Source organism: Chlorocebus sabaeus, chromosome 22 (genome assembly GCF_047675955.1).
Source record: "Chlorocebus sabaeus isolate Y175 chromosome 22, mChlSab1.0.hap1, whole genome shotgun sequence".
In the NCBI taxonomy this organism is placed as follows: Eukaryota; Metazoa; Chordata; class Mammalia; order Primates; family Cercopithecidae; genus Chlorocebus; species Chlorocebus sabaeus.
The window spans coordinates 45,070,127-45,214,305 of NC_132925.1; the positions used below are offsets into that span (position 1 = coordinate 45,070,127).

The 144,179-nt window shown below is 40.4% G+C and overlaps 2 protein-coding genes, 1 long non-coding RNA gene and 1 other non-coding gene across 4 annotated transcripts in view; 1 reads left to right on the top strand and 3 right to left on the bottom strand.

Moving 5' to 3' along the window:
- Positions 1 to 8,749: 8,749 nt before the first annotated feature.
- LOC119626085 (small nucleolar RNA U13) lies at positions 8,750 to 8,851 on the top strand. The gene has a single exon (XR_005242275.1). It is a non-coding gene; the product is annotated as a small nucleolar RNA U13 (small nucleolar RNA).
- Positions 8,852 to 9,334: 483 nt separating this feature from the next.
- Positions 9,335 to 86,322, bottom strand: SNX4 (sorting nexin 4). Its single transcript, XM_007985535.3, has 14 exons — positions 86,143 to 86,322; positions 71,036 to 71,157; positions 64,073 to 64,208; positions 63,848 to 63,997; positions 63,041 to 63,088; positions 55,723 to 55,778; positions 45,065 to 45,137; positions 41,550 to 41,611; positions 32,524 to 32,589; positions 23,694 to 23,783; positions 20,649 to 20,748; positions 16,899 to 17,044; positions 14,360 to 14,474; positions 9,335 to 10,509 (listed from the first exon to the last, which is right to left on the bottom strand). The coding sequence occupies exons 1-14, from the start codon at positions 86,281 to 86,283 to the stop codon at positions 10,462 to 10,464; spliced, it is 1,353 nt and encodes a 450-aa protein (XP_007983726.1). The 5' UTR covers positions 86,284 to 86,322; the 3' UTR covers positions 9,335 to 10,461.
- LOC140709823 (uncharacterized) lies at positions 79,746 to 81,551 on the bottom strand. Its single transcript, XR_012090542.1, has 2 exons — positions 81,456 to 81,551; positions 79,746 to 79,877 (listed from the first exon to the last, which is right to left on the bottom strand). It is a non-coding gene; the product is annotated as an uncharacterized lncRNA (long non-coding RNA).
- A 9,606-nt stretch (positions 86,323 to 95,928) lies between the features above and the next one.
- OSBPL11 (oxysterol binding protein like 11) overlaps positions 95,929 to 144,179 on the bottom strand; it is a 71,707-nt gene continuing 23,456 nt past the window's right edge. Inside the window, exons 6-13 of the mRNA XM_007985536.3 lie at positions 133,567 to 133,768; positions 129,879 to 130,024; positions 126,271 to 126,411; positions 117,713 to 118,211; positions 112,912 to 113,098; positions 105,257 to 105,439; positions 98,599 to 98,752; positions 95,929 to 97,644 (exon numbers count right to left, since the gene is read on the bottom strand). Coding sequence (XP_007983727.2) covers positions 97,579 to 97,644; positions 98,599 to 98,752; positions 105,257 to 105,439; positions 112,912 to 113,098; positions 117,713 to 118,211; positions 126,271 to 126,411; positions 129,879 to 130,024; positions 133,567 to 133,768 — 1,578 coding nt within the window. The 3' untranslated portion in view covers positions 95,929 to 97,578. The remainder of the gene's footprint in view (positions 97,645 to 98,598; positions 98,753 to 105,256; positions 105,440 to 112,911; positions 113,099 to 117,712; positions 118,212 to 126,270; positions 126,412 to 129,878; positions 130,025 to 133,566; positions 133,769 to 144,179) is intronic.

A 144,179-nucleotide genomic window follows, 5' to 3' on the forward strand; every position in this document is an offset into this window, starting at 1 on the left:
TGAAGGTCCTCCTATAGCTTTGATTACTGCTAGGAGTGTGCTAGTGCAGAGGGCAGAGGCAGCAAAAAATGGGCGGAAAATCAGGGAGAATTTCCCAAGTGTGAGTGACTTAGAAAAAGAGATTTTCCCCTGAGGAATTACATTGATGAAATCTAGGCTTGAAAGGTCCAAGTTCAAAGGTCTGCTTACTTTATTATCGTTTTACCCAGAGGAATGTGCCTGTTAGGTTAATATTTATTTTATTGAATAATCTAGTTTTAGTTACTGTCAATAAAAGTCAGTGCTACTTTTTGTAGGAAAAAAAAGGCAGTTTATTGGCTAATTTCAGATCTCAGGTTGTTCCTGGGCCCGTTGGCTCTACTGCCACCTGGTGGTAGATTCCTGTAGAGCAGGGTTGGCCATTTGGGTTCCGAGCCAGAACCCAAGTCTGAGAGGTTGGAATCCTGATCTGCTCACCCAGGAGCAGGGTGACCAGTTGGACAGACTTCCTCTCTCCCTGAATTTCAATTCCCATATCTTAAGATAGAGACCATAATGTCTAGTTTTGGGGTTTATCGTAACAATCAAATGAGTTAACATATATATAGTGCCTAATGCACGGTAAATGTTTAATAAACTATTAACTATTAACCTCATTGAAAAAGAACTTGATATCCCCATAGGCTTGTTTCCAGTGCTTTGCCATGGAGTTCTGTTCTCACCATTTCCATAACTGACTGGAGCAAAGCTACAGAAGACACGGCCCCTGCATCATGGCTGACACTCTTGCTGATCAGAGGCTGGGAGAGACTGACAGTTTGGAGGGACGGGCCCAATCTAATGGATGAAATTTTAAGAGGAATAATGCAAGTTCCAAATGACACATAATGTCTGCCAAGTGCACACATATTGGGTGAGGGACCGAAAAAAAAAAAAAAAAAAAACGACCACGTCAAAAACACTGAGGGATTTTGGGAACAGATAGCTCAACAGGAGCCAATTGGGTGACACAGGCACCAAAAATTCTAATTTCATCAACAGCCATGAAGGAACAACATATATGAAAAGTCTTGCCGGGTGCGGTGGCTCAAGCCTGTAATCCCAGCACTTTGGGAGGCCGAGACGGGCGGATCACGAGGTCAGGAGATCGAGACCATCCTGGCTAACACGGTGAAATCCCGTCTCTATTAAAAAATACAAAAAACTAGCCGGGCGAGGTGGCGGCGCCTGTAGTCCCAGCTACTCAGGAGGCTGAGGCAGGAGAATGGCGTAAACCGGGCAGGCGGAGCTTGCAGTGAGCTGAGATCCGGCCACTGCACTCCAGCCTGGGAGACAGAGCGAGAGTCTGTCTCAAAAAAAAAAAAAAAAGAAAAGTCTTTAAAATGTTCATACACCCTAACCTTGTAATTCCACTACAAGGAATCTACCCAGAGGAGGAAATCATCAGAAACAATTGCATACAAAGATGCTCACTTCAGTGTGGTTTATAAAAATAAAAAATTAGAAAAAATAAATGTCCAATAATAGACAAAAAGTTAAATTGTGGTTTATCCAAGCAGTCCTTTAATTTTTTCAAAGGAAAATGTACATGAAATAAGTTCAGGGGGGTGGTGAGAATTGGGCTCTCATTAGAAATAGAGGAAACATTGATAAAAGGCACAATTAGAGAAGATATAACAAAAGCCTGTGTGCATCTAATAAGATAGCTTCAAAATTTATAATGCAAAAATTGACAACACTAAAAGGAGAAATGGACAGGTCCAACTTTAGGAGACTTTAATACACCTCTCCCAGTAATTTATAGATCAAGTCAACAATAACAACAACAAAAAAAGTCAGGAGACTGATTTGAGTAATAACTCCGTTTACTGCACTACCTCAGTCTCAGTGAATTGATTTTGTCTGTGCACTTATCAGGCAATTGCAATAATTTGTTAGAATGATTCACAAACCCAGGGAATACTTACTTATTATTCCTGATTTATTACAAAGGAAAATTTAAAGGATACCAATAAACAGCCAGATGGAAGAGATGTGAGAAATAAAAATAAAATCCTAAGTACCTCCAACAACAACGATGACAAAAAATCAGTAAGAAAAAAAGAGGGTGGGCATGGTGGCTCATGCCTGTAATCCCAGCACTTTGGGAGGCTGAGATGGGTGGATCACCTGAGGTCAAGAGTTCGAGACCAGCCTGGCCAACATGGAGAAACCCCGTCTCTACTAAAAATACAAAAATTAGCTGGAGGTGATAGCGGGCACCTGTAATCCCAGCTACTCAGGAGGATGAGGCAAGAGAATCGCTTGAACCCTGGAGGCGGAGGTTGCAGTTAGCTGAGATTGCGCTACTGTACTCCAGCCTGGGCGACAGAGTGAGACTCAGTCTCAAAAAATAAAATTTAAAAAAGATTTGAACAATAGAATTTAGAAGTTTAATATGAGGGCCCTGAATAGTACACTGCACCCTACAGCTGGAGAATACATGTTCTTTTCAAACACATCTGGGATGTCTGGGCACGGTGGCTCCGACCTGTAATCCCAGCACTTTGTGAGGCTGAGGCGGGCAGATTGAGCCCAGGAATTCCATACCAGCCTGAGTAACATAGGGAGACCTCCATCTCTACAAAAAATTAAAATATGAACCAGGTGTGGTGGTGTGAGCCTGTAGTCCTAGCTACGAAGGAGGCTGGGCTAAGGTGGGAGGATCACTTGAGCCTGGGAGGTCGAGGCTACAGAGAGCCAAGATCACACCACTGCACTCCAGACTGGGCGACTGAGCAAGACCCTGTCTCTAAAACAACAAAAACACATATAGGAGATTTATAAAACTTAACTACACACACACACACACACACACACAAACGCAAACCAACTATTTCAGTATATGGGGCTAAATTCTAACGGGAAGTACAGGGAGTTCTGGGAGTCCGAGGCTCTTTGATCAGAGGCTCAGAGAAGATCTCCCAGAGAGGGTTATGACTGGGCTGAGTTTGTGAAGAAAAGTTATCCGGCTAAAGGAGGTGGGGCTGGAGGCTGAGCGATCTCAGGCAGGGCGGACAGCAGCCTGAGGACCCCTTAGGCAAACAGAAGTGAGTTTAGGGAACTGGAGATCCCTTCCCAGAATTCACCTCTTGCTTCCAGGCAGGGGCCCTGACATGCATCTGCAGGGGCCCCACTAAAAGCTATCTCGGTCAGTTTCCATCTCTAACGGGAGATGGAGGTCTTCAGTGACCACCCCGCTGGGACACGTCCCCCAGGAAGGAACATGAGCTGGGCCCGAAAAGGAGCTGCTCAGAGCTCCAGTGTCAGGCAGGCTTGGGGAGCTCCCTGCAGGTGGGCAGGACGCAGGACTCCTGAGGCCCCACCACCTCCTAAGGAAGCCCCCTCCCCATCCTCCGCTACTCCTAAAAAGCCTGGAGGGCCTCCCTGCGGACTGGCTTAAGCAACAGGGATTCCCAGCCCTGGCTCCGCCCACGCTCACATAGTTTCTCTGGGGCTCAGGCCATCTGTTAACACAGCTATCACTGGCTTCCTGCTCACCATGCCAAGGTGTCACACACGTGAGCTCAGGTCTAGGAAAGAACTCTAGAGGGGTTTGCAACACTACCTGTCCAAAGTCCCTGAGTAAGTGAAATGCAGTGTTTAGCCCAAACCATCATTTTAGCTAAGTGCCTTCCTGTGTCCTCCCCAGGAACCACTCTCAGTGTATCCTCTCACCTGGTATGGGGTCTCATTTTATCCTCTTTTCAGTCCCTCCTTCCTGACTACTGAGCAGACAGGGAGATGTGAGAGCCAGAGAGACTTGGGCAAGCCACACAGGCCCATTAGCTCAGCAGCTGTGGAGAGAGAAGCCGTAAAGAAGGAGTCCTGTCTGGAAATCAGAAACCTGAACGGACTGGCTGTGTGGCCAGGAGCAAGTCACTTCCCCTCTCTGGTCCTCAGTTTCTTCCTTTTAAAATAACGGGAAATCATCTCTAAGCTTATTTCTAGCTGAAGATTCTGGGATCTTATTTAAAGAATTGGGTCTATTTCAAAAGTCAACTTAGTTTTTTTTTGAGGTGGGGGACAGGGTCTCCCTATGTTGCCCTGGTTGGTCTCAAACTCCTGGGCTCGAGGGGTCCTCTGCCTCAGCCAGCTTCGGGGAGTTCTTAATTGGAGGATATTGTCCCTTTTGTTACTTTTCTGGGGCTGTTGCAAGGTGGAAAGAAACAGAGGTGGGCATCCCTGAGCCGCTGCTGAGCCATGACTAGGAATTCGACTTTGCAAAGGAGCTGTGTGCAGTGGCTCACACCTGTAGTCCCAGCACTTTGGGAGGCTGAGGCAGGAGGATAGCTTGAGCCCAGGAGTTCAAGACCAGCCTGGGCAATGTGGCAAGACCCTGTATCTACTAAAAATAAAAAAATTATCTGGGTTTGGTGGCACGTGCCTGTAGTCCCAGCTCCTAGGGAGGCTGAGGTGGGAGGATTGCCTGAGCCCGGGAGGCAGAGGCTGCGGTGAGCCAAAATTGCACTGCTGTACTCCAGCCTGGTGACAGAGGGAGACCCTGTCTCAAAAAACAACCAACCAACCAACCCGAAACACCCAAATGATGATGCAGTGAGTATCTCAGTGCTCAAATGACAGCATATCTGTAGGTTATAGTTGATGGGAATTCTTTAAAATAAAGTTTCATATCTTATTTTAGGGTAAGTAATCTCCTAAATAGCTGAGACTACAGGCGTGTACCACCCAGCCTGGCTAATTGTTTAACATTTTTTAGAGAGATAGTGTCTTACTATGTTGCCCAGACTGGTCACAAACTCCTGGGCTCAAGCAATCCTCCTGCCTTAGCCTCCCAAAGTGCTGGAATTATAGGCACAAGCCACCATACCTGGCCATCATCTGCGATAGCCCCAAACTGGAAATCACTGTCATTTCCATTACTACAAGGCAAATGAAATGAATTATGGTCTGCCAAAAAGAGACTGGGGCATCTGTACTGACATGGGCTGATCTTCAAGATATGTGAAGTGTGTACTGTATTCCCCCATTTGTGTGTGCTGTTGGGGAAGGTGTACATGTATGTATACGATAGGTAATTTCTGGAAGGATGCACAGGAAACTGATAACAGTGGTTTCCTCTGGGGAGAAAACAGGAGGCTGAGGGGCAGGGAATGAGCAGAAAGACACAACTTTTCACTTCCAGGCCTTCAGCACCATTTGAATTTTTGTTTTTCCATCTCCATATATTAACTTGAAAATTTTTCTTCGAGTAATAAAGCGATTATAGCAATTGACTTTAAATCTAAAAACCACTTTGCATTCTGAGATAAACTGTATTTGGTCATAATGCATATTGCTGGATTAAGTAGCTAATAGTTCAGTGATTTTGCATCTATGTTCATGATGTATTTAGGTAGTCACTTTCTTTTCTTGAAATGTCTTTGGCTAGTTTTGGTATTGTAGCAATACTGTCCTCATAAAAAGAGGTGGGAGGCAAGTGTTCCCTTTTTCTTTTATTTTCTGAAAGTTTGCATAGAATTGGAGCTTCTTCTTTCTTAAATGTTTGATAGAACTCACGAATAAAGCAATCTGGACCCAAAGTTTTCTTTGGAGATTTTTTTTTTTTCTTTTTTTGAGATGGGGTCTCATGTTGTTACCCAGGCTGAACTCAAACTCCTGGGCTCAAGTGATCCTCCTGTCTTAGCCTCTCAAGTAGCTGGGCCTGTAGAAAGATTTTTTTTTTTTTTTTTTTTAATAACACATTTCTTTGATATAGGGCTACTCAGGTTTTCTATTTCATCTTGTGTACATTTTAGTAAGTTCTATTTCTCAAGGAATGTGTTGATTTCATCTATTGGTTTAAAGTTGTTCATAATATTTCCTTATTATCCTTTTTTGTTTTGTTTTTGTTTTTTTGAGACCGAGTTTTGCTCTTGTTGCCCAGGCTGGAGTGCAATGGCACGATCTCAGCTCACCACAACCTCCGCCTCCCAGGTGCAAGCGATTCTCCTGCCTCAGCCTCCCGAGTAGCTAGGATTATAGGCATGCACCACCACATACAGCTAATCTTTGTATTTTCAGTAGAGACGGGGTTTCTCCATGTTGGTCAGGCTGGTCTTGAACTCCCAATCTCAGGTGATCCGCCTGCCTAAGCCTCCCAAAGTGCTGGGATTACAGGCATGAACCACAGCACCTGGCCCTTATTATCCTTTTAATGTCTGTAAGACCTATGATAATATCTCCTATTTTGTTACTGATAGGGATGATTTGTGTTTTATCTTTTTTTCTTACAGTTTTGCTAGGGGTTTATTAATTTCCTCAAAGAATCAACTGTGGCTTTGTTAAATGTTTTTGTTCACCTGTTTTCAATGTCTAATTTTGCTTCTATCTTTGGTATTTCCTTTCTTCTTACTTGTTTTTCCTCTAGCTACTTTCTTTCAAATATATAGATATTTAAAGCTATTAATATATCATTTAGGAAGCAATTACAACCTACTAATTTAGCCTTTTATTATTTTATTTCTCTGGGTTACTCAATCTTGAAATATATTTCTAATTCTCTTTTTAGAGAAACCCTTATTTATTTATTTTTTTAAGGCTACATTAGCAAGAATTTAGAGAAAACTTTCTAGGAGAATCAGAAAATACTACCCATGGTGGGTGGAAGGGACTATACATAAAAATCTAGAGAATGATTGTAAGGATAGAAAAATCCTAATATTCCTGTTCTTTTTCATTCTATTCTAAGCTGTATTTATTCTAAAGATACTTGAATTTTAGGAACCCTCAGTTCCTTTTTGAATGCTATGTTGTGATTACCAGTGACTCATTCATCTATACTCAAGTTTTTGGATATAAGTGAAGGTTAACTATTACTCCAGTTAATTTAATGCTTTATACCATACCAACCACATCACTAATACACTGTCAAGATGCAATCTTCCTTTGTTACTAATTACATGAACTTGATAAGTCACTTTTCTTTAGGTATTGCTTATATTACCTTTTAATATTTCTCTTTGATGAACAAATTTTCCCATCTTTTTAATAATTCATTTTAATTTCTGATTTTTAAATACTGAAAAGGGTTATAACAAAGGTTATTTTCTTTATACTTAGTCTGGATAGTACAAAAAAAATTCCATCATAAATTTTTTTTTTTTTTTTAAAGGAATGATTGTGCTATAAAATGGAGCAATTTTCTTTTTCCTTTTTCTCACTCTGTTGCCCAGGCTGGAATGTAGTGGCACAATCTTGGCTCACTGCAACCTCTGCCTCCCGGGTTCAAGCGATTCCCCTGCCTCAGCCTCCCGAGTAACTGGGATTACAGGTGCCCGCCACCACGCCCAGCTGATTTTTATATTTTTAGGAGAGTATTTGTATTTGTAATTCATGTATTTTCATGTTGGCCAGGCTGCTCTCGAACTTCTGACCTCAGTTGATCCACCCGCCTTAGCCTCCCAAAGTGCTGGGATTACAGGTGTGAGCCACCATGCCCAGCGAAACAATTTTCAAAAGGAACCTCGTCAAGATATTCCTAAATATACACATAACCAAATGTATGTTTGTATATTTTAGAGAAAATAACATAATTTTTGTTCCTATTTTAATTGTAGCAACAGAGGCTAGCTATGTTGCCCAGGCTGTTCTTGAACTCCTTAAGTTGGCCTTAAGTTGCCTCAGCCTCCCAAAGTGCTGGGGCTACAGGCATGAGCCACTGCACCCAGTCTAGCGTTTTCTTAAATCTTTTTATTTTTTTTTTTTGAGACAGGATCTCACTATGTCGCCTGGGCTAGTTTGAGATAGGATCTCGCTATGTAGCCTGGGCTGGAGTGCAGTGGTGTGATTATGACTCACTGTACCCTCAAGCTCCCAGGTTCAAGTGATCCCCCCACCTAAGCCTTCTGAGTAGCTGGATAGGGATTATTACACAGGTGTGTACCATCACAATCGGCTAATTTTTGTATTTTTTGTAGAGATGGGTTTTTGCCATGTTGCCCAGGCTGGTCTTGAACTGGTCTCAAGCAGTCGAACCACCTCAGCCTTTCAAAGTGCTGGGATTACAAGCATGAGCTACAGAACTTAAATCACTTTTGAAACATAGTTAATAATGGCCTTCTCAAATTAACTCTGCTAGTGGAAAAAAGTTTAACATTTTACATTGAGTCCAAAGCTAGTTTGGGAAAAGGCTTTTTATCTTTAAATGCCAAGGGGAAAGGTATTTTATCTGTCAAGAGATGATACAATTCAGTGGAATAAAATGTGTATCCACACAGATGACTTGCTTCTACCAATTTTATCTTTTAGAAAACCCTGCCATGGCCGGGTACAGTGGCTCCTGCCTGTAATCTCAGCACTTTGGGAGCCAAGGGGGTAGGATCGCTTGAGCCCAGGAGTTTGAGACCAGCCTGAGCAACACGGTGAGACTTCATCTTTACAAGACTAAAATAAAAAAATTAGCCAGGCATGGTGGTGTACATATGTAGTCCCAACTACTTGGGAGGCTATGGTGGGAGGATCACTTGAGCCCCCAGAGGTTGAGGCTGGAGTGAGCCATAATTGTGCCACCATACTCCAGCCTGGGAGACAGAGTGAGACCCTGTCTCAAAACAAAAACAGGCCAGGTAAGGGTGGCTGACGCCTGTAATCTCAGCATTTTTGAGAGGCTGAAGCGGAAGGATTCCTTGAGCTCAGGAGTTCGGACCAGCCTGGACAACATAGTGAGACCCTGTCTCTATTTCTTTTTTTAAGTAAAACAGACAAATAAAAACAAAAAAACAAACTCATGATCCTTTTGTGTTCATAGGCATGATGATTGGGTGTTCACACCCACATGTGAGATGTGCCTCCCTCAAACCTTGTTACAACTTCAACCATTACCCATTTGACATTTAAAAAAAAAAAAAAAAAAAGTAGAATTTTAAAAATCATGTCTCATTTCAGCATCTTATATTTTTAAAAACCAGTATTTTGGTAGATGACAAATTTATACCATTAATGACTTTATTTTTTTTCTTTCCTCAACTTTTGTTTTAGGTTCAGGGGATACCTGTGTAGGTTTGCTACACGGGTAAATTATGTGTTGCTGGGGATTCGTGTACAAATGATTTTATCACTCAGGGAGCGAGCATAGTACCCCACAGCTAGTTTTTCGACCCTCGCCTTCCTCCCACCCTGCCCCCTAAAGTGAGCCCTGGTGTCTACTGCTCCCATCTTTGCATCCATGTGGACTCAGTGTTCAGCTCGCCGATAAGTGAGAACATGTGGCATTAATCACTTTAAAACGTAATGTGACAGATGCCATTTTCTTACAGAGCATCAGATATTAATATGTATGGATCCCCTTGTTAAATTAACAAAAATCATCTGAAAATCAGCACAATATTTCATTTATTTATTGTATAAGTTTGGCAAACAGCACAAAAATCCAGCAACGTTTAAAACATATAAAAAAGTCAAATGCTAAACAGGACTGGGGATTTTTTTTTTATGTCATTAGAAATAACGAGTACACATTTTAAGATTTTGCAAAGCTAGCAAAATGAAGATGCTTGTCTTCTGAACATATACCACAAACACACATATAAAAAAACAATGTAATTTGTCTTTACAAAAATTACAGCCAAGCAATAGAAAAGAAGGATGTTAATGATGAAGATAGCAACACATATGTTTAGTACATATATCTTACACATTGAAATGCTACATCTTGTACCCTGAAATGCCATGTGTAGAGAGCCAAGCAGAGTAAATTTAGGCTCATTACTGAGGTTAAGAATTATTTGAGAAGAATTTAATTCTTATATGTAACATATTCAGTTAAAACTTTCTATATAGCAATAGCTAAAGGGTGACAATGTATTCCACTATAATCTGAGAAATTGAGTCTTCTTTGTTGGCAGTATAAAATTTCTGATCAGTATCAAAATTCTGGTAAAACACAAATTGAAGGCATTTTCTAGTGTATGCAAATGTTACGAGGGGCATCAATGAATGTAGGAGAAAATCTTAGATTTTTCACATCAAGTTTCTGCTGAGCTTTGTCAAACCAAATAGCTCAACTATAAGGCAAGAGAAAATACTTCCCTATAACAGATTAGTGGACCTTACCAAGTAAATATAGGAATTCAGTCTTAGGGAAAAATCCCCTACATTAACAGATCTGAAACAGTTGGCCTTGAAACAAACATCTAGAAATTAACAAACATCTTGACATTCAGTCATTGGTTCCGAAGCCTGACAATCTGTTGGTATATATTATTAAATTAACTTTTTGGAATCAGCACCAGTCCCCAAAACCTCAAATTATAATATTTTATCTTCATTAAAATACATCTTTTTTGTGCTACATTAACATGACTACAATTAAGTTAAAGAAAGCTGAATTCATTCAACTTATCATATATGTTTATGTATACTAGGTAGCGACTTAAATTTCTTTTATTTACTTGTGCTTCTGTTTTGGGGCACTTTGATTGAAGAGAAATTCAATTCACAGGATTACATCTTGCTAAAGCATTCCTTAGCATTGGTCCAAACTTGAATTCCCTAAAAATAAAAATAAAAACTTTAAAAGGTGAGTTTGGAAGGAATTTGAAAACCCAAGTACTTGGCTTAGTGGTACACTAAGTTTTGCTTTTTGGAGTAATTAAGAAGTCGAGCAAATATGACACTATTTTGGGAAGTGGCTAATGTAAGCACATGTCTAATGCTTCTGAAAAGAGAAAGAGAATCTCTAATATGAGCTTATCTTCAAAATGGAGAAAGAACTCCTACAACTTGTTGGAAAACTGAGTTAATTCATTTCGTATCACATACTCAAGTAATTTCTATTTGTAAATCACACAAGTTTTCAGTCGTTTCTTTTGTTTTTTTTTTTTCCTTTTTCTTTTTTTTTTTTGGAGATAGGGTCTCACTCTGTTACCCAGGCTGGTGTATAACCATGGCTCATTGCAGCCTCGACCTCCAGGGCTCAAGGCATCCTCCCACCTCAGCCTGCCAAGTAGTTGGGACCACAGGTGCACGCCACCACACCTGGCTTATTTTTTGTCTTTTTTTGTTGTTGTTGTTGTAGAAATGGAATCTCACTATGTTACCCAGGCTGGTCTGGAAGTCCTGGGCTCAAGCAATCTGCCTGCCTCTGCCTCCCAAAGTGCTGGTATCACAGGTGTAAGCCACAGTGCTTGGCCTGGTTTTTTCAATGTAGTATTTGAAACAAAAAACTTTATTAGTCTAACAAATATAAATTGAGTTATTAAATTATTACTCTAATAACTAAAGTTTTGATTAAAACTATGTACTAAATTACTGAATCCTTCTTAGTACCTGAAGTTACTTAGCACAGTTATAGATGGCCTAATATGCATAAGCAAAACTACATGTTTATAGAGATGTAACAGTAAAACTTAAGGGTTTTTTCCTTTCTTTTTTCGAGACAGAGTCTCGCTCTGTCACCCAGGCTGGAGTGCAGTGGCGTCATCTTGGCTTACTGCAAGTTCCACCTCCCAGGTTCATGCCATTCTCCTGCCTCAGCCTCCCGAGAAGCTGGGACTACAGGCGCCCGCCACCACACCCGGCTAATTTTTTGTATTTTTAGTAGAGACGGGGTTTCACCATGTGTTAGGCAGGATGGTCTCAATCTCCTGACCTCGTGATCCTCCCGCCTTGGCCTATCAAAGTGCTGGGATTACAGGCATGTGCCACTGTGCCCGGTAAGGGTTTTTTTTTTTTTTTGAATAAATAAGATACACATTCTCCAATAATTGCTAATTTATGAAAAAGGAACTTTTTAATACGTAATCATTAAAGTGTATCATTTATTAAGGGTATTTATTTATTTATTTATTTATTTTTTGAGACAGAGTCTTGGTCTATCGCCCAGGCTGGAGTGCAGTGGCACGATCTCAGCTCACTGCAAACTCCGCCTCCCGGGTTCACGCCATCTCCTGCCTCAGCCTCTTGAGTAGCTGGGACTACAGGCACCCACCACCACACCCAGCTAATTTTTTTTGTATTTTTAGTAGAGATGGGGTTTCACCATGTTAGCCAGGATGGTCTTGATCTCCTGACCTCGTGATCTGCCCACCTCAGCCTCCCAAAGTGCTGGGATTACAGGCGTAAGCCACCGCGCTGGGCTATTTATTAAGGTTTTAAACAATTTTTTCTTCTCTTTTCTTTTTGAAAGAAGGTCTCAGGCCAGGTGCAGTGGCTCACCCCTGTAATCCCAGCACTTTGGGAGGCGGAGGCGGGCGGATCACGAGGTCAGGAGTTCGAGACCAGCCTGGCCAATGTGGTGAAATCTTGTCTACTAAAGATACAAAAAAATTAGCCTGGCATAGTGGGACGCACCTGTAATCCCAGCTACTCGGGAGGCTGAGGCAGGAGAATCGCTTGAACCCGGGAGGCGGAGGTTGTAGTGAGCCGAGATCACGCCATTGCACTCCAGCCTGTGTGACAGGGTGAGACTCTGTCTCCAAAAAAAAAAAAAAAAAAAAAAAAGAAAGAATGAAGGTCTCACTATGTTGCCCAGCCTAGTCTTGAACTCTTGGGATCAAGTGGTCCTCCTGCTTCAACCTCCCAAATAGCTAGGATCACATATAAAAATCTTTATCACTTAGGCAAGAAAATAAAACGACAAAATTGCATAGTACCACTCTTGGGAAACAAGGTGAACATACACTTTTATTAAACTTTTTGTTTTACTAGTTATATAAGGATTTGTGAATAAACCTACAAAATATCCAACAGTATGTCCAAATACAGCTATAGTAGTATCTTTTATATTCAGAGATTAAATTTCTAGTACCCTCAACCACTGCAGCCTAGACAAAGTGGAGGGGGAAAGTCCTTTGACACATTATATAAAGGTCTTGCATTTTACTTTGGAAAGAAGTGAATGAGAGATCACAAGGAGCTTATTAATTAGTCTTTTACAAGAAAAACAGAAAAACTAAAAACCTTTGTTATCTGGTCTTTCAGAATTCTTGAGGTTAAAAAGTTAGATTGGAAAAAGGACTGTATGGCTGGGGGTGGTGGCTAATGCCTAAAATCTCAGCAATTTGGGAGGCCAGGGCGGGAGGACTGCTTGAGCCCAGGAGTTCAAGATCAGCCTGGTAACACAGTTAGACCCCATTTCAAAAAAAAAGAAGAAAAGAAAAAAAAGAAAAAGACAAAGGACCGTAAATATCTAGCACCTAGCTGCAGGCAAGAAGAGACGACAGAACGAAGGCAAAAAAAGATAGAGATGCTACAAAGTACAACATACTCAACGCTTTAGCACCTGCAAACTCACCAGTCACGATCTTAACTTGTTTTAAGTGACTCCAAAGATCCACAGTACACAGTAACTTATAATTCACTGAGGCATAAATATGAATTTGTCCAAACCAAATGGAGCCCACTTAACCAGTGAGTGGGTATGGTGTTTGTGCCTCAAAATATCTCTGTTCTCTCAGTGATGGCCCTTAGCCAAAAAATAAAATTTGGGGATAAATTATAGCTTAAGAATTGTATATATATTTATATGAGTGTGATTCTGCCCTTTAAGAAGGTCTTCATAAATGTGAGAATTCATCTTCCCATGTAATTTGCTGAGATAATGCATGTAAAAGTTGTTGATAAATTATAACAGGTGATAGAAATCAAAGCACTGGTACTGGTAGTCACATTGGCAGATCTTAGGTTATAAAAAAGAGGTTAAGGGATGTTTCCTATTTTGTTCTTTCTAAAACCAACGTTTTAGAAAGACTTCCATCACTGTCAAACATTTATTTTAACTAGAATAAGCTACAATGTTTATATCTTTCACTATGGATATCAGCAACACGAACAATTTACTTTATGAGGAAGCATACCATAACCACATCTTCACAAAATAATGTTCAAGCTATTTTCCAATCAAGGCATGTATCTGGAATGGTATTTTACTGTCTGGTCCAAGAGTACCATATGATCTAAATAATCTTGGTATATATTCTCAAATACAAGTTATAAATGGGGGATACAAATCTGGATTTTAGATGAGTGGAGACTCAGTAATGGGCATACTGGTTGTAACACTTCTTTCAAAATTAAGTAGAGGCTGGACGTGGCAGCTCACACCTGTAATCGCAGCACTTTGGGAGGCCAAGGTAGGAGGACTGTATGAGACCAGGAATTCGAGATCAGACTGGGCAACACAGTGAGACCCCCCCATCTCTATTTTTTAAATATTTAAAATTTTAAAATCAAAAAACCAAAATGAAATAAAACAGAAATCCTACACAATTAAAATAGAGAAATTGGTAAACATTCTACAGGAGAATAAAAATGAAAACTTTTTTGGTCCCAGTAAGGTAATTTAAAGAAATGTGTAAGTACTTCTGAATATACATACATCTTCATTGAAACTAAAACCTACCTTTTTGCACATACTGATCTGCATGACTGCATAGCTTATGAGGGCCTCCTTTAAGTCTCGGTTCTTTTGTTCTTTGAAGCGTTCAATATCAGCCCATGCGTTTTTCACAAATTCTCTGAAATAAAAGGTGTAGCCATTATTATTCTTATTTAAGTTAAATAAACTGTGTATTATACATTTATAAATATTATAAATTTAACCAGTTCTCATTGGAGTTGGTTTTTAATTGCTTATGTAGAAGGAAAAGCTATTGCTTAAGACAGGTTTTTCTTTTCCTAAAAATTATAATTAGGGAAAAAGCAAACAAATAGCCATATATGCTTGTATCTTTTCATCTACTTTTTCTTTTTTTTGAGACAGAGTCTCAGTCTGTTGCCCAGGCTGGAGTGTAGTGGCGTGATCTTGGCTCACTGCAGCCTCTGCATTCCATGTTTGAGCAATTCTCCTGCCTCAGCTTCCTGAGTAGCTGGGATTACAGGCACGTGCCACTAAGCCCAACTAGTTTTTGTATTTTTAGTAGAGACGGGGTTTCACCATGTTGGCCAGGCTGGTCTCAAACACCTGACTTCAGGTGATCTGCTCACCTCAGCCTCCCACAGTGTTGGGATTACAGGCGTGAGCCACTGCACCTGGCCTGATAATCTACGTTTTTGCCACAAGGATTCTACCTTCAAATTATTCCTATAAAATACACATAGATGACACTTGAGCCAGCTCACAAGCCTAACAGGTGTCAGTCACAATGAAGTAAGTGCCTTCCAGGGGTCACTGGAAAATATACACTCTTTTGACAAGATGGATTATGAATCACATTTAGCATGGTTTTTTTTTTTTTTGAGACCACGTCTCGCTCTGTAGCCCAGGCTGGAGTACAGAGGCGTGATCTCGGCTTACCACAACCTCTGCATCCAGGGTTCAAGTGATTCTCCTGCCTCAGTCTGCAGAGTAGCTGGGAATACAGGCACACGCCACTGCACAGTAGCTGGGATTACAGGTGCATGCCACTGCACCTGGTTAATTTTTTGTATTTTTAGTAGAGACAAGGTTTCACCATGTTGGCCAGGCTAGTCTTGAACTCCCGACCTCAGGTAATCCGCCCGCCTAGGCCTCCCAAAGTGCTAGGTTTACAGGTGTGAGCCACCGTGGCCAGCCGCATGTACCTGTTTTAAATGACAACCAAAGTTTAAAAAAGTTTTTAGCCAGGCATGGTAGCCAGCAGTCCCAGCTATTTGGGAGGCTGAGGTGGGAGGATCACTTGAGCCCTGGACTTTGAGGTGGCAGCGAGCAACAAAGGCACCACTGTACTTGGCCTGGGCGGCAGGGTGAGACTCTGTCTCAAAAAATAAAAAAAATAAAAATCCCAAGAGGCATTTGTCTTTTTTTTTTAAATTTTTATTTTTTGAGATAGTCTTGCTCTGTCGCCCAGGCTGGAGTGCAGTGGCGCAATCTCGGCTCACTGCAAGCTCCGCCTCCCGGGTTCACGCCATTCTCCTGCCTCAGCCTCCCGAGTAGCTGGGACTACAGGCGTCTGCCACCGTGCCCGGCTAATTTTTTGTATTTTTAGTAGAGATGGGGTTTCACCGTGTTAGCCAGGATGGTCTCGATCTCCTGACCTCGTGATCCACCCACCTTGGCCTCCCAAAGTGCTGGGATTACAGGTGTGAGCCACCGCGCCCAGCCTGTCTTTTTAAATTCTATTACTTTGCCATATTTGGTGCCAGTAGTTCCAAAAATGAAGAAAACCACCTCAAAACCCATAATACACTCTTAGTCTGCCTTGGTCTATTCACTGACTGTCAGATGAAAACAAAAATAAGGAAAATGCGTCAAACAGTGATAATGGGTCTCTGAGAACTGAATTTCTAGAAATACTTACGTAACAATTACATGCTAAGTCCTATGCAAGGCACTGGGACATGAATGTGAAAAAGATACAATCACTGACTTTGAGGGGCTTAAATTTAGCCAGGCATAGTCACACAGAACAATCAATCATCTAATACAAAACTGCCATACCATACTGGCATGAATTAAATGCCGTGATGGCCTGAGAAGGCTTCACGATAAAGTAACCCTTCAGCTGGGTACTGAAGGAGGGGCAGGGGGAGAAGAAACGGCAGAGGGAAAGTACAAAGGGTAGAAATCAGGAAAAGTGCAGGAAACTAATATTATGAAGCTGGAACTCTTTTATTTCTCTTTCCCCCACATTGAAACAACTGTTTCTATAACATGATTTTTTATAATTCAGCTTTCTTTTAATTAATTTATTTATTTTTGTAGAGACAGGGTCTTCCTATGTTGCCCAGGCTGATCTCAAACTCCTACGCTCAAGCAATCCTCCCACTGCAGCCTCCTGAACTGTCGGGATTATGGGCGTGAGCCACCACACCCAGCCTGATAACTCAAATTTCTTACGAATGCATTTTAAAGGAATAGGCTGTATTCAGGGATGCCAATGAAGCTGGGAATTGTTACAAATAAAAATAATTTGCCATATAGTCTACAAGCCTAGCTTACTTAAACATCGCAGTATCTTTACCTGCCTTCCAGATTTTTAGACTTCAGCTGTTGTTCTCCTTCATTTATTTGTTCTTCTAGCACCTTTATTCTGGCTTCTCTCTGCTCTGGAGTTTCTTGACCAAAGAGCTTGGTAGTCATTCCCTTCAAAGAGAATGTTCTCACAGTCTACAAGAAAATAGAAACAGATGAATGGATAAACAATATGCGGCATCACATACAATGGAACATTATTCAGCCTTTAAAAGGAATCAAATTCTGATATATGCTACAGCATGGATAAACCTGTAGGACATTATGCTAAGTGAAATAAGACACATACGAAAAGACAAATACTGTATGATTCCACTTACATGAGACACCAGTGTTTACACTGTATTAGGCATTAACAATCTAGAGATAATTTAAAGCAGGGGGTCCCCAACCCCAGAGCCACGGAGTGATACCAGTCCACGGCCTGTTTGGAACCAGGCTGCACAGCAGGAGGCTAGCGACCACCTGAACTCTGCCTCCAGTCAGATTAGCAGCAGAGGCATTAGACTCTCAATAGGTTTGAGAACTGCGCATGTGAGGGATCCGGGTTGTATGTTCCTTGTGAAAATCTAATGCCTGATGATCCTGAAACCATCCCCAGCATCCCCCACCCCGGTCCATGGAAAAACTATCTTCCACAAAACAGGTCCCTAGTGCCAAAAAGGTTGGTGACTGCTGATTTAAAGTATACAAAAGGATATGCACAGGTTATATGCAAATACTACACCATTTTATATAAGGGACTTAAGCATCTGAGGATTTTCGTATCCAAGGGATCCTTAAACCAATCTCACTGAAGATACTGAGGGATGACTGCAATACTGAACTATACAATTAAAAATAGACAAGATGGTACATTTTATGTTATCTATATTTCACTACACACACACAAAAGAAAGAGAAAACATTTGCCATATTTCCCCTAGCTCAGACAAAACCACCATAAGCTTCACAACCAGGGGACTCTTATATGATTTTTTATTTATTTTTACAGTCATAGTCAAGAATCCTAATAGAATTTTGAACACTGAAATAATATGGAGTAGTTAAAAAGGGCAAACCTCTAACTGAATTTTTTTTTTTTTTGAAATGGGGTCTTGCTCTGTTGCCCAGGCTGGAATGTAGTGGCACAATCATGGCTCACTGCAGCCTCAACCTCCTGGGCTCAAGTGATGCTCCCACCTCTGCCTCTCAAGTGGCTGGGACCACAGGTGCATGCCACCACACCTGGCAAATTTTTACATTTTTGGTAGAGACAGGGTCTAGCTATATTAATCCACACTGGTTTCAAATTCCTGGGCTCAAGCAATTGTGGGTTTATGCCTATGCCGCTAAAAGTGTTGGCATTACCGTCGTAAGCTACCATACCCAGCTTGAATTTCATAATCAAATGGAAAACTTCCACGTGAAATATTAGACAAGTTATTTCTTACTCTGTATGAATGATCATATTTTAAAAATTACTTTGTTATAAAAAAGTAGATAAATTCACTAGGCAACTATGGAAATAAACCAAACTAAAGAAGCGTATTTAAAATCTGCACAACTCACGCTCAAACTTGGGCATCTATTAATAAAACAGGATACCTAAATCCAAGCATTGGCAGGCAGCCTCAAGCTTCACTGCTTTAACATTTCCTCACTCTCTGGAGTTTACTGAAGAAAACACTTTTCCCTTGACATGCAGGAATAGGGAACCAAGCTCCCTGAAAATGGCCTGGGAACTTCTCCCACTGAATTTTAAAAATAAACCAAGGGCCTAGTTTATACATGTGTCCTGGTCACAAGACTTTCCCCACATATATTATGACTTTTCATAGATGTAACCAGTAGGTAATATATGTGAAAAGCACTTTTAAAACTACAGTGCTTGGCCAGGTGCGGTGGCTCACACCTGTAATCGCAGCACTTTGGGAGGCCGAGGCGGGTGGATCACGAGGTCAGGAGACTGAGACTATCCTGGTTAACATGGTGAAACCCCGTCTCTACTAAAAATACAAAAAAAAATTAGTCAGGTGTGGTGGCGGGCACCTGTAGTCCCAGCTACTCCGGAGGCTGAGGCAGGAGAATGGTGTGAACCCAGGAGGTGGAGCTTGCAGTGAGCTGCACCCTAGCCTGGATGGCAGAATGAGACTTCATCTAAGGAAAAAAAAAAAAAAAACTACAGTGCTTATTAACTAAGTAGAGACATTGCTGCTGGTTTACTACTTTCAGAATGTGTTGCTCACCATGATGGCTAATTTACTGCAATGAAATAACTGGAGAGTAGAAAGCTTATTATAAAAATGATCCAAGACTAATGCAATCAGATATAGAATTTTTCTCACAAGTACTCACTGTAAGCATTAAAGAATAAAATACATCAAAAACTCCCTGTTAGGCAAGATGCACTGGTTCTAAGTGGATAAGGCTTTTCAAAGTCAACTAAAATTTCTACAAAGTACCTTGCAAAGTTAAACCTGATAAAGGTCATTGCATGTTTTTTCACTTGGACTTAGAAACCAGATGACTGACTAGGCATGGTGGCTTACCCTTGTAATCCTAGCATTTTGGGAGGCTGAGGTGGGAGGATCACTTGAGTCCAGGAGTTAGAGACCACCCTGGTCAACATGATGAGACTATAAACAAAATCAGCCAGGCCGGGGGGGCGGTGGGGGGGGCGGCACATACCTGTGGTCCCAGCTACTCAAGAGGCTGAGGCAGGAGGATCGCTTGACCCCAGGAGTTTGAGGCTTCCATAAGCCCTGATCACACCACTGCACTCCAGCCTGGGCGACAGAGCCAGACCTTGTCTCAAAAATTAAAAATAAATAAAAACAATTTTTTTTGAGATGGAGTCTCACTCTGTTACCCAGGCTGGAGTGCAATAGTCTAACCTTGGCTAGCTGCAGCCTCCGCCTCCCCGGTTCAAGCAATTCTTCTGCCTCAGCTTTCCGAGTAGCTGGGACTACAGGTGTAAGCAACCACACCTGGCTAATTTTTGTATTTTTAGTAGAGATCGGGTTTCACCATGTTGGCCAGGCTAGTCTCGAACTCCTGACCCCAGGTGATCCACCAGCTTTGGCTTCCCAAAGTGCTGGGATTACAGGTGTGAGCCACAGTGCTCAGTCCAATAAACTCTTTTTTTTTTTAATTTTATTTATTTATTTATTTTTTGAGACAGAGTTTTGCTCTGTTGCCTAGGCTGGAGTGCAGTGGCACGATCTCAGCTCACTGCAAGCTCTGCCTCCCAGGTTCACGCCATTCTCCTGCCTCAGCCTCCCGAGTAGCTGGGACAACAGGCGCCCGCCACCACGCCTGGCTAATTTTTTGTATTTTTAGTAGAGATGGGGTTTCACTGTGTTAGCCAGGATGGTCTTGATCTCCTAACCTCATGATCCACCCGCCTCGGCCTCCCAAAGTGCTGAGATTACAGGTGTGAGCCACCATGCCCGGCCAACTTTTTTTTTTTTTTTAAAGAAACCAGATGATACTGATTACAGCAGAGAAATGTTGGCAAAATTTCTTATAATTCTATACAGTACATGGTTTTAAATGGCTTACATCTTTTTGTATCAAGATAATAATAAAAGAATTATAAAGTTACTCATAAATTATTCCCCTGTAAAAGGTGCAGCCATCCTGAGTATTGTAACTGAAGCTGATTCCACAGGAGTGAGTTACTCACTTAGAGTGAGTGCTTGTGAGGAACATTCCATGTTGCTACAATATCATCAGAGGCCAAAAGAAAAATACTCACCCCAGTTGCCAGTTCCTCACACTGCTGCTTCTTGGACGCTAAGTCCTGAGCAGCCATCTCCAAGTCATACTGCATAAGTTCATGTTTCCTGCACACAGCCCTACAGATGAAAAAATGTGCTGCCATTTAACTTTTTCTTTAACATGTCAAACATTTTTTTCAGGGGTAGAGGAGAACCATTCACAATGTCTCACTAGGGCAGAACGTGTGTGCCCAGAATTTTCAAGTTTAAAATGTAGTAGCCCAACATTAAAAGTGGAATCTAGCAAAATCTAACCATAAAAACTTCATATAATTTTTTTTTTGAGAGAGTTTTGCTCTTGTTGCCCAGGCTGGAGTGCAATGGCATGATCTTGGCTCACTGCAACCTCCGCCTCCCCGGTTCAAATGATTTTCCTGCCTCAGCTTCTCGAGTAGCTGGGATTACAGGCATGCACCATCATGCCCAGCTAATTTTGTATTTTAGTAGAGACGGGGTTTCTCCATGTCGGTCAGGCTGGTCTCAAACTCCCGACCTCACGTGACCTGCCCACTTCGGCCTCCCAAAGTGCTGGGATTACAGGCATGAGCCACTGCACCCCGCCAAAAACATCATATATTCTTAACACAAAAAAAGTTGTTTTTTAGATACTTGGAACATTTCTTTCAATAAACATGCCATTATCACATACATAAAACATTTTTTAATATAATGTAAGAACTAACGCTGTAATCTCACATAGCAACTGAATATTCTTAGAAAAAATAATACCTCAAAGTTTTCTTCTTTGTGATTTAGAAAATGTCTATTAGCTTTTTTTTTTTTTTTTTTTTTTTTTTTTTGGAGACAAGGTCTCACTCTGTCACCCAGGCTGGAGTGCAGTGGTGCAATCTCGGCTCACAGCAACCTCTGCCTCCTGGGTTTAGGCAATCCTCCCACCTCAGCCTCCTAAGTAGCTGGGACTAAGGCATGTGCCACCACGCCCAGCTAATTTGTGCTTTGTAGAGTTGAGGTCTCGCCCATGTTGCCCAGGCTGGTCTCAAGCAATCCATCCACCTCAGTTTCCCAAAGTGCTAGGATTATACGCATGAGCCATGTCGCCTGGCCTAGAAATGTTTATAGTTTTTATGATCACAAAAGTAATCCATGTTCACTGTAAAAAGATTCTAATACAGCAATGCACAAATTAAAAAAAGAGGCTGGGCATGGTGGCTCATGCCAGTAATCCCAGCACTTTGGGAGGCTGAGGTGGGCAGATCACCTGAGGTCAGGCGTTCGAGACCAGCCTGACCAATGTGATAAAACCCCATCTCTACTAAAAATACAAAAATTAGCCAGGGGTGGCGGCGCATGCCTGTAATTCCAGCTACTTGGGAGGCTGAAGCAGGAGAATCACTTGTACCCAGGAGGCAGAGGTTGCAGTTAGCAGAGATTGTGCCACTGCACTCCAGTCTGAGCAACAGAGTGAGACGCCGTCTCAAAAAAATAAAAAAAATACAAAATACAAAAAGAAAGTTCAAGAACACTCTTTCCTCCAATCCCACTATCCAGACATAATCTGTGTTACCAGATAGTATATAACCTTCCAGAATTTAGTTAGGCATTGACCAATACCATATCCACACACCCCAAATGGTTCCTACCTCTTTTCTCACATGGCTATATATCCTGGCCATCTTTCCATGCAAATATACCTTAATCCTTTTTATAATTTTTAAGAGCTGCAGAGAATTCCACTGTACTCAGAAATTTTCTCTTTTTTTTTTCTTTTTGAGATGGAGTCTCGCTCTGTCGTCCAGGCTGGAGTGTAATGATGTGATCTCAGCTCACTGCAACCTCCACCTCCCCCGTTCAAGCCTCAGCCTCTCCAGTAGCTCGGATTACAGGCACCCACCACTATGCCTGGCTAACTTTTTTGTAATTTTAGTAGAGATGGGGTTTCACCATGTTGGCTAGGCTGGTCTCGAACTCCTGGTCTCAGGTAATCTATCTGCCTCGGCCTCCCAAAGTGCCGGGATTCAGGCAGGAGCCACCTCACCCGGCCAACTTTCTTTTGCTTGGTGACTTGAAAATACATTGGTGAGACTTCCTACTACTCAAAGCCCTAGAAAGAAAACAAGCTAACAATGTGCAGATGATTTCACACCAGTCACCATACAGGTAAGGGAATAGTGCTCTTTTGTTTTTCTAACAGAATTCCTATACTGCTTTTAAAAGTGACAGGACAGCAGTGGCTCATGCCTGTAATCCCAGCACTTTGAGAGGCCGAGGTGGGCAGATTACCTGAGGTCAGGAGTTTCAGACCAGCCTGGCCAACATGGTGAAACCCTGTCTCTACTAAAAATACAAAAATTAGCCGAGTGTGTTGGCGGGCGCCTGTAATCCCAGCTACATGGGAGGCTGAGGTAGGAGAATCACTTGAACCCGGGAGGCAGAGGCTGCAGTGAGCCGAGATCACGCCACTGCCCTCCAGCCTAGGCGACACAGCCAAACTCTACTCTGTCTCAAATAAAAAAAAAAAGTGACAGGATAACTGTCCAAAAGCCACCTATTCTGGGAAAATAATTCCTTTTTCTAAATTGATCAGAAAAAATTACATTAACTTTTTCCTAGTCACGTAGGACTACCTAAAAGAGAATTCCCTTTGGCTCTGTAAAAGACACCACAAGAACAGATAAGAAAGTCCTTGTAACGTAAGGACGTTATATAAGCTACTGATAAGACACACGGCATAAAAATAGCAATATACAACCTAGTAACAGATACTGTTACACTCTGTATTTTGCTTCCAATCTTCAAACTGGAAAAAGTGGAAACAACAACATACAGATACACTTGATGCCTGAGGCTGGTAGGTTTTATCAAAATGATGCTTCGAGGGCAGGCCTCATCTTACATGTTTATGCCTAGCACTCTGCAACACAGAGAAATACAATGAGACCTCACTCATTATGTCACGGAATGCATTCATTTAAAAAACACTTTACTATCTGTACTTTACAGTGGCATATGAGGAGAGTGGTGAACAACCCTGTGGCTGCACCTGGAACTTTTATTAAACTTACCGCAATGCTTCTGCATAAAAAAGATACTCTTTTAACTGATCTGCATAATGTTCTTCATCTTCCAAAATATCATCAATAGAAGATGCATACCTGTTTAAAAAAAAAAAATTGCATAAATAGAGTTATTTTCATTGGAACGCAAAGTATTAGGGTTCTAAAGAAGTGCAATTAGGCTGGGCGCAATGGCTCACAACTGTAATCCCAGCACTTTGGGAGGCCAAGATGGGCACATCACTTGAGGTCAGGAGTTCAAGACCAGCCTGGCCAACGTGGTGAAACCCTGTCTCTACGAAAAATACAAAAATCAGCCAGAAATGGGGGCAGGCGCTGTAATCCCAGCTACTTGGGAGGCTGAGGCAGGAGAATCTCTTGAACCCGGGAGGAGGAGGCTGCAGATCACACCACTACACTCCAACCTGGGTGGCACAGCAAGACTCCATCTCAAAAACAAACAAACAGATCAACAAACAAACAAAAAAACAGCAATTCTAAGTCTGGCCCACAGACAATTTGCTACCCATCAGTGATGTTGTAAGTATAGACAGTGAAAATTAGCATTTAGAATCACTGGTAGCAATGTGTAATTACCATGATGATTTTATTGAATTTTATCAAAATGTTTTGGTCAGCAATGACTTAGAAATAAAAACCAAACGAAAAACGGTCCTTTTCATAGGCAGCTTAAGAAGCTTGTAAAACTGTAATATCTTTTGTTCAAAGACATAAATAAAAGGGCTACAAAATCTGTAGAAAGAATAAGAGTTGGTATAATTGGTATACTGGTATACCTATGTTCTTGGTTGCAACTATTTATTTATAATGATGCCAAAAAGCTACAAAGAAAAAGTAGAGTAAATAAAGATAACAGAAAATTTTAGAAGCTCATTTTATACTAATTCTTAATAGCAACCTCTGCTTTGATTGGGAGACTCCCTCAATGTCATACCAGTTTCATTCCCGCACGAGTCTTCATTTGTACAGAATATGATGGCTCCCACATTGCTTCTCCAAACCACACAAGCACATGTCTCAACAACTCTAGGAAATTTTCCCAGATTGCTTTACTCTTTAGTCATCATTCTACTTCCGTTCCCTTATCAACAATGTGGAACTTAAATTTTATCAAAGTCATATCTCATGTGTTGGTTTTTTAAAAAGTTATTCTTTTATTTGAATTATCTATTTGTTGAACATCTACAATGTGCCAATTGATAGGCTGAGTGTGACAAATCTAGTGACAAAAGAAAACTCGGTACTAAAGCCAGGGTAGATGGAAAAGCTGTAGTCGGAGATTGTACACTAAAGCCCAGGAATTCAAGACCAGCCTGGGCAACACTGCAAGACCCTGCCTCTACAAAAAATACAAAAATTAGCCGAACGTGGTAGTGCATGCCTGTAGTCCCAGGTACTTGGGAGGCTAATATGGGAGGTCTGCCTGAGCCCAGGAGGTCCGAGGCTGCAGTGAGCTGTGAATGTGCCATTGTACTCAAGCTGGGGTGACAGAGTGAGAGCCTGTCTCAAAACAAAACAAACAAAAAAGAAAAAAGAAAAAAAAAGAGAATAAATCATAGCTGATACAAGGTATTGTAATTTAATATAAAATTGTATGAAATATATGGCAAGTTGCAGTTTATCAGATACATTTAATTACAAACACCATTCCACTGTTCCTTTTAGATTGACATTAGATAAGGAATTACCAGATCTAGATAATGCAGGACAAGTGAGCCCCAAAATTGGAGGTTAGCCCAGGAGGGTTATTGGCTTTGCCCAGGAAAGAATTCAAGGGTGAGCCAGTGGTGTCAGGTGGAAACTTTTATTGAAGAGCACTGCTCCTTGAGGAGCAGGACTAACTCACAGGCAGTGCACCTCGAGTCCGCCTCATGTGTTGGTTTTATTTCTCCGATAGCACTGTAAATTCCCTAAGGACAGGGGCTATGTGTATGTACTACTTCTGTGTGATACAACAGGTATCCTTCTTTCAAATTAATTCTGGTTCCTTCACACGGACATACTTTATATCTCTAGGCCTGCCTCATCAAGTTTATGGAAGTTGTAAGACAAAATAAACAAAACTATGCTAAGGTTCATTTGAAAAGCAATGTGCTTATAGGATTTATAAAAACAGTGAACATATACATTCTGTAATTACAAACTTACAGCTATGAGAGTGAAGAATTTCTTATATGTGACTGAAAAAAAGTCTTGAGAATCACTGTTAAGAGTAGGAAAACCTGCCTTTTAGTTCCTAAGTCTATGATTCTGGAAAAGTTAATGTGAAGAAAACAAAGAGGAGCCCAGGGCTGGTGGCCTGAAGATAGGAAACATAGCGTAGGCAGAAGCTGGAACATCCTAGGGTGGGGAAGTATAAATGATAAAGATTTTTAGATCTCAGTACTGAGAATTTTATTTAACACTTTAATAAATCAACTGAAGGCATAATCCTAAATTCCGGCAAACAATGAAATGCCAAATCAAGAGACTGCAGGAAGACTTAAGGTTAAACAAAATAGTTGGAAAAAATAGCTAGTTGGTCCGGAACATGGCCTAAAGGAAAGTAATATTTACATAAACACATTTTTTCTTTTTTCTCTCCCAGCTTTAAGGTATAATTTAAAACTTGCATGTATTTACAGTGTACAACGTGATGTTCTGACATATGTATACATTATGAAATGATTAAATCAAGCTAATTAACATATCCATCACCTTAGCATTATTTTTTTGGTGAGAATATTTACGATCTATTTTTTGTCTTTTTGAGTCACAGGAGTTCTTTCTATACTATGGTTAGAAATGTTTGCTTCTGTACTTGCTTCTTCCTGTCTTAATAGTGTCGCTTTTTAAAAAAGAGTAAAGGCCAGGCGGGGTGGCTCATGCTTGTAATCCCAGCACTTTGAGACGCTAAGGCAGGTGGATTACTTGAGCCCAGGAGTTTGAGACCAGCCTAGGTAACATAGTGAAACCCTGTATCAATTTATATTAAAATTAAAAAAAAATAGTAAAACATACATAAAATTTACCTTGTTAATAATTTTTATGTGTACAACTCAGTGGTAGCGTTGCATAATCATTACCACCACCCACCTCCATAATTTTCTCATCTTCTGCAACTGAAACTCTGTACCCCATTTAACTCCCCATGTCTTGCTCCCTCAATGGTATCAAGTGGTAAATTGGTCTTCATCAAAATTTAAACAAAAATTTTAAATTTGATGAAGACCAATTTGCCATTTAATTTTTTCTTTTCATATCCTTTTTAGCAATGTTTTCCACTAAAAGCTGTAATTTTACCTTTTACACTTATGTGTATGATCCAAATTGAATTAGTTTTGTGTCAAGTGTAAGATAAGGCTCAAAGTTCTTTTTTTTTTTACGTAGGTAGATATCCAGTTATTCCAACACCATTTGTTGAAATGAACTATAGAAGTGTGAGTCTATTTCTGTACAGAATTCTGTTCCATTGACCCTCCCTCCCTCCCTCCCTAAATGAACTATAGAGGTGTGAGTCTATTTCTTTACAGAATTCTGTTCCATTGACCCTCCCTCCCTAAATGAACACAGAAGTGTGAATCTATTTCTGTACAGAATTCTGTTCCATTGACCCTCTCTCTCTCTCTCTCTCTCTCTCTCTCTCTCTCTCTCTCTCTCTCTCTTTCTTTCTTGACAGAGTCTCATTCTGTTGCCCAGGCTGGAGTACAGCGGTGCAATCTTGGTTCACTGCAAGCTCCGCCTCCCGGGTTCACGCCGTTCTCCTACATCCGTCTCGCAAGTAGCTAGCACGACAGGTGGCCGCCACCACGCCTGGCTAATTTTTTGTATTTTTAGTAGAGACAGGGTTTTACCATGTTAGCCAGGATGGTCTCGATCTCCTGACCTTGTGATCCACCAGCCTCGGCCTCCCAAAGTGCTGGGATTACAGGTGTGAGCCACCGCGCCTGGCCATTCTTTCTTTCTTTCTTTTTTTATTTTTTGAGACACAGTCTCTCTCACCCAGGTTAAAGTGCAGTGGCAGGATCATGACTCAACTGCAGCCTTGACTTCCTGGGCTCAAGTGATCATCCCTCTTCAGCCTCCCAAATAGCTGGGACTCCAGGTGCATGCCACCCCTCCCAGCTAATTTTTGTAGTTTTGGTTTATTTGAGATGGAGTCTTGCTCTGTCACCGAGGCTAGAGTGCAGTGGTGCAATCTTCAGCTCACTGCAACCTGTCTCCTTGGGTTGAAGTAATTCTCCTGCCTCAGCTTCCTGAGTAGCTGGGACTACAGGTGCATGCCACCATGCCTGGCTAATATTTATATTTTTAGTAGAGTCAGTCAGGGATTCGCCATGTTGGCCAGGCTGGTCTTGAAGTCCTGACCTCACATAATCCACCCACCATGGCCTCCCAAAGTGCTAGAATTACAGGCTTGAGCCACCACACCCGGCCTAATTTTTGTAGCTTTTTGTAGAGACAGGGTTTTGCCATGTTGCCCAGGCTGATCTCAAACTCTTGGACTCAAGAGATCTATTCGCGTTTGCCTGCAAAGAGCTGGGATCACAGCATGAGCCACTGTACCTGGTCAATCTGTTCAACTTTATGCCAACACCTCACTATCTTTACAACTTAGCTTTATAGTAAACCTTTTTTTTTTTTTTTTTTTTTTTTTTTTTTGCGGGGGGGGACAGAGTTTCACTCTTGTCACCCAGGCTGGAGTGCAATGGTGGGATCTCAACTCACTGTAGCCTCCACCTCCTGAGTTCAAGTGGTTCTCCTGGCTCAGTCTCCAGAGTAGCTGGGATTACAAGCGCCCACCACCACGCCTGTCTAATTTATTTTGTATTTTTTGTAGAGATGGGTTTCACCATGTTGGCCAGGCTGGTCTCAAACTCCTGGCCTCAGGTGATTCACCTGCTTCGGCCTCCCAAAGTGGCATGAGCCACCATGCCTGGCCTAGTAAATCTTGAAAGTAATATATTCCAGCTTTGTTCTTTGTCGAGATTGTTGTAGCTATTCTAGGTTCTTTAAATGTCCATATAAACTTTTATTTTTTATTTTATTTTTTTGAGACGAAGTCTCACTCTGTCACCTAGGCTGGAGTGCAGTGGTGTGGTCTCGGCTCACTGCAACCTCTGCCTCCCAGGTTCAAGCGATTCTCCTGCCTCAGCCTCTCAAGTGGCTGGGACTATAGGAATGCACCACCATGCCTGGCTAATTTTTGTGTTTTTAGTAGAGACATGGTTTCGCTGTGTTGGCCAGCCTGGTCTCAAACTTCTGACCTCAAGTGATCCACCTGTCTTGGCCTCCCAAAGAGCCGAGATTATAAGCATGAGCCATTGTGCCCGGCCCATGTAAACTTTAGAATTAGCAATTTGGGAGAACTGACATCTTACCAATGTCTTCTAATCCATGAACATAGTTTATCTTTCCATTTATTTAGGTTTTAATTTCTCTCAGCAATGTTTTATATAGTTTTCATTGTAGAGGTCTTTTGTATCTTTCATTAAATTAATACCTAAATTTTGTGTTTTGATGTTATTTATCATAAATAGCATTGTTTTAATTTTTTATTTTCAAATTGTTGCTATTATATAAAAATAGATTTTAAAATATTAAACTTGTATCCTGCATCCTGATTAAATTCAGTTGTTGGTTTGCCATATGTAGATTAAACTGGACCCCTTCCTGTTATCATATACAAAAATCAACTCAAGATAGACTAAGGACTTAAATGTAAAATCTGAAACTATTAAAAAAAAAAAAGAAAGAAAAGGAAAACCTAGTAAATACCATTTGGGACATAGGCTATGGCAAAGATTTAATGATGAAGACTCCAAAAGCAATTGTAACAAAAACAAAAATTGATAGTTGGGACCTAATTAAACTAAAGAGCTTCTGCACAGCAAAAGAAACTATCAACAGAGTATACAGATAACTTACGGAATGGGAGTAGATATTCCCAAACTATGTTATCTGACAAAGGTTTAATATCCAGAATCTATAAAGAACTTAAACAAATTAATAGGCAAAAAACAACTCAATTTAAAAATGGGCAAAGAGGCCAGGCATGGTGGCTCATGCCTGTAATCCCACACTTGTGGAGGCTGAGGCAGGAGAATTGCTAGAACCTGGGAGGAGGAGACTGCAGTAAGCCGATAGCACCACTGTACTCCAGCCTGGGTGAAAGAGCAAGACTGTTAAAAAAAAGAAAAAAAGCCAGACGCGGTGGCTCATGCCTATAATCCCAGCACTTTGGGGGGCTGAGGCGGGCGGATTATGAGGTCAGGAGTTCGAGACCAGCCTGGCCAATATGGTGAATCCTCGTCTCTACTAAAAATACAAAAATTAGCTGGGCGTGTTGGTGCGTGCCTGTAGTCCCAGCAACTCAGGAGGCTGAGGCAGAAAAACTGCTTGAACCTGGGAGGTGGAGGTTGCAGGGAGCCAAGATGGTGCCATTGCACTCCAGCCTGGGCGACAGAGTGAGACTGTCTCCAAAAAAAAAAAGGAGGAGGGTGGGTACGGTGGTTCACCCCTATAATCTGAGCACTTTGGGAGGCCAAGTTGGGCAGATCACTCGAACTCAGGAGTTTGAGACCACTCTGGCCAACATGGCAAAACCTTGTCTCTACTAAAAATACAAAAATTAGCCGGGCGTGGTGGTGGGCGCCTGTAATCCCAGCTACTCACGACTGAGTCAGGAGAACTGCTTGAACCTGGGAGGCAGACATTGCAGTGAGCCGAGATTGCGCCACTGCACTCCAGCCTGGGTGACAGAGTGAGACTCCATCTCAGAAAAAATAAAAACAAAAATAAAAATAAAGGAGTGGGGGAAGGACATGAACAGATACTTCTCAACAGAAGACATACATGTGCGCCAACAAACATATAAAAAAATACTCTACATCATTAATCATTAAAGAAATGAAAATCAAAACCACAATGAGATACCATCTCACACTAGAATGGTTATTATTATTTATTTTTTTAACTTGAATAATAGAGACATGTTCTTGCTATGTTTCCCAGGCTGGTCTTGAACTCCTAGGCTCAAGAGATCTGCCCACCTCAGCCTTCTAAAGTGCTGGGATTACAGGCGTGAGCCACTGCACCTGGCCAGAATGGTTATTACTAAAAGGTCAAAAAATAATATGCTGGCAAGGTTGCAGAGAAAAAGGAACACTTATACACTGCTGGTGGGAAAGTAAATTAGTTCAGCCACTGTGAAAAGCAGTCTAGAGATTTCTCAAAGAATTTAAAGTAGAAGTACCATTCAACCCAGCAATCTCCCAGTACTGGGTCTATATCCCCCAAAATATAAATTATTCTACCATAAGGATACACGCATGCCTATGTTCACTGCCACAGTATTCACAATAGTAAAGACATGGAATCAACCTAAATGCCATGAACGGTGGACTGGATAAAGAAACTGTGGTACATGTATACCATGGAATACTACATAGCCAAATAAAAGAATAGACGCAGCAATATGGATGCAGCAACATGCATGCAGCTGGAGGCCATTATCCTAAGTGAATTAACACAGGAACAAAAAACCAAGTATCACATAGTCTCACTTATAAGTGGGAGCTAAACATTCAGTACACGTGGATACAAAGAAGAGAACAACAGATACCAACGCCTACTTAAGGCTGGAGGTTAGGAGGAGGGTGAGATTTGAAAAACTACCTCTCGGGTGCTAAGCTTACTGGGTAATAAAATGATCTGTACACCAAACCCCCACGTCAGGCAATTTACAAACCTGCATGTGTAACCCCTGAACCCATAATAGAAGCTGGAAAAAATAAAATTAATTCAGTTGTTGGCCAGGTGTGGTGGCTCCCGCTGCTAATCCCAGCACTTTGGGAGGTTGAGATGGGAGAATCCCTTGAGGCCAGAAGTCTGAGACCAGCCTGGGAAACACAGCAAGACCTCATCTCTAAAAAAAGAAAAAAAATTTTTTTAAAATTCAATCTGGGAACAGCAGCTCATGCCTGTAATCCCAGCACTTTGGGAGGCCAAGGCAGGAGGACTGCTTAAGGCCAGGAGTCCAAGATCAACCTGGGCAACATAGCAACACTCTGTCTCTACAAAAAAACAAAAATAATTCGCCAGGCGTGGTGGCATGCACCTGCAGTCCTAGCTACTTGGGAGGCTGAGGTGGGAGGCATGCTTGAGCCCAGAAGGCTGAAGCTGCAGTGAGCCGTGACTGTACCAATGCACTCTAGCCTGGGCAGCAGAATGAGACCCAGTCTCTTAAAAAAAAAAATCAGTTGTTAGTTCTACAATGTTTTTGGTTGATGGTTTATGGTTTTCTGAGTAAAAGACCTTGTCAACTGAAAATATAGTTTTGCTTCTTCCTAATATTTAGGCCTCTTATTTAATTTTCTTGTCTCACTATACTGAGCAGGGCCTCCAGTACAATGTTTACTAAAAGCAACGAGAGCAAACAACCTTGCCTTTTTCTTGACCTTAGGACAAAGCCTCAATATTTCACTATTAAGTACAATATTGGCTATAAATTTTAGACTGAGAAAATTCCCTTTTATTCCTAGTTGATGAGACTTTTTACTGTAAATGGGTGTTAAAATTCGTCAAACGCTTTTTCTACATTTATTGAAATGAACATACCTTCAATGTTTTCATCTTCATTCTGTTAAAATATAAATTAGACTGATTTTCAAATGTTAAACTAGCTTTGCATTCCTGAGATAAATTTAAGTCGGATATGTACACATAGAGCACAATATAAATGCCAGCAAACTTGATAAAAACAGAAGAATAGAAGAGTCACTAACGCTTCACTACAGGACTTCACCTCGGGCTTCATAAAAGTTCTGGAGGTACTTACACATCCATATGATGACCAGCACTCTGCAGTCCATCACCCATTTCTTTTTCTATGGCACTCCATTCACTAGGGAGTAAAAGACAAAACCAAAAGCAACATGCATTAGAGATATGGAATAGTATTAAATGGACTTTTTTCAAGATTCTTGTCTAGCTAGCTTTAAAATAATGTATAGTACCCATATTTGGGTTTGTTTTCTATATCTCAAATATGCTGTTTCCCCTTAAGTTTAACAACTAAATGTAAGTGAAGGCTTCAAAGGCTGATGCTTGCTGCTAAGTGTAAGGTAAGTATCATACAAAACAGCTGCTGGTTATAGGTAACATTCTCAGTTAGGGGGCTGACTTAAATCATTTGTAAAGCTTTTAAAAAATATGGATGCTAGCCCTACTCTTGATCTACTTAATCAGAAGCTGTGGGGATAGAGTGAGACATGTACATTTTTAAATACTCGATGTATAGCTCTGATGAACACACCTGACTACACGCCACTGTTCTAGTAGGTAACAGAAAAAGACAACTGTATAGAAACAGTAGATGCAGAGTAAAGTTTTAATAATAATAATAATCATATTACACAAGAAAGCTACTAGAGCCACAGATAATTTTGTTGTCATTTCTGTGAAATGCTTTACATTAAAACTCTTTTTATGGAAGTTATATATGCTTTTTATAGTAAACTGGGAAAATAAATCTATAATCCCAAATGCCAAGAGATAACATACTTTGATATACCTCCTTCCAGTCTTTTTATTTGTGTAAAGTGGCTGAGATCAAATGGTATATGTGAGTTTGTATCATGCTTTTTTAAAATAGTATTTTCCCATACTATTAAAATAATTTGTTCTAAACATCACTTTAAATGGCAACTCTCAATCTTTTTAAGCATTTTCCTGGCTATACAGGTTGTTTCCAATTTTTCTGCTATTTAAAGAATGTATAATAAACATCTTCAATTCCAACATATCATAAAAAATAAAATAGTATTATATATACTCTTAGTATAGATGAAAACTATGTATCTTTTCCCTAAAAAGTTACACACACACACACACACACACAATTTTGTATACAATTTCAGAGACTTCAGACAACCTGAAGTCCACCCTCACCTCTTGGATCTAGAACTCCAACTAAAAAACCACCAAGGTTGCTCTAGTATTTTATAGCCCCATTAAATAAAAAAAAGGAAAAGACTCCAAGAAGGCCTGAGAGTCAAGATTTTGGACAGGAATGAAAAATATTATTAATTACAACAAAAAGAAAAGTTTAGAGCTAAATTTAGTAACCCAGTCTGGTGTTCATCAAGGATAAAATCTCTAGCCCCAAACAGGTCTGTGGAAATAGGTTCTATTTGTTTATATTTCTGTATGAAACTTTGTTTAAACAAGAGTTCCATGCTAAAAAAAGGTTTGAAAATCACTGTCCTCATCTACCCCAACAATTAAGAATAGACACTCAGGCCCAGAAACCTAACACAGTTTACTCAAAGTCAGGCAGCTGATCAGAGACAGAGCTGGGCCTAGAAGCAACCTCCAACAGAGTCCTCTATCTACCAGTCCCAACTTAGGCACTTAACTTTTTTTGTCTCAGTCAAAAGAGCTTTTCAGCCGGGCACAGTGACTCACGCCTATAATCCCAGCACTCTGGGAGGCCAAAGAGTGCGGATCACCTGAGGTCGGGAGTTCGAGACCAGCCTGACCAATGTGGAGAAATCCCATCTCTACTAAAAATACAAAATTAGCCAGGCGTGGTGTTGCATGACTGTAATCCCAGCTGCTGAGGCAGGAGAATCCTTTGAACCCGGGAGGCAGAGGTTGTGGTGAGCCGAGATCGCACCATTGCACTCCAGTCTGGGCAACAAGAGCACAGCTCTGTCTCAAAAAAAAAAAAAAAAAAAGAGCTTTTCACCCACTTACCATGTATATAACTAAAAAATTAAAGTATAGAATCATTAAACACAGGTACATCTTTGTGTCTTTGAGCTTTGAGTTACATAATAAGTTGGTGTACCTTTGCACATGGCTTTTTGAAAGAAATTTGTATATTTTCCTGGAATCTCTTGAAAGGAACTGTAACACTAAATCTGGGAGAGACAGTTACTTTTGGTTGCTTCCGTATGGATTCACAACCTATGAATTAAGATGAATATTTTAAAATGTTCAATTAACAGAACACTACATTTTTAGGCTATTATTTCCTGATTGCTTTCATCAGCTTTAAATGCATAGTTACTGGTACTTAAAATTCTTTCCCCTTCTTCTCTAAGTCTTTTGCAGAGTGAACCTCACCTATGTATTTAGTCCATTTCTGCACAGGTGGATCTGAAAGTTCCTGTCTGAACATGAAACTAGTACTATAAGCCCCTATAGGGAATAGCCCTTTTTTAGGCTTATCCTAAATTGGGTCAGGGGCTATTAATAGGGGAAGGAGGCTGCAAAAGGCCTAGGGATGTAAGAGCACAAAATAAACTCCTCTACTTAAATGAACAAACAAAACAAACATAACAGCAGCAGCACCATGATCATACTACAAAATCTTCCGCGTTTCTTCTTTGAAAGGCTAATTCCTGCTCATTTCTCACTTACATAACATCTGTTGCTTCATGTCAGTTCTTTTCCACTCACAGATCAGTCTTTTTTCTCAGTCCATTCTCTCACTCCAACCTCCAACTGCCATAATTTTACAAAAATTACTTAAGGAATATCTTGAAAAAATTTCAATTAAGAAAAAAAAGCTGATAAAACCAGCTTTGTATTTCTTCCTCTCTCCAAAGAACCAAAGAACAAATTAAGTTTTTTTCCGATTATGTGGCCCCCAACTTTCGAATTTTTTCATTACTCTTATAGGTCAGTAACACTGAAAAGATAAAAACCATCTCCCACAAACTGGCGCTGCTCAGCAATCCTTTCCACATTCCTAAGTGATGCCTTCATCAGTGCTTCTCAGGCTGGGATGTTTTCATCATGGATATTAGAAGCCATATAATAGACATGGCACACTCTTTCTGAAGAATAAATTTTACAATTTTACTTAAACATTAGTGGGGAAAAATAAACTTTTAAAAGTAAATATTAAAGTATCCATACAAGGTAGATTTTGCACGAACTGATAAAACTCAAGCCTTCAGAGAGTTCCTGCACTTGGTACAGCTGCTTGTGGCCAATGCCCTGTGAATTGATGAAGGGAGGTAAAGGAGGTTTTGCAGTAGGACAAGTTTAAGTATTATCGGCACCCCTCTCTCCAACCCCCCAAAAGAGAATTCTCTGCACTGTTTGAGACAGACTGCCCAATGTCATTCCCCTCAATCCCCACAACCACACAATTACACAAACTTGTTCTCAAAAAAGACACCCACTTCATGGTGCCTTCTACAACTCACCTCTCCCCTGCCTTAAGACAGCTCTGTGCTTTCCCTACCTTCTCCCTCGTCCACGCTCCTATCCCTCCCCTGTCCACCATCCCTCCCTAGCCCCAGGCTCAGCCTCCCCTCAAGAAAGTCCTACTCCCCTTCAAAAATAACCACAGTTCAGCTTTCTCCTCAGGGACTTTTTAAAAAAATAATTTCAACTTTTATTTTAGACTCAGGGAGTACATGTGCAGGTTTGTTACATGTGTACACTGGATGGTGCGGAGATTTCAGATACAAATGAGCCCATCACCCACATAGTGAGCACAGTGCCCAGTAGTTAGTTTCTCAACCCTTGTCCCCTCCCACCCTCCCACCCCGCTCTAGCAGTTCCCGGTATCTACTGTTGCCATCTTCATATCCATGGGTAGGGACTTTCTTAAAAGACTAATCAATAACTTGCTGTCTTTCCTTCCTTAATCCTTTCCTCTTATTCCTGGGATCACTAGGACATAACATCATACCACTTAAACTGCTTTCCAAATTAACACCAAAGATGTACTTATTCTCCCCCTTCTCATCTAAACTCAATTTCTCTTTTTTTTTTTTTTTTTTTTTTTTGAGATGGAGTCTTGCTCTGTCACCCAGGCGGGAGTGCAGTGGCATAATCTTGGCTCACTGCAACCTCTGCACCCCAGTTCAGGCGATTCTCCTGCCTCAGCCTCCCAAGTAGCTGGGATTACAGGCACACTAACACGCCTGGCTAAATTTTTGTATTTTTAGTAGAGATGAGGTAACACCATGTTGGCCAGGCTAGTCTTGAACTCATGACCTCAAGTGATCTGCCCGCCTCGGCCTCTCAAAGTGCTGGGATTATAGGCGTGAGCCACCATGCCTGGACTAAATTCAATTTCTCTATAGTATAACTCCAAGCCTTACTGAAGTGTTCCCTTCACTTGCTTGACTTTGCATACTCCAGGTTCCTCATATATTTCTTGCCTGATCCCTGAACACAGATATTCCCTAAGGCTTGGCCCTTGAGTCTCCTGTAGACTTGCTCTAACCCTCTAATATTATCAACTAACCCTATGTTTAAAAAAAATCACTCTGTAAGGACACTTTGTATATATAACTCATATTCTCACTAGCTTCTTAAATTCCTGATCCAAATTTCTAACTGCTTAATAAAAATCTTTAGAATGCAATTTATCCACAAGAGAACCCTCAAACTCATCCCTCAAACCCACCATTCCACCTACATTCTCTATCACAATCCTCCTAGGCACTCAGCTGACCTAAATTAAATCTTGGTATTCTTAGCACCTACCATGGTAACAGAAGCTCAGTTACTGTGCGCTGAATGACTGAAAAAATCCATTGGTAAGTCTATCATTTAGGCCTCTTCATTCTTCACTGGCAACTGCTCTAGTTTGGGTCTTGATTAAATTACCTCAACCACCTCTGGTCTTTCTGGCTCAGTTTTCATAAAATGTTTTTATTTATTTATTTTTGTTTTTATTTTTTAGAGAGACAGGGTGTTGCTCTGTCACCTAGGCTGGAGTGCAGTGGTGTGATCACAGCTTGCTATAACCTCGAACTCCTGGGCTCAAGTGTTCCTCCCACCTTAGCCTCCCAAGTAGCTAGGACTACAGCCATGTGCCACCACGCCTAATTTTTTAGTTATTTTTGTAGAGATGGGGTCTTGCTATGTTGCCAAGGCTTGTCTTGAACTCCTGGCCTCAAGTGATCCTCCTTCCTTGGCCTCCCAAACTTCTGGGATTACAGGCCACCACACCCAGCCTCATGAAATTTTTTAAATGTAAAGTGGCTTTCTTTTATTAAGCTGGCAAAAAAACAAACCTGTACAATATTTATCATGTGGCATTAATGCAAATAATTTTCTTTAAAGTTTGATTCAACCAATTGATCTTTTGTCTACCTGCCTCTTAAATTAAAAAATTTATTAACTATAATAAATGTGCTACCTTTGAGAACGTTTAGTTTATGTTAATTCTCCCCCCCATGTCTCCTATGGGATATAATTTTTGTTTTTAAATAAGCATTGCTCCCAAGTTTAATTGGGTTCCAGTTTGAGTAATACTAAAAATTAGAGATGACTCATGCATAAATTTAAAATCAATTAATGTTAAGTCAGATAGCATGAGGTAGACTTCAAAAAGTATACTATTTGTCTTTCTTCCCTTTACACTATTCTTTTACATTTGACCATGTTTTCATATACTCCCAGTCCTAGTTATGAAGAGTTTACATTTTTATAATATCAATAAGCTTCTTTTAATTAAAAAAGTCATATAACCCTGATCTGTCTCAACTTGCATTTAATTTTAATATATTGATCAACCAAAGACATATGGATAATCTATTACTCTAATAAATGAATTAAATTTAAATCTCTATCTCACATCTTACATTCAAATAAATTACAGATGAATCAAAAATTTATGAAGCCACAAAATACAGAAGAAATGAGAATTTTTTTCCCCACCTAGAACCCACCACCTGAGAAAAAATTTTTTTATTTTTTGAGATGGAGTCTCACTCTGCCACCCAGGCTGGAGTGCACTGGCGTGATCTCAGCTCACTGCAACCTTCACCTCCTGGGTTCAAGCAATTTTCCTGCCTCAGTCTCCAGATTAGCTGGGATTGTAGGACCCCACCACCATGCCTGACTAATTTTTTTATTTTTAGTAGAGACAGGGTTTCGCCATGTTGGCCAGGCTGGTCTCGAACTCCTGACCTCATGTGATCCACCCGCCTTGGCCTCCCAAAGTCCTGGGATTATAGGCATGAGCCACCACGCCAGGCAACATAGTAAAGTCCCATTTCTGCAAAAAATACAAAAAGTAGCAGGGCATGGTGGTGTGTGCCTGTAGTCCCAGCTACTTGGGGGGCTGAGGCAGGAGTATCACTAGAGCCTGAGAGGCAGAGGTTGCAGTGAGCCAAGACCACACCACTGCACTCCAGCCTCGGTGACAAAGTGAGACCCTGTATTAACAACAACAACAACAACAAACAGGTGCGGTGGCTCACGCCTGTAAAGCCAGCATTTTAGGAGGCCGAGGCGGGTGGATCACGAGGTCAGGAGTTCAAGACCAGCCTGGTCAACAGGGTGAAATCCCATCTCCACCAAAATACAAAAAAAAAAAAAGGCCCAGGTGTGGTGGCAGGTGCCTGTAATCCCAGCTACTCAGGAGGCTGAGGCAGAGAATGCTACTCAGGAGGCTGAGGCAGAGAATTGCTTGAAACCGGGAGGCGGAGGTTGTAGTGAGCTGACATTGTGCCACTGCATTCCAGCCCGGGCAACAGAGCAAGACTCCATTAAAAAAAACAAAAACAAAACAAAAAAAAACCCAAAACAAAAACCAGGCTGGATGCAGTGGCTCACGCCTGTAATCCCAGCACTTTGGGAGGCTGAGGCAGGCAGATCACTTGAGGTCAGGAGTTCGAGACCAGCCTGGCCACCATGGTGAAATCCTGTTATCTACTAAAAATACAAAACGTACAAAACGTAGCTGGCTGTGGTAGCATGCACCTGCAATCCCAGCTACTTGGGAGGCTGAGGCAGGAGAATCGCCTGAACCAGGAGGCGGAGGTTGCAGTGATTTGAGATTGCACCACTATACTCCAGCCTAAGCGACAGAGTGAGAGTCTGTCTCCACACAAAAAACAAAATAGGAAAGGCCAGATGTGGTAGCTCATGCTTGCAATCCCAGCACTTTGGGAGGCTGAGGCAGGAGGATCTCTTGAGCCCAGGAATTCAAGACCAGCCTGGGCAACATAGCAAAACCCTGTCTCTATTTTTAAAAAAAGAAAGGCGGGGCGGGGGAGGGGAAGCAAGGTAAAGCAAATGAACAATGTAATGTATACAATATGCTCCCTTTTCTTTCTTTCTTTTTTTCTGTTTTTTTGTTTTGTTTTGGTTTGGTTTTTTTGAGGCAGGGTCTCTGTCATCCAGCCTGGGCTGTTCCAACCCCCCTAGGCTCAAGTGATCCTCCTACCTCAGCCTCCCAAGTAGCTGAGACCACAGGTACGTGCTACCATGCCCAGCTAATTTTTGTACTGTTTGTAGGAATGGGGTTTTGTCATATTGCCCAGGCTAGTCTCAAACTTCTGGACTCAAGCAATCTGCCCACCCCAGCCTCTCAAAGTGTTGGGATTACAGGCGTGAACCCCTATACTCAGCCTCCCCTTTCACTTTAAAGAAAGGAAAAATGCATTTGTTTGTATGCTAATATATTCCAATAACAGTGCTATTTTTTTACTAGAAGGATACAAGAAACTAAGAAAGTGATATTAGTTATGTCAGAGCAGGAGACCAGAATAGTTGGCAGACAGGGATGAGGAGACTTTTCTTTTTTCTTTTTGAGACAGGGTCTTGCTCTGCTGCCCAGGCTGCAGTGTGGTAGCACCATCACTATTCACTGTAGCCTCAATCTCCTGGGCTTGAGTGATCTTCCCACCTCAGCCTTCCAAGCAGCTGGGACCACAGGTGCACACCACCATGCCCAGTTAATTTTTAAAATTTTTTGTAGAGATGGGGGCTCACTATATTGCCCAGGCTGGTCTTGAACTCCTGGCCTCAAGCCATCCTCCTGCTGTGGCTTCCCAAAGTCCTGGGATTACAAGCATGAGCAACCACACCTGGCTGAGACTTTTCACTGTATAAGCTTTTATTCCTTTTGAATTTTGCCCTACTTGAATGTATGATCCAATTAAAAATGTAAAATAAGCCATATTTTAAATTAACTCCATCAAAAGGACTTATAATGGAACATTTGCAAGAATATTTTTCTTATAAAAAGATCTAGATAAAAACTTCTAAAATGTCACAACCAAAATAATGAACACATATGAAAATTCACAAAGAAAGTGGTTCTTACCCTAGAACTTAAAGTATATAAAAAAAAAGTGGTTCAAAAATAACCAAAATATGCAAGTAATATAAGCAAATATACTAATTATCACTAAAGTTAACCTAAGACTACACAACTCACTCTGCAAAAGTCTTTGTAAATTATAAAATGACAAAAAGAAAGAGAAAAATCACTAATTCTGTAACCCAGTAATTTCCAATGGAATATTCTTGGGCATTCTGTCAAGAAAGCAAAAGGCTGCAACCCCTACTTCAATCAGAGTTTTACTTTTTATCTGATCAATATATTGAAAATTCTCACTAATTTTTATTTAAAGAAAGGCTTTGAAATGAAAGCCTTGAAAACCACTATTAAAGGACATTATTTGAAAAAAATAATCTTCTCACGCTGGGCACAGTGGCTCACGCCTGTAATCTCAGCACTTTGGGAGGCTGAGGTGGGCTGATTACCTGAGGTCAGGAGTTCGAGACCAGCCTGACCAACATGGTGAAACCCCACCTCTACTAAAAATATAAAATTAGCCCGTTGTTGTGGCACATGCCTGTAATCTCAGCTACTGGGGAGGCTGAGGTAGGAGAATCGCTTGAGCCCAGGAAGCAGGGCTTCCGAGATCACATCATTGTATCAGCCTGGATGACAAGAGAGAAACTCCATCTCAAAAAAAACAAAAACAAAAACAAACAAAAAAAAGAAATAATCTTCTCTCCAGACTCATAAATTTTCAAGAATTATTGTTTTTAGGCAAAAAGCTAATTGTTTATTTTTAAAGTTTCTATGCTTACCTGAAAACTCGCCCATAATTCCCATGTACTTTATATACACCATAGAGTCGATCTGCTACTCTCTGAAATAAATATTTAATAGAAATTGATTTTAGGTCAAAGTTATATCCTCATCCAAAAAAAAAACAACCCAAAAAACAAAAAAAAAGCTTAGTACAATAAACTTGGAAACAGAAAAAAGAAAATTAGTAATCTCCGAAAATCCCATCCCCCTAAAACTAAAACCAGTGCTCTTACCATATTTATCATATCTTATACTTTCATACTTCTTTTTCTGCAAAGTTTTTAATTACTGGTTTTAAATTGCCTAGGGCAACAGTGGTAATATGCTTACCCATCAGGTTAGTATTATCTTTAATAAATACCACTATAAATAGCTGCATAAATTCCACTATGTAGTGTATAAAATATTCAAGCATTCCTTGTTGAATAATCTTGTTGGCATTCAATTATTCTTAATTTTTCAGTATTATAAAAAGTTATCTCTGAGAATAAGGCTTTTTCCTTCAGACTGTTTCCTTATAATAAAATCCTCAAAGTGGAATTAACCAAGGGAAAGGATGTATTTTCAATTCTATTGAGATACAGTTTTATATATAAATGCTGAATATATGCAACTATGCTACTTTGTCAAAAGATAACTCCTAACCAATGAACACATTATTTTAATAACAACAGAATTACAATTTACATCACTGAAATGAATGTGTACTGCCTAGTCATTCACAGAAATTTTACAAGTTAAAACAAAACCTCAATTTGGTAATTAATTTGCTTTATGTTCCCCCAAAGCATTATGAAAATGAACTGGAAGACCAAAAGTTCATCCTACAAAAAGCTCTAGAAAAAATTTCTGGTATACAGGTTCTAAGTACAAATTCTAAGGATACATTATCTCCCTGATTCCTTACTCAAACACGAGTATGAGGAATTAGGCATTAATGACAGAACAAATCAACCCTTTCAAGATCTCCCGTTACAGTGGCAAAACCGCCACTGCAAATACTTCAAGTAGGTGTGTGAGGATCATAAAATATTTTCCATCTATTGTTGGCCTGCTCTGAGGAGACACATACCCACTAGACTGGGGTCCACACACGTCTGCCGCTTGTTTTGTAAACAGTCTCACTGGAGCACAGTCAGGCTCACAGTGGAGCTGAACAGATGCAACAGAAACCATAAAGCTAACAAAGCTGAAAACACCTCCTATCTGGCCTTCAGAAAAAGATGCTGGCCCCTGTGCTGGAACCGGCGTCCCGGACAAACCTCATAGTCCTATTTCTACTTGAAACTCTTACAGGTTGGTCCCAGACCTCTAAACTAATTTCTCTAGGATGTCACTTCCTTCTTCTTCTTCTTCTTCTTATCTTGAGACAGTCTCACTCTGTCTCCCAGGCTACAGCATAGTGGCACGATCTCGGCTCACTGCAACCTCTGCCTTCTGGGTTCAACCAATTATCCCACCTCAGTCTCCCGAATAGCAGGGATTACAGGCGTGCACGACCACGCCCAGCTAGTTTTTGTATTTTTAGTAGAAACAGGGTTTCACCATGCTGGTCAGGCTGGTCTCAAACTCCTGACCTCAAGTGATCCACCCACCTTGGCCTCCCAAAGTGCTGGGATTATAGGTATGAGCCACTGTGCCTAGCCCCCAAGTACTTTTTGAGCATTCTGTGCAGTGTTGAATGTTTTTCTTTCTTTTTAAGTGCTTCCATCATCAAGTAAGGTTGGAAAACATCGAGACAATAAAATTCAACAGGTTTTTTTCTGTAGGACTTTTTAGACCTTTAACATCACATATGAATCATGACTGCTCAAGGCAGATACGGTTTGCAGTAGAACATCTTACAGGGTTAGCATTCCAGAGAATATATGATGGAAAATATCATTCTAACACTAACTTTTCTAGATCCCTGTACTTTCAGATACCAAACCTCCTTCCTAGAAGCTGAGCATTCATCCTCTACTAAGATATTAAGCATGGAAGAGACGAAGAGAAGTTGCTGAAAAACCACTTCAGAAAAAAAAACTAAAAGTAATGTGTACAATGCAGATTCTCTGAATGTTTGTCCCCATCCGCACCTCCCACAGGAACTAATGCCCAATTTGTCTGGGTAATTTCAAGGCAACCAAAGGTCCAGAAATTTTATCTCATTAATCCACAGTCTTTTCTAACACCCAGTTCTTGACTGTAGCCTAATAATTATCACTGGTAACTTTTCTTTTATGAGAAGGTATCTTATAATTTATTCAAAGAGTCCAATGATACTCTTGAACAGTTAAACTGGAGATCAAAACAATATAAGATCTTCAGAAGAATTTTTTTATTTTATTTTTTCTGTACTGTCATGGAAATCTTGAAACATACAAAAAGCATATAGAACAGAAGGATATACCTCCATTTCCCAACACCCAGCTTCAATGATAATTATATGGCCAAACTCATTTCTCCTAAAACTGCCCCCGCTCTCCACTGCTCATTGGTAGACTCATTAAAACAAATTCCAGGCAACATATTGCATTTCAAGAGGATTCTGGCCAGGCGCGCAGTGGCTCATGCCTATAATCCCAGCACTTAGGGAGGCTGAGGTGGGCAGATCACTTGAGGCCAGGAGTTGGAGACCAGCCTTGTCAATGTGGTGAAACCCATCTCTACTAAAAATACAAAAATTAGCTGGGCGTGGTGCCACATGCCTGTAATCCCAGCTACTCAGGAGGCTGAAGCAGAAGAATTGCTTGAACCCCGGAGGCGGAGGTTACAGTGAGCTGAGATTGTGCCACTGCACTCCAGCCTGGGTGACAGAACAAGACTCTGTCTCAAAAAAAAAAAAAAAAAAGTAATAATAATGAAAAAGAGGATTACAGATTCCAATCAGCATAAAATGTGACCTTACCTGGTATCCTAGTCTCTTTCAAAGCCTTTGGCACAGGCATGTTCTCAGGTTCCCTCTACGTTACCACAAGGGACCAGAGTGGATGGTACATTTTCCAGGTACATTAATTTACCGAAAAGTATTTTCCTCCTTGCCTATTACAGCCGAACTATATGGTTAAGTATAATTATTATTCCTTGATTTCTAGCCCCTTTTGTCATGGCAGACTATTATCTAAAATTAGTTTATTTGGTAGAATTTAAGAGCACAGACACAGGATGGCCTAAAATCTATAAACTATTTCACAGACCTCTAAAAAAAACATGAAAGAATACAATATGTAGATCTAAAATCCTACACATATTCACATTCCAGCACTGAAACGGCGGCCTTTTGACAACATCTGAAACAACTATTCTATTATAAACCATGGAGAAAACAGGCTAAAATTCTTTGAGTTGTTTATAACAGAAACCATTTCACAGTTTTTTAAAAAGTGCAGTTTAGATGATGAACATATTAAATTCAAATACAAAAATCAGGTATTCATGATAAATACCACCTATTACTTAAAAACATAATGATTAAATGAGAAGCACTTCCTCATAAATGTGCATCAAAAAGCTTTTGGGGATCACTTACAGCTCTGACTCGAAGAAGATGTGAGATGACAGACTGCAGTTCATCACTATAGTGCTTGAGGTCAGTAAACCTCCTGAAACAGGAAACAAATAAAAAATCGTTTTTCAAATGAAAACAAGCAGTCAAAAACTGAAAGTGAAAACAGTAGTTCCCGAGAATAACAAAGCTGATTCTATTTAAACATATGCTGGCCTTAAACATTTACACATCAATATAAATAAAAAAAACTCTAAAATAAAATGATACTTTCTTTTGATATTTTGAAAGTCAAGATATCACACTTCATAATTTACCTTGTGGAACTGAGAGAGAGAAAAAAATCTGTTGGTATGAAAAAATTACTTTGAAAACACAAAACAGGAAAAACTTTAAGGAGCCAAAAGATACATTATGGTGCAATCACAAACTCATGGTCTCTAACCTTAATCTTAATTCTGCTCAAGTAATTTGCTTCCCTCATCTATTAACTGCCATTTTCCATAAGAAGCAAACACTTCTGATGCACCACCTGTCATTCCCCCAACAACCAAGCTTCACAGATAAACAAAAGCCATCAGGTGGGAACAACTCCCACCTTCACCTCCTGCCAATCAACTTACACACTTCCCCATATCTACATCATTTTTTCCCTCCCATTAGGATTTCTTCCCATCTAACGCTCTAGATTCCATTCCAGCTACAACCCATATTTCTATTTCCTAACTTCCTATCTCTATAAGGTTCCTTTCACTAGCATATCAACTAACTCAGGTCTCTCACAGATTAAAATACACACTCCCTTGACAACACACCTAGCTATTAACACCCTGTCAATATCTACCCCTTTTATAGCCAAGCTTTCACAAGGCATCACTTCCCCAGCAATAACCACTTCTTCCATTCCCATTCACTGCACAGCCTATGAGAATCTAGCTTCTGCCTCCAGCACTATAGAGTAGGGAAATATTCCTGACAAAGTCACCAACCATTTTCATGTTGTAATATTCAATGATCCATTTTAGTTCTCCTCTTACTTGATCCTTTTGGCAATGCAACAGCTGATACCGCCCTCCTTCTCAAAGATCTGTTTCCTTGTCAGTGTTATTTTTCTCATGGCTTTCCTTTTATTTCACTCTGGTCACTCCTGAAGCTTCCTTTGTAGTACTCACTTCCTTCACCCATCTCTTACATCTCCAACTGTAGTGTGCAAAAAATTTCTGAAATCCTTTTTTTTTGAAACGGAGTTTCACTCTTGTTGGCCCGGCTGGAGTGCAATGGCGTGATCTTGGCTCACCGCAACCTCCACCTCCTGGGTTCAAGCAATTCTCCTGCCTCGGCCTCGTGAGTATTTGGGATTACAGGCATGTACCACCACACCCAGCTAATTTTGTATGTTTAGTATTTTTAGTAATTTTGTATTTTTAGTTTCTCCATGTTGGTCAGGCTGGTCTTGAACTCCCAACCTCACGTGATCATCTGCCTCGGCCTTCCAAAGTGCTGGGATTACAAGCGTGAGCCACCGCGCCCAGCCAAAATGTTTCTTAAAAACACTACTGATGGTCTCTCAGAGGGATGTAAATACCCCAAGGTCCTCTTGGGACTCAGGAATCTGAATCTGAATTTTATAGCTCATCCACAGGATTCACATGCTGGTAGTCCTCAAGTTACACTTTATTTTTCTTTCCTTTTTTTTTTTTTTTTTAAAAGGCCCAGCACTGTGTCACCCAGGTTGGAGTGCAGTGGCTTGATCCTAGCTCACTGCAGCCCTTGATCCACCTGCCTCAGCCTCCCAAACAGCTGAGACTATAGATGGTTATACTTTGAAAACACCCTTAAAGTGCTGACATTCTTCAAGGTTCAGTCCTAGGTCCTCAGCTATCTTCCAATCAATCTTTCAATCTATACATTCCTATGTGACTTGTCATTCACAAAGCTTCACAACTATGATCTACATATTGCTAGATTCCAAATTTCTATCATCAGCCCAAATCTCTCCTAACTTCGGATCTACAAAATCAACTGATTTAGTACACATCTGTACTTGCTTACATAGCCAAAGCTCAGCCTATCTTCCACTACTCCACAAAATCTCTTTCCCTTGTGCTCCCTTGCACTCTAAAGAATGAAACCTGAGTGCCATCTGTATTTCCTTCTCTCCTTCACCCCATGCATTCCACTAATTGCCCAGTCTGTTGATTCTACCTCCTAAACATTGCCCCAATCCACTCACTTTTCTCTGGCCTCTCTGCCAATGCCCTAAATTCAGATTAGCATCATCATTTCTCACCAGTCCTCCTGATTGGCCTCCTAACCCACTCCCACACTCCTCTAATCTACTGTCCATTCTGCTTGGATGATCTTCCAAAATCCAAATCTATACCACCCCCTTGCTTTTAAGCAGCTTTCTACTGCAAAGGTTATCCACTGATCCTGAGACAAAGTTCAAACTCTGTAATGTGGCTTAAAAAACTTTTCACAGACCCCAAGTATTCAGTTACTGTATAGTAGGTTCATTTAAGTAAAGAGGCAGTGGTGAGGTGGAGGACATCAAATCATTAGATAAAATACTTAACCACTCTTACTCCCTCAAGGCAGAGTTTTCAGCAAGGAAAATAATTCAGGGATAAAACAGCTGGCAAGATTGGCTCCCAATTAAGTGGAGTACAAATCTCCCTTTTTATATCCAAGATGGAAGGTGGAAAATGTACACCTGCATTTGTAGGATAAAACTTTGAAGGAATATAAACCTAAAAACTAACAAGGTATTACTCGCTGGGGAGGGGAAACAGATAGAGAGGAACAGGAATGAGACTTTTCACTGTACAATTTTTCCATACTTATCAATCTACATATATATCTGGTTAACCATAAGAATATATTATGTACTCCAAAACATTTTTATTTAAATAAAATTAAATTTATATATAAATATATATTTTATACATATTTATATAAAATCTCAGATAACTGTCAGTGGCTTTCTTTATGTAGAGCCAGTTACAACTGAGCTGATATAATTTTCCCTTAGAAGTTTTATGATTTGAATTTAAGTTTCAAGAGGCTAATATTTTGTTAAACTCTTTGAGCCAGGCACGGTGGCTCAAGCCTGTAATCCTAGCACTTTGGGAGGCCGAGACAGGCGGATCACGAGGTCAGGAGATCGAGACCATCCTGGCTAACACGGTGAAACCCCGTCTCTACTAAAAAATACAAAAACTAGCCGGGCGAGGTGGCGGGTGCCTGTAGTCCCAGCTACTCGGGAGGCTGAGGCAGGAGAATGGCGTGAACCCCGGAGGCGGAGCTTGCAGTGAGCTGAGATCTGGCCACTGCACCCCAGCCTGGGCTACAGAGTGAGACTCTGTCTCAAAAAAAAAAAAAAAAACTCTTTGATCAGATCTTCTAATGCTGGGTCCCAGGAGCTAGAAATTCTTAAAGATCAGGTCTTCTGGAGCTTCTCCAGAACTGATTAGGTGCCCTAAAAACGTTTCCTTGTCGGCTTCCATACTCGGGATCTGGCATGACTACAAAATTCTTAGCTGTCATATCTGGATATGAGAAATGTATAAGAATATAAACAGTAAGCCTCAGAACACTTAAATTAGGTGAAGCAGAGGTTTCTGGAGTTGAAAGGTCTTAACACCTTTGGTCACAGAACATATAAGGCATACTAAAGTTTATCTGTTTGATTAACACATTGGTACAATCTCTTGTTCGGGGAGAGGAGTGACAACACAAATCATCCCCAGGTGATCACATCACTAGAAAGTCAGGGCTAAAAGATTCTAAACACCTAGGGGACAGAGACAGATGTGCACCTTTGAAAAAAATCACAATTACTGGGAAATCAGAGGACCTAAAGGTGAAGAGTGAAAAATTCATCAAGTTTTAGATAATAACGTATGCTTAAGAAATAAAGGAGCCGTGCACAGTGGCTCACGCTTGTAATCCCAGCACTCTGGGAGGCCGAGGTGGGTGGATCACGAGGTCAGGAGATCGAGATCATCCTGGTTAACACGGTGAAACTCCGTCTCTACTAAAAATACAAAAAATTAGCTGGGTGTGGTGGTGGGCGCCTGTAATCCCAGCTACTCGGGAGGCTGAGGCAGGAGAATGGCGTGAACCCGGGGCATGGAGCTTGCAGTGAGCCTAGATCGTGCCACTGCACTCCAGCCTGGGCGACACAGCAAGACTCCGTCTCAAAAATTTAAAAAAATTAAAAAATAAAAAAAGAAATAAAGGAATTAAGGAATTAATTTTCTGAAAATGAGGGTATAACTTCTTAGCCCAAGTCAAATTCTAGAATGTCTGCATATTAAAATGAGGAATCTTATCATAAATGATTAGGTGTCCTTAGAGAAACATTAAAGACTAAAAATCATATATAACGTCAGAATGTTGTAGTTCCACTTGAATGTAGGGAGTTTAAAAAGAGGACAGTCTGTACTAGGAAGATGGTGACATAAAACTTCCCTCCTGAAATACTAAATATCTAAAATCCCTGTCTTCGAGGCATGCAAAACTGAACATGTAAATGCAGATTCTGATAAGACTATAGTTTGAGGCTGTCTATATTCAAATCCAGTGTGTCCTATGGACTGAATTAGCTGTATTTTCTATTCTCCTCAAAGTATACCTATTGCCATTATAGGCTTTATGTTTCCCTTTATTTTCCATATTCTGTTTTTTGAGATGGGGTCTAGCTCTGTCACCCAGCCTGGAGTGCAGTGGCACGATCTTGGCTCACTGCAACCTCTGACCCCTGAGTTCAAGTGATTCTCTCATTTCAGCCTCCCAAATAGCTGGGCCTACAAGCATGTGCCACCAGGCCTGGTTAATTTTTGTACTTAGTGAAGACAGGGTTTCACCATCTTGGCCAGGCTGGTCTCAATCTTCTGACCTCAAGTGATCTGCCTACCTTGGCCTCCCAAAGTGCTGGGATTACAGGTGTGAGCTACCATGTCTGGCCTTATTCTCCATATTCTTTAACATACTTTTAGTAAGTAAGCCTGGACAGGTGTCTCTCCTTATCAGATCTCATCCATTTCTCAAGACTCATGTTGAAAAGACCCTCCATCAAGGCTTTTTGAGAATGCTTCTCTCCAATCTCAAAGGCAAAAACATGGCTAGGTGCAGTGGCTCACATATGTAATCCCAGCATTTTGGGAGGCCAAGGTGGGAGGATCACTTGAGACCAGCCTGAGCCGGTGAGACCCTGTCTCTACAAAAACTACAAAAAAATCAGCCAGGCCGAGTGGATCACCTGAGGTCAGGAGTAGGAGACCAGCCTGGCCAACATGGTGAAACCCCGTCTCTACTAAAAATAGAAAAATTAGCCAGGTATGGTGGTGGGCGCCTATAATCCCAGCTACTTGAGAGGCTGAGGCACAGAGAATTGCTTGAACCTGGGAGGCTGAGGTTGCAGTGAGCCAAGGTCGTGCCACTGCACTCCAGCTTAGCGAGAGAGACTCCATCTCCAAAAAAAAAACAAAAAAGAAAACACAAAACAAAACAAAAAACCAGCCAGGCATGGTGGCGCTTGACTGTAGTCCCAGCTACTTGGGAGGCTGAGGTGGGAGGATCATTTGAGCCTGGGAGGTCGAGGCTACAGTAAGTTGAGATCATGCCACTGCACTGCAGCCTGGGTAACAGAGCAAGACTTTGTCTCAAAAACAACAACAAAGGCAAAAACATAGCTTGGGGTATAACTTATCTATTTTATATGGCTTTCCTTTTTTTATTAGACAGAGTCTCACTCTGTCACCCAGGCTGGAGTGCAGTGGCACAATCTCGACTCACTGCAGCCTCCACCTCCCCAGTTCAAGTTATTCTCGTGCCTCAGCCCCGCAAATAGCTGGGATTACAGGCATGTGCCACCAAGACTGGCTAAGTTTTGTAGTTTTAGAGAGACAGGGTTTCACTATGTTGGTCAGGCTGGTCTTGAACTCCTGGCTTCAAGTGATCCACCTGCCTTGGCCTCCCAAGTGCTGGGATTAGAGATGTAAGCCACTGTGCCCAATCTTATCTGGATTTCATATTTGCATATGGCTGTAGTTTTCTCTACCTAGCTATTATACTGAAAGTAAATCAAGCCATACAGATTGTCTTATGCTCCTTTACAACTTGTGCAACTATTACCGAAGATAAAGCCCTGAAAGAAAAGAAACTGTAGTCTGAGTGACTATTAGAAATCATAAATGACAGTCCACTCCCCACCCTCCTCTTCTAGTTTCTACACTTTGGTTCTTGCCTCCCTATCTGTAAGCATTCTTTTTTTTTTTTTTTTTTTTTTTGAGATGGAGTCTTGCTCTGTTGCCCAGGCTGGAGTGCAGTGGCACGATCTCGGCTCACTGCAACCTCCACCTCCCGGGTTCAAGCAATTCTCCCGCCTCAGCCTTCTGAGTAGCTGGGATTACAGGCCTGCCCCACCACACCCAGCTAATTTTTGTACTTTTAGTAGAGACGCGGTTTCACCATGTTGGCCAGGCTGATCTCGAATTCCTAACCTGGTGATCCACCCACCTTGGCCTCTCAAAGTGCTGGGATTACAGGCGTGAACCACAATGCCTGGCCTCTGTAAGCATTCTTAATATGATGTACCTTGAGTTCCTTGAAGAAAACTCACTATATAGATTTCTCTCTATCCATACTTCTTGCCCCAAACTCAGCATAAGAAAATGATACAACCTGATATTTGGAAGCTCAAGGAATAACCTGAACAAATCATAACCTCAATTATCTAACTAGTTTTCTTTTAAAATAAAAAACTATCACTTTATATATGAGTTAACTAAAGTCACATAGATTTTTTCCAACCAAGAAAAACTGGCCACATTAGATGAAACTTCTACTATGCAGTGTAGCACAGTACATGAGTGGTTAGTGTTGCTTATTTCTACAACAGACAGTAGATTGCCAGGCATGGTGGTGGGTGCCTGTAGTCCCAGCTACTCGGGAGGCTGAGGCAGGAGAACGGTGTGAACCCAGCGGGCAGAGCTTGCAGTGAGCTAAGACTGCACCACTGCACTCCAGCCTTGGCAAGAGAGCAAGACTCCGTCTCAAAAAAAAAAAAGAGAATACGTTACCTATATAATCTGGTCAGTTTACCACCTAGATTTTGACTTAGTGGGTTTAGTTTATTTGCAACAATATAAGATGCTCAATAAATGGAGACAGACCTTTCTTTAAAGAAACATATACAAGCTGGGCACAGTGGCATCCACCTGTAGTTCCAGTTATTCGAGAGGCTGAGGCGGGGGGGCATTGCTGAGCCCAGCAATTCCAGACTGGCCTGAACAACCTAGTGAGACCGCATCTCAAAAATATATATATATGTGTCATTTTGGGAGGCCGAGGCAGGTGGATCATGAGGTCAGGAGACCGAGACCATCCTGGCTAACACGGTGAAACTCTGTCTCTACTAAAAATACAAAAAATTAGCTGGGCATGGTGGCGGGCACCTGTAATCCCAGATACTCGGGAGGCTGAGGCAGGAGAATGGTGTGAACCCGGGAGGCAGAGCTTGCAGTGAGATGAGATCGTGCCACTGCACTCCAGCCTGGGGATAGAGCGAGACTCTGTCTCAAAAAACAAACAAACAAACAAAAAATACATATATGTGTGTGTATACATATGTATATATACATACGTATGTACACACACACAATCCAATATGCAAAAGAAAGCATTTACAGAGTACCTAAGGCCACATAAAAGTAGAAGACTCCAGGCCCTCCCACTCACTGCTCTTAACAGTCTAGTTTGGGGAAAGATAAACATGAATGAAGCAAGTACTAGAAGAATCATTTTGGTAATCCCTCTAAAACAATCTTTCTGGTTTTCTGAATTTTAGGAAATAACAAAACTATTTTAGTGATATATTTTAATAAGAATATAAAAATAATCTATTGGAACAGCTAGATCTATAAAAGAGATTCTACATATTAAGAATCTGATATAACAATGACCAATATACACAATTATCCAGAATTTAAGACAAACAAATCTTATTACTAATTATACAGCAATTATACACTTTAACAAGAACATAAGGGCAAAAGAACTGCCTTGGTGACATTATTGGTCATATTAAACTTAAAATTATGCACACAATATGGATCGTAAATAAAATTCAGCAGTTCAGAAAACCTGGCTGGGTCAGAAAAGGGAGGAAAAACATTCAATTGACAGAATATTTTCCATTCAACCGAAAAATACTAATTGACAAAATATTAGTATTAATCAAAAATATTATCAAAATATCAATCAAAAATGATTCTCTAATGGATGTACAGCCACCAAAGTCATACATTTACCTTACTAAGTTTTCCAGAGCTTTTTCTGAGAGTGACTTATAAATTTAGTTCTTAATCTAGAGAACATCTCTTATATACCATGCATGTTAGTATAATACTTATTAAAAACCTCAATGGAACCATAGATGCAAATTAAGTGAAAGAAGCCAATCTCAATGTTTACATACTGTATATGATGTGACATTCTAAAAAAAAAAAAAAAAAAAAAAAAAAAGAAAACTATGGCGATAATAAAAAGATCAGTGGTTGCCAGGAGTTGAGGAAGGAGATGAACAGGTGCAGAAGATTTTTTTTTTTTTTTTTTTTGGAGACAGAGTCTCGCTCTGTCACCCAGGCTGGAGGGCAGTGGCCAGATCTCAGCTCACTGCAAGCTCTGCCTCCGGGGTTCACGCCATTCTCCTGCCTCAGCCTCCCGAGTAGCTGGGACTACAGGCGCCCGCCACCGAGCCCGGCTAGTTTTTTTTGTTGTTTTTTTTTTGTTTTGGTTTTTTTTTTTTTGAGACGGAGTCTCGCTCTGTTGCCCAGGCTGGAGTGCAGTGGCCGGATCTCAGCCCACTGCAAGCTCCACCTCCCGGGTTCACACCATTCTCCTGCCTCAGCCTCCCGAGTAGCTGGGACTACAGGCGCCCGCCACCTCGCCTGGCTAGATTTTTGTATTTTTTAGTAGAGACGGGGTTTCACCGGGTTAGCCAGGATGGTCTCGATCTCCTGACCTCGTGATCCGCCCGTCTTGGCCTCCCAAAGTGCTGGGATTACAGGCTTGAGCCACCGCGCCTGGCCAGCAGAGAGGATTTTTAGGACAGTAATAGTATTCTGTATAAAATGATAATGGTGGGTACATGTTATTATCCATTTGTCCAAACTCAAAAACTGCCCGACACCAAGCGTGAACCCTGACGTAAATGATGGTCTTTGCTGATAACGCTGTTTCAATGTTGGTTCACCAAACCGCAACAAACACAGCTCTCTGGTGTGGGATGCTGATAGTTAGGGAGGCTCTGACAGGTCAGTGGGGAGGGGTGTGGAAGAGAAGGTATATGGGAATTCTCTGTATACTCTGCTCAATGTTGCTAACTCTACTAAACCTATAACTGCTCTAAAAAATAGTCTATTAAAAAAAAAAAAAAAAAGGCCAGGCATGGTGGCTCACACCTGTAATCCCAGAACTTTGGAAGGCCGAGGCGGGTCGATCGCCTGAGGTCAGGAGTTTGAGACCAGCCTGCCTAACACATGGTAAAACTCCATCTCTACTAATACAAAATACAAAATTTAATATTAGCTGAGCGTTGTGGGGGGTGCCCATAATCCTAGCTACTCGGGAGGCTGAGGCAGGATAATTGCTTGAACCTGGGAGGCTGAGGTTGCAGTGAGCAGGGATCACGCCACTACGCTCCAGCCTGGGCAACAGAGCAAGACTCTGTCTCAAAAAATAAAAAAAATTAAAACTAAAATTTAAAAAATCAAGTTACCATCACAACCTCCTAATTACCAAAATTTAAAAATATTCATTTAGATTTTATATTCAAAATTTATATGAAAAATCAGGGGCATTTTGTTAGTATGTTATGGTTTATAAAGTCAGGCATAATAGGTCATCAGAACCTGCAGACCTCGCCTTTGTCTGGTAAGAATTTACACAATGTAGACATTAGTGCTGAAGGATTCACTAGAGAAATTCTAACAGACTTCATAAATTTGGTCCTGCAAAACAAAAAAGCCTCATCTGCCTAAGCACATATCCAATTAAAAAACTCTAACTGAACCAAATTGCCAAGTAAAGGTCCGTATAATGTAGAGTTTGAATTATCCACCACATTTAAAGATCAAGCAAAACCAAAATCTTAAATACATACGTCTCACCCCATGTTAAGTAATTTCTGAAAACACTGGCTTCTTTTAATATGGAGATGCTCTCACAAACACTAGCTGATATTAATAAAATCAAGTTTTTGTCATACACCTTTGTGAAATTTTCTTGATATACAAACTAGATGGTTCATTATTAAGTATATGTAAAAAGTATATAATTTTCTTATCTTGAGCCGTGCATATTCAACAAGCAAAATCATATAAGGAAAACTATAAAATTAAAATTACTTTTCTCATTTTTCTGGTATCTGCAACAACACTTAATAAACCCTTCTAGAAAAAAGCAATGGTTTAATTTTATAAAACTTCAGTCACAATCATACCCCAATCAAGTTATCAAATTTCAAATTCAGTTTTAAACTTGAAAAGGATTTCACTAAATGTGAATATGTAAAATATTTAGCAAATAAAGTGCATACATTCAGAAATGAAAAATTAAATAGACTGATAGGCACCATTCAAAACAACATTGTAACTGTTATTAAAACAAAACCTTACTTGTCTGGGTTTTTCACTCTGAATGTTGCATTAAGCGCTTTTAACCTGGAGTCTGCCTGGAAAAAATAATTTGTTCACTTAATACAATTACATTTCAGGGTATAAAATTCAAACAATTTTACTTTCCCTTTAGAATTAAGATGCTCAAGTACAGTTTTCTTCATATCAATTGTTGTAAACACATTAAACATGCCTAAAAAAAGCTTAGTAATTATTTTTGAAAACACTACAAAAACATACTATAAAATAGACTGAATACAAGGCATTCAATGGTACCAAAGTAAAACAACTGTACACACCAACCAATACACGAACAGGCATACAGCAATGCATTATTAGAATTCGGAAGAGGTCATGTGAAAACAGTAGTTTTTCTCTAAGCCAAGAAAAGCAATGATCTGTATATATAAACTAAATGAAACTACTGCTTTAATGGCCGGGCACAGTGACTCATGCCTGTAATCCCAGCACTTTGGGAGGCCGAGACAGGAGGATCACTTGAGGTCAGGAGGTTGAGACCAGCCTGGCCAATATGGATAAACCTCGACTCTACTAAAAATACAAAAAAATTAGCTGGGTGTGGTGGCGCGTGCCTGTAATCCCAGCTACTTGGGAGGCTGAGGCAGGAGAGTCACTTCAACCTGGGAGGCAGAGGTTGCAGTGAGCTGAGACCATGCCACTGCACTCCAGCCTGGGCGACAGAGAGACTCCATTTCAAAAAAGAAACTACTGCTTTAGAGTCTGCGTCTACTGAGGGTAGTTCTCAGATGGAATCCAAAGCAAATGTACATTGGTTTTTCTCATTTTCACAATCTATATTTTAGAAGAAAGAATATAGAAATACATGTACTAAGTAACACTCTACTAAATAAAATGAGCTAGATGACAGCAATTACTTTCTAGCTAGCAGAAAATGTTGTCAGACAACACAACTTTTTAACTATTTTATTCACTTATTTCTAGATAATTACTCTCAAAGAAGAAACAGAGAGATAAATACTAAATAATAATTTCACTGCATAAAATGTTTACTTAACACATCCAAATCCTGTCCTGTCCTAAATTCTCATTAAAAAAAAAAGACAACCAAACAACTTTTCTAACCAAGGTACAAGAACTATTAGGGTTCATAAAAGGTAGCTCAATCAGGAATCAATTTCAAAATGTGGTCTGGTTTTTAAAATTCCACCTTGAAAATTTCACACTATTACAACTTCCAACCCATAATTACAAATACTGTTAATGAATAAACAAACAAAATAAAAATATTACTAAGGCTTCCCAGATTACCTGGTTAAGAAAATAAAAACAAATATAACAAATATACTACTCACAAGTTCAGTCTCCTAGAACTTCAGACCAAAAGATATTTAAAGAGCTACCTAAACAATACCTAAAGTAGTTTATTTTGATTTTTGGGAATTCTCTTATGGAATTCTCCTATTTCTAAAATCAGTATTTCACAAATTCTGGACCTTTCTTACATCTCAAGGAAAAATGAGCTAATATATGTCAAAGTCCTTATAAATAAAAACATCTATGAATTTAAGGCATATATTAAAAATAACTAAAAACCAAAGGATCTTGTGTTTACGACTTCAATCACATGCAAAATGTGATTCTTTAAATGAAGATGAAACTACATAAAATACTAAGGAAAAAGATATTCATTTGTATCTTTTCTTGAATCTCTTGCTTTTTAACACCAGCAATTTATTTTTTACTTTTAAAGTCACCAATTTACCAATTTAAAAGCCATTTATAAATGTAAAAGATCACCATTCTAACTTTTGCCTACCAAATGTTTTGTCAGATCAGGTCCATCTCCACATCCAACTCAATCTACTCATTTTACAAGATTACATGAAAAGGGGAAAGCTGCCTAAAATGTCACCAAACCAGAAACTTCTCCCAAAAGCTGGATCTCTGAAAAACTACCTGGACTGTTCCAAATCTGATAGGTTATCGCCCACCTAATCAGATTCCCCATTCAACACCTAAAGATGCCCCTTAATTCCTTATTGTTTTCTATGATCCTATTTTACTCCCTCTAGAATAGCATTATCTGAAATCATATTGTTCGCTTGATTCTTGGCTGTCCATTAAGAATATAAGAGCCATAGGCCAGGCGCAGTGGCTCATGCCTGTAATCCCAGCACTTTGGGAGGCTGAGGCAGGCGGATCACGAGGTCAGGAGTTTGAAACCAGTGTGGCCAATATGGCAAAACCCTGTCTCTACTAAAAATACAAAAAATTAGCCCGGCGTGGTGGTGCATGCCTGTAATCCCAGCGACTCGGGAGGCTGAGGCAGGAGAATCCCTTGAACCCGGGAGGCAGAGTTTGCAGTGAGCCGAGATCGCACCACGAAACTCCAGCCTGGGCGACAGAGCAAGACTTCATCTCAAAAAAAAAAAAAAAAAGAATAGAACAGCCATAAAAAGACCCAGTGTGAAGGTGGCCCCTGGACTGTACAAAGGCTGCTGTGGCAACACTTTTACCTGCTTTATCTTCCCCAACACATTACCTAGTAAGGCACACCCTGCCTGGGCCTCCCTCTCAAGGAGCATTCCTCTTCCTTGGCCTCTGGTGACTCCACTGCAGGTTTCTTACCATCACTAATGTCTCAGCTCAAATGTAAGCTTTTTAAAGGAGGTTGACCATGTGGCCTGGTTTGCCCAGGACAGTCCTGATTTATGAATGTCGTCCTAGCCCTTTTTTTTTTTTTTTTTTTTTTTGAGACAGAGTCTTGCTCTGTCACCCAGGTTGGAGTGCAACGTGTTGTCCTCATCTTAAACGTCCCCATTTCCTCTCCAAAGGGTTCCCACTTGGATAATAAACTTTACGGTCACCCATCTTAGGGTAACCCTTAAAAATAATCCCTGCTGTCATATTCCTCAACAAGGATGATGCTTTATTTCCTTTATACTACTTACCACTATTTTAAAGTATCTTATCTTTTATTTAAATGCTAACTTAATGTCTCCGACGACTAAAATATAAGCTCCACAATAACACAGAGTTTATGAACATTTCCAGCTCATTCACTACTGTATCCGTAACACTTAGAAGAGTACCTCGCGCTGTAGGGACCAGCATTTGGAATCTCCACATTGAATCTCTCAGAGTTCCTGTGCAATAACGAGATTAACAGAGATCCTAACTAAGGGCCCGGACCTTGGCTCTGGTAGTTCTTGCTCCAAGGAAGAGGCAGGGTCCTGGGTTCTTATGAACCAGCCTAAATTCATTTAAGGATTGGGTATTTAGAAGAATACTTTCATGACTAACCATGTTAACTGAGTTAAAATGTTACTTTTATATTAAATCAACTAGTTTATATGTTCATTACTCTAGGGGTAAACCCTTTGCTCTTCTTTCACTGAATTAAGTAAAATGAGTATTTATATTTTGTGTAGGTATTTATTCTTAAATAGAAACAGAGTCTCACTATGTTGCCCAGTCTGGTTTCAAACTCCTGGGCTCAAGTGATTCTCCTGCCTCAGCTTCTCAAGTAGCTAGGACTATAGGAACATGCCACCAAGCCCAGATTGAGTATTTATACAACTATTCCACCCCCCAAAAAAGAAGAAATGCCAAAAACCAGTAATGATGAAAAAATTGGTTGCTCCTGCTTACGTGAAATAGAACACAGATAAAAAGAAACTAAATTTTGGCCAGGTGTGGTGGCTCACGCCTATAATCCCAGCACTTTGGGAGGCCAAGGCAGGCAGATCACGAGGTCAGGAGATTGAGATCATCCTGGCTAACACGACGAAACCCTGTCTCTACTAAAAATACAAAAAAATTAGCCAGGCGTGGTGGTGGGTGCCTGTAGTCCCAGCTACTCTGGAGGCTGAGGCAGAAGAATGGCTTGAACCAGGGAGGTGGAGCTTGCAGTGAGCCGAGATCGCGCCACTGCATTCCAGCCTGGGCGACAGAGCGAAACTCCATCTCAAAAAAAAAAAAGAAACTAAATTTTAGATTATCTTGCTGGGTGTAATAATCACTCTCAAACATTTGAAGAAAATATTAATCTAGTAGGCCAAAACTACAGATAAAATAAGTCTGAGAAAAGGAAAATTAAAGTAAGATAACATTTCAATTTGAGGATAACAATCCAAGAGCCAAGGACAAATATTCTTATAAGATATGAATATTTGGTCTCATTCAGAATGACCTCATTTTCACAGAAATAAAGCTTTCAACACTTCCTTTACCAACAATCTCTGCAAATATTAACTACATAATTAATAAGCAAGAGAGGTAATATGGGATGGTAATTAAGGAGGGCTTTGAGTTAGTCTAGACTTGGATTCAGCCTCTATCACTTATAATTATGTGACCTGGGCTAAGTCACGTTCTAGAGTTCCTCATCTAAAAAATGAGAATACTGACTCACCTCAAAGGTACTGAGGCAATATTCAGCAAAATAAACATAGTATAATTATAGCATAGTGCCTAGCAAATAGTAAGAATATATGATGGTAATACTTAGATACGAAACTGCTTTAGATTCTTAAAAAAGTTTTCTTCTTTTTTACCATTTTTGAAAATCTTTCTAAAATTATCTTCCTAAAAATAGTTTTCTTTATCATCTTATAGCAATAGTTGTCAAATTTTAGGCTAATGGGATTAAGGACGTCTGGGATGAATTCAGTATTCTGAACAAACAATCCCATCAATTGAGTTACATGCAGTCCACTGACCACACACTGAATTAAGAGTACACAAGCAAAATTCTACTTTTTCTTGAGGCCTCCAGTTAACCATTACAAACAACAAATACTGAATCCATCTATGATACCCTTAGGGATTACAGGCGGGTAGGGATTTTGCCTCATGCCAAATGTACCCATTCTGTGACGTGTGACTCACAAACCACTGCTACCTCTTTTCCGCTATCAGGCTCAGCTGTCAATTGTCACTATTGTCACAATGTGCCTGTCTTCCCTCACTTTTTAATCTTCTGCTAAAATATGTTGTAACCTAAAAAACAGCCAAGTTTGTCTGAATACCTATAATAAAATTAATGGGTCTGCTCCGGGAAGACCAAAGTATAGTAGTAAAGTATAGCAGGAAGCCATGTTACATCCCCTTGAACATCTCCGAAGTCAGTTTTGCTTAAATCCCAGCTTTCAACTGTGATCAGGTTAGCTTTAACTGCCAAATATATGACCTCCAGATAAGTGGAATGTGACACACTCAATCTCTCTCTCTCTCTCTCTCTCTCTCTATATATATATATAGACATACACACATACATACATATGTTACGTACATGAGATTGTGGACATTTGTATGATTTACACATGTATATGAGGCTATGCAAAAAGGTCCCATTTCCCTGATGGAAGGAAGGACTTAAAACAAGACATACATTCACAACAAAATAAGGAATACAGAGAGACACATGGGTTTCTGAATTCTCTCCATCAATTTTGTTTCTGGCTCACTTCATTAGAAGTCTGATGTTTTGAATTATTAATTCTGTCTAGTAATATTACCTTTCATATACTTTTTAAAAGTACAATACATAAGGCTCCCCCACAATGAAACATTCTATCTAAATACTTAAGTAGCACCTACACATAAGATTCAAGGCACTTGGTAAATAGCAATTTTATAATGATGGGGAACTCAAGAGTTTTCTCAGAATCACTAAAGTTATGGCCAAAAACTGGATTCAAGGACAAAAACCTGTAACTATTAACTACAGTAAAGACTTAATGACTAGACTTTTTAAAATTTTTGTTATATAAAGAGAATTCACTAAAACGACTGTATTTTAATCTTTTCCTTGTTAGCTTTTAACATATCTTGAACTATTTTTCAGAAACCTCTATCTAAACATAGATCAGTTTTTAAACTTCCAAGTTATTTCAAATCCAACCCTAAACTAAAATTCTACCATCCCCTCTGAGTGTTATTAAGTGATGAATTACAGCCAAGAAAATTCTAATTGTTTCAGTACATCTGTCCACTAAATATTTATAGCTGGGCACAGTAAAACTAGCACTTTGGGAGGCTGAGGTGAGAGAATCAATTGAGCTCAGGAGTTTGAAACTAGCCTAGGCAACATAGTGAGACCTCATCTCTACAGAAGAAAAAAGTCAAAATTAGCCAGGTATGGTGGCACACACCTGTAGTCTCAGCTACTTGGGAGGCTGAGGCAGGCAGATGGCTTGAGTCCAGGAGTTCAAGGATGCAGTGAGCCATGATCACACCACTGCACTCTGGCCTGGGTGACAGAGCAAGACTCTGTCTCAAAATCATAAAAACCTCAAAATATTTATAAATTAGAATCAGTTTATGACAGAACTGGTTTATCATATTTTCTTTGCAGAAAAAAAATTTCCTCTTTCTAGTTTGTTTTGTGCCAAATTTCAAATACCTATCTGCCAATGCATGGGAAGTGTTACTGTATGGGACACTTTTTGTATGGGACATTTTCTTCTTGTCTAGACATATTATATTAAACTTTTCGAACTGTATTTTCATGTGAGTCATTTAACGATTTATATTATGTTATATATCAATTTATATTCTGTTCGTCTACTTACCTATTCAGTTTACACCAGAGATGAAAACTTTTAAAAGTTTGTAATAATCTTTGTTGTATTTATTTTAGGAAAGAAAGAAAGAGCAGAAGAGAATTCGGGTGTCCAGCTCACCACCACTATGCTCCTTGATCTTCAGATCACCATCTCATTCCCAAACACTAATTCTAATGACTAAATTTAAAAAGCTGTTACAAAAACTTAATAATCCTGTACCACTAACAGATAAAACTAACTTAGAACTATTTCAAAATGACTCCTTTGTCCCCATTTAAAACTGGCCACCATGTCTCAACAGCCAGAAGAAGCATGACCGAGGGCTTATCTTTTAGACTGCTAAGGTTGGACTCTTTCATATCTGATAGAGTGAGCAATTGTCAGGGGCAGGGATATGAGTGGAAACAGGACAGAAGAAAAAAAAAGAGGCAAGGTATAATACTAGTACACTGGGGAAAATCTACAACTTGTATTTAAATTACTGCTTCATTACTACAAACACTAACTAAAAAAAACAAAATAAATCACTGTTTCACAATGTTCTTTCCCTGTAGAATAAATTTGCCCATTATAGTCTCATTAGTAACTACAATTACACAAACTGAAAGTGAACTGTAGTGTCTCTTTGAAAACCTTACCAATGACACTTATTGTAAAGACGATTTCCAACATTCGTTTACACAGTAAATACCAAGTTCACAATTAGTGCATGGCACCATGCTGGGAACTGTAAAGGAACATGGCAAATTTCACAGAAACATTCTTACCTTCAGCTGAAACCCAGTTTCATTCACAGTCTCCTTCCAGTTACCTTCCTAAAAATTGAAGTTAATTTTAGAAATCATTACTGCAAAGCAAATATTCCAAATTAAATAAATTAAATTCCTATCATTCTGTTCTTACTTCAGCAGGGATTGGAGAGAGAGGTTTAAAAAAATTTCTTTTCACTTCAAAATTAAACATTCAATCCGGCTGGGGGCGGTGGCTCAAGCCTGTAATCCCAGCACTTAGGGAGGCCGAGACTGGCGGATCACGAGGTCAGGAGACTGAGACCATCCTGGCTAACACGGTGAAACCCCGTCTCTACTAAAAATACAAAAAAAGTAGCCGGGCGAGGTGGCGGGCGCCTGTAGTCCCAGCGACTCCGGAGGCTGAGGCAGGAGAATGGCGTGAACCTGCGAGGCGGAGCTTGCAGTGAGCCGAGTTTGCGCCACTGCACTCCAGCCTGGGCGACACAGCGAGACTCCATCTCAAAATAAAACAAAACAAAACAATTCAATCCAACTTCTAAAAGATTACCAAATGGTGCACCCAAGATTTTATAGATCTGAGCTTCAAAATACTGAAGACAAATTTTACTATTATTTAAATGATACCAAAAATACCATCAGTATCTTTAAATAGAAAAATGTTAGCCAAAAGAATAACATAATCCATTAATTGGAAATTCATAACGAAAAAATAAATTGCATATAAATTAACAAAAAGATCCTTAAAATAAGTATTCTACAATTTTTTTTTAAGAAACCCAAATTAAATGAATATTTTACTAAGACTAAATAAAAGAAAAATACCTGTGTTAAAAACAGATAGAAGATTTTGTCTCTACAAAGGATGGGATGTGAAGCAATCCTCAAGAGAAAGTTTTCTAAACCAATCCGTCGCCTCTCCACAAAATCTGGATCCATGTTGTCAGCAGAGAGTTTATGCCAAACAAATTCTGCCTAGGTAAACAAAACAATCATTAAGAATAGTCTCAATGCGGAAGACTTCTAAACTACTGCCATTTCACTTCTTACCCGTTTTTCTGGCAGAGGTGGCACAACAATATGTGGATAGTAAACTAAAAGGTAGTTTCTCAACAACTCAAATTCACTATATCGCCGCCACAGTGAGTCTGTTAGGACACTCTGACCATCGGTATGTTCAACTGACCTGAAAAGGAACAGAACGACACTGAAGTTATTTTTTAAAAACAAAAATACATACATAGAAACACAATCACCTTTAAAATTATAACTACAGAATGATTATGAATCAAGCAGTAAGTAAAGAACTTTTCATACATTTTCTTTTTCTTTTCTTTTTTTTTTTTTTTTTCAAGACAGGGTCTCACTGTGGCCCAGGCTGGAGTGCAGGGGTACAATCACGGCTCACTGCAACCCTGACCTCCTGGGCTCAGGCACTCCTTCCACCTCAGCCTCCTGAGTAGCTGGGACCACAGGCACATGTCACCACATTGGCTAATACTTAAATTTTTTGTAGAAATGGGATCCAGCTATGTTGCCCAGGCTGGTGTCAAACTCCTGGGCTTACGCCATCTTCCTGCATTGGCCTCATGTATTTTCATATTTAATCCTTATGACAACCCTGTGAGGCAGAGATTTATTATCCTCATTTTACAGATGAGGACACAACTGCACAGTATATGCTCTGTCTATGATCACAAAGGTCTGTGGATAAAGAACTCAGATCTATCTGATTTCAAAGCTCTTACTCCTAACCACTTTCTTTCTGTTACAGAAAGCCTGTTTAAACATAAGAGAAACAGTTTTATTAGGAATACTCTAAAAGCCTTAATGTATAAATAATTGATTTTTTAACATGATAAAATCTAGTTTAGCTAGTGCTTCATTAAATAAAAAGCATTTTTAACTTCATTTCTGCCACAATGAGAGAATAACATTCACAACAAAGACCAAGACACCACAAAAACTTCAATTTAGGTTATTAATGAATCAGATTAATCCAAGTACCAAGAAATAGCCACAGGAACAAAATATTAATTAGCTCTGAAAGAGTGGCAAAGAGGGGTCATAAAAATTCATCTCTAGCCTTACTTTTAATTATAAAGGGCTGGTAGGCAATGCCATGTCTTATACATATAAAAGTTCAACTTACTTTTGGGGGAAAGTTAAGGTAAAATCATATAAAGGATATTTTAAATATTTTGACTACTTAGGATTTCTTGCCAGCATAAGTAAGTCCAATTAGAAAGCATCAGTCTTCTAAACATTATCAGGACCTTGCTATTTTTCTAATTAGCTTGACAATAACCTGTTTGCCTTCCATGAAATGCACAATGTGTATTTTGTACATTAGGACACAAAGTCATAGAAGTTAAATCAGTCTCTGAATAAAGTCTAGAGAAAGTATTTACATCATGCCATGTTCAACACAATAGATGCTCATTTTTATTATTTTTTAAGTTTGCTACTAAATTTGTTTATTGCATGTTAATAAAAATGAACCAAAATATGAAATGCAAAATGCACAAATGGCTCCCATGGCAAAAATACAGTATTAAATCATAATTCATTTTAAAGAGTATACCTAGACATTAGCTATAACTGATACTATCCCAATTACAATTCCCAACTTCAGCTGAAAAAATACTTGGGTTAATCTCAAGTTTCAAATTATTCAGAATCACTACCAACAAAACCCATAACTTGTAAATAAGTGGATAAATAAAGCCTATAAGTAGTACACCTACAGGGCTGATAGAAGGTCTGTATAAGCGTTTAAAAAAAAAAAACAAAAAAAAACACAAAAAAACGTGGCTGGATGCAGTGGCTCACGGCTGTAATCCCAGCACTTTGGGAGGTCGAGGTAGGTGGATCACCTGAGGTCAGGAATTCGAGACCAGCCTGGCCAACATGGTGAAACCCCATCTCTACTAAAAACACAAAAAATTAGCTGGGCGTGGTGGCAGGCGCCCGTAATCCCAGCCACTCAGGAGGCTGAGACAGGAGAATCGCTTGAACCTGGGAGGCAGAGGTTGCACTGAGCTGAGATTGTGCCAACGCACTCCAGCCTAGGCAACAAGAGCGAAACTCCATCTCAAAAAACAAACACCAAAAAAAAAAAAAAAAAAAAAAAAACCAAAAAGGCAGGGTCCAGTAGTTTCATTAGAAACTGACTAAAAGCACAGAGAAGACTTTCATTAGACCCCAAAACCACCCCATTTATCTAATCGCTCAACAACTATTTAATAGCACCTAATTGGTTTTCCTTGTAATATTTAACCCTCACAATGAAAATATGATCATTAACCATGTTTTACAAATTAGAAGAATAACATACTGCCTTCCAAGCCATCCAGGAATTACTACCTATTCTAAAAGAGACTTATACTTATTTTAGAATAGTTCATATTCAATGAAAAGGAACACATACAAAAAAGTCTTGGGGAATTAAAAACCAGTGACTTTAGTCTTATTCAATCTTAGCCCACTAAACTATAACACTATAGAATAGGCACAAACCAAAAACATCCTTTTTAATTTTAAACTTAAGAATTTACTTTGGAAGCTAGAGTTAACACTAATTTCTGAAGTATTTTTTAGGTGGCTAACTTAAAAAAAAAAAAACAACAACAAAACAGAAACAAAACCTCTCGATAACTGGACTATAGACAATTGCTAAAAGGGCTTTCTACTTGTATTCAAAAGGTAGGTAGGTAAGCTACATGACAGAAGTTGAATTTCTAGTTAATATGAAGGGTCAATAATATCCATATTGTCCACAACTGTCTGCAAAACACTGAATTACAAAAACAGTGCTACATAATTAAATTAAGAAATTTGATGACTGTGGTTGATGATGAAGGTCAGTTAACCTTAGGGATATTATAAAACAATCTATTCAAAATCAGTATTTCTCGAATCCCATGTCTATATGATGTGGAATAGGGAAGAACGTCTTAAAACAGAAAAAACACAAATCATAAAGAGAAAAGACAGATAAACCTATCTTAAAATGGAAAGGCTTTGTAGTTTAAAAGACACCAATAAAAAAATCATGGTCCAGCTGGGCACACTGGCTCACACCTATAATTCCAGCACTTTGGGAGGAGGCCGAGGCAGGTGGATCACTTGAGGTCAGGAGTTCAAGACCAGCCTGGCCAACATAACAAAACCCCATCTCTACTAAAAATACAAAAATTAGCTGGGTGTGGTGGTACAAGTCTGTAATCTCAGCTACTCGGGAAGATGAGGTGGGAGAATCGCTTGAGCCCGGGAGGAGGAGGTTGCAGTGAGTCAAGATCACATCACTGCATTCCAGCCTGGGTGACAGAGCGAGACTCCACCTGAGGAAAAAAAAAAAAAAAAAGGTCCATGGCCTATCTGTACTGAAAGCACCTGGACCTTTAAATAAAAAATGTAAAATCCTGCACCCCACCCCAAATCATGAAGTTGTTTAACAAATTTTTCAAGTAATTCCAACATGTTTTTAAGTATAAAAGCCATGTTTTAAAATAAATTTGTATTGAAATACAGTTGTGAAAGTTGACTCCATAATCCTTTTGTGCACCACACATTAATTGATGGTCTACTTAAATATGTATTCACAGTCTAGCTATTACTGATGTATGGTCACTTCTAACTCCCAGGTTCAAATTAGAACTGGGCTACAGAAGAAGACAATGATCCTTTATTTATTTCAAAGCCAAGCATAAACATTATTCAGTTATTCCAGATTACCCAAATCAAGGTTCTCTCCCAGCAGTAAAAGTAATCAATACCTATTTCATTGCCCAAGTGGGTGAAAAAATAGGCATATACCAAATATATCCTTTTTCATTGTAAACTTAAAATTTACTTAGAAGGCTACAGCTAACACTATTTTCTAAAGTATTATTATTAAAGTGGCTAATTTAACTTAAAAAACAAAAAAAACAGAAACAAAAATCCTTTCATGGGGCCATGATCTTTAAAAAATAACCTTACAAATCTCTGCAATACATAAACATATATATATCATGAAATGACCTAATTTTGAAAAGAACCACATTACCTCTCTCTTTTCCTAAACTTACTACTGTATAAAAATTTTCTTGGCCGGGCACGGTGGCTCACGCCTGTAATCCCAGCACTTTGGGAGGCCAATGCGGGCAGATCACGAGGTCAGGAGATCAAGACCATCCTGGCTAACACAGTGAAACTCCATCTCTACTAAAAATACAAAAACAATTAGCCGGGCGTGGTGACGGGCGCCTGTAGTCCCAGCTACTCAGGAGGCTCAGGCAGGAGAATGGTGTGAACCCAGGAGGCCGAGCTTGCAGTGAGCTGAGATGTGCCACTGCACTCCAGCCTGGGCAACAGAGCGAGACTCCGTCTCAAAAAAAAAAAAAAAAAAAGAATTTTTTTTTTTAAGAAGATTCTTTTTTCTCTTTTTCTTTCTTTCTAGTGGAAGAAGGAAAACTAAATTTTCAGAATTGTCTGTAGACAACGTTCACCAAGATTTAAACTTTTATTTTGGGTAGAAACGCAGACCTGGAAGAAGCCTTGAAAAGTCACAGGGTTCAGCATTAAGGCAAGTTCACAGGTAAATCCTATGAAAATGGTAGGTTAAAAATTTTTTTCTTAAAAAAGTATTAACATTGGCCGGGTGTGGTTGCTCATGCCTGTAATCCCAGCACTTTGGGAGGCCAAGGTGGGTGGATCATGAGGTCAGAAATTGGAGACCAGTATGGCCAACATGGTGAAATCCCATCTCTACTAAAAATATATGGTAGCGGGCGCCTGTAATACCAGCTACTCAGGAGGCTAAGGCAGGTGAATCGCTTGAACCCAAGAGGCAGAGTTTGCAGTGAGCCAAGATCGTGCCGCTGCACTCTAGCCTGGTGACAGAGTGAGACTCCATCTCAAAAAAAAAAAAAAAAAAGTAGGCCGGGCACGATGGCTCAAGCCTGTAATCCCAGCACTTTGGGAGGCTGAGATGGGCAGATCACGAGGTCAGGAGATCGAGACCATCCTGGCTAACATGGTGAAACCCTGTCTCTACTAAAAATACACAAAAATGAGCCGGGTGTGGTGGCAGTCGCCTGTAGTCCCAGCTACTCAGGAGGCTGAGGCAGGAGAACAGCATGAACCCGGAAGAAAGAGCTTGAACCCGGAAGAAAGAGCTTGCAGTGAGCCGAGATCGCGCCACTACACTCCAGCCTGGGTGACAGAGCAAGACTCCATCTCAAAAAAAAAAAAAAAAAAAAAAAGTATTAACATTAAAGCATCATTATAACACTTAACTTCATTTGGTAGTCTTTTTTTTTTTTTTTTTTTGAGACAGTCTCTCGCTTTGTCAGCCAGGCTCGAGTGCAATGGCACAATCTCAGCTTACTGTAATCTCTACCTCCCAGGTTCAAGCAATTCTCCTGCCTCAGACTCCTAAGTAGCTGGGACCACCACACCTGGCTAATTTTCATATGTTTAGTAGAGACAGGGTTTCGCCATGTTGGCCAGGGTGGTCTCAAACTCCTGACCTCAGGTGATCTGCCTGGCTTGGCCTCCCAAAGTGCGGAGATTACAGGCATGAGCCACCATGCTCAGCTAGATTTAGTAGTCTCTTATTTTACTGGCTATCAACAATTCTCTCATATCTATTTGTTTTAATTGAAAGCACTTCTGCTCAATCTCTGAAGACAGAAAAGAAACAATGTATTATTCTTTATATAAACTGTTTATAACTGACAACAACAAATTGAGCCTTCCCTTGCCTTTTTTTAGATGAAACAACTCTAATTCCTTTAGCTTTTCCCTTAGGAGGTAAAAGACAATTTTTCTGGTCAGTTTTTATTTCCTACTCCATAATTTACTTTGTCTTTTCTATTTTTACTCACCAAGTTCTTTTTCCTTGCTTTTTAAAGGTGTCTACTTCCCTTTATTCTTAAATTTACTCTAAGTTCTAAAGTGCCAATCTCAGTGTTTCTGTTTGTTAATTTTTTGCAATTCCCAACTGTCCTAAGGGGACTCAGACCTTATTCTCTACTCCTAGAATTCTTTGTTAACCATTTCCACCTGCCCAAGTTCACTTCATACATGCCTGAGAACCTGGTATCCTTTTACAAAAAAGCACAGGGATTCTGAGACCAAGGAATCCTCCAAAGCATGTATCAAGTAACATTCCAGATTCCAAAAGTATTCCACTAACCTTCCCTCTCCCCACAAAACAAATTCATTAAAATATAGCTATCTACCCAGAGTATCAGAGCAAAAGATGCAGCTGTTTACCCATTAAAAGGTTAAGGACACAGGGCTGGATGCAGTGGTTCACACCAGTAATCCCAGCATTTTGGGAGGCTGAGGCAGGAGTAGCGCTTTAAGCTCAGGAGTTTGAGACCAGACTGAGCAACATGCCTACAAAAAATTTTAAAACTGCCAAATGCAGTGGCTCATGCCTGTAATCCCAACACTTTGGGAGGCCGAGGTGGGTGGATCATTTGAGGTCAGGAATTTGAGACCAGCCTGGCCAACATGGTGAAACCCTGTCTCTACTAAAAATACAAAAAAATTAGCTAGGTGTGGTAGCACATGCCTGTAATCCCAGCTACTTGAGAGGCTAAGGCAGGAGAATCGCTTGAACCCAGGAGACAGAGATTGCAGTGACCCAAGATTATGCCACTGTATTCTAGCCTTGGCGGCAGAGTGAGACTCCATCTCAAAAAAACAAAACAAAACAAAAAAAACGTTAAAAATTAGCCAGCCATGGTGGCTCATGCCTGTATGCCAGCTACTCAGGAAACTGAGGTGAGAGAATCACCTGACCCCAGGAGTTTGAGGCTGCAGTGAGCCATGACTGCACCACTGCATTCCAGCCCAGGCAACGGAATGAGACTCTGTCTCAAAAAAAAGTAAAGAAACAAAATCAATCCCCCCAAAAAAAAAAACTTCAAAAAATTCTGTTATACAACAGAGTCTGTATCAATAGCTACCAGAAAAAGCTTTCTGTCTACCTGCCCAGGTGTAATTTTCATCACCCACCTTGTTTCAATGAGGTAAGCAGTATATGTTTCTTGCATGTTCATGGCATTTCTTCCAGTTCGTTTTTCTGCTTCTGAAACACTGATTTCTATCTTCTTCAACCAAAAATTATTGTGTGTCATCTGGACAAAAATAAATAAAACAACAACAACAAAAAACTGTTTAAGATGGTGCTGAAAAAAGCCTCAGCCACATAAATTAAACCCATTATTGGGTTTACATATTTCAAAATAGTTACTTATAGTTCTTGAGTTGCCAGGGGTTGCAAAACGACAGCAGCAAATGATAGCCTTTATCAACATACAAAAGTACATCAACTTTTCCAGAGGTATTTTATTTATGTATTTATTTATTTTTATTTTTATTTTTTGAGACCAAATCTCACTCTGTCACCCAGGCTGAAGTGCACTGGTGCAATCTCGGCTCACTGCAACCTTCACCTCCTGGGTTCAAGGGATTCTCCTGCCTCAGTCTCTCAAGTAGCTGGGATTATAGGCATGTATCACCACGTTCAGCTGACTTTGGTATTTTCAGTAGAAGCAGGGTTCCACCATGCTGGCCAGGATGGTCTCGAACTCCTGACCTCAGGTGATCCACCTGCCTTGGCCTCCCAAAGTGCTGGGATTATAGGCATGAGCCACTGCACCCAGCCTTCCAGAGGTAGTTTAAAAGGTACTATATATGTTGAATGATTAAAATTTAGACATTTCATAAGTGACCAAGAATAATCTATAGAAATACATAAGAAAATATCTTAAAAACACATTAGACACAAAGGATTCTGGGAGGATAGTGAATAGGAAGCACCAGGAATCCATCTCCCCACCTAGACGACAACTGCACTGGCAGACCCTGTCTGATGTAAGTATTTGGGAACTCTGGAGTCCAACAAAGGCTTGCAATTCCCAGGGGAAGGCTTGGATGACAAAATGTGGTTACTTTCAATCAATTTCAGCTACCTATCCCTTAGTGCCTAACAGGCAGCTGTGCAGCATTCCTGGAACAGCCTGATGAAGCCAGGGTAGGCAAAAAGGGCCTTGTTCTCCAAACATCCAGGATCTGTCCTCTGATCACCAACTGCTTCTTCTAAAAGGCACAGACAAAGAAGTAGTGGCCACTGCTGTTGCTCCTCCCCACACTGTTGCAAGCCTCCTGTCCTGGCTGAAGTGACTTCCAGGGGATTCAAAAGCCAGCATCCTGTTTTTCCTCCCTTCATTTTTATTTTGACCCTCTTTTGTAAGCCATTTAGCCAGGTGTGGTAGTGCGTGCCTTTAGTTCTGGCTACCAAGGAGGCTGAGGCAGGTGGATCAGTTCAGCAAAGGAGGTCAAAACTAGCCTGGGAAACACAGGAAGACCTTGTCTCTTAAAAAGAAAAAATTGGACGTTTAAAAACAACTGGATAGATGAGGACAATTAGAAAATAATCATATATGCCCAGGAAAAGGCTCAAGCTCAGGAAAGATCTCTAAAGACTTTAAGTTTACACCTCTCTCAGGCTGATCTTTGGCGTGGAGACAGCCTACAGTAATTAAAAAATAAATAATAAATAACAAAAACAACAACCCCCAGGGTAGGAGAAGAATTCGATGTCCAGAGTTATCACATTATTACATGCAAACGCCTAGTTTTCAACAACAACAACAAAATCACAAGGCATATAAAGAAACAGGGTGGTATGAACCCTTCAGAGGGAAAAAATACATCAACAGAAACTGCTCCTGAAAAAGACATGATGACAGATCTACTAGAAAAAGACTTTATCCCTTTATCCCCAGTTTCATTTCTTTTTTCTTTTTTTTTTTTAGACAGAGTCTAGCTTTGTCACCTAGGCTGGATTGCTGTGGTGCAATCTCAACTCAGTGCAACCTCCCGCTCCTGGGTTCAAGCGATTCCTGTGCTTCAGCCTCCTGAGTAGCTGGGATTACAGGCATGTGCCACCACACCGGGCTAATTTTTTTTTGAGACAGAGTCTTGCTGTATTGCCAGGCTGGAGTGCAGTGGTGTGATCTCAGCTCGCTGCAACCTCTACCTCTGGGTTCAAGGGATTCTCCTGCCTTAGCCTCCAGAATAGCTGAAACTACAGGCCATGTTGTCCAGGCTGGTCTTGAAGTCCTTGGCTCAAATGATCCACAAGCCTCAGCCTTCCAAGCTGCTGGCATTACAGGCAGGAGCTACCATGCCTGGCTGACAAAGACTTTAAAGTATTCATCTTATAGATGCTCAGAGAACTTAAAGGAAGACGTGGAGAAAGTCAAAAAAATGATTTAAAAAAAAATGATGTATGAACAAAACAGAAGTATCAGTACAGAGACAGAAAACTTAAAAAGAAACCAAAAAGTGTCCGGGCATGGTGGTTCACACCTGTAATCCCAGCACTTTGGGAGGCTGCGGTCAGGAGTTCAAGACCAGTCTAGTCAACATGTTGAAACCCCGTCTTTACTGAAAATATAAAAACTAGCCGGGCGTGGTGGCGGGCACTTGTAATCCCAGCTACTCAGGAGACTGAGGCATGGAGAATTACTCGAACCCGGGAGGCAGAGGTTGCAGTGAGCAAAGATCATGCCACTGTACTCCAGCCTCGGTGATAGGGCAAGAAAAAGAAAAAAGAAACCAAAAGAAATTCTGGAGCTGAAAAGTACAGTAACTGAAATTAAAAGTTCACTAGAGGGGTTCAAAGGCAAATTTCAGCAGGCACAAGAGAGAACTGGCAAACTAGAAGATAGGAGAATGGAAATTACCAAGTCCGAGGAACAGAAAAAAGAGGGAAGGAAAGTAAACAGAGCTTAAGGGAGAAGCAGGACACCATCAAACCAACATGTGCACTCTGGTAGTAAGGAGAGGGAGAGAGAAAAAGGGGAAGGGGCAGTATCTGAAGAAATAATGTTAGAAAATTTCACAAATATGATAGAAGAAATGTATATAAACATCCAAGAAGCTTGACAAAATCCAAAATAAGATGTTTACTGAGACACCTTATAACTTTTCAGAGACAGAATCTTGACAGCAGCAAGACAGAAGCAACTGATCATATATAAGGAATCTTCAATAAGATTATCAGCAAATTTCTCATCAGAAATTTTGGAGGCCAGAATACAAGGAGCTGATATCTTCAAAGTGCTAAAAAATAAAAATAACTGTCAATCCAGAATCCTATATCTAGCAAACTGTCCTTCAAAAGTGTAGGAAAAATTAAGACATTCCCAGAGGCAGGAGAATTGCTTGAACCCAGGAGGCGGAGGTTGCAGTGAGCCAAGATCGCGCCACTGAACTCCAGTCTGGGCAACAGTCAGGCTCCGTCTCAAAAAAACAAAACCAAAAAAATAATGAAAACGAAATTATAAAAATAAGTCAATTTACAATAGCATCAAAAAGAAAAAAATACGTGGGAATTAAGGTGGTAAAAGACTTGTACAATGGAAACTAAAACATTGCTAGAAATTAAAAGAAGATAAATAAATGAAAACACATCCCATCTTCATGATTTGGAAGATTTAATATTATTAAGATATCAAAACTACCTAAAGCACTCTATATATTCAATGCAAACCCTATGAAAATCCCAATGGCATTCTTTGACATTCTTTGCAGAAATAGGAAAACTCATCCTAAGAGTCATATGGAATCTCAAGGGACCCCAAATAGCCAAAGCAATCTTGAAAATGAAGCATAAGGCCGGGTGCAATGGCTTATGCCTGTAATCCCAGCACTTGGGGAGACCAGGGTGGGCAGATCACAAGGTCAGGAGATGGACACAATCCTGGCTAACACGGTGAAACACCGTCTCTACTAAAAATACACAAAATTAGCCGGGCGTAGTGGTGGGCACCTGTAGTCCCAGCCACTCAGGAGGCTGAAGCAGGAGAATGGTGTGAACCCGGGAGGCGGAGCTTGCAGTGAGCCGAGATCACGCCACTGCCCTACAGACTGGGTGACAGAACGAGACTCTGTCTCAAAAAAAAAAAAAGGGGGCCGGGCGCAGTGGCTCACACCTGTAATCCCAGCACTTTGGGAGGCGGACGCAGGATGATCACTTGAGGTTAGGCGTTCAAGACCAGCCTGGCCAACATGGCGAAACTCCATCTCCACAAAAACACAAAAATTAGCCAGGTGTGGTGGCATGTCTGTAATCCCAGCTGCTTGGGAGGCTGAGGCAGGAAAATCGCTTGAAACCAGGATCCAGAGGCTACAGTGAGCCAAGATCACACCACTGCATTTCAGCCTGGATGACAAAGCAAGACTATGTCTCGAGAGGAAAAACAAAACAAAACAAAACAAAACAAAAACGAGACCAGCCTGACCAACATGGAGAAATCCCATCTCCACGAAAAATACAAAATTAGCCGGGTGTGGTGGCACATGCCTGTAATCCCAGCTATTCAGGAGGCTGAGGCAGGAGAATTGCTTGAACTCAGGAGGCAGAGGTTGCGACGAGCCAAGATTGCACCACTGCACTCCAGCCTGGGCAACAAGAGTGAAACTCCGTCTCAAAACAAAAACAAAAACAAACAAACAAACAAAAGGACAGTATTAGAGTAAAAAGCAACCCAAAGAATGGAAGAAAGTATTTTCTCTCATGGATCCAGACTATTTAGGGAACTCCCAAAACTCAACAACAAAATACAACCCAATTCGGCCAGGCACGGTGGCTCACGCCTGTAATCCCAGCACTTTGGGAGGCCAAGGCGGGTGGATCACCTGAGGTCAGGAGTTCGAGGCCAGCCTAGCCAACCTGGCAAAACCCTGTCTCTAATAAAAATACAAAAAATTAGCTGGGTGTGGTGGTGGGTGCCTGTAATTCCAGCTACTTGGGAGGCTGAGGCAGGACAATCGCTTGAGCCTGGGAGGCAGAGGTTACAGTGAGCTAAGATCGCGCCACTGCACTCCAGCCTGGGTGACAGAGCAAGAATATGTCTCAAAAAAAAAGAAAAAAATATATATATATACACATATTATATATACAACACAATTCAAAAATGGAAAAATGGGCAAAGGATTTGAATAGACATTTTTCTGAAGCAGCACATGAAAAGATACTCAACATCACTCATCATTAGGTAAATGCAAATCAAAACTACAATGAAATACTGTCTCATTAGAATGGCTACTATGAAAAACAAACATTAGGAAATAAGTGTTGGTGAGGACGTGGAGAAATTGGAACCCTTGTGCCCTATTGGCGGGAATGTAAAATGGTGCAGTTGCTGTAGAAAACAGCACAGTAGTGCCCCAAAAGATTAAAAATACAATTACCATATAATCCAGCAATTCCGCTTCTGCCAAAAGAATTAAAAGCAGGGTCTCAAAGAGATATGTGCATATCCATGTCATGGCACCATCATTCACAATAGGTAAAATGTGGAAGCAATGCAAATGTCCATCAACAGACGAATGGATTTTTTAAACATGATATATACAAACAATGGAATACCATTCATCCTTAAAAGGGAAGGAAATTCTGTCATATGCTACAACATGGATATATATCTTGAAGACATTATGATAAGTGAAATAAAACAGTCACACAAACAGAAATACTGTATGATTCCACGTATATGAGGTACTTGGTAATCAAAATCGTAGACAGTAGAGTGATGGCTGCCAGCAGCTGGGGCAGGGGGAAACAGGTAGCTGTGGTTTAATGGGTATGATTTCAGTTCCACAAGACGAAAAGAGTTCTGGAGGCTGGTTTTACAATGTAAGTGAATGTACTTATGACTGAACATTTTTAAACCATCAAGATGGTAAATTTTATATCATATATATTTTAACACATTTTTTTGTTTGTTTTTTGAGACAGAGTTTCACTCTTATTGCCTAGGCTGGAGGGCAATGGGGCGATCTCGGCTCACCACAAGTTCAGCCTTCCAGGCTCAAGCGATTCTCCTCCCTCAGTCTCCTGAGTAGCTGGGATCACAGGCATGCACCACCACACCCAGATAATTTTGTATTTTTAGTAGAGATGGAGTTTCTCCATGTTGGTCAGGCTGGTCTCGAACTCCCAATCTCAGGTAATCCACCCACCTTGACCTCCCAAAGTGCTGGGATTATAGGCGTGAGCCACCATGCCCAGTTTAACACAATTTTAAACTGAAGAATAAACACATTCTAACAAATATGAATGATCCTCAATATTGATATCTAATTTGGGGTTTAACCAAAATCAAATCTCTCTCTCTCAAAAGTCAAATACTATACATATGCCAAAAGGCAGGATTATCAGCAGTCAGCATAATTTTTTTTAAACAATCAGGAGTCATATTAAACTTTAAATTCACCTAAACTTTTGACAGTGGTTAATAGGCTCCACCCTTGAGGCAGCAGTTTTAAGAAGAGCAGACTCCTTTCTTTTCCCACTAGAACATCTCAGGTCTACACCAAAAGGTGAAAAAGAACACTAAACACACCACGGGCAGCCCCTACCTAGGCCGTAGGTCTGAGAAGTGCATCACTGCAGAAAGGTTTCAAATACACCCAAACTAACTCCAAGTCTAAACAAGGAAGAGAAAGTGAGACCACAGGATAACTGCTATGCTATGGCTTTTTTTTTCTTCTTTGCTCACTGTCAAAATTGAGGTGGGTTTTAACTTAATTTAAAATATTGTACTGCATTATAATTGGGGTGTTTTATGAAGGAGAGATAAAAGTAGAAACTAAGTGCAGCAAAAGGTGAAAGAAAAAGCTACACATATCAGATTAAACCCAGACACTATAAGGTCTGAAAGAGGTCTGTGACAGTGCAAAGGTATGAATCAGCAATGAAAACAGATGATACACCACGGAGCTCTCCCAAAAGGTACAGGAAAAATGCGGAAGAAGGTAAAAATCCTAAAAGGAGATAAAAAGAGTCAACCCAATGGGTTGAAATCATCAGCCAATAAAAACAAATCATTCAGTCCTCAAGGCATTTTTATAAAATGTAAGTTTTTATATATTTATGTACTAAGAAAATAAGAGAGCAGGAAATCATCAACCAAAAGAAAGCTCAAGAAATCACCTAAGCACAAGCCACTCAACATCAGGGTTGATTATGAAGCCCTCACTGGTTGACACATACCTATATATGTATTAATAATACGTTCTGGCCACAGCCAAGCATTTTGATTTACCATCTGCTCCAGTGACAAATTCCCTGAATTCTGAAAGCACATCCTGATAAAGCAAGTTATTAATATCTCCCCAGTCAAAAAGATAACACATATGAAACATAAACTGACCCTGTCAGTAACCCAGTTACAAAGGAGGAAAAAAAACAAAAGCATAAAATCGGCTAACATAAAAGCTAAAGAATACAAATAGGCACACAACAACAATACCAGTGGGGTTGGTAGATGATATAAAATTACTTAAATTGTCAGTATTAAAGCACAAAACAGTGCCAAGAATAACACAACTGAACACCATAATTGTTAAAAGGACACATTCAACAGATTTAAAGATGGACTGCCTTGTTGAATGGCAGATGAGACCAGGGACCTTTTAAAGAGACCTAATTTTTATTTTATTTTTAAATATTATGTGTAGAGACGAGGTCTCACTGTGTTGCCTAGGCTGGTCTCAAGCAATCCTCTCACCTCAGTGCAGGGTCAACAGATACAACTTTTTTTTTTTTTTTTTTTTGAGACAGAGTGTCACCCAGGCTGGAGTGCCAATGACTCAATCCTGGCTCACTACAACCTCTACCTCCTGGGTTCAAGTGATTCTCACGTTTCAGTCACCCAAGCAGCTGGGACTACAGGTGTGTGCCACCACACTCAACTAATTTTTGTTATTTTTATTAACAGTAGATATGGGGTTTTGCCATGATGGCCAGGCTAGGCAAGTAATTTAGCCTGTCTGTGCTTCAGTTTCCTCATCTGGAAAACAGAGATAATAGTACCTGCAATAAATGGAATGTTTGTGTCCTCCTAAAATGTATATGTTAAAATCCTAACACTCAAGGTAATGGTATTAGGAGGTGGGGCCTTTGGAAAGATTAGGTCATGAGGGTAGAGCCCTCCTAAGTGGGGTTAGTGCCCTGATAAAAGAGACCCCAGAGTTCCTCTCCTCCTTCTACCATGTGAGGACACAGTGAAAAGACAGCCTACAATGAGCCAGGAAGCAGCCCTCACCAGTCACTGAATCTGCCAGTTCCTTAATCCTGGACTTCCCAGCCTCCAAGACTGTAAGCAATTCACTGCTATTGTTTATAAGCCACTCCGTCTGTGGCACCTTGTTATAGCAGCCTGAACAGACTAAAGACAGTACCTAATTCACAAAGTCATTGGGAATATTTAATGGGTTAATGCATATCAAGAGTTTTTAAAGTTGCCTGGCTCACAGCAAGAGCTCAAGTACTACTTTTCCGCCATTATTTTTAAATTTTCTGATGATGAAAATTATACATGCTAAATGTACAAACACTGAAAAAAATGAAGTAAATGTAAATCATCTGTATCCCACAACCCAGCGCTAACCACTGTTACTATAACAGTATACTTCCTTATCACCTTTTTTCTAGGTGTGATGCGTCTGTGTTACTGAAACAGGTCAGAGAGCTAAGGATAAGAAGCACCTATGGAAATGACTTCCCTCTGGGGCTCTGTCTACCCTGATCAGAGGTAGCTGGTACTAGGTTAAAAATGACGTGTTTACTGATAGTGATGCTTACCCCAGCCGTAAATAACTTAGTTAACTTAGTTCTGGCTGCTATAACAAATGACCATAGACTGGGTGGTTCATAAACAACAGAAATTTATTGCTCACAGTCCTGGAGGCTGGAAAGACCGAGATCAAGGAACGGGCAGATTCGGCGAGGGTCTGCTTCCTGGTTCTCAGACGGCTGTGTTTCACTGTCTTCATATGGCTGGAAGAGAGGAGATTTCTGGATTTTTTTTTTAATAAGGGCACTAATCCCACTCACGAAGTCTCCATCCTTATGATCTAATCACCTTCCAAAGGCCCTTCCACCAAACACCATCACAATGGGATTAGGTTTCAACATACGAATTCTGGGGAGACAGAAACATTCAGTCCAAAGCAATAACTAAGAAAAACAGGGTTATAATATATGGCCTGTTCTCTTGTGCTTTTTTCTATAAAAATACTTTTAAAATAACAGCATAGCTATTCAGAAAACACTAATTTTTATTTAAATTATAACAATATGTTAAGTTTGAACAGTGTTCCAAACTGAGTAACACATTCATGGTCCATGAAATTAATCTGGTGGGTTGGGACCAACACTTTTTTTTTTTTTTTTTTTTTTTTTGAGACCGAGTCTCGCTCTGTCACATAGGGTGGAGTGCAGTGGCACGATCATGGCTCACTGCAACCTCCGCCTCCTAGGTTCAAGCAATTCTCCTGCCTTAGCCTCCCCAGTAGCTGGGATTACAGGCATGTGCCACCATGCCTGGCTAATTTTCGTATTTCTAGTACAGCTGGGCTTTCACAATGTTGCCCAGGCTGGTCTCAAAACTCCCCACCTCAGGTGATCCGCCCGCCTCAGCCTCCCAAAGTGCTGGGATTACAGGTGTGAGCCACTGCACCTGGCCTCCAAAACCTTTTTTGACACAAGGTCTTGCTCTGTCACCCAGACTGGAGCACAGTGACATGATCACGGCTCACTGCAGCCTCAACCTCCATGGTTCAAGTGATCCTTCCACCTCAGCCTCCTGAGTAGCTGGGACCAAAGGCGGAAGTCACCACACTAGGCTAACTTTTTTATTTTTTGTAGACTGGGTCTCCCTATATTCCCGATGCTGGTCTCAAAAGATGTGCCTCAGCCTCCTAATGTCCCGAGATTACAGGTGTGAGCCACTGCATCCCGCCCAACGTTTCTTTTTAATTTAAAAATATAGAAAAGGAAAATATCAGAAAGTATCGCATGAAGTAATGGCTAAGTATTTGTAAACGTGGTTAATTATCATATTTTCATTGTGAGGGTTAAATATTACAAGGAAAACCAATTAGGGGCTATTAAATAGTTGTTGTGCGATTAGATAAATGGGGTAGTTTTGGGGTCTAATGAAAGTGTTCTCTGTGCTTTTAGTCAGTTTCTAATGAAAGCCCTCCTGAAATAATAATCACATACTAAAGTATGTGTATGCTGATTATGACGTAAAAGTGTATTTTGCTTTGGGAGGCCAAGGCAGGAGGATTGCTTAAGGCCAAGAGTTCGAGACCAGGCTGGCCAAAATGGCAAAACCCCATCTCCACTAAAAAAAAAAAAAAAAAAAAAAAAAAAAAATTAGCCAGACATGGTGACACGTGCCTATAGTCCCAGCTACACGGGAGGCTTGGGCAGGAGAATCGCTTGAACCCGGGAGGTGAAGACTGAAGTGAGCTGAGATTATGCCACAGCACTCCAATGTGGGCGACAGAGGGAGACTCTGTCTCAAAAAAAAAAAAAAACAAGTATTTTGGGTTGGGCATGGTGACTCACGCCTGTAATTCCAGCAATTTTGGTGGCTGAGGTGGGAGGATCACTGGAGCCCAGATGTTTGAGACCAGCTTAGGCAACATAGGGAGATCTTGTCTCTACAAAAAAATAGAAGAAATTAGCCAGGTATGGTGGTATGTGCCTGTAGTTCCAGCTACTCCAGAGGCTGAGGTGGGAGGACTGCTTGAGCCTAGTAGGTCAAGGCTGCAGTGAGCCGTGATCATGCCATTGCACTCCAGCCTGGGCAACAGAGCAAGACTTGGTCTCAAAAAAAAAAAAAGGAATATGTATTTTGTACTGTGAGTCACCTTCAAAAAAATCTGAGAGCCACTGAGGTAGAAAATTATTTTTAAAAATTCTTGGGGCTGCGTGCTGTGGCTCACTCTTGTAGTTCTGGTGCTTTGGGAGGTGAAATGGGAGGATCACTTGAGCCCAGGAGTTTGAGAACAACCTGGACAACAAAGTGAGACCTCTTCTCAATCAATCAATAAAAAATTACTGAGTATGATTTTACCATCTGCTGCTAAAGTGATGAATTCTGTAATTATGCCTATAAGCTTTCTCTTCCTTTTTAATATTATCCTTACCCACAGAATGCCTGAAACCTTACTCACAATCTGGTCTACTCCACTTAGTTCTCTGCTGCCAATCAGTGAAGGTATTCAATGTGCACCGGAATTTTTAACCACCAGCTAGCTGTTCAATCACTCTGCTCCATCAGCATTCCCAGGTCTAGAGCACTCTCCCTAAAAATTACTTATGAATTCCTCAGGTAATGGGTTTTCTCTGGCAAATACTGTAAATGTTTTTTTCCTCTGGCAAATACCTATCTGTTAACTGCCAACTCAATGGAATCTAAAAAAAGTACTCTGTCCACCACTCCCTTGCTATTTCCTCTCCTTCTGCTTGGGGTAATTACTACTTTCTTAGAGAATGAATTCCCTTCTCATATTTTCCATTTTCCAAATTATTTTAAATAGAACTGACTATAGCTTTAAAAAATTGTACAGAAAAAGAGCTTACATAGAACTTACGTAGAGTTTAAAGAATCCCGGTTAGTGGTGTTAAAACCAGAAGAGTCTTGCGACTTTTTGGCAGCGCAGTTTCCACAACCTCTTGGGGTAGGATAGTTAGCATAAATTACTATACCTCTTAAAATCTACAGTCAAAAATAAGGCTGGGCCGGGCGCAGTGGCTCACGCCTGTAATCCCAGCACTTTGGAAGGTCGAGGTGGGTGGATCACTTGAGGTCAGGAGTCCGAGACCAGCCTGGCCAACATGGTGAAACCCCCTCTTTACTAAAAATACAAAAATTAGTCAGGTGTAGAGGCACAGGCCTTTAACCCCAGCTACTTGGGAGGCTGAGGCACAAGAATCGCTTGAACCCAGGAGGCTGAGTTTGCAGTGAGCCAAGATCCTGCTACTGCATTCCAGCTGGGGCCACAGAGCAAGGTTCTGTCTCAAAAAAGAAAAAAATGGTGGTTAAGCAAGCTTTTTTTACATCTCTGAACACTATTTGCCTAGACATATTTGTAGTTAAAAAATGGATAAATCAACACATCTTTCAAACCTTTTTTTCCTTTCCAAACTTACAACTTAGGCTGGTCTAAAGATAGTTAAGTTATCTCAATTTATTTTCACAATCAGTTACAGATCAAACTCTTTGTTCTACTCTTCTCCCCCTTCTCACTACTGCACTTGACTAGTCTAAAAAATTACAACTTAGTGTTAACTACACTAAAAACTTTAAAATACAGTATTGGAACAATGTACAAGACGACGTTAAACTTTTTTTAATGAAGCAAAATGGCTTAATGGAAAAAGCACTGATTTCAATGCCAGGTGAACCTAGATTCACATCCCAGCCATGCCACTGATTAGCTTGTGACCATGGTCAAATTACTTCTCTCCGAGCCTCTGGCTGGTTCCATTTACCCATCTATTGGAAGTAATTTTGAGAATTAAATGAAAAGTAGAGCCCCACTGCGCACAGCACACACAAAACTAACTTACTTTTCTGCCCAGACCACATTCCTATCAGTAACAGCTACAATGAGGCCATAAAACTATAACGGTAATTCTCAACTGAAGACAGACTGAGTGAGAGAGAGTACAGAGAGAGGTGAAGGGATGTGAAGACTTTCAAAGGATGGGTTTTTAGTTTGATTTTCTCTTTGAGGGGAGAAGAGGGGAAGGGAAGGAATGCACTGAATGTATGTTTGTTTAAACACCTAGTAATTCTGAAATATTTGCCCAAATAGCTTGTGTCTCTTTATGAATTACTAAATTAGGGAGTTGTTTTAAGAAACCACATAGGCCGAGCACAGTGGCTCATGCCTGTAATCCCAGCACTTCAGGAGGCTGAGGCAGGCGGATCACCTAAGGTCAGGAGTTCGAGACCAGCCTGGCCATCATGGTGAAACCCTGTCTCTACTAAAAACACAAAAATTAGCCGGGCATGGTAGCACGCACCTATAATCCCAGTTACTCAGGAGGCTGAGGCATGAGAACCGCTTGAGCCTGGGAGGCAGAGGTTTGCAGTGACCTGAGATTATGCCACTGCACTCCAGCCTGGGCGACAAGTCAAGAGACTGCTTTAAAAAAAGGAATAAAAATGTCAGGAAATAGTATGTAACTACAACTTACACTGTATGATAGCATCCCTGGGTTTTCAAATATTTAGAACTATATATACATAGTGTTCTTTTAATTAATAAGAGACATATATAATGTCTTTTAAATTAACATAAACAGATTTTATATTGTAATTGCAATTTCATATTAATTAAATACCTAATGGCAGGGTGTGGTGGTGTGTACCTGTAGTCCCTGCTACTCAGGTGGCTGAGGCAGGAGGACTGTTTGAACCCAAAAGTTCAAGGCAAGCCTAGACAACACAGAGATACCTCATCTTTACCAAAAAAACAAAAACAAAAAACAAAATTTAGCCAGGTGTGGTGGCACCTGTAGTCCCAGCTACTCAGGAGGCTGAGGCAGGAGAATCGATTAAGGCTAGGAGGTCGAGGTTGCAGTGAGCCATGACTGTGCCACTGCACTCCAGCCTGGGAGACAGAGTGAGACCCTATCTCAAAGAAAAAAAAGTACACCCAAAAAAGTCTTCATGCTACCTTATATACCTAGATATGTTCCTCAGCAGGCAAAACTTTCAAATCCCTAAGTCCCTGCTCAGCTGGTCTCTAAACTTAAAAGGCTTTCAGGCCGGGCACCATGGCTCACACCTAAAATCCCAGCACTATTGTGAGGCCCAGGTGGGCAGATCACTTGAGCCCAGGAGTTGCAGACCAGCCTGAGTAACATGGTGAAACTCATTTCTACAAAAAATACAAAAATTTGGCCGGGCATGATGGCTCACGGCTGTAATCCCAGCACCTTGGGATGCCAAGGAGGGCGGATGGTAAGAAGTCAAGAGTTCAAGACCAGCCTGACCAACATGGCAAAACCCCATCTTTACTAAAAATACAAAAAAAAATTTAGCTGGGAGTAGTGGCGCCCACCTGTAATCCCAGCTACTCAGGTGGCTGAGGGACAAGAATCGCCTGAACCCAAGAGGCGGAGGTTGCAGTGAGCCAAGATCTCACCACTGCACTCCAGCCTGGGTGACAGAGTGAGGCTCCGTCTCAGAAAAAAATAAATAAATAAAATTTTAAAAATATATAAATAAATTAGCCGGGCGTGGTGGTATGTGCCTGTAGTCCTAGCTACTTAAGAGGCTGAGGCAGGAGGATCGTTTGAGCCTGGGGGGTCAAGGTTGAAGTGAGCTGTGTGAGCAATACACAGAAAAAGGAGACTTTGGGCAGGGCAGTCTGATGTGGAGCACTGCAGTTAGTTTCTTAAAGGCTTCAAGATAAGCAGGTCTACAAATCTTGCATTACATATGAAAACACTTTGGAATGAAAGCACTTACAAATATAATGATACATTTTTCCCCTTTTCCTCAAGCAAAAGAAAATCACTAATTACTAAAGGGTCTTCAAAAAGCACATAGGATATCAGTAAGTCTCCAATGGGAAATATAGCACTTCCCCCACAACAAAGAAATTACAGCTAAATAAGGAGTTTAAAAAATGTTTTCTCATTTGTACCTTTTCTTGATGCTGACACTTTCTTCAGTTTCCTGATGGCAGCACCAGACCAACACCCTAATTGCCCCTGACCTGCGCCTCACTCTAGTCCCCCATTCCCTTCCTTCTCAAGCACTGCTGCCGACTCCCTACTGTGTCCCTTTAAGCTCCTCCCCAGCAAAACCCCTTAGCAACTGCCTGAAACATCAGCGTTCCTCTCGCAGTCCAGATCTCCCGGCTACGCGACAACCGAAAACCCCCTCCTCCAGCCTCGCCCATCCAGGACCCACACCCCGCGTCCCTTTCCCTCCCCTCCGCAGTCTCGGCACTTCCCTCAGTCACCCGCAGCGCCTGGCGCTCGCCCCGCACCCAGCACCCCGTTTTTCCACTGAGCCTCCTCTCACTGCACCTGCGGACCCCGCCTCTCCACCTCGCTCCCCCTCACCGCTGGGTCCCCCCGGCCGAGCCCACTGGCCCGCGCCAGCCCGACCCGGCCCAGCCCAGCCCAGCCCAGCCCCGGCCCGGCCCAGCCCAGCCCCGGCCCGGCCCAGCCCGGCCAGCTAGGCCACGACACAGGCCACGAGGGCTCTAGCGCCCCTTCTCCTCACCGTGTCGACCCCGGAGTCCTCTTCTCCGGCCCCCGCCGCTTCCTTGCTGACCGCAGCCCCCAGCCCAGCGTCTGGGCAGCCCAGCGGCTCCAGAGGCGCCGGCTGGAGCTGCCGCTCGGGGTCCGGAGGTGCTTGCTCCATGGCTGCAGTTCGGCGCGGCGAACCCAGTGCGCCTGCGCCGCCGCCGCGCCCGCGGCCAACCAGTCTCTCCGCTTGCGATGCCCGCACCTCCGCTCGCCATGGCCTCGCCCCTGCTGGTAGACCTGGAGGGCTCCGGGAGCCGCAGCTGGAGGCGGAGCCGGGGGTGGGAGGACACGCAAGCCTGCGGAGGACCTGGTCAGCTGCTAAGCCAGGAGACCCAGAGAGCTGAGAGAGCTGGTGAAGAGAGAGACAAAGAGAAAGGCAAGGGGAAAGTGAACACCTGAAGTAGGTACGGCGATCCTAAAGCCAACGAAACTCAAAAGAAATTGGAGGCGTAGTCTGACCTACTCCCTCTGGGCCTCTGCCTTGCCTGTATTATTGAGTCTGTTCTCCCGGAAACATCAGAGCTCCATAAATTATTAACTTTCAGCAGGCTGAGTAACACATTCAGCAAAAAGTAATACTTGCAAGTTATTGTTTTTGTTTTGTTTTGTTTTTCCTGAGACGTAGTTTCCCTCTTGTTGCCCAGGCTTGAGTGCAGTGGCGCGATCTCAGCTCACTAACCTCCGCCTCCCGGGTTCAAACGATTCTCCTGCCTCAGCCTCCGGAGTAGCTGGGATTACGGGCGCCTGTCACCACACCCGGCTATTATTTATTTATTTATTTGTTTATTGTATTTTTAGTAGAGACGGGGTTTCACCATATTGGCTAGTCTGGTCTCCAACTCCTGACCTCGTGATCCGCTCGCCTCGAACTTCCAAAGTGCTGGGATTACAGGCGTGAGCCACCGCGCCTGGCCTTTCAAGGTTTTGAGGAAAGTGACGCGTCCTGTTGAAGCAAGGCTTGAGTTCTATTGTGTTTCATGAAGCCCTGGAGACCTCTGATAATTTTCTACAAACATCCTTTTTTAAAATTTTCCAAACCTGCTTCCTTGACAAGCTTTCACCATGGCAACCTGATGGGAAATGCTCACTGGTGGTAACAGACTGTGGTACCTTAAAGTACTTTCTATACAAAGTCTGCTCTCAATTTTTCAAGTACAGAAACATTTTTCTGCCCACTTAGTTATTTCAAGCTGGGTATCATGGTGACAGTTTGTCACCACGAGAGACAATTGTGACAAAACAAACAGTTTTCTCTTCCTGGAATTCCTTCTGTCCTGGGAGCAAATTTCCATTCATTCCTAAAACCTCACCTCAGTTATCATCTTCAAGTGCTAAATTGTTCATAAATCTGTTACGGGCTGGGCGCGGTGGCTCACGCCTGTAATCCCAACACTTTGGGAGGCCAAGGCCGGCGGATCGCGTGAGGTCAGGAGTTTGAGACCAGCCTGGCCAACATGGTGAAACCCCATCTTTACTAAAAATACAAAAATTAGTCAGGCGTGGTGGCGGGCGCCCGTAACCCCAGCTACTCAGGAGGCTGAGACAGGAGAATCACTTGAACCCGGGAAGCGAAGGTTGATCTCAGTGAGCACAGATCGTGCCACCACACTGCAGCCTGGGCAACAGAGCAAAACTCCATCTCAAAAAAAAAAAGATTTTAAAATAGGCAAAATGGATCCGATCCCCTATTTTATGTGCACATAATACATGTTCATTGTGGGGAAATTAGAAAAGTTGAGCATTAAAAAATAAGAGCCACAAATTAAGCATATCATGAGAAAAAAAGAAAAATAATGAAATAAAAAATGGTTCTTGGCCGGGAGTGGCGGCTCAGGCCTGTAATCCCAGCATTTTGGGAGGCCCAGGATGGCAGATCACTGGAGACCAAGAGTTCGAGACCAGCCTGGACAATATGGTGAACCCCGTCTCTACTAAAATACAAGAAATTAGCCGAGCATGGTGGTGTGTGCCTGTGGTCCCAGCTGCTTAGGAGGCTGAGACGGAGAATCGCTTGAACTGGGAGGCGGGAGGTTGCAATGAGCTGAGGTCGTGCTCTCCAGCCTGAGCAACAGAGTGAGACTCTGTCTCAAAAAAAAAAAAAGGCCCGGCGCGGTTGCGCACGCCTGTAATCCCAACACTTTGGGAGGCCAAGGTGAGCAGATCACCTGAGGTCAGGAGTTTGAGACCAGCCTGGCCAACATGGTGAAACCCCGTCTCTACTAAAAATACAAAAATCAGACGCACGTGGTGGCACGCACCGGTAATCCCAGCTACTCTGGAGGCTGAGACAGGAGAATCGCTTGAACCCAGAAGGCCAAGGTTGCAGTGAGCTGAGATCGTGCCACTGCCCTCTAGCCTGGATGACAGAGCGAGACTCCATCTCAAAAAATAAATAAATAAAAATAAAAAATGGTTCTTTTGGCCGGGTGCGGTAGCTCATACCTGTAATCCCAGCCCTTTTGAAGGCCAAGACAGGCAGATTGCTTGAGGTCAAGAGTTCCTAACAGGCCACAGACTGGTACCAGCCCACAGAGTTGGGAACCCCTGCACTAGATAATATACCTTACTCTTGGGGCTGCCTATAGGCTAACAAATTCATTTTGATAAAGAGCAACTAGTGGTTATGTAAAAAGCCTGGGGTGGGAGGGGAGCTGGCATTTTGAATTTTTTTAATGGGTCCATGTTTTGGACACCCTGCCCAATGGCCAGAATCATGATAGCTGCAGTTTTTTATGTGATTGGCACTTCACACATTAATACTTTTTCATGCAGTGCCCCTCCCTGCAAGACAGGCATTACACAAGCTGGGCGTGGTAACACGTGCCTGTAGTCCCAACTACTCAATAGGCCGGGGTGGGAAGATCACTTGAGTCCAGGAGTTTGAGGCTGCAGTGATCCATGATAGGACCACTACACTCCAGCCTAGGGAACAGAATGAGACTGACACTTAAAAAAAAAAAAAAAAATCTCGGCACTTTGGAAAGTCGAAGTGATAGCTTGAGCCCAGGAGTTTGAGACCAGGCTGGGCAACATAGTTGGACCCTGTCTCTACAAGAGATACAAAAATTAGCCAGGTGTGGTGGCATGCACCTGTAGTCCCAGCTACTTGGAAGGCTAAAGTGGGAGGATCCCTTGAGCCCAGGAGGTCAAGGCTACAGTGAGCAGAGACTGTGCCACTGCACCCCAGCCTGGGTGACAGAGACTCTGTCTCAAAAAAAAAAAAAAAAGTCATTATTTTCCCCATTTCACAGATGAAGCAGCCTCAGTAATATTTGACAGTCACACAGCCATTAAATAAGGGAAAGAGATTCAGACCTAGATTTGTAGGACATCCAGAACCCAAGTTCTTGGGCCATGCTGCTTCTCTTCATGGGGGAGAGGAAGAAGAGAGATTCTTCTAGGAAAGATGCAAATAATTGGCAGAAATTGAGAATTGACTCCTTACGTGAACACACACAAAGAGAAGCAGGTTCCCTGGCATATGAAGGCAAAGTCACACCTGTGTGCTGAGGTCTGGGAAAGCCCAAGGCTAACTCCATGAAGATTATGGAAATAGATGTTCCCCCTTCTTCTGACTCTGGAAGGGAAGGAATTTCCCCTCACTGCCCGCAATGGGGGAGAGCCTGCAGTGACCTGCTCTGGAGTGAATGGGGAAGCCTCAGGAGCAGGAGTGACTAGCCAGGCAGAAGGCACTTCAGTCCCTTGCATATCAACAGCATGTTTTAGATTTCAATTTGTCATTAATTTAACATTTATCGAGCTCCTGTGTTAGCCTGGGAACACCAAGAAATATTTATTCTCTGGTCCCCATCATCCAGGTTCTGTTCTCCCCCTTCCCAGGATTTTCCTCCTGGTGCCTGGTCAGCCTCCCAGGAACTGTGACAGTCGCTTTTGTCTCCTTCCTCTGAAACTATCCCCTTCTTCTCAGCAGGAACCAAACCCAAACCCCACCCCATTTCTTCTTTCAGTGTCAGTGTGGATGACATTTTCCCTTGGTCACAGCACTAGATCTTTCTTCCCACCTTCCTATCAGTACCACCAAATTCTTTTGGAGCAAATTCCTCATTGTGTGAGGACTTGTGTGGGGAGCAATTTTTAATATGTACCTCTATTGTAGCCTCCCATCACAGGAGTTGAGGAGCCCAGATCCTTCTTGTACCACCTCTGGGAAGATTATTTCAACTCACCAACTCAGACCCTTAAATTCCCAAGATTTTGAATCTTGGATCAGAGGGAATGCTGGAGGTTGAGCCTGTGGCAATGCTAGGGTCAGGTTTTTGCCAAGTCGAATTTCTTGTGTGTTCTGTGCCAAGTGTCTGGAGCTACCGTGATTCTGCAACTTTCCACAGAATCACCAGCCTTAATTCTGTGAATTCCTGTCCTATTTCTATATTTGCTTCATATGACTAGAGTTCATCTTTGTTCTTTGTTATTTTTTCTGAAGAGACAGGGTCTCACTTTGCCACTCAGGCTCGAGTGCAGTGCCATGAACACAGCTCACTGCAGCCTTGACCTCCTGGGTTCAAGCTGTCCTTCCACCTCAGCCTCCCATGTAGCTGGGATTATAGGCCCATGCCACCATGTGCAGCTAATTTTTTTTTTCTTTTTTTTTTTTTTGTAGAAATGGGGTTCTACTATGTTTCCCAGACTAGTCTTGAACTCCTGGGCTGAAGGGATCCTCCCACCTCGACTTCCCAAAGTCCTGGGATTACAGGCATGAGCCACCGCGCCTGGCCCTGGTCTCTGTTCTATGCAACATGGAGCTGTAACTGCTGCAGTGAAGCACTCATCTACTCAGCTAAACGTGCAGTAAATATTTATGAAACATCTACTCTGTCCCTGGCAGTCTCAGTGTCAGCCTAGGTAATTATCCAGACTGATTCATGGTTCTATGCTCTTGGAGAAGACTGGAATATATACCCAGAGTCAGAAAAACCATATCCTTAACCCCTATTGCTTGAGAAACTCCCCAAAGCACTACAGCAAGCCACTACTAGAATCTTCAACAGCTAGAAACCATGGAAGCCACTACAAGGTAGAAATTTTTCTTGCCGGATGGATAACTTAAATACACTTTGATAGAGACCTTCTGAGGCAAATAGTCACTTACAGCTAAGAAATTTAAACCAGACAGGTTAGGACGAAGCACAGGTTGGCCAAAGTACTTCCGGACAAGTGAGTCTTGTGGCACCTCTCAACTAATATTGTGCATATGAATAATAACAGCTTACCTGTAAGGCTGTTTTGGAAACTCAGAAGAGCCTGGCCACTTGTTTCTCACTTCCCACCAGCAACCTCCCACTCAGCTCTGGGCCCCAGACACATGAAGCACAAGTCTCAGGGAACCATCGCCACACTGTGGAGATCCCAAGGGAGCCCATAACCACCTCTTGCATACAACTGCCCACCATACCCAGTGTGAGAAAGGGATGTGGTCTTGCCTTAATCTCTGTTAAAACTGCACATGTCCGAGGCAGGCGGATCACCTGAGGTCAGGAGTTTGAGACCAGCCTGGCCAACATGGTGGAAACCCATCTCTACTTAAAAATACCAAAAAATTAGCCAGGCGTGGTGGCGGGCACCTGTAATCCCAGCTACTTGGGAGGCTGAGGCAGGAGAATCACTTGAACCTGGGAGGGAGAGGTTGCAGTGAGCCAAGATCATGCCACTGCACTCCAGCCTGGGCGACAAGAGTGAGACTCCATCTCAAAACAAAAAACAAAACAAAACAAAAAACTGCACATGTGCAAGCCATTTGCACTCTGGAATTGCATGCTGTGAAAACTCCTAGTGGTGTGGAACTTAATTTGAATTTGAAATCACACGGCATGCACAAAGGGACAGGCCCAGGCCTACCCTTGGGTCACCTGCCTACTGACTGCAGAGCATCCCCTGTAAGCCACGGCAAGGCCCATGGAGTCTGAGCTTTGTGTAGCTCCGTGCTTATGATGTACCACCTCCCTTCAGTCCCAACTCCTCTTCCTCCTCCATCGTCAGGTATACTGATTGCACACTCCCTGCGTCAGAGGTGTTTGAACCAGAGCAACTCCATTTTGAGTGAGGGCTAGGAAAATGAGGCTGGGACTTGCTGGGCTGCATTCCCAGAAAGCCAGGCATTCCTAGCCAACAAATTAATAATGTTTACTAAACAGACCCAGACTTGGGAGTGTCCAGGTATCCCGATATCTGGAGAACAAAGGCATTCTTGATTTTGCTTTAAAAATAATAATATCGATTCTTGCAAAATACAGTAATTAAGAAAATTAATCCTTTATCATAAACTCTTGTAGCAGAGCACACCCCCTCATATACCCAAGCATTGTACCTAGGGTGAACGTGTTTCTCCTCTTACTTTCAGGAACGTCCTACTCTATGGAGTAGCTGTTCTTTTACTACTTTACTCCCTTAAGAAACTTGCTTTTTCTTTGCACTGTGGACTCGCCCTGAATTCTTTCTTGCGCGAGATCCAAGAACCCTCTTTTGGGTTCTGGATCGCGACCCCTTTCCTGTAACACTTGTGCAAATGACAGTGTACCTATTATGACCATCTCATAGTGGTAGATTCCATTCAGATTTAAGGTAAGCCCAAAGACCACTTTTTGGGTTTTCTTGACTCTCTGAGAAAAGTTGTGTAAGCACCTGCGTTCTTCTGGGTTTGGCTACATAGGGTTGTGTCCCTCTATGGAATGGAGAGTCCTGTGGACGAGGGTGTCATTTTCTCACCCAGTAAAACTCACTGAGGATGCTTCTGTAGAAGTGAGAAATATGATGACTATATTCAGAATAATGATAACTTGGCTGGGCATGATGGCTCACGCCTGTAATCCCAGCACTTTGGGAGGCCGAGGTGGGCGAATCACTTGAGGCCAGGAGTTCAAGACCAGCCTGGCCACCATGAAACCCTATCTCTACTAAAAATTAAAAAATTAGCTAGGCATGGTGACGCGTGCCTATAACCCCAGCTACTCGGGAGGCTGAGGCATGAGAATCGCTTGAACCTGGGAGGCAGAGGTTGCAGTGAGCCAAGATCACACGACTGCACTCCAGCCTGGGTGACAGAGTGAGACGCTGTCTAAAAAACAAAAAAAAACAAAAAACAACACGTTGGTCAGGCCGATATCGAACTCCTGACCTCAAAAAGTGATCCACCTGCCCCAGCCTTCCAAAGTGCTGAGATTACAGGCATGGGCTACCACACCCAGCAATCATTTTTTAAATTAAGGAAATATTAACAAGCAAAAATGAAAACATAAAGTATAGTCTTTTCCCTTAATAAGCCCTCTTCTAAGAATCTGTAGAAGTTAGTTATCAAGTAGTAGACATTCATAGTGGGAGTTAAGCATAAGGAGTAGAATTGTGTGTGGGATGAGAAATTCAGTACTACTTACTGTTTTTGGTGACAACCAGGTATTAGAGATAATGATGGCCATAACGTACTGAGTTCAGTGAATCAATATGGATACACCATAACTTACCAAATATACAATATAAAAATTACCTTTAGAGGCTTAAAAACTGTCTAACTGGAACATGACCAGGGGGCTTAAATGCAAATATTTTGCAGAAGGTATAGTGTCATCACCATGGGAAAAAAATTAAAAGCCCAAATATATGGCTGGAACACTCTCGTTTTGTTACTACAAGTCTTGACCTTTTTTTTTTTTTTTTTTTTTTTGAGGTGGAGTCTTACTCTGTTGCCCAGGCTGGAGAGCAGTAGCAGACCTTGGCTCACTGTAACCTCTGCCTCCTGGGTTCAAGTGATTCTCCTGCCTCAGCCTCTCGAGTAGCTGGGACTAACAGGTGTACGCCTCCACGCCCGGCTAATTTTTGTATTTTTAGTAGAGATGGGGTTTTGCCATGTTGCTCAGGCTGCTCTCGAACTCCTGACCTCAGGTGATCCACCCGCCTCGGCCTCCCAAAGTTTTGGAATTACAGGCATGGGCCACTGTGCCAGGTCATCTTGGACTACTTTTCTTTTTTTTGAGATGGAGTCTCGCCCTGTTGCCCAGGCTGTAGTGCAATGGTGCAATCTCAGCTCACTGTAACCTTCACTTCCTGGGTTCAAGTGATTCTCCTGCCTCAGCCTCTCAAGTAGGTGGGATTACAGGCATGAGCCACCACGCCCAGCTAATTTTTTGTATCTTTAGTAGAAATGGGGTTTCACCATGTTGGCCAGGCTGGTCTCGAACTCCTGACCTCCTGATACGCACGCCTCAGCCTCCCAAAGTGCTGGGATTACAGGTGTCAGCCACCATGCGCGGCAGTCTTGGACTTCTTAACACACAATTTCTAACCACCAGAAGGAAGTGTACATTTAAAATTCTGGCCCAAATGAAAGAGATACAAATATGGCACAACTGCCACAAAGACTTGTTTCCCTAGCCAAATAGTACCAAGGTGTAGATAAAAAAAATCAAAATAGAAAAAGCCTCTAGCTCTCGTGAGGTGGGTAAGCTGCAGCTTCTGGAAGCAGATGTTGCTCCTTCCTCACTCTCTGGGCCCTGTTTCTAGGAGAGCAGGGGGAAGGCATGAAGATAGGGAGAAGGTAAAACAGTCAGCCCGAAGCATAACAATTCATTCTTTTCAAGGAGTTCAACCTAATAATGTGGGGGAGATTTCATTACTCATAAATGTATTATTTTCCATAAGAACTTTAAAACTACTATTTCAGTAATTCTTAAAATGGCTTAACAATCCAAAGAAATAAATGGGCACTTGACATGGTTTGGCTCTATATCCCCACCCAGATATCATCTTGAATTATACTTCCACTCCACAATTCCCACGTGTTGTGGGAGGGACCCAGTGGGGGATAATTTGAATCATGGGGCCGGTTTTCCCCATACTGTTCTCGTGGTAGTGAGTAAGTCTCATGAGATCTCATGGTTTTATCAGTGGTTTCCACTTTTGCATCTTCATTTTCTCTTGCTGCCACCATGTAAGAAGTGCCTTTCGCCTCCCACCCTGATTCTGAGGCCTCCCCAGCTGTGTGGAACTCTAAGTCCAATTAAACCTCTTTTTCTTCCCAGCTTTGGGCATGTCTTTATCAACAGTGTGAAAGCAGATAAATACAGCACTCAAACAGTTCAAATGAAACAAAAATCTCTGGTTTCATTTTATTTTTTAAAATTTTTATTTATTTCTTTTTAAAAGGCTAATCAAGTTAAGCAGTGGGAGCAGAGAAGGAACAAAGAAATCTGTAACTGCGGCTGGGCGCAGTACCTCACACCTGTAATCCCAGTACTTTGGGAGGCTGAGGTGGGCGGATTGCTTGAGTTCAGGAATTCAAGACTAGTCTGGGCAACATAGCGAGATCCAGTCTACACAAACAGTACAAAAATCAGCTGAGTATGTTGGTGTGTGTGTGTAGTCTCAGATACTTGGGAGGGTGAAGTGGGATGACTGGTTTAGTCTGGGAGGTCAAGACTGCAGTGAGCAATGCACTGTACTCCATCCTGGTCGACAGAGTCAGACTCTGCCTCACAATAAACAAAATAAGAAATCTGTAATTGGTTGTGATCAATTAGTTGTAAATGCCACTGCATGCAGATCAGCCTAGTTTTGTTTTATATTCTTCTATCTCCAGAATATTTAAAAGTTAAAACACTTCGATTTTTAGAAACTCTCATTAAATTTACCCCCTAGCTGAAGATTCCTGAAGGACTTAAACAGAAAATCAATGTCCCTCTCAAATGAACAGGCCAATAACTCTACTGAATATAAACTTTCTATTTCTCTCCATTCATAAGAGACAGAAGCATCATTGTTCTCTAGTTTTATTATTTGTCAATTTTCCCAACACAGGAACTATAACTCATTTTGAGATTTTTTCAGTGCATTTCACAGCAAAAATGAACAAGGGAATCATTAAAATTGTTGTACACAAACCAACTTTTTCTTATAATTTACAATTTGTTGAAAAAATTATTGTTTTGCTGTTTTCATCCTACTAACCTCTTTAACAGAACACAATTTATCAGAGCACAAAGCTTAAACTTTTTATGATGATGCAACAGACACAGCCTCCTACAATGGCTGATAAACAACAGGTATGTTACACACACTGATTGGAAGACCATATCAGAAAAAACAGAGTAAGGCACCACTCTTGGGAAATTAAGGTAGCTTGCAGTAACAAGTGTTGAGCCCCGTAATAAATAGGTGCTCAATAAATACATGAATGAATGATGAAAGCCATAATTAGCTCTATTCTTTTAATTGCCAGCAATTCTTCAACCTCCACAAAAGACTTATTTAAAAACAGATTTGTACCTGAATACAACTTCCTGATCTTTTTTTCCTGATACCTTTTAATTTCATACTGTTTCTTTAGCATTTAAGTTTCCTCAAAAAATAAAACACAAAACCATACCTTACATGTGCATTCAGTTACACATATAAGTTCTGAATTACTGACAAGTATGAATAGAATCATTTATTTTAATTTTTAACAGAGGTAAAATAAAGCATACTTATCCAAAGGGATAACACATAATACTGGATATTAACCTAGAGGTGAAAAAAAAGAAGGAAAAAAGTAACAGTTTTATTTTTTGATATTTGCTATTTTCTTTAATGCCTTAGTTCTGGAGAAAGGCTAAAATCTCATCATATTGACATGAACACATTGTTAAAAATTGTCTCTCAACTGTAATATTTAATAAAACTAGGTACTGAAAAATGTTCTGAAATTTTTCAAGTCAATGTTGTTTTCAAGTATATTAAAATGCTCAGAAGAAAAAATTCTCCATGGTTATAATTCTGATCAATCTATAAATGTACTTTTAAAAGAGAGTTCCAACAGAGGTGGATAATGGATAAGTTCCTCAGACACAGGCATACAGTCTTTTTGAAGAAATAGAATGCCTTGTTACCACAACCTGGTTGATTTTTTTTTTTTTAACACTGATTTCAGGCACAATGGCTGAATCCACTTCTGGGTCATCTTTCTTCTCCTCTTGGTTGGTTTACAAGAGTAGTGAATACTTCAGTTATGGACAGAAAGAAAGACACAAACTCTGAAACAGAGACTTCACTTTTCACTACAAAGAAATCAAAGTCACTGAGTTCTCATTGTTGTGTGTATCTGCTGCCCCTGTGCAAAAACAGGGGATTCAAACTTAATTGTAGGAGCAAGAACTGGATAAAAGATTGATCTACTGATTCAGGTAACAAGTTTTAAGATGGTATTGCTCACATCACATGAACAGGTTGGTAAGAGGTCCACTGCGTTTCTTTACCACTTTGGTCTTGCTTTTGGTATTTCGGTGCCCTAGTAGGTACATTCAGGTTTAGCTAGTTTCAGTCTGCCCAATCAGGAAGCAGGTCACTCAGTGCAATGACTCCATTCTGGGAGGATTTAGGGTAAACAGAGAAAAACCTCATTTGGTCGAGTTTTAGACAGTACGTGTCACTCTGCTGGTTGTGTTGTTGGAATTATTTTCCAAAGTGGTTTATGATAAACCCAGCCATCTCCCTGAAAGAAATAAAATGATAAAGAATCATCCCTCTAATGTTATCAAAATCAGTAACCAAAACTAGAAGCAACACCTTTACTGAAATGGAATTCTATTTTCACATTCAAAAAAAAGTTTTTGTAAAAGAACAAAGTCTTTGTGCTTAAGACATCAAACAATGCCTGTGGTTTAGCTAGGATTCAGGTGAGAAGGTATGGTATCGGAGGGTCTAGTTTGTGACCCATGAACATTTAATTTTGCAAGAACCATTTGTAGCAATTTTGCCAATTTCGCCAAGATGCTACAGATTGAGCCTCACTCACAGAGTTATAGGCAGCAGGCGGAGCACAGAGAAATGATCAGGAAGGTACTAACTGTTCTCCCCATCTCCACTGGCACCCCAGAACTCATTTTTTTTTCTCCCCCCCCCGAGACAGAGTCTTGCTCTGTCAAGCAGGCTGCAGTGTAGTGGTATAATCTTGCTGCAATCTCCAGCTCCCCGGTTCAAGTAATTCTCCTACCTCAGCCTCCCAAGTAGCTGGGATTACAGGTGCCCGCCACCATACCTGGCTAATTTTTATATTTTTAGTAGAGATGGGGTTTCACCATGTTGGCCAGGCTGGTCTCGAACTCCTGACCTCGTGACCTGCCCGCCTCAGCCTCCCAGAGTGCTGGGATTACAGGCGTGAGCCACCGCGCCCCGCCCCCAGAGCTCATTTTTAATGATATATAGACGTTCTCACTTAGAAACTCTTCTTTCTTAGAATCTGTTTCTGGTATATCTGCTTTTTTTTTTTTTGAGACAGTCTTGCTATAGGTCACCCAGGCTGGTCTCAAAAACAGTTGGCATTTATATACAGCCATCCTACTTTTAAAAATAAAGATGTCTAAGTGATAGCAATTCAACAAAGCCTAGTAAGCTAATGTTCTCACCAAGTAGACACGTTTTTATCTTGAACACATGTATAACATACCTCTTTAATAAAATATTTTGTTTTCCAAGGTGTGCCTGTTTCAGTACGATGCCTTTCTTCAGTCCTCTGACGTTCTTCCAGGGTATGCTTATGCTCTGTGGCCTTATCAATTTCAGATTCTCTCAGAGAGTCTGTCACATTTTTCCACAATCGCCTGAAATCCAAAAACCACACATTTTACAAGCATTCTTTAAAAGAGATAATTAAATAGAATCAACACCCTCAAAATTACAGTAATTTTATAAAATAACATTTCCTAAATCACATCTACAATATCATGCTTATGAATTCCAAGAATAATGATACTATGCTGCTGATGGTTATGTCCGGGATGCTGCTCCTTCTGCTTCTTTTTAAATTAAAAATAATTTTTATTTTTCCAGATTGTAAAAGGAGGATTTTTGTTTTTAGAAAACTTAGAAATTAACAAGTAAAAAGAGAAGTAAATTTTCAAAGTTGAAATGTAAGCAAGACCAACTGTGCTTCTGGACATGATGAAATAATGGGGAACACATTTATTTTCCTGCCTTCATCAACCAGGAAACAGGCAACATATAGTAAAATAGTGGTTTTCAGACACTGAGCAAAAGGCAGTGCAGGGCAGTAATCCTTGAGAAAGGAAACAAACGAGGGGAGTCCTATGAGTCCTCTAACTCGCTGTCCAGAGTGTTTCTAGGCCACGCACAGGGAGAGGGAAGCTTAACAAATCTCAAACAAACAAAAAAAACCTGCCACAATTCTTTAGGGAAAGAACTGTTTGTTGAACAAATGGTGCTGGGACAACTATATATATATGTGAAAAAAGATGTAAAAAGTTAAACATAAAACTACCATACAACCCAGCAATTCCACTCTTGGGTATTTACCCAAGAAAAATGAAAATAAATATCCACACGAAGATTTGTAGGAGAATTTCCACAGCAGTATTATTCATCATTGCCCCCAACTGGAAATGCCCATCAGCTGGTAAATGGATAGGCAAAATGTGATATATCCATACACTGAAATACTATTCAGCAACAAAAAGCAATGAACCACTGATACATGCAATTAATACTTCATGGATGAACTTCAAAAATGTTATACTAAGGAAATAAGCCAGGCATAAGAGATCACACACTGTATGATTTATATGAAATATCCAGAACAGGCAAATTTATAGAGACAGAAAGTTAGTGGTTCTCTGGGCTGGGGGTAATGGGGATTAACTGTAAATGAACATGAGGGATTTTACGGTAGGATGAAAATACTCTAAAACTGATTTATGGTAATAACTGTACTACTCAAGAAAGTTACTACACATCTTTGTTTTTTCTTTTTTCCTTTCTTTCTTCCTTCCTTCCTGCCCTTCCTCCCCACCTCCCTCTTTCTCTTCTGTTCTCTTTTCTTTTTTTTTTTTTTTGAGACAGGGTCTCACCGTCACCCAGGCTAGAGTGTGCAATGTCACCATCTCAGCTCACTGCAACCTCTGCCTCCTGGACTCAAGCAATTCTCCTGCCTCACTTTCTTGAGTAGCTGGGACTATAGGCATGCACCACCATGCCCGGCTAATTTTTGTATTTTGAGTACAGACAGGGTTTCACCATGTTGGCCAGGCTGGCCTCGAACACCTGACCTCAAATGACCCGCCCACCTCAGCCTCCCAAAGTGCTGGATAGTATGCCACAGGTCTTATAGTTCAAAGCCTTAAGGCTACATATGTATCTTAATGGCTCCAAAAGGTTTCCTAACACATTTCTGATACACATATCAGATGGCTCAAACATAAAAATCAATTTATAAGGAATTCTCCACAAATAATAAAGACATTAAAACAAAAAAAAAAATCAAGACATAACAATCCTAAAGATAAATGCCTGCCCTAATAACAAAACTTCTAATAAAATGAAGTAACAACTTGCAGAACTACAAAGTGAAATATTCAATTGTAATTGGTAATTTTAATAACCAATTTCAATAACTAAACTCAACTGATAGAATAAATGCACAGAAAATCTGTAAGACTACAGAAGACTAGAAAAATACTGTCAACTCATTTGACCTGACACTTACAGAACACACTCACCTCAGCCTCCTGAGTAGCTGGGATTACAGGCACATGCCACCACATCCAGCTAATTTTTATATTTTTTGTGGAGAGAGAGTTTTGCCATGTTACCCAGGCTAGCCTCAAACTCTTGGGCTCAAGAATACACATTCGTGTCAAGTTGCACATGAAACATTTACCAAGGCCAGGTGTGGTGGCTCATGAATAATTCTAGCACTTTGGGAGGCCGATGTGAGTGGATTACTTGAGGCTGAGTTCGAGACCAGCTTGGCCAACATGGTGAAACCCCATCCCTCCTAAAAATATAAAAAAATTAGCTGCGTGTGGTGGTGCATGCTTATAGTCCCAGCTACTCGGGAGGCTGAGGCATGATAATTGCTTGAACCAGGGAAATGGAGGTTGCAGTGAGCCGAGACTGCACCACCGCACTCTAGCCTGGGCAACAGAGTGAGACACTACTTTGTCTCCAAAAAAAAAAAAAAAAATGAAAAAATGAAAAAAAGAAACATTTACCAAGACAGAACATATTCAGAGTCATTAAATCTAAATAAATTTAAAGAATTAAAATCATACAAAGTGTATTTTTTGACCAAAATGAAACTAAGTTAGAAATAAATAATGGAAAGATGGCTGGGAAATCTCTAAACACTTAGAAATTATCAACACATTTGTAAATAAGTTCATGAGTTAAAAAATAAAACCCGCAAAAGAAATCAGAAAATATTTTGAAATGAAAACACATAAAAAGTCATTGGAGAGAAATAAAGCAGTCCTCAGAGGAAAATCTATAGCATTAAACATTTAGAAAAAAAAAAAATTGATGAGCTAAACCAGGGATCAAACTATGGCCCACAGCCCATTTTTGTAAATAAATTTTTATTGCAACATAACAGTGTCTCACCATTGACTTATTGTCTATGGATGTTTCATGCTACAAGGGCAGAGTTGAGTAGCTGTGGCAGAGGCTATTTGATCCACTAAGGCTAAAATATTAATTGACTGGCCTTTTACAAAAAAAGTTTGCTGACCCCTGACCTAAGCTTCTATTGTAAGAAATTAGGGAAAAAAAAAATAGCAAATGATTTACAATGTAAGAAGAAAAAATGAAATTTTATAAAAGAGCAACCTTCAGTGAGAAAGAAAACACAAACAGACTAAATCATGAAGCCAATATCTGGTTCTTTGCATAAAATTAATAAACTTAGTCACACTGATGAGAAAAAAGGTATTACAAATATAAGGAATAAGTATGGGGACATCACTACAGATCCTACACAGATAAAAAAATCAGGTAATATTAGGAACTACATGACAATAAATTTGACACATTAGCTGAAATGAACCAACTCCTTGAAAAACTACCAAAGCTCACTGAAGAAACAGAAAACCTTAACAGTGCTATATGTTAAACATATGTAATTTGTAATTCAAAACCTTCCCCTAAAGAAAAGAACAGAGCAATAACCCTCATGCATATAGAAACTATAAAATTCATTACAAAATTTTAGCAAATAATATTCAGAAGCATCTCTTTTTTTTTTTTTTTTTTTTCTGAGACAGAGTCTGGCTCTGTCACCCAGGCTGGAGTGCAGTGGCGCAATCTTGGTTCACTGCAACCTCCACCTCCTGGGTTCAAGCAATTCTCATGCCTCAGCCTCCCAAGTAGCCAGGACTACAGGTACATGCCACCACACCCGGGTGAATTTTGTATTTTTAGTAGAGACACCCAGCTGATTTTTGTATTTTAAGTAGAGACGCCTGGCTGATTTTTGTATTTTTAGTAGAGACGCCTGGCTGATTTTTGTATTTTTAGTAGAGACGGGGTTTCACCATGCTGGCCAGGTTGGTCTTGAACTCCTGACCTCAAGTGACACACCCGCCTTGGCCTCCCAACATGCTGGGTTTATAGGCGTGAGTCACCACACTGGCCCAGAAGCATCTCTTTATCTGCCCATACATTCAGTCTGTGGTGATATACTGCTTTAAAGTATATATAGGAAAAATCTGGGCCAGGCATGGTGGCTCACACATGTAATTCCAGCACTTTGGGAGGCTGAGGTGGGCAGATCACCTGAGGTCAGGAGTTCAAGACCAGCCTGACCAACATGGGGAAACCCCATCTCTACTAAAAGTACAAAGAAGTCAGCTGGGCGTGGTGGTGTGCACCTGTAATCCCAGCTACTTGGGAGGCTGAGGCACGAGAATTGCTTGAGCCTAGGACGCAGAGGTTGCAGTGAGGCGAGATCATGCCACTGCACTCCAACTTGGGTGACAGAATGAGATTCCATCTTAAAAAAAAAAAAAAAAAATCTGGCCTCACACAGATACAGTTTGAAAAGAGAAAAATATTTTAACAGATTTTTCAAATAATTCGATTCTTTCATATGTTTCAAAACTTGACAAGTGGTAATTTTAAAAAGGCTAGTTGCAATGTGGAAAATTAAAGAATGTCAGTTGTTTTTTCAAATAATTTATATGGAAATCCACTGGTCTAATGTGCATCCTGAATGGATAATTTATCCATGCATGATTCTGTAATATCATGCATTAGTTATCTGAAAAATACTGGTTCATTGAGTTATGCAGATCTTCCAGATGCTGACATATTATACAATATTTTAAAAAATCATATTCAATAATATCAGCGCCAAGTTCACCAGAAAACGAATTGGGAAGTTTTTAAGTTCATGGTGGCAAATAAAATTTTCTAAAATTCTAATTTTGCCTTGAAGCTCAAATTTTATTATTAGTAACATACCGTCAAATTGTTTTTCATGAGGTGTCACATTCACATCTTTCATTTACAAGAAAAATGTCTACTTAACATTGAAATTAGAATAACCATAGTTTGTCTATCATTTTTTTAAGTAAACATCGTATTTCATGAACAAAGTGATTAGTTCTGCTTGTGACTCAAATAATTATACAAGTGCTCTTCCTTCAGATAACGACTATATTTCTTCAGTAGCCAGCACAAATGCTTATTCATATTCCTGATTTGTCATACAGAATACTAATAAGACATGTACTCGGCCAGGCACGGTGGCTCACGCCTGTAATCCCAGCACTTTGGGAGGATGAAATGGGAGGATCACTTGAGGTCAGATGTTCACGACCAGCCTGGCCAACACAGTGAAACCCTGTCTCTACTAAAAATACAAAAAATTAGCCAGGAGTAGTGATTGATGCCTGCAGTCCCAGCTACTCAGGAGGCTGAGGCAGGAGGATCGCTTGAACCCAGGAGGTGGAGGCTGCAGTGAGCCGAGATCGCCCGACCACACTCCAGCCTGGGTGACACAGAGTGAGACCCTGTCTCAAAAAAAGAAAAAAAAAAAAAAAAAGACATGACTCTGTAGTCCCAATTTTAAAAAACTAACAATTTGTATTGGTTTTTCAAGGACATCTTAAGAGAAGGCAGCATGCAAGTACATGGCAGTGAAGAATATAATGACTGCTTGTGACATCTGGTGCCACTGCCTAAATTAGTCCTAAGGCCCACCAGTGCTACTACCCACAGCATTCCTTTTGCACCATCATAAGAACCCACAGAGTGAAAAATGGTAAATAACATCTTAGTACTATTATTAAAAAATTGTGAACTTGCAGATGCCCTGAGAAGGTCTCAAGGACCCAACAGGGGTCTGCAAAGCAAACTTTGAGACCCTCTCCTTAGGATAAATCCCTATAAGAATTCTTTAAAAAATCATTATTGCTGTATTTTTTGACCCACTCTGAATGTTTGACTGTGGACATTTAATCCCTTTCACACCTAGTTAGAAATTGTTTGGTTCCATTTATGTGATCTTAATGTAAGATGTTTAGTGGTTCCCTGTATATATATTTTTTTCTATTTTTAATTGATAAGAGTAGTAATCCCTCATGACATAAAATTTAAACAGTACAAATAGGAATCTTATAAAAATTAAGTCTCTTTCCTATTCCAGATCCCAGTACTCTTTTCCAGAAGCAACCACTGTCAACACATTTTGGAAGCTGTACCTTATTAACACATATAGATCCACTTTATTTTTCAAGGTCTATGACACATACTGCCAAAATACCCTCTACGAAGATTATACTGGTTTAACGTCTAATCAACAGCATGAAAATGCCCATTTGCTCACACCTGTTCCCCAAAGAGTTATTATTGTAAAAACTAATTTGTCTTATTGTTTAATTTGTACCTCTGAATTCTAACTACCCTAAACAATTTTTCATTTCCTTGGTTGATCATTTAAGACGTTCCTATATTTATGCACCACCTCTTTACATTCTTTGCCCAGTTTTTGTATTGGGGTATCTTTTTGTTAATAATTTAACAAAAATTTTTATGATAAAGTTTTTAAGATACACACAGTAATTCTTTGACAGTAAATGTTTTTAATATTTTTGCTCCATTTACAATGTTTGGTTTTTACTAAAATGTGACTGTATATCAAAGAATCTCACAGCTGGCAAAGGGTTTAACATCAGATCAGACCAATGCTTTCAATTTACAAAGCTGATGCAAAGTGGTGAAGTGACTTGGCCAAGGTCACCAGTTAGTGAAAAGGCTTAGATTAAGATTCAGAGCATCTGACTCTTTCCTGGATAGATGCAAGGATGACGTACCTGGATTCAAATGGATCCTGCTTCTCCAGAGGTCTCACTCTTTTCTTTGTCACTGCCAATTTAGTCAAGTCCACATACTTTGTTTCTCCATTGCTATATGTGAACTCAAGAACACTATTCCATTCCCCTTGCACTCTGCATACCACAGTGTTGGTGATGTTGTGCTTTACTTCAGCTGTAACCCTAGAAGCAGATAGAAAAGAAAGATACACTCTAATAAGTGATATCATGTTTGTTTCTTAGATCTGAAACCCAAGAACACAGCCTGTGAATCCTGTTGAAATTAGTTATATACCTCACTTCAATATGTCAGAGCCAAAGTTAGATTCTTTGTATGTCCTATGACAGCTTCCTTCATAATTTGTTCAATATCAATTTTAGTCTTTAGAAAAAATGCCAGGAGTCAAATCAGAGACTTCATTATCATTAATGTCCGAATGTTATCTTTAAAATGTTTGCTACAAACAAAACTATAATACTAAAACTAAATAGAAATATGAAAAATATCAATATTTTATTTATTACAGTCTAAAAATGTTACAACATTACAATCTATTTAACTTTTTTTTTACTAGTTAATTCTACTTATTGAAATATTTGGCATCCCTACATTTGAAGTTCTGGATACATCAATCCTATATTAAACTACATAAGCCTAATTTTAAATTTAGAAACCACACAAACCAATAAGAGGTAGAAAAATATAAAAGAATACATTAAAATGTTTAAAATGCTCTTGCCAAAAGAGAAAAATTAAAAGAGCACTGGTCTACAAAAACTATCATTATCACCACAGAACTCAGAGAGACCTTAAACATTACTGCTATTGAAGTTTAATGAAGAGTCACCACAGCCATATATATATAATAGCTATATATATGGCTGTTTATCAACAGATAGCTGTATTGATGCAGCACAAATACATCAATAGGAACAGGCTAGGAATAGGAACAGGTGTAATTATTATTATTATTATTTTTGAGACGGAGTCTCGCTCTGTTGCCTAGGCTGGAGTGCAGTGGTGTGATCTTGGCTCACTGTAACCTCCGCCTCCTGGGTTAAAGTGATTCTCCTGCTTCAGCCTCCCACCTAGCTGGAGTAGCTGGGATTACAGGTATGCGTCACCATGCCCGGCAAATTTTTGTATTTTTAGTAGAGACAGGGTTTCGCCATGTTGGCCAGGCTGGTCTTGAACTCTGACCTCAGGGGATCTGTGTGCCTCGGCCTCCCAAAGTGCTGGGGATTACAGGTGTCAGCCACCGTGCCTGGACTGTAGTTATTTTTAGTGAAGTATTTTATGTTCACTCTAGGACACAGATAACAACAGGGTCAGATCAGATAGAGGTTCAGAACTTAGGGAATGATAGGCAAAAGTTAGGGTCTAATCAGTACCAGAGAATGTGGCTTATCTAGATTCAAAAGGAAATCCAAAGACCAAAGTCTAGAGGTTCAAGTGACAGTTCAGGAATCCCAAGTAGCATTTGTCCGGCATAAGCTAAGGGAACAAGAAGAACAAAGTGGAATTCAGGGAATCCAGTTTCAGTTTTAAGCAAGCGGTCTATGAACTCAGCTCAAGGCAGAGGTGTAAGGAGCCCAATAAGCAAATTATTTATAAGCCAGATCTCTGGAATCTAAGAGCAAATCAAACATTCACAATCAAGAGTTAAGAGTAATTTTACCTACTAAAAATACAAAAAAAAATAGCTGCACGCAGTGGCACAGGCCTGTAATCTCAGCTACTCAGGAGGCTGAGGCATGAGAATTGCTTGAACCCGGGAGGCAGAGGTTGCAGTGAGCCAAGATTATACCACTGCACTCCAGCCTGGGTAACAGAGGATGGCTCTGTCTCAAAAAAAAAAAAAAAAAAAAAAAAGAGTAGTTGTATAGTTGTAGCTCACTGGACACAAAGAACACCATGACATCAGTCAACTTGATTACAGCAGGAATGGGAACCCTGGGTTATGCCTCAAAGCATACACACTTAAATAACTGCCTTGGTTTCTTGCAGTGTGAATGTTTTTTGTGATGTCATTGCACGCTTCCTCTCTGATCCCACTTGCCAACATCCTTCCCTTCCTTGAAAATTTATCTCTATCAAACAGGATATGAGGAAGTAACACTGAACATTTATCTAGCCTGTTTCCCATCTACATACACCATTCTAAGATAATCAGCTCCTCACTTGATCTTTCTTTTACTACCATAGCACATCTCTCAAGTTACTATTATCTCCCATAAGGCTTTCCAATGGACAATCTTAGGGACCTGTTCATGACTGCTGGCTATTACAGGGTCCGTATTGTTCAGAGCAGCTACACAGCAAAAGCAGCGCGAAGAGAAGTGGGGCAGTGGACACGAATCACATATACTACAGGCAGGCCATGAGGAACTTGCAAAGGAGCACAAGGAGGAAGAAGGCCTCATTACTTTGCTTATAACAATTCTTCACAACAGTCTAGGGCAACCAGCACACTTCTTCCGTAATGGACCAGAAAGTAACTGTCTCAGGATTCTCATGCCAGACCGTCTCTATTGAAACTACTTAACTTTGTCACTGTAGCATGAAAGCAGACAGAAATAAGTACATGAATGTGCATGACTGTGTTCCAATAAAATTTAATTTACAAAAACAGGTGTCACTAAAGGCTTGAGCTCTTTACTTCCATTGCATACAGTCCTTAGGGAACTGATCACACAGTAATATTATTATTGGTTTGCCATCCTTGCCCCTTGCCAAGACTGTAATCTCTTTAACAGGCATGGAATGGGTCTCATCTCTATAGCCCCATTTAGCACTTAGCAGAGTGCCTGATAAACAATGAGTTTATTGCTTGAATTAATGAATGAGAAAACAAAACCTCAATTATATTATCACTACATAGAATAAGAGTGAGCAAAAGCATACATACACAAGAGGATGCCAATGTGTGCATGGAGGGGGAGTTAACATTTTTTGAACATTTAAAATATGCTGGGCATTTTACATAAATTATTTGCCAAGCCTTGTGACTATCCCATTTCTGTAGATGAAGAAACTAAGGCTCAAAAATTTAGGTAAGGGGCCCCAAATCTCTCTCTTTCATTATTTGTTTTGGACAGTCCTGCTCTGTCACCCAGGCTGGACTTCAGTGGTGAAATTATGGCTTACTGCAGCCTTGACCACTTAGGATCAAGCCATCCATCCGCCTCAACCTCCTGAGCAGCTGGAACTACAGGCATGTGCCATCATGCTCAGCTAACTTTTTAATTTTTATTCTTGTAGAAAGTGGGTCTCACTACATTGCCCAGGCTGGTATTAAACTCCTGGGTTCAAGCGATCCTCCCACCTCAGCTTCCCAAAGTGCTGGGATTAGAGGCATGAGTCACTGTACCCGGCCCCCAAATCTTGTAGTTAGTAAAATAATAGAGTCAGGATTTGAATACATGTCTAAAGGACTCCAAAGTCCGGTTCTTCCCAATACTTCTAGGTACAAATTTCCTTAAAACAACTTGATCTGAGGTCTGACATTACCATTATTTTGTAGCTATGATATACAAATAAAAAATTAGGTACTTCAGAGAAACATTTTATAGGACAAAGGGAAATTGAGAAAATAACCCAAAGAAATAAAATTCTGCTCCAATTCAAATTTGTCATTCTGCTTACATGCAGCAGCATGAAGAAACAGACTTCCTGTATAAACAGAAGATACAAAGGCGGAGCTTAGGAATTTAGGAAGTAAAAGCTTGTACCAAACTACCATAAGAAAGGTATATTTAAAAAGTTATGCCAATGATTAACACAAGGCAAAATAAGTTAGGTTATGGAAAGCGATTCTTTTTTTTTTTTTTTGAGACGCAGTTCCCTTCCTGTGGAGTGCAATGGTGTGATCTCGGCTTGGCATAATCTCAGCTCACGGCAACCTCCACTATTCCAGCTATTCTTCTGCCCCAGCCTCCCAAGTAGCTGGGATTATAGGCCTCTGCCACCACGTTCTGCTAATTTTGTATTTTTAGTAGAGACGGGGTTTCTCCATGTTAGTCAGGCTGGTCTTGAACTCCCAACCTCAGGTGATCCACCCATCTCGGCCTCTCAAAGTGCTGCGATTACAGGCGTGAGCCACCATGCCTAGCCAAAAGTGATTCTTAATCTCAGGGAAATTCTGAAATACTTGATAATTCTTTAAAAGCTGTCTGGTAAGAGTAGAAAGGAAATGGTTATTGAATCAGATAGATCAGTTCTGTTGAAGGTCTTAAAGAGTCTCAATTTTCTCATCTATAAAACTAATACCTTTCCCTCATGGGGCTAGTAAGATTTTTTTTTTTTTTTTGAGACAGTCTCCCTCTGTCGCCCAGGCTGGAGTGCAGTGGCGTAATCTCAGCTTACTGCAACCTCCACCTCCCGGGTTCAAGCGATTCTCATGCCTCAGCCTCCCAAGTAGCTGGGATTACAGGTGCATGCCACCACGCCCAGCTAATGTTTGTATTTTTAGTAGAGACACAGTTTCACCATGTTGCCCAGGCTGGTCTTGAACTCCTGACCTCAGGTGATCCACCCGACTCGGCCTCCCAAAGTACTAAGATTACAGGCATGAGCCACAGCCTCCCAAAGTGTTGGGATTACAGGCGTGAGCTACCGTGCCTGGTCAAGAATGGTTTTTAGAAGCAATTTTACCAAATGGTTAATTATATCCTATAAAAAACAGTTATATAAATGTTGCCAAAACCAAACTTAAATATTCAAAAATAAGATATTAAATAATTCCCTTCAACAGTTTAAGGTACTGGCTTCTTGTGGTTACTATCTAAGTGCTAATATCTTAACCATCAGGCAAGTTCTCCAAATCCAAGTCAAATTCTGGATCCTTTATGACTGAGGCAATTGAAAGGCTATCTTAAAGATAAAAAATATTACTAATACAGAAATCTAAGATTTCAACAAAGCACTTGCCTAGGATTTGAGCAGATCAGAATTTTCTCCTTGACAAAAACTTTGCCTCTCCCCACAACTCAGGCTTATGGAGATGAGATGGCCCTATATGCAGGTGAGAATGCAATTAAAATTTTACTTTCAAAGAAAAAAAAGGTTTCTTGACCAAATCTACAATATCTCAAGTATGTACATCTTGTATCAATAAATGACATAGAATACAGAATATGCTGCCCTTAAGATAGTTAGCAAAGAGCTAAATCTTACATTGTTGTCCCATTCATCTCTAAGGTGAGAATTGATAAATAGTAAAACATACGCTTTCTCGCTTTTTAAAAACTTGACAAGTCAGCCTTTTAGATTTTCTAGATCCCGTCTCTAAGAGCTCCCTGAGATACCAGAAAACCACTGGTTATGTTAACTTAGCTTCAAATAGAAAATATTTTATTGACTGAAAGTTAGCTTTGGGTTTCACTGATGGTATATATAAAAAATTCACATGAAGCGTAATTACATTTTATGGAGAGCTACTGAAGAAGATACTGTCTATTACGTTACTCGATGTCACTATGTAAGGACACATGCAACAAATCCCTTTAGAATTTAGTGCCAGGAAAATAGTTTATCTATCTTGAAAAAGTGATATGCTTCCTTTATCAGACACTGGGAAGTATGTTAAGCATCATGTTTCTTTATTTGCTTTAACAGACAAATCAAAACTAAAAATTGATTTTTTAGCTATAGTAATCATCTAATCCTAGCTTCACAGTACCATTGTCCTTACCCATCTTTATGGTATTATGACAGACTTTATTTTTAACTATTATATACAAGTTTTTCCTAAAAGCCTTACAAATGCTTTCCAAAAATAGTATCCTGGATTATAATCTCAGACTGAAAGCTTCTTGCAGGCAAAGTTAGTTTTTATTTTTATTTCTCTGTATCTCTAGTATGCAGAAAAGTTATAATATGTGTGTGTGTATATACACACACACACACACACACACACATCTACATATCCTAAAATCTTTATGATATTACACCACGCATTATATATATAGGCACCCTAAAGTGAGTGTGGAAAATGGGAACAGAAGGTGGACATGAGAATGGGGAATAGTTAAGTAGGCTCACTTGGCTGCATCATAGATAGATGTGGAAAATGAGGGAGTAAGGGAAGACAGGTAGAATATAATATATTTATACCAAATGCAGACAGCAGATAATGTGTCTGTCCCAACTGCAGAGAGCAGTTAAAAAAAACTAGGCTATGTCTGAGGAAGGAGGCATGAGCATTCAATAAAGACATGGAGAAGACCTTAGTTATAATAATCTGTAAGCACAAAGAAGAAAAGGTGTCAAGAATAAGAAATTTGGCTGAGCATGGTGGCTCACGCCTGTAATCTTGACTCTTTGGGAAACCAAGGATTGCTTGAGCCCAGAAGTTCAAAACCAGCCTGAGCAACATAGGGAGATCCTGTCTCTTCAAAAAAAAAAAAAAAAAAGGAATCCCCCCCCCCCCTTTTTTTTTTTAAGACAGAGTCCTGTTCTGTCACCCACGCTGGAGCACAGTGGCATGATCACGGCTCATTGCAACCTCTGCCTCCCAGGTTCAAGCAATTCTCCTGCCTCAGCCTCCTGTGGCATTACAGGCACCTTCCATCACACCTGGTCAATTTTTTTTTTTTTTTTTTGAGATGGAGTTTCACTCGTCACCCCCGGCTGGAGTACAGTGGCGCAACCTCAGCTCACTGCAACCTCTGCCTACTGGATTCAAGCAATCCTCCAGCCTAGCCACCTGAATAGCTGGGATTACAGGCATGCGCCACCATACTCAGCTAATTTTGTATTTTTAGTAGAGACAGGGTCTCGCCATTTTGGCTAGGCTGGTCTCAAACTCCCGACCTCAGGTGATCCACCCATGACTAAAAAATCACATGTGACTAAGAAATACAAATATTACCCGGGTGTGGTGGCTCCCAGCACTTTGGAAGGTTGAGGCAGGCAGATCACTGGAGGCCAGGAGTTCGAGACCAGCCTGGCCAACATGGTGAAAGCCTATCTCAACTAAAAATACAAAAAGTAGCCAGGCATGGTGCCACATGCCTATAATCACAGCTACTTGGGAGGCTGAGGCACAAAAATTGCTTGAACCCAAGAGGTGGTTGCAAGGAGCCAAGATCGTGCCACTGCACTTCAGCCTAGGCGACAGAGTAAGACTCTGTCTCAAAAAAACAAATGACAAAAAAAGAAATACATCAGTATCATTGAAAATAAGAAGTGCTGGATCTGGAAATGTATCACTGCAAGTTGCTTCCACCTAAGCATCTACTGAAACACATACACTGGCTTTAATCATTGTGCTTCCTGAACCATTCTTCATGATTAAATATATTTCCACCCTAACTTGTAGCTATAGCTGCCTTCACTGAGGTCCAGATCCAAATCTGTATCCCTTAAAGGCAGAATTGGGCCAGAGACTACAAGTTCATTTGTTAGAAATTCTATTGTAAAGCTTACTAGTTACTTCATCTGGAAAATTTTTAAGAGTAGATATCTTAATGTTGCTACTTTTAAAAATAGCGCATGATATTCAGAATGCCTTAAAAGATGAAATATTTTAAATAAGAAATAAACATGAATACAAATCCAACTTCACATAAAACAGAGCAGAAAAAGAATAAGGAGTTGTAATACAAAATCAAAGTGGAAGAATAAGAACAAGATATCATTAAAATGTGCTTACCGATGCAGTTTGCCACCATAAAATGGCTTGGTATGAAAAGTGATGCTGGCTGAATATCCAGTTTTTGCACAGTTGACACTGACTTTGCCACCCAGTTCTACCCAAGGAACAGTCAAAATTGACCGAGCATATGCACAAGGTAGAGAAAATGTGTACTCTTCTCCATGCTCCAACAGACTAAGGATACCTGAATGTGAAAACATGAGGGTGGTTAACACCTTTTTAAAGAAACAGCTACTGAAAAAATCCATATTAATTTTTTTCCTGTCTAGTAAATAAGCATCATTATTTTTCCTAATCTTCATTTAACTTTCATGAAACTGACTTCATTTATAACTATATCTGACAATAGTACCAGGCAATAGTGAATCAGGTTTACTTTCACTATGACCTTTCTGTCAATTTGAGGTTCATGGGTCCAGTAAATGTTACAGTGGAAACATTTCAAGGGTTTCCTCCAATGCTCCTAAAAATAATTTTTTTTTTTTTGAAGACGGAGTTTTGTGCTTGTTGCCTAGGCTGGAGTGCAGTGGCGTGATCTTGGCTCACTGCAACTTCTGACTCCCAAGTCAAACGATTCTCCTGCCTCAGCCTCCCAAGTAGCTGGTATTACAGGTGCCCACCACCACGCCCAGCTAATTTTTTTTTGCATTTTTAGTGGAGATGGGGTTTCACCATGTTGGCCAGGCTGGTCTCGAACTCCTGACCTGAGACGATCCACCTGCTTTGGCCTCTCAAAATGCTGGGATTACAAGTGTGAGCCACTGTGCCTGGCCCTTAAAAATAATTTTTTAAAAAAGGCCTTCAGTCAGAGTTTAAGACAATGGTATGCTAAAATTTTATCATTAGTATGAATAACTTTTTAGCAGTTTGGGAATAACTAGACATTCAATGTTATTAAGTCACAGACATTGATCTAAGACAGTATAATGGGAAAAAATTGTTCCTTCTATTCTATGTATATTAAGAAAGAAAAAATGTTGTTTGATTATAAAAACTATGGTCATAATAATTTTGTTTGCCAAATTATAAAATATTTATGGTGAAGTTAGAAGAGATAACAGTGGTGGTTTTCAAACAAATGTTATTCTAATGGAGAAAGGAGCTTGTTCTATATTAAGTGATGCTAATTAAAGATGGTTTAAAAGGTTTTATAAAAAGGGGACTACATTAATGAATAATCACTCTATACTAGATAATTAAGGGATACTAAGGATACTCAAGCTACATTACTAACCTTCTAAACTCATTACCTGTGTCATCAACAGACCACATATTGAAGTGGATATGTACTACTAGTCCAAACGTTTATGGCATCTCCCTTTTAATAAATGCTCGTTAAGCACTCACTTCTTAATGTTCACAAATGAGGGGAACTGTTTAAATATTTTAATATAGTCAATTTTTAGGATATGCGAATAGACAAAATGAGATTCTAAAGTAGCCTACATAAAGCAACATCAACTATTTTTTTTTTTGTATTGCTCTTAACAGTCTTCACAAAGGGCAACAATAAATTAAGGTTTATTGAGCCATTTCATAAAAAACATGGTTCTGGCTATAATATATTTATACATAATGAGAGCTGTCAGATGACAGACAACATACTTGTGTATATTTTAAGTCTTTCTTTTTTTTTGAGACGGAGTTTCACTCTTAATGCCCAGGCTGGAGTGCAATGGCACAACCTCGGCTCACTGTAACCTCTGCCTCCCGGGTTCAAGCGATTATCCTGCCTCAGCCTCCCAAGTAGCTGGGATTACAGGCACCTGCCACCATGCCTGACTACTCTTTTTGTATTTTTAGTAGAGACAGAATTTCACCATGTTGGCCAGGCTGGTCTCGAATTCCTGAACTCAGGTGATCCACCCACCTCGGCCTCCCAAAGTGCTGGGATTACAGGCGTGAGTCACCACACCCAACACCATTCCTGATTTTTACTTACTTTCTGTTGCGGATATCGATAACCATTTAATTTCCAATATATTCCACTAATATATAGCAGCACAATAAAAAATTATTTACATACCTCCTTTATAATTAAAGCATGGTTAAGATATGAATGCTTTTCTCCATTTCTTTTCTTAAAAATTTTACATTTGAGACAAGGTCCTCCCCTGTCACGCAGCTGGTGTGCAGTGGCACGATCACGGCTCACTGCTGTCTCATTTCCCGAGCTCAAGTGATCCTGCCACCACAGTCTCCCAAGTACCTGTGATTATAGAAGCAAGCCACCATGCCCAGTTAATTTTTTTAAATTTATTTTTGCAGAGACAGGCTCTCATTATGTTGCCCAGTCTGGTCTCCAACTCCTGGGCTCAAGCTATTCTTCCACTTCAGCCCAGCAAAGTATTGAGATTATAGGTGTGAGCCACTGTGCTCGGCTTTTCTTCACTTCTTGAAGTATTTCCTTTCTCGTAGTGTGAGAGGCTACCATTCCCAGATTCTTACTGTTACATGAACTGGTAAGAGTAACTGTCCTTTGGAAGAGTGTCAAAGCATATGGTTCTAAATGGGTCTATTCCTTAACCTTTATGACCTTAGACACATGTCTCATCACCTCTAGACCTTTTTTTTTTCATTTATAAAATAAGCAAATTGATCTATGAAGTGCTTAAGGCTAATGTTATGGAGTTTATAACGAAGGGTAGCAAACTTTTTTTAAAAAACTAATAAAATATGAATGATTTCAGCTGGGTGTAGTGGCTCACTTGAGCTCACAAGTTTGAGACCAGCCTGGGCAACATGGCAAAATCTCGTCTCTACAAAAAAAATACAAAAATTAGTTGGGCATGGTGGTGCATGCCTGTAATCCCAGCTACTGTGGAAGCTGGGGTGGGAGGATGGCCTGAGCCTGGGAGGCAGAGATTGCAGGGAGGCAGAGATTGCAGTGGGCCATCTCGGCCCCACTGCACTTCAACCTGGGTGACACAGCTAGACCATGACACACACACAGACACACACACACACACACACACACACACACACACACGAGAGAGTACTTTCTAATGTTATAAAAGTTGTAATTAACTTGAAATATTATTTGGAAATTGGTAAGACATACTACAACAGAACTTAAAAATGGGGAAAACTGAAAAAGAGGATATTTTCTTCATAATGACTAAAACACAATCTCAAAATATTAGAGTGACAGGCTTAAATGATGCCATGCTTACACCGTAAAATGACATTCAGAGCAAAGTGTTCTTTGCATAAGCGTTTTCCTTTAACATAAAAGTGGTAGTTTTTTTCCTATCATTATATTTTCATTAACTCTTCAATAATTTCTGTGGAGATTTTTGTTTTTGTTTCATATTCTTGGTCAAAAAACATTGTGTTTCCAAAAATAATTTTTCACAATCTTCTGATTAAGTAGAATTAAATTTTATCAGTATGTATTTTTAAATATTCTATGAATAGCACCTAAATATTCTATGAATAGCACCTCTGGCCTCCATCTCCTAAAGTGCTGAGATTACAGGCTAATGCCTCGAGGTAGAGGCCAAAAGATCACTTGAGCCCAGGAGGAGTTCATGACCAGCCTGGGCAACATATTGAGACCCTGTCTCTAAAAATAAAAATAAAAAAAATTAGTTTAGCATGGTGGTGCGTGCCTGTAGTCCTAGCTACTTGGGAGGCTGAGGCAGGAGGATGGCTTGAGCCAAGTAGGTCAAGGCTGCAGTTAGTTATGACCATGCTACTGCACTTCAGCCTGGGCAACAGAGCAAGACCCTGTTTCAAAAAAAAAAAAAAAAAATTAAATTAAAAAAAAAAAGATTTACCTTTATTTTTTTGTGATTTTTTATAATAATGAAAATTTGGGACCAACCTCAATGTCCAAATAAAGGGAAATGTTTAAATAAAAGATAGAAAATATATTTCATAGAATATTATGCAGTCATTAAAATGTTTTATTAATGACATGAGAAAACGAATATATTTAATTAAAAAGGAGGACACAAAACTATATATATTATTAATTCTAATTTTATAAGGCTAAAAGTCCTGAATATACACACACAGAAAAAGTATAAAATATTAAATTATATATATATATATGGATGCAGGCATTACAGAAGTTTTTATTTTCTGCTTTGTACTTTTCTAGTTTTCCAAATATTTGATAAGAAATATTTAAAATCGCCAAGCACGGTGGCTCATGCCTGTAATCCCATCACTTTGGGAGGCCGAGGCGGGTGGGTCATCAGAGGTCAGGAGTTTGAGATCAGCTTAACCAACATGGTGAAACCCCAACTCTACTAACAATACAAAAATTAGCTGGGTGTGGTGGCATGGTGGCAGGCGCCTGTAATCCCAGCTACTCGTGAGTCTGAGGCAGAAGAATTGCTTGAACCTGGGAGGTGGAGGTTGCAGTGAGCTGAGATCGCGCCACTGCACTCCAGCCTGGGTGACACAGCGAGACTGCATGTCAAAAAAAAGAAAAGAAAAGAAATATTTAAAATCAGAAAAAAATAATTTAAAAAGAGAATTTACATTAGTTCATAGATATACTCCTCCCATCCCCCCCAAGAAGCATTCTGGAACACTCTAGGAATTGGAGCTAAAAATTAACTTAACATTTTAAACTTATAGTTAATATTTATCCAGGGTTCCTAAATTTAAGATTGTAGTTTGATATTAAAAATTGTAAAACAGGCACTTGACCTTCATGTGCCTGCTTGGGTTTCTTCCAAACGAACTACCCTTTCTTTCCTGTTCTAAAGCCTTTTTAAATAAACTTTCATTCCTGCTTGGAAAAAAAAAAAAATACATATATATGTAAAATAATTTTTCTACTTACCTTCTCCAACCATTGTCACACCTATTGACATGCCTAAGAACTTGCTCTTAGTCCAGATATGCGCGTTTACACACATCTTCCTCTCTGTACATTCTGCATAAAATCCTGAGACTGGAGGATGATGAGAAACCTGCTCAGCAACAAATCTGACTGTATAACAGTCTGCTCCCACCTGGTTCAAAGACTCCTCCGATAAAGGAGCATGATTTGTGACTCCCTGGGTGGAAGAACTGCTAAAAACACTGGATGCTACCTCGCTTTTTGGCATCCTCCAGGAACAGTGAAATGTTTCTCCAATGATAGGATTATATGGTTTTTTAGCAATGGCTCCCTTACGGCCTTCATGAAATGAGGTAAGGTAGTACTCAACAAAGCGAATCATTCTGTCCTCAGCTGTGGCTCCATTAGTGATGGCTATAAATAGGTCTGGATGAGACATAAAGTCTGCATACATTTCCAGCAAGGAACGCTTCTCTAGGATAAATGTAGGAAGCACCACCTAAAACAACAACAACAATCAATGAAAGAGGGGAAATTTAATCCATATGTAGCATATCTGCAGACAACTATTCTCTCTCTGAAAACATTTCATTCTAGATGGGTATTAAAAACAAAGTCATAAAGAAAAAGTATTTAGTCACATTAAAAAATAAGCATTCTTGGCCAGGCACAGGGTCTCATGCCTATAATCACAGCACTTTGGGAGGCCAAGTTGGGAGGACTGTTTCAGCACAGTAGTTCGAGACCAGCCGAGGCAACACAGTGGAACCCTGTCTCTATAAAAGATACGAAAATTAGCTGGGCATGGTGCCTTGTGCCTGTAGTCCCAGCTGCTCAGGAGGCTGAGGTGGGAGGATCACTTGAGACTGGGAGGTCGAGGCTATGATGAGCCACGACTGTGCCACTGCACTTGTACCTGAGCAACAGAGTGAGACCCTATCTTGGGGGGGAAAAAAAAAAGCATTCTTACAAGGAAATGCAAACCTACCCAAGATTAAACATAAATTCAAGAGGGTTAGAAGAAACTTCAAAAAAATCCTCAAACTTCTAGACTGGATAAAAGTATCACTAGGGAAACGGCATTAAAACTCAAAGTAAACGTTAGCCTGCCTTTGCTCCTTTCCTATGTTAAAATTAAACTGTAGATGAATGACCAAAACATGAGAAGAGTCAATAAATGTCATTCCCTGAGAACAGACTAGAGATCACAGACCGAAGCAAAAACTGCAACATATATTTAATCTTAAGTACAAGAGAACTATTTCCAATAAGAGAACTTATTATACTTAAAACCAGGTAAGTATAAGAAAGATTAAATATTTTACTTAAAGCAGAGTTGGGAGAGGCACTGCAAAATGGTTCAAACCTCTGAGAAAGCAAAATCTGGCAATATTTTTCAAGAGCCCTAAGATGCTCTTAACCATTTAGCCTAGTACTTATTATTCTAAGAATCTAGCCTTAGGAAATAAATAATTGAATGAAGGAAAAGCAATGTGAAAAAATAATTAGAACAACCTCTATTTTAAACTATGGTTCTAGCTAACTGAAGTAGGGAACTTTCATTTAATTAACTATTATAGTCATTTAAAAAGATGGTTTTGAAGATGATATAAATAATACAAAAGACAGTGGATGTTGTAGATTCAGTTGGTGAATTGAACACATGCATCTTAATTTCATTTTCTACTAAAATTCCCTTGAAATTAAATAAACTTCATATAAAGACAAACACAGAGATACCAGGAAAGTGGACAAAACACAACAAAATTTTGAGAGTTCCTAATTAGAAAGCTGAAACTCAGGCAGTAGATTACAACATGCACAGATTCCTGAAAAGGCTCAGGAGCTGACAGCACTAGGTGCCTCTGGATCTGACAGTTCACAGAAATGCTAAAATAAAAATAACTGAGTAAAATCTGTATGGAAAGCAATCAGATGCCTAACTCACACTCCCAACTCCACACTGTTAGTCACTACCCTCTTAGACCTCAAAAGTCTAGAGGTTCAGCCTCCGGATAAACAAGGTGGTCATTCTCTAGACTGGAGAATAGCAAGGAATTCTAAGAGAGTGGATACCAAGTGATACATAACAAGGGCATTTAATAACTTCATGTAAACTAATGTTAGCTATTAACACCCACTCTCATGCAGCCTTCTTCTCCTTTTTAACTACTTTTGGACTCACCAAGTACGAGATGAAAAAATTTTTCTTCTGGGAAATTTGACTAAACCTAGAGGAAAAACCTAATGATACTGACACCAAGTTTCCCAACAAATGGCCCATCCAGATTATGGGACAATGAAAAACATAGGCACCACCTATGTGTTAAAGCTTAAAGTCAGGTTTTAGTTTCCCTAAACTTAATTGTGAGCAGAAAAGAAATACTGATTTCCGAGAAAACCTCTAACTAGGAATATAAAGAACAAAATAAAGAAACGGATTTGGAGAAACAGAAACCTCAAAGGAGGGGGAAAAAAATAATATCTTCAGAGAATTAAGAAGATATTATATACATACAAGAATGCTTTTTAAAAAAATCAGCACATTTAAAAACATAACAATAATTAAAAGTCAAAAGAAGGGTTAAAAGATAAAAGGTAAGGAAATCTCCCAAAACACCAAAGCCAGACAAAGAGAGAAAAGGAAAAGTAGGAGAGAAAAATAAAAGACCAGACCAGGAAGTCCAATGGCCATATAATAAGGATTTCAGAGAAAAATAAAAAATTGGAAGAAAAAAAAATCACTGTGATGGTTAATATTGAGTGTCAACTTGATTGGATTGAAGGATGCAAAGTAATGTTCCTCGGTGCGTCTGTGAGGGTGTTGCCAAAGGGGATTAACATTTGAGTCAGCGGACTGGGAGAGGCAGACCCACCCTCAATCTGTGTAGGCACCATCTAATCAGCTGCTAGGATAAAAGCTGGCAAGGGAACATGGGAAGACTAGACTTGCTGAGTCTTCTGGCCCACATCTTTCTCCTGTGCTGGATGCGTCCTGCCCTCAAACATCGGACTCCAAGTTCTTCGCTTTTGGACTCTTGAACCTTCAACCACAGACTGAAAGCTGCACTGCTGGCTTCCCTACTTTTGCAGTTTGGGAACTCAGACTGGATTCCTTGCTCCTCAGCTTGCAGATGGCCTATTACGGGACTTTACCTTGTGATTATGTGAGTCAATACTCCTTAATACACTCCCCTTTATGTATCTATCTATCCTATTATTTCCATCCTTCGAGAGAACCCTAATACAATCATCAAAGAAATAATTCAAGAAAATTTCAGAGAACTCAAAACCATGAGTTGTCACACTGAAAAGGCCCACCGAGTACCCAGATACAATGGATAAAAGAAACCTACATCAGTGTCATAATACCAAGATATGACAAAGAGAAGATTCTAAACAATTTTGGAGAGAAAAACTACAAAACAACTCACAAACAAAAGATCAGGAATCAGAATGACTTCAGTCTTTTCATTAGAACCCTGTAGCAGGCCGGGCGCGGTGGCTTAAGCCTGTAATCCCAGCACTTTGGGAGGCCGAGACGGGCGGATCACGAGGTCAGGAGATCGAGACCATCCTGGCTAACACGGTGAAACCCCGTCTCTACTAAAAAAAAAATACAAAAAACTAGCCGGGCGAGGTGGCGGGCGCCTGTAGTCCCAGCTACTCAGGAGGCTGAGGCAGGAGAACGGCGTAAACCCGGGAGGTGGAGCTTGCAGTGAGCTGAGATCCGGCCACTGTACTCCAGCCTGGGCGACAGAGCGAGACTCCGTCTCAAAAAAAATAAAAAAAAATTAAAAAAAAAGAACCCTGTAGCAAGGAGACAGTATAAAAGAAAATTATTTAAAAATAACAAATTCTTTTTTTTTTTTTTTTTTTTTTTTTGAGATGGAGTCTCGCTCTGTCACCCAGGCTGGAGTGCAGTGGCGTGATCTCGGCTCACTGCAACCTCCACCTCCCAGGTTCAAGTGATTCCTGTGCCTCAGCCTCCTGAGTGGCTGGGATTACAGGGATGTGCCACCATGCCTGGCTAATTTTTGTACTTTTAGTAGAGACGGGATTTCGTCATGTTGGCCAGGCTGGTCTCGAACTCCCGGCCTCAAGTGATCTGCCTGCTTCGGCCTCCCAAAGTGCTGGGATTACAGGCATGAGCCACTGCACCTGGCCACAAGCAACAAATTCTATCTAAACCAGCAATGAAACATGAGGGCAACACAGACATTTCAGACACACATTTTCACATTTGCTTCTTACAAATCTTCCTGAGAAATTAATGGAGGATGTATTCCAACAAAATGAGAGGCAACCAAGAAAGAAGAAATGGATACAGTAAACAGATTTAGCCAAAGAGAAAGCTAAAGGAAATCTTGGTCCAGATTAGAGTGATGCGACTCAAGAGACAGACATACTGAAGACTGTCATCCACACGCTTCATACTGCCATTGTATCATCTTTTCAAACCTGAGGATAAAATAGCCTAGTGAAACTGATTCCGAGTGTATCTGTATTTGGCTTGTGTTGACTATCTGCTGGTGAAATTCTTACTCTCCTCTCCATGTTCTGCTGTCTGGATTGGCTGAAGATGCTCATTTCCCCAACAGATGCCTTCTAACTTCAATCTATTCCTGAGAGTTGGAGGTAGGTCACAGTTTGTTTTGAAACTGAAAATACTGAGCAGTTCACTCCCCCAGCCCACATTCCTCCTGCAGCTGGCTCACACCAAATGCTCTGGGATGTATATTTTACAGGACTCACAACTTTGCCTTCTAATTTCACCAGAAAGGGCTCTTCTAAACTTTCTCAATAACATAAAAAGCTAAAGCCAGAGACTCAAATGTTTAACTTGTCTTTTTCTGGGAGCTGTTTTCTACAAATGGCAACACAGTCCTTTCCTTATGCTAAGCTTATGTTAGCTATTCATTTTTTTCTAAACATCATTATGGAGTACAAAAAAGCAGTAAAACCATAGCAAAAAGTAGAGGGATAATTAACACAAAAGTAAAGTAAATTGTTATACGGAGGAAAAAGTAGAGGACTATAAATGAGAGGGGAACTCAGAGATTCCAAGTTCAGGCAATGTTCTATAGCTTAATATCAGAGGTAGATACATGGGTATTCATTTTATCTTTTTTCTTTGAATGTTTATATGTATTCCATTCAGTCTTCTGTGTGTTTAACACATTTCACACACACAAAAATTAACTGAAAAAAGGAAGTAAAACAAAATTGCATATAAACTATGACAAAGTGAAGAAAGATTGGACAGGAATACCAAAAGTGAGAGCTGTGTTATGTTAGGGTAGTGAAAAGATAGATTTTCTTTGGTTTTCTAAAATTTTCTGTGTTTACACTAATTTCATAATATTATTTAAAAAGGAATAAAATGAACAGTAGGGAAAGTGCATATTACTTAGTCACAATATGAAGGTTAGGACCATGGTTATCTTCTTTGTTGCTGTCCCAAGAGCTAGCACAGTGTCTGGAATATAACAAGGGCCCAGTAAATATTTGTTAAGTAAGTGTTGTTATTAGATAAGACATAGCTGTAACAGAATTTTAGTCACCAGACTATTTTTATTTATTTGTTTATTTTTTGAGACGGAATCTAGCTCTGTCGCACAGGCTAGAGTGCAGTGGTGCAACCTCGGCTTACTGTAACCTCTGACTCCTGGGTTCAAGCTATTCTCTCCTGCCTTAACTCCTCAAGCAGCTGAGATTACAGGCGTGTGCCACCACACTCGGCTAATTTCTTTGTTTTTAGTAGAGACAGGGTTTCACCATGTTGGCCAGGCTGGTCTCCAACTCCTGACTTCAAGTGATCCACCCGCCTCAGCTTCCCAAAGTGCTGGAATTACAGGCATGAGCCACGGCGCCCAGCCCCAGGCTCTTTAATATTGCCTGAAAAGTATCATTCCATTAAATGTTGTATAGATGCTCTTAATTTGTGGTTGGTTAATATTAATGTAATATATGTGTAACACATACAACTTTCTTTCTTTGAGACAGGGTCTCGCTCCGTTGCCCAGGCTGGAGTGCAGTGGCACAGTCTCGGTTCACTGCAACCTCCACCTCCCAGGTTCAAGCAATTCTTGTATCTCAGCTACCTAGTAGCTGGGATCGCAGTCGTGCACCATCATGCCCAGCTAATTTTTGTATTTTTTAGTACAGACAGGGTTTTGCCATGTTGTCTAGGCTGGTCTTGAACTCTTGGGCTCATGTGATCCACCTGCCTTGGCCTCCTAAAGTGCTGAGATTACAGGCATGAGCCACCACACCCAGCCACATACAACTTTTTAATCAACAAGGTACAAAGGTGGAAAAAGTATAGTATATGCCGTTATTCATGCCATGAGAGAACTTCTACCATGTGGATTACTATTACAGCACACTTTTTTCAAATGCTCTTATGCCTCATAAACCTCAATGCTGTTCTTGCGCCTTACAAATGCAAATCTCAGGGACTGCAAACACCATGCTAATACCAAACAACCCTATTCAGAAGACTATTCATTTTTAACCAGTTTCACAACTATGAGGTCTTTTCTGAACCATTAATATGAAAATATTTCTGGAACAGAAATGATTCCCAGTTGAAATACTGAAGCTATATAAATAATGAAAGTTTTATGGGTTTCTTTATTAATTCCTAAAATGTCTGCTTCTTATGCTTTCTATTTAAGTTATATTTTCAGATGAACAATTTGTTGGAAACAATGTTTTAAATCTACCTTCAATGGCATCAAAAAAATCTCCAATTGATATCTATCTCCTAAAGTCAATTTTGAAATTCCATACTAATGCAAAATTGTTTCATCAGTAATTCAAAGTAAATAATCCTAAAGTAATATATATTTGACATATATAGGTTTTGAACTTGATTGGCTTTTTAAATTAATGTCATGGATTAATTGTTAAGACAAATTAAGACACACTAGTTAAATAAACTGGGAACAGAGAAAACCGGCCTAAAATTAAAAACGATAGATTAGTGCTTCTCAAACTTTAATGTATATATGAATCATAAAGGATCTTATTAAAATGCAGATTCTGGTCCACCACATCTGCGACTGGGGCCTGAGATTCTGCATTCCTAACAAGTTTCCAGGTGATGGCGATGCTACTGGTCTTCAGATCACACTTAAAGTAGCAAAGCTTTTGGCCAGGAATCTGCAAACCGTAGTCTTTGGGTTAAATCTGGCCTCCTGTTTTAGTAAATGAAGTTTTGTTGGAATATAGCCATGCCCAATCCAGTATATTGTCTATGGCTACTTTTATACTACAAAGGCAGAGTTGAACAGCTACAACAGAGACCTATGTCCATATAGCTGCAAATATTTACTATCTGGCCCTTTACAGAAAAAGTCTGCAGACTCCTGTTATAGATAATACCCAAATGCATGATCCGCATGTGGGAAGTAAGTGAAAGTGTCTTTCATAGTTTTGTAGGATTACATAATTTTCTCTACATTTTCCAGTATAGTATACCAATGGACTCCTTTAATTTTGTTCTGAAACTCAAAGACAATTGGTATTATTTGCCAGACAACTTCCTGCTGCACAAGAAAACCAGAAAGCCTTTTTTTTAGTGATGGAGTCTTGCTCTGTTGCTCAGACTAGAGCGCAGTGGCACAATCTCAGCTCACTGCAACCTCCACCACCCAGGATCAAGAGATCCTCCCACCTCAGCCTCCCGAGTAGCTGGGGACTACAGGCCACCATGCCCGGCTAATTTTTGTATTTTTAGTAGAGACGGGGTTTCACCACATTGGCCGGGCTGGTCCCAAACTCCTGACCTCAAGTGATCCGCCTACCTCAGCCACCTCCTAAGACAGGGTTTTGTCATGTTGGCCAGGCTGGTCTTGAACTCCTGATTTAAATTGATCTGCCCACCTCAGCCTCCTGAGTTGGGGTTTCACCACGTTGGCCAGGTTGGTCTTGAACTTCTGACCTCAAGTGATCCACCTGTCTCAGCCTCCTGAGACAGGTTTCACCTCGGCCTCCCGAGGACAGTGGATCATTTGAGATCAGGAGTTCAAGGCCAGCCTGATTACAGGCATGAGCCACTGTGCCTGGCCAAGAAAGCCATTTTTTATGAAAATAAAAAATGTTCATCAGGAGACTAAAAAAAAAAATCATAAAAAATAAAAAGATCAGCCAGGTGCGGTGGCTCATGCCTGTAATCTCAGCACTTTGGGAGGCTGAGGTGGGAGAATCACGAGGTCAGGAGCTCGAGACTTGCCTGGCCAACATGGTGAAACCCCATCTCTACCAAAACTACAAAAAATTAGCTGGGCGTGGTGGTGGGTGCCTATAATCCCAGCTACCCAGGAGGATGAGGCAAGAGAATCACTTGAACCCAGGAAGTGGAGGCTGCAGTGAGCCGAGATTGCACCACTGCACTCCAGTCTGGGCAATAAGAGTGAAACTCTGTCTCGAAAAAAAAAATTAAAATTAGTATTAACAAAGTAAATAAATAAATAAAAAGTCCTGACATAAACATGAAGAATTACTGGTACAGCCCTTAACAATCTCCATAGCCAGCTTATGCCATTACTTACTCTCGTTAAATCCATGCCCAGCTTAAGCTGTGACAAGAGATGTAGGATGACACTACGTTGTTCTTCTACAGCTCCCAGGTCATCTTCTTTGTTGTCACATGTATCCTCTATCTCATCATCTGCATTTATTTCTTCAGGCTCCTTGATGCAAAACAAAGCAAAAGTCTAGTATTTTAGCTACCTATTCATATCCATTGAGGACAAAAATATAAATATCAGATTTGAAGACATTTATATTTGACCTAAGTGATTCTGAGTATGGGCAAAAATCTTTCAGAACTGTAACTATTTGGCCATGGAATAAATTTCCTTCAGAGAGCCCCATTATTGTTGATATTGAACATATTGCAGTTTTGCCATATATATCACATATGAACTATTTTTCTTTTTTGGAGGGAAAATAGAATTTTTCAAAAAGAGTGAAGAATGTCTCCTCCAGCCTCCAGAGTCGCTGGGATTACCGGCGTGCACCACCGCATCCAGCTCATTTTTGTGTTTTTAGTAGAGATGGGGTTTCACCATGTTGGCCAGGTTGGTCTCAAGCTCCTGACCTCGAGTGATCCACCCACCTTGGCCTCTCAAAAGTGCTGGGATTACAGGTGCCCACTACCACGCCCAGTTCCTTAATTGCTTTTTTCTTTTTGAAACAGGGTCTTGCTCTGTTGCCCAGGCTGCAGTACAGTGGCGTTACCTCACTGCAACCTTCACCTCCTGGGTTCAAGCGAATCTACTGCCTCACCCTCCCAAGTAGCTGGGATTACAGGGACACGCCACCACACCTGGCTAATTTTTGTATTTTTAGTAGAGATTAGGTTTCGCCATGTTGGCCAGGCTGGTCTCAAACTCCTGACCTCAAGTGATCCACCTGCCTTGGATTCCCAAAGTACTGGGATTACAGGCGTGAGCCACCATACCCAGCCCCTTGTTTTTTATATATATTTATAATCATATATCCTCCTCTCATGTAAAATTTACATGTTTATAATTATACTAAACCTTTTTTCTCAAAAGTCTCTTTCTTCCTAATTTTGCTTCGTGAATGACAATACAATTTTATCTAATCATTTATGCTCAAAAACTTGGGACTTGACTTGATCCAACCCTATATCCAGTCAGTCACAAATCCAATTGATTTTTCATTTGAAATGCACATAATCTATTCATTTGTCTTCATGTCTACTTCCATATCCTTCTATTCACATTTTTTTCCAAGTCATATCATGTACCAATCTTCTTAAACATAGCACATTCTTCCCCATGATCATGATGCTATTGTTATTAAGACTAAACCCTTCTGCATTATTTTTATGTTATTTGGGGGCACAATTTACACTGCATTCTATGGAGTAGAACACTTAGTAGCCAGGTGTTCTACTAAATTCAATTGATCCTTATAAGGATCTTAAAAGGTAGTATTATCCCTACCTTACCGATGAGGAAGTTGAAGCTAAGGGTGGTTAATTAATTGGTCCACATGTTACTGAATGGCATATCCTGGGTTTAAAACTACCAGGCAAGCTTTCTCCTCAATAAACACACATGCCTTAGGATCCTTGCTAGTGTTAGTCCTTCATCTTGAGAGTCCCATTCTCTTCCTCCTCCCTTCAAATCCTGTCTCATTTCAAAGCTCAATTCCAATCCCACTTTCTCTCCAAAGCATTTCTCATGTACCCGACTCAATATGTCTTCTTCCTTTCTCTGAATACCCCATCCCAATAGCCTACATGGCATCAATTAAGAAAAAAAGTATATTGCTTTATATTATCATCTCATTGTTTCAGTGTATATGTTGTGACTCCAAGCAGATTATAAGTCTCTTCAGTGAAAAACTTGTATCTTCCAATTTTTGCTTCTTCTCTAATTCTTAGCATTGGACTTGTCATATACTAAGCTTAATAAATACTTCTTAATTGCTGATTCTACAAATGAGCTAGTCAAACAGCTATAGAGAAAAAGCATTTTATATATTATTGTTTTTTCTCCTCCCCTGCCAACCCTTGCCTGCAATGCCTGCCTTATCAAGCCAACACTTTTGTCAACTTTGGAAGTCCCTGTGCCGTACATTTCTTCTAAGAAGTAATTTACGAATATATAAAGTACCATTAACTATGCATTACTCTTGACTCAGTAATGCTACTTGGTAGTATAACTTTTTTTTTTTTTTTTTTTTGAGACGGAGTCTTGCTCTGTCGCTCAGGCTGGAGTGCAGTGGCGCAATCTCGGCTCACTGCAACCTCTACCTTCTGGGTTCACGCCATTCTCCTGCCTCAGTCTCCCAAGTAGCTGGGACTACAGGTGCCCAACACCATGCCTGGCTAATTTTATATATATATCTATATACCTATATAGATATATATATATTTTTTTAGTAGAGATGGAGTTTCACTGTGTTAGCCAGGATGGTCTCGATCTCCTGACCTCGTGATCTGCCCCCCTCGGCCTCCCAAAGTGCTGAGATCACAGGCGTGAGTCACCGTGCCCGGCCGCTACTTGGTAATATCTTGTTTCCAATAAGTTATATTATTATTATAAGATAAGCTAAAAAAAAAAAAAAATAGAAGGCCGGGTGTGCTGGCTCACGCCTGTAATCCCAGCACTTTGGGAGGCCGAGGCGGGTGGATCACCTGAGGTCCAGAGTTCGAGACCAGCCTGACCAACATGGAGAAACCCCATCTCTACTAAAAATACAAAATTAGCTGGGCGTGGTGGTACATGCCTGTAATTCCAGCTACTAGGGAGGTTGAGGCAGGAGAATCACTTGAACCCCGGAGGTGGAGGCTGCAGTGAGCTGAGATCACGCCATTGTACTCCAGCCAGGCAACAAGAGCGAAACTGTCAAAAAAAGAAAGAAAGAAAGAAAGAAAATGTTGGAAACAAGATAATAAAGTGTTATTTATAAACTAAAAAAAAAACAAACCCCAAACAATCTAGATATTCAACAATAGGGACATTAACTCAATAGACTACTTCAATCTTTAATTATACAGACTAGTACAACATAGGAAAATGCTTATCAAGTAAAAATAGCTTAAAATAACAGATGTGAACACAAAAGGCAAAAAAAATCAATATGAATTGTTATAGTGTAGATTATGAATAGAATAAAACCCTCTTCAGCTTCTAAGAAATGTGAAATGAATAATAGTTTATAAAAATATAAACCCTAAGATTCTGTGCTATTTTAAGTAGGGTAATACTTGAAACAACAGGCTTGGTAAAGTGCTTATTATGAAAAAGACTTAAGTTTTAAGATTATAAACTTAATAAGTAATGTTAAGATAATGGGTTAAGAAATGTAAGAGATAAACATTGTACAAATCTCGTAAGTTGTTTTCTAGGAAAAGAAAAACATAAATTTCAATTTTTTAAATATATTTTTATCAAGCAAAAGTAAACTAAAGGTAAGAAGGGCACATAATTTAACCTGGAAAATTCAACAAGTTTAATATCAGAGACCTCTTCAAAAACAGTGCAGTTTAAAATGTTTTAGAATCTTCAAGAGTGTTGCTCAGGTGTTAAGTTGATGTGCATGCCCTGAAAATGAAAAGAAAACTGACTCTTTGATACCTAATTTTTCACATCAAAACCATATTTTTATATTACCTTACCCTTGCTAATAGTCCAGATTCTGCAACAGGCCGCTCTTCTGGGACTGCCACCGGCTTACTCTGCTCAGTTGCAAAGGGCTGGTCAGCTCCATTTTTATAGTGGTTTGATAAAGATATCTTTGGTTCTAACCACTCGATTGTTGTTCCTGATGAAGTAAGAGAAACCTTTCGCTGAAACTTGCTCATAATCTAGAAAGTTCGGCAGATATGGATTTTATTTAACAATTTTGTTTCGAGCCTACAAGACTAAAAGCAATTAAACCTGTTAAGAGACCCTGCAAGACAGCCACTTATATCTCATTAGCATGAGCCCGATGATTGGGTATTTTACAACAGAGCAACTTGCAACTTGATATCAGATACTATTTAAAAGAAATCAACCCTGAATAGGACTGAATTCATTCTTGGACAAGTCTGCGAATCACGAAGTATATTTATAACCTAACAGTTGATTTGCTGTCTTTGTCCCTCTACTGCTTAAAAAGTATGCAATTAGGCTTTAGAGAGAGTCACAGCGACAGGAGGAGTCTGGGACTGTGAAAGAGTAAAATTTGTTTCAATTTGGGATTGAGCCTTATTCTCAGCAACAATTGTCTAACCAATCAAAATAATCCCCTGGATCTAATTTAAGAATTGCAAATATATGTTGTTTTTTGAAATCATTTTTAAAAAGCCCCACACAACTTAAACTGAAAGACTCTTCTACTGAATAAATAATAACTGACCTAGTGAAGACAGTGGTCACATTTGGAGACCTGTCATCTTCTCGGTTAATGATTCAAATGTCTCTTGTTACCCTCAACTAGTTAAACAAAGTGGATTCTATGCCTAATCAATAATGGAAAATGTTCCATTTGATTTCAGAGGCTGATCTAGGTTTCACAGAAACTTGGTTATAGAGTGCTATAATAAGGGATGCTCAGACTACTCCAGCAGAAATGTAGGAGTAGGAAATGTACTTTTTTTTTTTGAGACACAGTCTCGCTCTATTGACCAGGCTGGAGTGCACTGGTATGATCTCAGCTCACTGCAACCCGCATCTCCCAGGTTCAAATGATTCTCCTGCCTCAGCCTCCCAGGTAGCTGGGACTACAGGTGCTCGCCACCACACCTGGCTAATTGTTGTATTTTTAGTAGAGATGAAGTTTTACCATGTTGGCCAGGCTGGTCTTGAACTCCTGACCTCAGGTGATCTGCCTGCCTTGGCCTCCCAAAGTGTTCGGATTACAGGTGTGAGCCACCACGCCTGGCCACAAATGAAATATAGTATTTAATTAAGTATTTATTGAGCATCTAATATCTAGCACTGTGTTACATGACATACTTTAAAAAAATTAAGCAAGTCTGGGCAACACAGAGAGACTCCATCTCTATAAAAAATAAAAGGAATTAGCCAGCCATGGTGGCGTGTACCTGTAGTCCTAGCTACTCGGGGGGCTAAAGCAGGAGAATAGCATGAGCCTGGGAAGTTGAGCTGCAGTGAGCCATGATGGCACCACTGCACTCTGGCCTGGACAACAGAGTGAGAAAAAATAAAATAAAATAAAAATATTGTCTTAAAAATAAGCAAAAATTAAGTAGTATAAACCGGAAATAAACTGTTTCATTTGACTGAGAATTATGATTACCAACACTAGAATTAACCCAAATTTCATAGCTAGGCCTAACTAATCCAACGTTCAACACAGGGATATAGTTAAGTCAATCAAAGTACATTTGTCTCCTCAAAGGAATATAAATACTAAGCAAATTTATCAATAGCATATGATTGGAAAACATTTTTGATATAAAGTGAAAAAAGATACAAACATATTTTCCAATAACAACAGGGCAAAAGAAACAAAAACTGAAAAGAAAAAAGAGAAAATCTGGGAGGGGGAGCATACTAATATATCAACAGTGGTGGTTTCTGGTTGGTAGGACAATGCATATATTTTGTTTCTTCTTTTGACTCTACAGTATTTTCTATAATGAGTATGTTCCTTTATAAGAAGAGAAAATTTATATTGAACTACTTACAATTCCTACAAGCCACGAATCCACATTCACAACTCACAATTTAGACTCCTCTATCTCTTTGGAATGCCCTTTCCTCTACCTCTCACTCCTAAACTATGGAATGCCCTTTCCTCTACCTCTCACTCCTAAACTAATCGGTCTTTGCAGCTTCTCTGTGCCTTTCTCAGAACTCTTTCTACCAGCCATTCAGCTATTCTCCCACAGTTTGTTTCTTTGGTAGTAGCACCCTATGCATTATCTTTTTTATCCTTCAGCCAGTCAGCTATTCCCCCACAGTTTATTCCTTTTAGTAGAAGCACCCTACACATTATTATTATCATTTTTAAGATGGATTCTCACTCTTGTCACCCAGGCTGGAGTACAGTGGCGTGATCTTGGTTCACTGCAACCTCCACCTCCTGGGTTCAAGCGATTCTTCTGCCTCAGCCTCCTGAGTAGCTGGGATTACAGGTGCCCGCCACCACCTAGCTCAGCTAATTTTTGTACTTTTAGTAGAGACGGGGTTTCACCAAGTTAGCCAGGCTGGTCTCAAACTCCTGACCTTAGGTGATCCGCCTGCCTCAGCTGCCCAAAGTGCTGAGATTACAGGCATGAGCCACCACGCCTGGCCCCTACACATTATTTTATACTTACCATTTACATGTTTCTTCCCTAAGTGGACTATGAATTTTTTAAGAGGAATATACATAACTGGCTCTCTCAATAGTGCCCTGACCTACATCTACAATTGCCATTAAAAACAGTTTGTTGGCTGGAATTGTTGAATTTAGGCACACATGAGGATGAGGTCCATCCTATATCCATCTGACTAAGGGAAACTGTCTCCTGAGCAGAGACTCTACTTTTCTAAAATACCTTTCTTTTATGAGTAAGGTGAACTAGTTAAATAAGAGAACAATGAGATGTAAGGTATTAAGTCACAGCCATCACTAGCATTAAGTTATTGCTCACACAATGTGATGAGCATCTTATTTACAGAAAGATTCATTTTTGTAGTACCATGCAATAACATTTCCTTAGCACAATTAATTTCAACAAATAGGTGTTCTCAAATAGTGAACATATATATACTTTTTTTTTTTTTAATGGGGTCTCATTCTGTCACCCAGGCTGGAGTGCAGTTGTGGGATCATAGCTTACTGTAGCCTTGGACTCCTGGGCTCCAGGGATCCTCCTGCCTCAGCCTCCCAAGTAGCTGAGATTATAGGCATGAGCCACCTTACTTAGCTACACATTATTTTTCAAACTGAAAAGTGACTGATAGACTTTAATATACATGAAAATAATGATAGTGGACTAAGTCAAAACTCAAAAAATAATGCAAAGGTTTCTACTTTGGTCAACTGGATGAACAGATGGATAGTGATGCCACCAATTTTAATGGAAATATAGGAGATGCACATTTTGAGTTCAGTTTTTGACATGTTGAGCTTGAGGTCTCTTCAGGAATGTTCAGTGATATTAGACATTAGTCCTAAAATCATTTTAGATTCTGAAAAGGACACAGTCATTAAGGATTTATATAACATCAGCAGGATAATTAAAAACCAACAGGCTCTGGTTTTCTTTTCCTTTTTTTAAGATTTTCTGAAATTAGAATTACAACAAATGCAGTCCTTTCCGTGTGTTGGCCTTCATTGTGAAGCCCTACCTTTAATCGACAACTTACCTGAAGGCAATGAGCCCTTCTGATGTGATGCGTGCTGTAACTGGAGAATATGAAAGCAGTCATTTAAGCAGTTCATAGTTGCCATGGAAGTAGCTTTGAGCATTAAGAGATCCTGGTCCAAGGAACTAAGATGGCCAGAAGTAGGAAGGCATTCAATTCGTCTAATTAAATCTCTTTGTTGTCCTTCAGCATGAGACATCATCTAAGGAAAAAACAGTTCTGTGGGTCCTACTCGTGATTTCTGTAAAACGTGTATACATACAGTTGCCATTTTAATTACCAGATTCAGCTTCTGAGCCATTTTTAAAGACCCACTAGGCCAGGCACAGTGGCTCACACCTGTAATTCCAGCATTTTGGGAGGCTGAGGTGGGAAGATAACTTGAGCCCAGGAGTTCAAGACCAGCCTAGGCAACCTAGAAAGACCCCATCTCTACACAACATTTTAAAAATTAGTCAGGCATGGTGGCACATGCCTGTAGTCCCATCTACTTTGGAGACTCAAGTGGGAGGATCACCTGAGCCCAGGAGGTTGAGGCTGCAGTGAGCCATGATCACGCCATTGAACTGCAGCCTGGGTGAAAGAGTAAAACCCTGTTTCAAAATTAAAAATAAATAAAAAATAAAAGACATAATGGGCCATATTAGGCTTTCTAAAAGTTTGTTTGGCTATTTTCATTTAATGAACATTTAATGGTGCTTATCAATTGGGCAAAAGATTGTTAATTAAGGCAGCTGCAATTTTTCTTTGGAAGCAACAAAACGTAAAAGACCTGGCACTTTTTATTAAGAGTATTCCAGCATTTTGGGAGGCCAAGGTGGGCAGATCACAAGGTCAGGAGATCGAGACCATCCTGGCTAACATGGTGAAACCCTGTCTCTACTAAAAATACAAAAAATTAGCCAAGCGTAGTGGCAGGCGCTTGTAGTCTCAGCTACTCGGAGGCTGAGGTAGGAGAATGGCATGAACCCAGGAGGCAGAGCTTGCAGTGAGCCGAGATAGAGCCACTGCATTCCAGCCTGGGTGATAAAGTGAGACTCTGTCTCAAAAAAAAAAAAAGAGTATTAAGCCATCAAATTATCAGAAAGATTCTAGAAGATCCTTAACAGGAGAATCAAATACTTCCTTCCAAAGTTAAACTAAGTTCCAGTCTGGGCTCTCAACCACTTACTTTTTATACCTTTGGTCAGACTCAATTTGAATCTACTATGAGTGCATAGTGGCTTTCCTGCTTCCTCTTTCCTAACCAAACTTTCTGGTCCTGTTATGCTGATTTTGGACCGAGTACTGGATGCAAGCTTTTCAGTTTGAAAGATTTTAATACACTCTGCTTTTATTAGGAGCATTGTACAGCTTTCCTAACAGAACCAATGGAGTAACAATGATGAGCAAGCCAATTTTTTAGAGGAAAACTGAATTTATGATGCTTAATGACTTTCAGTTGTGAGCAGAAGGTTCTCTAATGGACCATCCTCTGGACACTAGCTTAATTCACATAGAAACTTTACATAGTGGACAGACTCTTTTAGCTTTCAGAGGCTCTGTTCCAGGTGATATTTTTTTCCTTTTTTTGAGATAGGGTCTCACTTTGTCGCCTAGGCTGGAATGCAGTGGTGCAATCATGGCTCACTGCAGCCTTGACCTCCCGACCTCTGAGGCTCTCACCTCAGCCTCTCAGATAGCTGGAACTACAGGTGTGTGCCACCATGCCTGGCTAATTTTTTGTATTATTTTTTAGTAGAGACAGGGTTTTGCCATGATGCCCACGCTGGTCTCAAACTCCTGGGCTCAAGCGATCCACCCACTGTGGCCTCCCAAAGTGCTGGGATTACAGGCATGAGCCACTGTGCCCAGCCCAGGTGATTTTTGATACGGCTCACCAGGGGGCAAGTGAAAAAGGTGTGCAAAATGATCCTACTAAGCAAATCACTGTGTCATATATGGAATAGTTCCTGAAAACATGTACCATAGTTAAGGATCAAACATTCACCCGTCCCAGAAAAAAAGGTTTCATAAAAGGACAAATTGTATGTAGGTATGATGCTATCTATTAACATATACACATCTATACATGCATATATAGTGTGCTTTGTGTGTGTATAAATGTTTTTGTATATAAATTTAGGAACCAACTCCCACTAATCCAAACTTATGAACAGGTAGAACCACTCTGAAATACAGTGCGGCAATATCTGCTAGACATAAGTAAATATAATTTATGATCCAACGATTACACTCTTAGCTACCTAATCAAGAGATATATACATGCATATGCTCAGCAACTCAGATCCATCAACACCAGAATGGATAAAAAATATTATAGCATAAGCATACAGTGAATATTATATAGCAATGAAAAGGAATATTTACACTCAACATCCTAAATAAATCTCAAACACATACTGTGAACTGAAAAGCAGCCATACCCGAAGGAGTACATACTGTATGACTCCAGTTTTAGAAGTATCAAAAATAGGTAAAATAAATTTATGGTGTTAAAAGTCAGGATAGTGAGGAAGGGTGTTGTGATGAGGGACATAGAAGTGGCCCTAGGGTGCTCATAACATTTAACTTCTTGATCCAGGAAGTCATTATGCAGAAATTACAAGAGGCACACTTGTAATTTGTGTACTTTTCTATAGTATGTTATAAGCCAATAAAAGTTTAACAAAGGAAAAAAAAATCTCAAGACATTCACAGCATAATCAGAAGTCACAATATAAGAACACTTGAAAGAGAAAATAGTATGCTTCTTTGTGTAGAAGGACCAAAAGAGCCACCTGCTAGTATTGGTGGTAGAAGTGGTCTAAGAAAGTAATGTTCTTGACTAGAAAAAATAAAATTTAAAATATAATTGTATCTTTGGGAGGCCAGGGTGGGAGGGTCACTTGAGGCCAGGAGTTCAAGCCCATCCTGGGGAACATAGCAAGATGCCATCTCTAGGGAAAAAAAAAATGGTAAAAATAAGCTGTGTGTGGTGGCATGTGCCTGTAATCCCAGCTACTTGGGAGGCTGAGGTGGGAGGGCTGCTTGAGCTCAAGAGTTGGAGGCTGCAGTGAGCTATGCACTCCAGCCTGGCAACAATGAGACACTGTCTCTCAAAAAAGATACATATATGATACGGTTTGGCTGCAACCCCACCCAAATCTCATCTTGAATTTCCGTGTGTTGTGAGAGAGACCCAGTGGGAGGTAACTGAATCATGGGGTCAGGTCTTTCCCGTGCTGTTCTCATGACAGTGAATAAGTCTCACGAGATCTGATGGTTGTATAAAGAAGACTTCCCCTGCACAAGTTCTCTCTTTGCCTGCTGCCATCATGACTTGCTCTTCCTTGACTTCTGCCATGACTGTGAGGCCTCCCCAGCCATGTGGAACTGTAAGTCCATCCAACTTCTTTTTCTGTATGAATTACCCAGTCTTGGGTATGCCTTTATCAGAAGCATGAATATAGACTAATACAGTAAATTGGTACCAGAAGTGACAAGCTGTTGAAAAGGTACCCGAAAATGTGGAAGCGACTTTGGAACCGGGTAACAGGCAGAGGTTGGAACAGTTTGGAGGGCTCAGAAGAAGACAGGAAAATGTGGGAAAGTTTGAAACTCCCTAGAGACTTGTTGAATGGCTTTGCCCAAAATGCTGATAGCAATATGGACAATAATGTCCAGGCTGAGGTGATCTCAGATGGAATTGAGGAACCTGTTGAAACTGGAGCAAAGGTGACTTGTTAGGTTTTAGCAAAAAGACTGGTGGCATTTTGCCCCTACCCTAGAGATTTGTGAAACTTTGAACTTGACAGAGATGATTTAGGTATCTGGTGGAAGAAATTTCTAAGCAGGAAAGCATTCAAGAGGTAACTTGGGTGGTGTTAAAGGCATTCATTTTTGTAAGGGAAGCAGAGCATAAAAGTTCAGAAAATTTGCAGCCTCATGACATAATAGAAAAGAAAATCCCATTTTCTGAGGAGAAATTCAAGCTGGCTGCAGAAATTTGCATAAGCAACTAGGAGCCAAATGTTAACCCCCAAGACAACGGGGAAAATGTCTCCAGGGCATGTCAGAAGTCTTCATGGCAACCCCTCTCATCACAGGCCCGGAGACCTAGGAGGAAAAGGTGGTTTCATGGGCCGGGCTCAGGGTCCCCATGCTGTGTGCAGCTTAGACGTTTGGTGCCCTGTGTCCCAGGAGCTCCAGCCGTGGCTGAAGGAGGTCAATGTAGAGCTCATCTGTGGTCTCAGAGGCTTCAGGTGTCTCAGGTCTTAGCAGCTTCCATGTGGTGTTGAGCCTGCTAGTGCACAGAAGTCAAGAATTGGGGTTTGGGAACCTCTGCCTAGATTTCAGAGGATGTATGGAAACACCTGGATGCCCAGGCAGAGGCCTGCTGCAGGAGCAGAGCAGTCATGGAGAACCTCTGCTAGGGCAGTGCGGAAGGGAAAGGTAGGGTCAGAGCCCCCACACCGAGTCCCTGCTGGGGCACCACTGAGTGGAGCTGTGAGAAGAGGGCCGCTGTCTTCCAAAACTCAGAATGGTAGATCCACTAACAGCCTGTACCATGTGCCTGGAAAAGCCACAGACACTCAATGCCAGCCCATGAAAGCAGCCAGGAGGGAGGCTATGCCCTGCAAAACCACAGGGGCAGAGCTTCCCAAGACCATGGGAACCCACCTCTTGTATCAGCGTGACCTGGATGTGAGACATGGAGTCAAAGGGGATCATTTTGGAGCTTTAAGATTTGACTGCCCTATTGGATTTTGGACTTGCATGGGGCCTGTAGCCCCTTTGTTTTGGCCTTTTTATCCCATTTGGAATGGCTGTATTTATCCAAGGCCTGTACTCCCATTATATCTAGGAAGTAGCTAACTTGCTTTTGATTTTACAGGCTCACAGGCAGAAGGGACTTGCCTTGTCTCAGATGAGACGTTGGACTGTGGACTTCTGAGTTAATGTTAAAATGAGTTAAGTCTTTGGGGAACTGTTGGGAAGGCATGATTGGTTTTGAAATGTGAGGAGATGAGATTTGGGAGGGGCCAGGGCAGAATGATATGGTTTGGCTGTGTCCCCACCCAAATCTCGTCTTGAATTCCCACATCTTGTAGGAGGGACCTAGTGGGAGGTAACTGAATCATCAGGGTAGGTCTTTCCCATGCTGTTCTTGTGATAGTGAATAAGTCTCAGGAGATCTGATGGTTTTATAAAGAGGAGTTCCCCTACACAAGTTCTCTCTCTCTCTTTGCCTGCTGTGATCCATGTAAGACATGACTTGCTCCTCCTTGCCTTCTACCATGATTGTGAGGCCTCTCCAGCCATTTGGAACTGTATGTCCATTAAACCTCTTTTTCTGTATAAATTACCCAGTCTCAGGTATGTCTTTATCAGCAGCGTGAATATGGACTAATACTATATATATATAATATGTACATATTACATATACAAAGTGTGTGTGTATATATATACACACATACACACACATACTTTAAAGCAGACAAGATATATAGTAAGATATATATCGATAGTAAGATATATATAGTGTGTATATATATGTGTGTGCATATATATGTGTGTGTGTGTGCGCGCGTGTATATAAATAACTTGCCGAGTCTGCTTTAAAACAAAGTATATAATTATAGCATAAATGTTAAAAGTTGGTAATGGCTCTCTCCAAAACAAATTAGCTAATCAAATCTATTCAAAGAAATGGAAAAGTGATTTGCGAAACTGTTTTAGTGATTGTTCCTTGACACTATAAAACCAGGTCCTTTAAAAAAAAAAAGAAAACTTCAAGAAAGCTGAAACCTTGGTGAACCTGTGTTTTGTAGCTAGAAATGGCAATTGTAGTGATAGGAGTGTATCATTCAGGTGGCATATAATTTGTCTGAAAACCAAATTAGAATCATGATTTTAATTACTTGTGTTTTAAGTTTCTGTCTCACTTACTAGACTGGTCATTTGAGTTACTCCCAGGGCATAGCATAGTACTGGCATGAAGCATGGACTGAAAAAGAAGGGAACTGATAAGTAGTACTAATAAGAAACAGTAAATAGTAAACAGATGATTTTAATAAAGTAAAGCTTTTGTAATAAATTCATTTTCAAGGACAATATGATACTACTCACAAGAGTTAACTGCTTTTAGGCTGGGTGTGGTGGCTCACGCCTATAATCCCAGCACTTTGGGAGGCCGAGGCGGGTGGATCGCCTTAGGTCAGGGGTTCGAAACCATCCTGGCCAACATCGAGAAACCCTGTCTCTACTAAAAAAATATAAAATTAGTAGGGCATGGTGGATGCCTGTAGCATGCCTGTAATCCCAGCCATTTGGGATGGTGAGGCAGGAGAATCGCTTGAACCTGGGAGGCGGAGGTTGCAGTGAGCCGAAATCGTGCCATTGTACTCCAGCCTGGGCAACAAGAGCAAAACTCCGTCTCAAAAAAAAAAAAAAAAAAAGAGTTAACTGCTTTTACAAACTGCTGCCTAATCTAACACTAAACTTACCCATAGATTTGATTAAAATGTTCCTTTCAAACTCACATCAATTTATATCTTTACATCACAACCTCCTGGAATTGGATACTTCTAGAACAGTAATTCTCAAAGTGTGCTCTGCAGAGACCCCTGTGAGACTCCTTTCAGAGAGTCTGTGAAGTCAAACTATTTGTTATAATAATTCAAAGAAGTTATTTGCTTTTTTTCACTGTGGTGACATCTGCATTCATGACATAAAAGCAATGGTGGGTAAAACTTCTGGAACGATAGTGAAAAGGCAGTGACACCAAACCCACTAGTGGTCACTGTATTCTTTACCTGTCATGTGCTCACAGAAAAAAAAAAAAAAAGCCAATTTACTTAAGAACGTCTTTGTAAAGCAGTAAAAATCATTAAATTTACTACATCTTGACTCAAGTACACATTTAAAAAATTCTCTATATAAAAAGTGGGAAGTACATATAAAGCCTTCTGTTGCATACCAATATACAGAGGTTGCCTAGAGAAAAAGCACTTGTGTGACTGACTTGTAAGCTGAATTAGCTATTTTTTGTTTGTTTGTTTGTTTGTTTCCATGGACTACTATTCTGATGTGAAAGAAAGAAAGAAACTATGGAGATTCAGGTTTGGGGAATGAGTTAGACATTTTCTCAAGATTGAATAAAATGAGGTTATCGAAAAAACAACAGTATTTGTTACCAATTTCAAAATTTGAGCTGTAAAATGAAAATCAGAATTTCAGACAACCTTATCTGGTATATCTGACAGCTTCCCAATACTTTTCTGATGACACTGGGGATGTTAATAAATGTGAATTTTACTCACTGTATAATAATAAAATGGATCAATATTTGCAAGATCTGCATAACTCTGTAAACTAATATCTCCAAAATGACTAATGAATGCACAGTGTTACAAAATCATGGCTAGGTTAAAGATGCATTCAAAGTGCAGGACAGACCAATGGATTTTCATGTAACAAAATACAAAAAGTTCACTGATATGTATTAGATTCCACACTGCATCTAACATTTAAGAAACTATCAGTTGTCAAGTTTTGGTATAGTATCAAAGAATAGCCACAATTATCTAAAAAGGCTATTACAATGTTTCTCTTTTTTCCAAACACATTATCTGTGAATGGCCAAATTTTCATCCTGTAGTTCAAGTAAAACAACATACTACAGTAGACTGAATATAGAAACAGATATGAGAATTCTGTTGTGTTCTGTAAGGCCAGACATTGAAGGGACTGCAAAATGTAAAACAATCCACTCTTTTCAATAATGATTTTGTTTTGGTAAAGATAACTTTGACATAAAAATGTTATTTATGCTAACATGTACTAGGTTTATTAATTTTTATTTTTTTCTTAATTAACAAGTTACTTTAACTCCTGTTTTAATTTCTAATAAGGTAAATATTAATAAATTTAACCCATTTAAAATAAAAGCTGGCCAGGTGCAGTGGTTCACGTCTGTAATCCCAGCACTTTGGGAGGCCAAGGCAGGCAGATCACTTGAGGTCAGGAGTTCAAGACCAGTCTGGCCAACATGGTGAAACCCCGTCTCTACTAAAAATGAAAAAATTATCCAGGCGTGGTGGTGGGCGCCTGTAATCCCACCTACTTGGGAGGCTGAGGCAGGAGAATTGCTTGAACCTGAGAGGCGGAGGTTATAGTGAGCCAAGATCACGCTACTGCATTCCAGCCTGAGCAACAAGAGCAAAACTCCACCTCAAAAAATAAATAAATAAATAAAAAGACTAGGAAACAATATGCCTCCAGAGACTAGATTATAATGACTTTATATTAGCAATAAACCAAATTTTAAGGGAAAAATTGGTTCTGGAGGTATTTAATATTTGTCTGAAGGACAAAAAATGATATAAACATTCCAAAAGGACTGTTTTCTCAGAAACAGAATTATTCCATTGGAATATAGAAACATTCCTAACGTAGTTATAATCTTACAGTTTGACTTAATCTTACAGTTTGTTGGGTTCTTAAATGCAAAAATACCAACCTAGTGAAGACACAGATGCTCAGCTAATACTTTTTTTTCTTTGGCATGTGTGGGGGTCAGGGAGTGGCAGTGACACAGGGAGTGCCAAACTGTGGTTACCACCCAAACCCTAGAATAATTTCTAGAGCCATAATTCAAGGAGAGACTGCCATTAAACTATGTCAATTCTGTAAGTTGATGCTGGACCTTCCCAAAGAGGTGGCTGTGAAACTTTAGGGACTCATTCGTTCTACACTCAAGTGCCAGAGTTACATGTTAAATATTAACATGCTATTATAATGATATGAAATGTATATTTAAAGACACATAACATTGGAGTGTGGCAGTATTACCACTGAGTCAGTAAGAACAACAAAACAATCATTAGAGTTGAAAAGAGAAGGGCAGGTTGATTAAAGTTTTCACAACTGAAGAAAAGCTAACAGAGATATGACAATGGTCTTGGACATCAGGTCACAAAGACTCAAGTACAGTCAAGCAGAAGGCCTCTGTAGAGATAAAATCTTAAATACAAAACCATTCCTTTTCCTTGAAAATGTGCTATAATACATGACAACTTCAATTATATGCTTTTTGCTTGTTTCTAACTTTTTACTGAAGTATACTGACAGTCTACAAACAGATACATATCACAAGTATATAGGCTTAATGAATTTTGATGAACTAAACGTACAAGGTAACCAACACCCAGACCAAGAAACAGAACATTACCAGCATCCCAGAAGCCCGCCTCAAACTCCCATCGCTAGCCATGATTGAAAAGCTCCAAGAATTTCATGGCTGCCTAGTTTTTAAGGGTTAAGGAATACACTATGACATAAGACTGCCCCTGAATGCTTTTCTTTATTCTGTATCTTGAATCTTAACCATGTTTAATGTTTCCTTCTCCTCCACTCTAAATAAAGGTAGAAGTATCTTGGTTTCCTTAAAAGACAAACACCAGCTGGGCATGGTAGTTCACGCCTGTAATCCCAGCACTTTGGGAGGCTGAGGTGGGCGGATCACCTGAGGTCAGGTGAGACCAGCCTGGCCAACATGGCAAAACCCCGTTTCTACTAAAAACACAAAAATTAGCTGGGTGTGGTGGCAGGAGCCTGTGGTCCCAGCTGCTTGGGAGGCTGAGGTGGGAGGATCACTTGAACCTGGGAGGCGGAGGTTGCAATGAGCCAAGATCGCGCGCGCCACTGCACTCCAGTCTGGGTGACAGAGCGAGACTGTCTCAAAAAAAAAGAAAAAAAAAAAGACAAACACTGACATTTACCTACAAATGGAATACCATTGTCATGAATACTAAAATTACAGAGTTTTATGAAAGAGTCTTTTGTAACTGTTTGTTTATATAACACAATTAGAAAGCGAATCAAAAGCTACTGTCTGTGTATCTCAAGCATGTTACTTCATCTCTCTACATCAATTTCTTCACCTATAAACACAACCCTAAATACCTTGACAGAGTTACATTCTCCTAGCCTCCTACCTTGAATCATTTGGGTGTGATTTATGATACTGTTTTCACCAATTCACTACATAGATACCTATAAGCTCTACCAAATTTAATTCAGCAAGTAATGTCTGAAATATTTAGAACTTAACAAACTGCATGCTTTACTAACTACAATTATTTGGTACACAGTTTAAAAGAAAGAGAAATGGTGATATAAGGCAACATCAAGGATTTAATGATTCTATATGTTTGAAATGTTCTATGTATATATTTAGAACTTAATATTTAGAACTTAACATACTGCATGTTCTATTAAGTAGAATTATTTGGTACATAGTTTAAAAGAAAGAAATGGTGATATAAGGCAACATCAAGGATTTAATGATTGTATATGTTTGAAATGTTCTATATATATATATCAGTTTCTATATATATATATCAGTTATATATATGTAAGTTTTTTGTTTGTTTTGCTTTGTTTCAGAGAGAGGTCTCACTATGTTGCCTAGGCCGGTCTCGAACTCCTGGGCTCAGGTGATCCTCCTGTTTCAGCCTCCCCAAGTGCTAGAATTACAGGCATAAGACACCGTGCCCCGCCACTGTTTGTTTTTTTATTTTTTGAGACAGGGATGCACTCTGCTACCCAGGCTGGAATGCTGTCGCACA

Excerpts from the sequence above, each read along its gene's own strand:
- SNX4 (XM_007985535.3), bottom strand. The coding sequence starts at position 86,283 with ATGGAGCAAGCACCTCCGGACCCCGAGCGGCAGCTCCAGCCGGCGCCT. Across the intron at positions 55,779-63,040 it reads AAACTGGGTTTCAGCTGAAG|GCAGACTCCAGGTTAAAAGC; the intron begins GTAAGAATGTTT and ends TATTTTTTCCAG. Across the intron at positions 17,045-20,648 it reads GTGAGGAACTGGCAACTGGG|ACTGTGAGAACATTCTCTTT; the intron begins GTGAGTATTTTT and ends ATTTTCTTGTAG.